At 36.2% G+C, this 144,179-nt stretch overlaps 7 protein-coding genes across 11 annotated transcripts; 2 read left to right on the plus strand and 5 right to left on the minus strand.

Annotated features, from left to right (window-relative positions):
• Positions 1–1,410: 1,410 nt before the first annotated feature.
• On the minus strand, positions 1,411–10,910 carry LOC149937442 (uncharacterized). The gene is made up of 4 exons (XM_090154054.1): positions 10,880–10,910; positions 8,420–9,851; positions 7,611–7,671; positions 1,411–1,963 (listed from the first exon to the last, which is right to left on the minus strand). Exons 2-4 carry the CDS (start codon positions 9,842–9,844, stop codon positions 1,668–1,670), a joined length of 1,782 nt encoding a protein of 593 aa, XP_090010180.1. The 5' UTR covers positions 9,845–9,851; positions 10,880–10,910; the 3' UTR covers positions 1,411–1,667.
• A 1,141-nt stretch (positions 10,911–12,051) lies between these two features.
• LOC149937443 (uncharacterized) lies at positions 12,052–45,447 on the plus strand. 2 transcript variants are annotated; one of them, XM_090154524.1, is made up of 10 exons: positions 12,052–12,777; positions 17,928–18,100; positions 18,705–18,788; positions 18,859–19,057; positions 20,755–20,954; positions 25,330–25,509; positions 30,136–30,494; positions 33,699–39,771; positions 43,126–43,254; positions 45,015–45,447. In XM_090154524.1, the coding sequence occupies exons 1-10, from the start codon at positions 12,501–12,503 to the stop codon at positions 45,123–45,125; spliced, it is 7,785 nt and encodes a 2,594-aa protein (XP_090010650.1). In that variant the 5' UTR covers positions 12,052–12,500; the 3' UTR covers positions 45,126–45,447. The 2 variants fall into 2 exon arrangements, with proteins under 2 accessions (XP_090010650.1, XP_090010649.1); XM_090154523.1 differs by having other exon boundaries at positions 12,053–12,777; positions 17,925–18,100.
• Positions 45,448–55,214: 9,767 nt separating this feature from the next.
• LOC149937444 (uncharacterized) lies at positions 55,215–57,926 on the minus strand. 2 transcript variants are annotated; one of them, XM_090153104.1, is made up of 3 exons: positions 57,873–57,926; positions 57,234–57,785; positions 55,215–57,161 (listed from the first exon to the last, which is right to left on the minus strand). In XM_090153104.1, the coding sequence occupies exons 2-3, from the start codon at positions 57,504–57,506 to the stop codon at positions 57,060–57,062; spliced, it is 375 nt and encodes a 124-aa protein (XP_090009230.1). In that variant the 5' UTR covers positions 57,507–57,785; positions 57,873–57,926; the 3' UTR covers positions 55,215–57,059. The 2 variants fall into 2 exon arrangements, with proteins under 2 accessions (XP_090009230.1, XP_090009232.1); XM_090153106.1 differs by having other exon boundaries at positions 57,234–57,778; positions 57,873–57,895.
• A 590-nt stretch (positions 57,927–58,516) lies between these two features.
• Positions 58,517–67,502, plus strand: LOC149937445 (uncharacterized). The gene is made up of 3 exons (XM_090181252.1): positions 58,517–58,687; positions 59,063–59,259; positions 65,432–67,502. The coding sequence occupies exons 1-3, from the start codon at positions 58,615–58,617 to the stop codon at positions 67,436–67,438; spliced, it is 2,277 nt and encodes a 758-aa protein (XP_090037378.1). The 5' UTR covers positions 58,517–58,614; the 3' UTR covers positions 67,439–67,502.
• A 15,503-nt stretch (positions 67,503–83,005) lies between these two features.
• On the minus strand, positions 83,006–108,137 carry LOC149937446 (uncharacterized). Its single transcript, XM_090153061.1, has 7 exons — positions 108,106–108,137; positions 104,568–104,602; positions 86,410–86,525; positions 85,499–85,600; positions 83,689–83,784; positions 83,159–83,266; positions 83,006–83,099 (listed from the first exon to the last, which is right to left on the minus strand). Exons 3-7 carry the CDS (start codon positions 86,485–86,487, stop codon positions 83,061–83,063), a joined length of 423 nt encoding a protein of 140 aa, XP_090009187.1. The 5' UTR covers positions 86,488–86,525; positions 104,568–104,602; positions 108,106–108,137; the 3' UTR covers positions 83,006–83,060.
• LOC149937447 (uncharacterized) lies at positions 100,221–102,730 on the minus strand. Of its 3 annotated transcripts, none has more exons than XM_090153058.1 (2): positions 102,455–102,730; positions 100,221–101,675 (listed from the first exon to the last, which is right to left on the minus strand). In XM_090153058.1, the coding sequence occupies exon 2, from the start codon at positions 101,360–101,362 to the stop codon at positions 100,382–100,384; it is 981 nt and encodes a 326-aa protein (XP_090009184.1). In that variant the 5' UTR covers positions 101,363–101,675; positions 102,455–102,730; the 3' UTR covers positions 100,221–100,381. The 3 variants fall into 3 exon arrangements, with proteins under 3 accessions (XP_090009184.1, XP_090009183.1, XP_090009186.1); XM_090153057.1 differs by having other exon boundaries at positions 102,440–102,730; XM_090153060.1 differs by having other exon boundaries at positions 102,693–102,723.
• LOC149937448 (uncharacterized) lies at positions 104,671–107,999 on the minus strand. The gene is made up of 2 exons (XM_090153056.1): positions 107,862–107,999; positions 104,671–106,233 (listed from the first exon to the last, which is right to left on the minus strand). Exons 1-2 carry the CDS (start codon positions 107,863–107,865, stop codon positions 105,155–105,157), a joined length of 1,083 nt encoding a protein of 360 aa, XP_090009182.1. The 5' UTR covers positions 107,866–107,999; the 3' UTR covers positions 104,671–105,154.
• Positions 108,138–144,179: the final 36,042 nt, after the last annotated feature.

The raw sequence follows: 144,179 nt of genomic DNA on the forward strand, positions 1-144,179 counted from the left end.
CGATCATTGTGAATTCAAAAAAGCGCGAGTCAGTGCCGTAGAACCAATATTTAAAAAGTTGTAAAAAATGAGTTTAGACGTTTTCCACCAAACTATTAATTTTTGGTGGACGAAACCGATAAATAACTAAAGATATTGGAAAATAAATAATAGTTGCAATTGGTTTTATCAATCTATCTATTATAGTTTTCTAGCAGAATTAAAAAAGGCAAAAATTTCACCTGACAAAGACAATTATATAAAAATAAATGGAGCTTGATTTTAGGTAAGTAATCAAGGCTATGTAAATTAAGATCTTAATTGTCAGGGTTTTTGGAGGTTAGGAGTTGAAACAGGAAATTACTCGGTTGACAATAGTGTGGTTTAAGGGGTTTTTCCCTGAGTTCTTCGGTTTCCCCTTCCATAAAAACTTGTCGAGGTTAACGGTAATAGTTAGTGTAGGGAGCTGTTGGCTCGATTTCGTGGCATGCAGGGCTTGCCACCACCCTCCTACGCATTGTAACCCGGCCACCTGAATTAATGGCTTCAAAAGTCGCTTGATGACTTAGGCCTAAGGTGGTGCCTTGGGTATTAGCCAGGCTGATTATTATTACTATTATTATTCTGGCCTGGACAAAATTGAATTAAGTGGTCAATAAATATTTTTACAAAGAAATATCAGATTTGGGATATTTAATGCCAGTATATTTACAAAGGAATGGTCATATTCTGATTAACATTGGAATAGTCTTAATTTTTTGGAATAATTAATTGTAACGTAAGTTCAGCGTAAACTAAGTAATTTTTTCATTAACTTCTTAAAAATTTAATTTTGACTACTTTTTTAAGCTTTGAAATGCAATTTTTCTTTAATAGTCACTATTTGCCTCTGGCCTAGACTTTGCTCCAAAAAGGTGGATTATTAAGAACACAGGTTTTCCCGTTCCAGATTATTCTTTAAATTTTGGCATATAAATGATAGCCCCACTGAAACACTCGCAACTGCTTGTCTGCATAGGTTGGTTTTAAATAAATGCTAAATATATATATATATATATACATATATATATATATATATATATATAGGAGAGAGTTGCTCTTTGTTGGTACAGAAGATTCACTAGTAAAAATGTTTTTCTTTGAAGTAAAACAAATTATTTATCTTGTAATTAACCATTATTAAGCAAAATTAATATAACCGTAGTGTCAGCAGTAGCCCTGTTTGATGTTGTAGTAGAAGTCTGGAAGAAGTTTAAAGGTTTTCAAACAGCTGTGAAAAAATACGATGAAAAGAAGTTGGTAGCCCATTTGAACCATTCCAAAAAGTTTTTTTTTCTGACTTGAAAACAAATCTTTGACAATAAATTTACAAAATAATTAAAATTTTAATGAAAAATATAGCAATGGTACTGAGAGTCAAGTTCTATTGAATGAAAGATGTGAAGTACAGAAAGTTATGGTCATTAAAAATTAAATTTTAACTGAAAATACTATTTGAAATGACCGTTATTTAAACACTTAACTTTAGGAAAATGATGTCTTACATTTTTTCATGAAAAAGGTTTAGTGAACAAAATAAGCTGAACAATCAAAGATGATGTATAGAAATTTATGGGCAGTTAAATTTTATTTTAACAAAAGCTGCCTTAAACAAAACAAGTAACTTATGGATTTTGCTAGAAAACAAGTTATTTTTCTTGGCTCATGGTTGGAGTGTGCACATAGTGACGATTTATCAAGATATTGGCAACATCGGCTTCATTTGAACTCTCATCATGTTTCTGATAGGCGTATACAATCTCATTGCCCATCAGTCTGACTCTGTACACTGTCGATGGCCCATTCAGGTTGTACACTGCTTTTGTAGCATTTTCCATTTCCTCCATGAGCATGTCATCAAAAACTGGTTCTTCTTTAGTGTTTACAATGAATTGTTTGATATCAGTCAATTTTTCTACTTCAATCAATTTTATAAGTTTTTTACCTGTAAGAGATTTTGAAGCATTACATAATTGTTAAAAGAAAGTTGTGGACATGAGCCAACATATTTCCACAGCTTTGTTGAAGGGCAACGTAAGTCGTGATGCAGGGGGGATGAATGTATTACATCTTATAGATAAAAACAGCATATGTGCCTGTGTTTGGGGGGAGGGACTGATGGAGAAGGCCTGGATTTGAGGTAGATGGGGAGTGAAAAGGGGGGGTTTGCTCATGCCCAGATAGATATTATCTATAAGATACAATTCCCACCTGCATCATGTCTTTAAGTGAAAACAATTTCAACTCTAGTTACCCTTACCAAAAAATAAGTGGTCTAAGAACTATTTAAGTTGGTTTTAAGTTGGTATTTGAGACAAATACCAACTAAAAACCTACTTAAAAACAACTTAAAACCAACTAAAAACTTACTTAAAATGTTACTTAATAAAGACCACTTAAAACCAACTTAAAACTTACTTAAAATGTTACTTAATAAAGACCACTTTAAAAATAATATATAATTTTCTGACCACTAAATACCAACTTAAAGAAAAAGGCATTTTCCCACCAACTTAAAACCCACTTATTACCAACTTAACTAGTTTACTGAAATATGCTGACCACTTAAAACCAACTTAATATCAACTTAAATGTAAATACCAACTAAAAACCAACTTATTTTTTGGTGAGGGTAACAAAACAATTTTTATTCCCAAATACCAATAAAAGTTTCAAGGACACTTACTTATAATTCTTTAAAAAAATACCCATACTACTACATTGGAGGTGTGCAATTACCATTTTTTGGGGATCGAATCGAATATAAAATATTTTTTTTCAGGGCCCATAGAATATTTATAACGTCAAATAATTTGGTCGAATATTTTTAGAGCAAAATTTTAAGCCAGTTAACTGATGTAATACAAAATAGTATTTCGAATACCAAATAATTCAACGTATTTGGTTTTGAATTAACCAAATAGTTTGCATATTTGTCAAAAAAATAAAGTAATTGGAATCATTGTTCATTTTACTTGCAATAGTAAAATACTAAACCAAATGTATAATTTATATTTTATTTTATTAAATAAATTTAAACTATAAAACTAAACTTTTTCAAAGAATACTTTGACAAACAAAATCTAAAATACACATTTTTCAAGTTTTAACTACCCCAGGTCCCAAGTCAGCTAGCGACTTTTATTCTTTAGTAACTACTAACTACAATTAAAATCAAAGGATCTGCTATATTTTCATGCTTTGCAAACACTTCATCAAAATATCGAGTTATTAAATATGTAAAACTTATTATTATGGAAAATAATAATAATAATAATCAGCCTAATACCCAAAACACCACCACCTTAGGCCCAAGTCATCTAGCGACTTATAATACCTTTAAACAGGTGGCCGGGTTACATTGCGTAGGAGGGTGGTAGCAAGCTCTTCGTGCCACGTGAGCCAACAGCTCCCTACACTAACTATTATCATTAACCTTGACATGTTTTTATGGGAATTATCAGAGTTTTTTTTAAATAATTTTTCAGAGGTATGTGCAACTGGAAAGAAGGAGAAGGTCAAGAAAAGTACTCGACAGTATCGTAAAGTCAATACTGTTGGTAGGTGATAACAGCTTTGGCATATGTAACCAATAGTTAACATAGTTGTCACTGGGTGGTGTAATAGTACTAAACCTGTTAGTATAGCCTGTAAGGTAGTTTTTGCTGTCAGGGTTAGTTCACCCCTATTATGTATTCAATTACCGTACAGGGGTATATAAATAAAGATAACAAATGTCAGGGTTATTTTTTGCTTCTCAGCTCAATCAGATGGCTAGTCTTTGTAAATAGTTGATACCTTTTCTATAATAAACCTAATTTAATAGGACATGGTTTATTTGATTACATCCACATAACAAATACCATAGAGCAAGAAGAGGATGAACGTGTTTACCTGGGAGCTCTAACTGTAAAGCCAAAACTATACGGGGTGTCTTACATGAGGCGTAAAAACATTTGAGTAGTACCAACTTGTTATTTTTCATGACCTATTATTTCAGTGACAAAATGTACGATTTTGACCATACCAACTCCATTAAAGGTTTTCGAGTATGATCTACAACTTACTCATTGAAACTTTTCGTCTACCACCTAGCATTCAAAAACTAGGTATAGTGTTTGAGAAAATGCCTGGGCCGATCAAATGAAAACACCCTGTATACTATCAATACTTAAGATAGTGAAGATAAAGATGGGTTTGAAACCATCAAGATTAATAATGTTAAATTGAACATGGGAGCACAGGTCAGTTTACTACCAACGATAATTGTAAAATCCTGGAAATTCCAACCTATAATCCCTACACCTTGTAACGCACAAAATTTGTGTAGGCTAAAGAAATAAGCCGAATAAATCGAAATACTAATTTAATTCTCACCAACTCTTACCCTGTTCGACTCTCTCCTCTCTCTTTTATCCGTTTTACTCTAACTTGAGGGCGCCCCCTGTTGGGCCTTATAACCTTAAGTCAAAGTGTTTAATTATAATGACCAAGAAGTACCAATAGTAGGAGTATGCACATTGACATCACAAGAGAAAGAAATTCTATATAACCTCACTGAAGTCTAGCCCAATTCTAAGTCTACAATCATGCGAAGCCCTGAAACTAGTAGAGAGACAGTACCGAGTGCAAAATTTTAACGTAGCACATCCACGAAGCAAAAATAACCATATAATCCACAACCCTTAAGACGTTTTAAACACGCTAGTGTACAAATAATAATAATAATAAGCTAGGCTAATACCCAAGACACCACCTTAGGCCTAAGTCAGGTGGCCGGGTTACAAAGCATAGGAGGGTGGTGGCTAGCCCTGCAAGCCTCGCGAGCCAACAGCTCCCTACACTACAATTTGATATTAGCTCAGAAATTTATATACCGGTGCTCCAGGCGAATCAAAAAGCCTACTACACTGGTAGTCTCATCATAATGCCCTACGCTAACATCAACAAGCCCAGACAGGTCAGCACAATAATGTTAAAGCTGAACGTTGAAGAATGGAAGAATTGGGTCAGCAAAATGGCCATTAAAGAAACTGCAATGAAAATTAGGATCTGCCTCGATCCAAGACCATTGAATGAAGCTATAATTCGATCTTGCTATCAAATAGCAAAAGTGGAAAAACTATTTTTAAGTCTACAATCATCATCATTTTCACAGTCCTAGATGCTAAGGATGGGTTTTGGCAACTGAAATTAGATGATGAATCCCCTCTACTAACTACCTTCACAACACCTTGGGGAAGGTTCAGGTATCTAAGTTTACCGGTTGGACTCATTAATGCCCCTGAGGAATTTCAAAGAGCAATTGACTAAATCTACAAAAATGAGCCAGGAATGAACCCATACTTTGATGACACAAACCTAGGGTTGAAAAATGTTATGGAACAACTACCAAATGTAACATTGGCAAAAGTAAACTACAGCAACCTCATCTTGTTTTATAATTATTTTCGGCGGATACGATAGAGTTTGTCACATAGATAGCGTGGGTATTTTTATTTTGGCCGCAAATGATTATTTAATTTTTTAAATTAATTATATTTTAAATTTTTTTTGTGGTTATTATTTTCGTCGTGTGTTCGCCGACACCACGTGTTTTTCAGCCCTTGGTATTCCGGTAGTTTATATATATATAAATGACAAAGAACTTCACGCAGTAATGAAATATGTAAAAAATGGTTGGCCAGAAAGTAAATCAGAAACTTGGCCATTGTCAAGGTCATATTGGCACTACTGAAATGAACTTCATATGTCAGTTGAAGGAATTCTGTGTGGAGGACAAATACTGGTTGTACCTAAAAATTCATGACAAGACGTGATAGAGAAACTTCAACTTGCGCACAGAGCAGTAATAGCCACTAAAGCTAAAGCAACTGAATATTTCTATTGGCCACAGATGAATAGCCAAATTGAAGAATTTATCAGCAAATGTCAGATTTGTCAAGCACATCAAAAGGGAAATCCGCACGAACTGTTGCTGGACAGAAAATTACCCACACGACCTTGGGAAAATTAGCTTTGAATTCTTAGAGGTTAAAGAGAAGACTTACCTTCTCTATACGTTGAAGTTTGAATGATGCATGGTATGACGGCTCTATCACAGCAATTAAAGCCAACTACGCGAGACACGGTATTCCGGAATCTACACCAGAAACCATTTCCATCCACATCCAGATAATACAGCACCATCAGAACAACCATTATCCGAAAACCGAAACAGAACTGGCGAAGATTTATATGCGGGGGACTTTGAGCCTCAACAACCCCTTCCGAACGACATTTCCATGATTCAATCTCAAACCAATTCATATTCTGACGACGAGTCATCAACAAACCGAAACATCGTCGAACAATTCTCAATATCAAAGCATGTCAGATTCTGTAGACCTTAAAACTGATCAATCATCGTCGTCCGAAAATGACATTAATACAGACTAGTCAATTGTGCCCGATGATGGATAAAGAACAACTGGTAAACTAATAAAGAAGCCGAAACACCTAAAAGATTGTGTAATTAGTACATTTTCCTTTATAAAAAAGGCTTGTTATGTATTTAAAGCATTAGTTAAATTGAATATATATAGATGGCGAAAGTGTTCCGTTAGCAATTTGTATTAGGTAGTATTACCAGCTTGAGTGAAAATAAAAATCAAATCAAGAGTGGCTTCTCTATATTATTATACGCCTAAAGGCCTTTTCACACGAGCCAACTTTTTGATCCAACTAGATGAGTCAACTAGTTGGCTCGTGTGAATAAAAGTTCGATGAGTTGATCCACCAAAAATGTGCGCGAGAAAAAAATGGATCACTGATCCATTTTTGCTGACTCAGCATTTTGATTTAAAAAGTTGGCTCGTGTGAAAAGGTCTTTAGTTACCTAATATTAACAAGTTAATGATATATAATAGGTGTTTCAAAAACCTAAGGAATTGGAGAAATAGTTTAGGGGCATTCTGGCGGAGATATGGTTACTGCTTCCTCCACAGTAATGGTTCTGGTTTCTATTATATCTAGATCGATTGAGTTTGTTCTGATTTAGGTGCCTATTATAGCTTTAGGTTCCAGGGTTATACACTTTTTTTACAAAAAAAATTATCCCTTTATTTTTTTGACCTTTGTACAATCTCTTTTAACGGGGAGTAGGGTGGCTAAATTAGATATTAACTACGAAAATTGTAAAAATTGTTGATTTTTGCTCTGTTCTTGCTGAGCTCCACTACGGAGTCGCTCTGTTCCAAAAGAGTGTATTTTCATAAGGCAATAAATAACCTATAACCTATAACTTCATGATTGCAAATTGTCATATTTTGTAGTAGAAGAGGTATTTATTTAAGAATTAGGGGTAAATAAAATTACCAGTAAGGGAACAAAATCTCTAACTTATTTGCAGAACATTGTCTGTATTCCACAAGTTGAAGAAATAATTCAAATTTCAACATACACCACAGCAAATATAAAGGGGAGAAAACTTAACATATGAGGGGAATTTGCTTTAAAGAGTGTATGTTATATTTTTGAGGGGGCACTGCCCTTTGCTCTTCTCTGTGGCTACGGGCTGCATTAACCAATACATCAAATTATATTTCAATTACTTGTCTTTGTAATCTTGACCAAAATGAATGGCTTTACATCATTATCCTCAGTTTCTGAATTCTAAAAAAAAAATTATAACCGAATGTAATAACCAGCATACCATTATTATTATTATTATTATTATTATGCACTATTAGTTATTATAATCTCAATTCCACATATGCAATATTGCTGGTGCTTGGCTGAGATTACTTAAATTGAATTCTTCTATACCAATATCAATTAACCCTTAAATAATTTTAAATTTAAAGTGGGGCACATATTTTTATATTATTATCTAATTTATTAAATAATTTTGGACCCAAGTATATGGCTAGTCTTTGCCCAACTTATTTATTAACCCTATCACCAACTACATTTCCTGTCCCAACAATACGAGTATTATACGAATTTTTGAATAAAATAAAATTTTAAATTTTGTGTATAAATATAAGAATATTCTTGGCGTATAATTGGCTTGAGAGTTAAAAATTTAAATTAATTGCATAATGCCGAACAACTTTCATAACAATTGCCAGTTCGGTAAATACGCATTTTTTCTCTCTGCATAATTTCGAGAGGCTCTATAATTGAATTGTATGTGCCTGCCCATTCCAATTAGAGATATTTAAATGATACTCTGCCCCTTTAAAGGAGTAGTAAAATAAGTAAGGACTAAAACCAATTAGGGAAGAGTAAAAGGTCTTGAGAAAGAACTAACTTGCTTTTGGAATTAAGTTAAATATTTAAAATTAAAATCCAGTTCATGCAATGGGTTAGGTTTTTCTCCAGGCCAAAACTATACCTTAAGTTTGGAAAATACACTTACAGTTTTAGAAAATGATTGTGTAGAAGAACAGGATGGCTCCGTAGGCAATGTGGATGAGGGAAGCGCTGAAGGAGATGTATTACCCATATGGCTTGATGATGCATCCAAAGATGAGGAACCATTTAATGGCAGATAGTCTGTGTATGTTGAAGTTACATTCTTGGAATCGGTTGTGCTAGTGACAGTTGGCGTTTTTTGTTGCTTTAAGTAGAATTCAGACACTCCTTTCTTCATTCCACTGCATTTGGGCTTATTTTCCATTCTAGCTTTCTTGAATGATTGCCTATTGACATCTGGGCCTTCATCTGAATCTGGCAATTTCAACATTTCATGACCCAATTTATCATAGGATATTATATTGGAACTTTCTCCTGATAAATCCACTGTGTCATCAGAACCAGAGCTAGATACTGAAATACTCTTGTTAACTTTTCTTTGAATAACTTTACCATCTCTAGCCTCTTTATTGTAAATGGACAGAAGTTTGAGGTATTTTTCTGATGATGTAGAAATAACTGGATATAATAGCAAGCGAGTGCTTTCCTTATTATCATTAATCAAAGCTGTACCATTCAAAGGTATTTCAATCAACTTCATAGATACATTTTTTTTGATGACAGTATTGGCAATTTTTGCAACCACGGGATCAACAAAAAAATCAGGTAAGACGTTGTGTTTCTCATTATAAATGCTTTTTTTTATAATATCAATATACACAGGATCATTTAAGTCACCGTAAATTAGCAACATATCTTTGATGATTGGATTATAAGACTTTCCAACAGCGCACAATTCAAATGCAGTATTCTCCTTTTCATTTGTTAAAGTTGAAAAACTGGCATCAGAGACCACATATGATGTCATAACCACATTAGCAGAAGATATAAATTTAAATGATTTTATCATCAGTGTAGACTGCAAATTACGATTATACTGATTTCGCTTCACGGGCAGTTTTATGGGAGGAATACGGTTATTTGGCTTTGTTTCCTTACCAGCACTTGGAACTTCAATGATATCATGATCGACAACAGTTGATGAATCACAATTTTGATTTAACTGCACAATACCAGTTTCTTTATTTGTGCTATTAGTAACCACTTCCACATTACCTACTGGAACATCAATTTCATCCTCCAAATTTCCTACTGGATCATCAATTTCATCTTCAAAACTCAAATTTATGGCATCATTTGACTTAGGTTCGTTGGGGGCATAATCAGGATCATCTGGATCATCATCAAAACCATCAGAAAAGTCCTCCGACTCATCTGTTTCTTTGTAAGAGTTCTTTTTATTTTGTACTCTACTGCTTCTTTTGACACATTTCTGATTTTCTTCTGAATCGCTACAGGATTCCTCTTCCTCAGAAAGGTTTGGTTTTACTGATTTCAAGACATCATCAAGCTTCTTCGCCCAAGACATTATTATTCTAAATAAAAAAAAATCTAACATAATACAAATGAGAAGATGAAAGAAGTTAAAGATTTCTTTCAATGCCACCAGATAGCATATAACAATGCCATTCCCTTCCCCTCCTATAACCTCCAACCCATTTAAATTTAGCCACACAACGTTCCTAAATGGTATTTAACAATAATAAATAAAGTTATTACATAAAATACAAAAGTTGGTAGGTATTAATAAATTAATTACAATATCAGTGACTCACTGTGACATACAAGTTTTTAAATGTAAATATGTTTAAAAACTTTTAAATTACCAGATTTCAGGTATTTTTCCACTGGTTCTGAGCAATTATTTTGATTTAACAAAATATTAATTGCCATGAACCCATAAATGATATAGAACCTGTTATTTGGAGAACGAAGTTCCATGGAGCAGTAATTAATCTGTCAAATTTCAACTACTGCTTGCCCCAAATGATTCTATCCTGGAAATTATCAAGGTCTAGTTTAAAAACCTAACAGGAATAAGTGGAAAATAAATGAAGTTTTCACCAAAATGAACTAACTAATAACTTAAAAAAGATGTATTATATGTAGAAACAAACTAGGATAAAATTAAGTTAATACGAAACACCTACGGACATAAATTTATGTTGGGCGATTTCATGCCTAAGGGGAGGGGGTGTAAAAAGTAGCATGGTAAAATTTTGTATTAGGTATGGATGGTGTGCAAAAAAGGTGACTCCCAAAGCCACGCTGCTCCACTTAGCCTCAAGTAGAGCTAGAGAAGAAGGTGGAAAACAAGATAACATAAATGGGGATTTCCATAGTCTGTAGATTGGTTTACATAATCTATGTACAATAATGGTTTCTGGCAATTTACCAATATATAGTATTTATTAACCAGTGGTATACACAATATTACAAAAATGTTGTATTTTTGGAACACTGTTGATGGGTTCAACCGTGAGCACTTATCGCTGGTATATAATTTAATATGTAGAAAAATTTACCTCCACCGCATGAAAAACTAAAACGGTTACCTTCTTACCTACTGAAGCAGACGTTAGATTTTTTTGAGAGCAAACTTAGTGTTGACCAAAGCAGACGACAGATCAGCCGATATCTTTGTGCAGCGTTGCCAGATTGCGAAATCAATTTATCATCCAAAACGGGGTTGGACATAAGGGGTACGTTCAGTAACAGTCAACGGAAAAAAACCCGATTGATTTGATATTTTCCACCGATGAGCTTTTTCGTCATAATGACGTCGTAAGTTGCTGAACGCTTTTATTCAGTCATCGGTGTTATTTTAAAATGGCGTAGCTTTTATAGTCAGTAATGACTTCAGTCATCGGAAAAACCGACTCTTCCAGCCGATGACTTCGGTGAGTAACCGATGACCATCATGACGTCAAAACCGGAAAAAGCGTACTGTAACAGTAGGAAACCGATGTCAGCGATTAGTAATCGGTGAGTCCGATGAGCGCTGCTGAACGTACCAAGGATATATTTTTTAGTAGTCAACCTGACTAGTGAGCCTCCTATCTTAATTTATTTCAGTAGTCTCTGACTAGTGGGAATAAAAACGGGAAAATATGTAAACTTTGATGTTGGGAATATATAATGAAATAATGCTGTAGTTCGATTACTGACTGTCTCTTTTATAATAACCATAAAATTTTTTTATAGGATGTGCCTGGTTAGGTGCCATTTATTTTCGAATATAATATAAAGGAATAAAGAGAGATTAAAGAACATATAAATTTAAACGAGGGGGGGGCGAAGAAAGAGGGAAGAGTACGGGACTCGTCAAAAAAATAGATCGGTGGATTGGTCCGGGTCCAGTGGACTCTCTTAAAAATATACACTATTTACTATCTGGTCTAGCGACGAACTTGAGACCGCCATTTTGGAAATTTGGTAGTCTTAGAGATAGTTTTAGTTAGACGCGTTGGAGATGGCGTTACAGTCGTACGGCAGCCAACGAAAAGCACAAGCTAAAGATACGTTTCTAATCGGCGCGCACCGAAACAATATAAAAATCGTTCTAGTTATTTCTCCGATTTCTATGGAAGTAACTTAAGGCTGATTACAATAAATTTTTTTTTTTGTTTCATGTAGAAGAACACCAGATCTAACGGCACCATTTTGTAAACATTGCCAAAAAACCTCCAATAATATCCTTTTCTTTTAAATCATTGCCATTCCTTGGGCTTAGTTGTTTGTGCGTGTCTGAAAAATGTTCGTGTTGCAGAAAGTGACACAGACCGACATATAAAAATAAAACTATTTTTGTAGCATCATATTATTATTAATTATAAATTACATTTTGGTTTTAGTAGATAAATATCGTAATTCCAAAGTACTTTGTTCTCTACGATTTAACAGTGCTGCGCAAAAGTGAACTGGACGATTTTTCTTGGGCCTTGGCTTCTTTGTGGATTCAACTTAATATAGAAATTGTTTTTGTAATTTTTGAAATGTAATTTCACCTATAGAAGGTTTATGTATCCTTATACACACGGATGGAATTTGTTTACCCACAATGAAGAATTTAGTATTAAAAGTCTACTCCTTTAGATATGTTCTTCAGTTTGATTGAAGTTGAGCTCTGTTGAAAGTATGTTTATTACAAGTAATTCATTGCTTGGATAGCAAAATTTTTTACAATGAGTTCTGAAGATGAAGCTCTCAGGAAAATGGAACGAAAGAAAAGAGGGCATAAACTTTCAAGTGATAATGACTCTATTAGTGGTGAAGCATGTTCCAACAGCAGGGTTGGGGATAGTGATGAAGAGATTACTCAAAGTTTTAAAAGAAAAAGAATGCATAGAGCAGGAGTAATTAAAAGTGACGATGATAAGAGTGATGGTGCAGCATCATCTGAATCTAGTGCAGAAAGTGAAGATAGTTGCTTAAGCGAAAGTGATGGATCCGAAAATTCAGGTATTTATGTTCTATCCAGATTGTGCTGCAAATAATCTTATTCCTAAAAAACATAACTGCTATGATTTTGTACAAAAATATTGTAACTTATTGACAAGGAGTGTAAAAAAAGTAAATTGGTAGCATAGCTAATGTGTTATATCACATATATTTAAATTGTTATATAATTATTTGAAATAATGTTGCTGAATTTAGTGCAGAAATAATAATGAATTGCAGGCTTAGGCAATGCAGATAAATTACACTATTCAGTATTGAAGTTGAAAGTGTCCTTTTGCATTAGGTTATGTTAATTTGGTCCCAACTGTCACACCCCTTAATACCATGAAATTATAATTTTTAATTTGTGGGGTTGGGATATTATCTTACAACTAATACCATTTTGCATTTGGAGATCTAAAAGTTCAATTCCATCACTAAATGAGCTATCCCGAATGTATTATTTAGGAAGGTCATAAACTAGTATGATAATGGTATTTGGAAATTGTGTAAATTACTGAATAAGAAAAACGTTTTTTATGAGAGCGGGGGCACAATGTTGTTAAATAGGTTGCGTCTGAAAAAATTCTGAGAGATAAAAAACCAAACATAATGGTGTTGCATGTTTATTATTATCATTATTAATGAGAGGGGAGAAGGGCCACAATATGCCCATTCACCCACTTTGACCAATGGCCCATTATGCAACCCCAAACCTTATAAAAGTCCAATATCTGACAAAAACAGAGAATCCTTTTGGCCGGGATGTTATGGAAATCGGAGGTTTCCAACTGATGCAAACCAAGATGCTCGAACCTTTGGGCAACATTGTAATCGCACCTACAAAGTACATGAGAGGAACTTTCCTCCTTGACCTGACTTGCCGTACAGATTGGATCATCACTGACTCCAATCAAGTGAAGATGTTTGTTTAATAGGCCAACAACCAACCTCATATTAGATTTGGAGAGCGAGACCAATCATTGCTCTTTGCCTAGAGAGGCCCCGAGATAAACTCTTTAGCCTGCCTTTGGCCATCCATCTCAAGCCAAACCTTGAGTTGACGGTCAATCATAGAATTAGAGATAAGGCCACGCATTATGCCAGAGGGGATAGGAATGGCAAGTTCAGGACCAAAGAACCCAGCCTCTGCCCCCCTCTTGGCCAGGACATAAGCCTTCTCATTACCATAGAACCCCCGATGACCAGGAACCCAATAGAGTTGAACTTAATTGTTGGAGCCTAGCTTCAAAAGGAGATTCAAACAGCTATAAACCAGTTTAGAAGAAATCTGTACCTGGTTGAGAGCCTTAAGGGCCGCTTGACTATCCGAATAAATTTGGATTACCTTGCCATGAAGCTTCTTTTTAAGACAAAAGTCAACGCAGAAGCAGATAGCGGCGATTTCCGCCTGAAAAACACTAGCATACACACCAAGGCTTTCGAAGAGGCAGAGATAGCTAGTAAGACAATACATTCGCGAACCTGAACCAGAGTGAGTCTTAGACCCATCGGTAAACCAGACTATTTATCCTCTGGCTCCGAAGGTTTTGTGATTAGACCACTCCGTGTAGTTGGAAAAATAAGTATTGAAAGGCTTACTAAAATGTAAGTTAGTGGCCCTAATAACAGAACCCATTAAGAAAACAGGTAACTGATTGGTAATTTCCTGGTAAATCTTGGTGTGGCTGTTATCCCAAGTATTAGCCTTCCACCAAACATTCTGGTTGAGTCTATAGGCTCCCATAGCAGCAGCTTCCTCTATGAAAAGATAAAGGGGAAGATTGTTCGGGAGAATTTCTAGAGAAGCACTGGGAGCGGTTCTCATAGCTCCTTTAATGCTGACACAAGCCAGCGTTTGGATCACAGGGTTGGAAAAAACCCGGCAAAATTGAATTTTTTCCGGGACACGTGGCAAAAATGGAAAAAATATTTTAAAGGGAAATTAATAATTGATATATGACTTAAAATTACTAAATTGTTACTGAAGTATTTACGTTTAAGTATAGGCTTAGGTATCTATTTAAAGTTTTAAACAACTATAATATTCCATATACTTAAATTCTTATCTATAGAAATAAGGTCCCCATTTTTTTTAATTTTGCCATTGAAAGTGGAAAAAACCGCGGAAAAATTTAGATTTTTCCACCCACTTTTTATCGGCAAAACTAAGTGAAAAAAACCGCGGCAAAAATTATTTTTGCCACCCGGTTTTTTCCAGGCAAAAACCGCGGTTTTCCCACCCCTGGATAAAATGTGCCAACCCTGTTGGATCACTCTGCACAGTCTTAATTCGGACTCTAGGCCACAGCAGCATAAGAGAGCAATGGTCTGATGATCATGGTGAACAGCCAGTAAGCCACTTTAGGGCTAAGCCCCCATGACCTGCTAACTGCACTTCTGGTTACCCAAAGTAACATCTTAGCCTTCTTAACTATAGAGTCAAGATGAGGCTTTCACATTAGTTTGCTGTCAAAAATAACACCAAGGTACTTTACCTCGGTGCTTTCGCTCAAGATAATCCCAAATAAAGAGATATCATTAAATGAATTTTGCATCCTTTTACGAGTAAAAGGAACAAGTACCATCTTATTAGGGTTAACCATAAAATCGACTTCCCTGTACCAGCATTCCACTGATGCAAGAGCCCTTCTTATTAAATCATTGGAGAAATTTCCCGTGAAGATGATGGCAATATCGTCGGCATAGCCGAAGCAGCGGCACCCATCTCTGTTTAGTTTCACCAATAGTTCATCCACAACCAGGCACCACAGCAGTCGTGAAAGACACCGCCTTGCGGGCAGCCACGGCTAGTAGCGACCATAAGCGATTCACCAAGCAGGGACGAAACCATCACACGATTTGTCAGCATAGCTTTGATCCACAGACACAGTGTCATTAATGCCAAAGCGCTTTGCAGCTTTCATTATGACTGCACTGGACACTTTATCAAGAGCACCCTCAATATCAAGGAAAACCGCTAAAGCTATTTCCTTAAAGTTAATAGCCTTCTTATGCCATGTAGGGCAGTCTCAGTAGATTTGCCTTTTTCTTAGGCATACTGGGCCGACGAGAGCAACATTTGAGAGATAACCTCGCCCCCCCCCCTAATATAATTGTCCAGCAGTTTTTTCAAATTCTGTCAGGTTGACTAAAATTTCAACACCGTCAGTACCAAATATGTATACTGAGTGAAATACATCTCTGCGGAAAGTCTGCCCTAAGAAAAAGTAGCGGAGGCAGCGCCCCCGCTGTGAAATAGAAGAGCAGGCAAGTGTCCCTAGCGGCGCCCGCAGTTGGCACCCCTGAAGAAAAATTACTGAAACTCATTTTACCCAATCTATTAAAAGCCAAATCTGTGTCTTTTTTTATTATATTATTTCAAACTCTGTTGGATTATGGTATTTTCAAATGGTTGTACGGGGATAAAATAAAGTAGTTGATGGAGACGTGCTTTCCCCGAAAAAAGAAAGTCTGGGACAGGGAACATTACATTTTGTACCAACTGCTGCATCTTGGTCTTTGGCTTGCACATATTCTTTAACAACTTTTTTCCCGAAAGCTTAGGCATTTTTATATAATTATAAGAATTTACCTTAGAAAATTTAAATTAACTTGGAAAAACATGTCACTCAAAACTAAAATAGGTACATACTCCTAAACCGATACTCAGATAGACTACCCTTACCAAAAAATAAGTTGATTTTTAGTTGGTATTCACATTTAAGTTCTTAGACCACTTATTTTTTGGTAAGGGTAGAGTGACGAGTCACCGACTCACTACAAGCATGATGCAACAACCACTGTAAACCACGTGAGAGATATATAATAATCGGCCGCATTTTGGCGCGCGGATGCGTTCAAGACAACTCTTATTCTCTTAGGGGCATTCTATTTCTAAGAGAGGAGGGAGGGAATCTATAATTATTTTTGTGAGTAAATATTTTTTCAGTACTACGTTAGGTCGTTAGCCATAACAAACCAAGTAATCCCCTCCAAAGTCCAAAAATGTATCCACAAACAGTAACTGTCCCTGACTTTACTATGATCGACTGGGACAAATATCAATGATTTTCAGGAAAAGTTTCGGAGACCCTGTCCCCGTACGAACACTAATTTTCAAACAATTATTCAGACTAATGTGATGCTTTCTGTAGCATTTTTATTTGTTTTACTGAATGTAACACACTAATCACATTTTTAGTCACATTAAGTCAGTCTGGTGCCTTTTTCACAAATTTTAAGCTTTAAGCTCTTACATAACTGATTTTATAGGGCTTGACACCTCCTTCGTTGAATTTCAGCTTTTCTTACTCCTGTTTCAAAAGACTGAAAAACGATGAGGACAACTTTTTCCGCTATAACGGAATGCCCCTACCTGGAAATACTTAAAGTGGTCTCAGATTTGCCAACATATAAATTTTGTTATAATATAATTTTTAAAACACCAATAGGGACACTAATGTTAATGAGATTGTTATGGCACAAACTTAAAAAATAATATGGTGTGCAAACATTTTGGGCTATTTATCTATTGAGGAAAAGTTGTTTGCCAGGTGACATTGTCTCAAAAAGTTATGATAGGTTGTATAATATTGCATTCCAAGAAGGTATAAGTATCAAATATAATAAAAAAACATGTATATAACATTAAATTAAAAATCTAATAAATCAATTAATTGACCCCAATTAAAAGTGGGATGATCAAAGTACTTTTTTAGCATTAAAGAAATATGTAGCCAATAATTTTTGTAGAGGAAACAAATCATTTCAGCTAGTCTGCAGTGCAATTCTACTATAATGATAGCTATTGATATAAAAATCTGGCCATGTTTACTAACTGAACTTGGCTGGTGGAACCCTTTAAGTTGTGGTTCACTTCTGACTTTGTACTCAACTTCATAAATAACAGGGGCGTGCTAATGTTTTTACAAGAGGGGGGAAAAACCCATATTATAAGCACATACCTTGTTAAATAGGCTGCGTCCGAAAAAATATTGATATATAGAAACCAAACAATTTTCTGTGACACTAGCACATATTCTTCATTTTTAATTATCTCAAATATGTTTTTACTCAAAAAATATAGGGCAAATAAACTTGTTGGCCTTGAAAATTCAGCATTTTTTAAATAATTTTTCTGTTTTCTGTGTATATTTACTTTATAGAAGAATCGGAAGCGGAAGATGGGATGGAAGAAGACAAAGTTGTTGAGAGTGATGAAAGTGATGGCCAGTCTGAGAAATGTCCAATATGTCTTAACAAGTTCACAGGTCAAGAGACTGGAACACCTGAATGCTGTGATCATATATTTTGCCTTGACTGTATTCAAGAATGGGCCAGAGTAAGTGCATTGCATATTCTATCATGGTTAAATGTATATAAATAACACATAAGATATTCCAATTTGAGTTCATTCACTTTTCTTCTTCTTCCTCACTTACTACTTGATTTTGCTCAAAATTAATGAATAATAAGCCCACCAAGTTGTGATAACATTATGTACACTCGGTGTTGGGCCAATAAGTTTGGCCCGTGTAAATGTGTTTATTTAAAAAAATATTAAAAATACAGGATTTTTCCCAACATGAATAATTGATTTCTCAAATTTGCAATGGCTATTGCTATAAACATTTTGATATAGTATTTTGATCTCGTGTTGTAAATTTATGTGATCTGAAGACAGTATAGATTCATAAAAAGATTGGTGAGAATAGAAGGTAGTCATGTGGGAAAAGTGTAGTGTTATCGTAGACTGGTAAATTTTTTGTGATAAAAAAGTTTTGGTTTTTTAAAAAAGTCTAAAAAACTGTAATATCTGATTTAAACAATTAAAAGAACCGTTTTAAATCATAATCTATGTGAAATGGTCTGTTGTCTTAGCTATATTTTATTTTTAATGAATGTTATCATACCTATCAAACTAATTTTTATTGGTTTTATTGTAGAATATGAATACCTGCCCGGTGGATCGCCAAGAATTTAATATAATCCTAGTTAAAGAGCTTCTAAGTGATACATTCATAAGAAGGGTATGCTATGCTTTTTCAATAGTTCATTTGCATGATTTTTCAATGTGTAATTCATTTTTTCATAATTTAGATACCAGTTGTTAATCGAACTGATGAAGCTGATGAGTTTATTGTTAATGATACTACGTTTTGTGAAATCTGTGGGAGAGGAGATCGAGAAGACAGATTACTACTCTGTGATGCTTGTGATTTGGGCTACCATTGCGAATGCCTTGATCCCCCTATACACAATATACCAGTTGATGAATGGTTTTGTCCCAACTGTACTGGTATGTACAAGTACATTTTGGCAGTTGTGTTAATCGTATTGGCAGCTAGTAGTGGTTTTTTACATTATATGAAGGAACAGTGCTGAGGTCGAATTGTTTTGCATTGTGGTGCTTTTTTGATGTTGAATAAATAAATTATAAAAAAGAGTGACAGTTTTAGTACTACTGTACCAAGGACCAGAAGAAAATAGGGGGAAGTACGCTTCTAGTCAGCTTTGGAAAGGCGTCACTTTTCAAGAATTTTCGCGCCAAAACGGTTTGGCGGGAAATCGCGGATGAATACATCGTTTAAAAAGTCATTTTTCTTAAATTGAACAATTGTAACATATTGCCCTTCTCATTCTCTGCTATTTGAGCTAAGGCGTATTTGCTTTCGTCGATTATAGCCGTGTTGAATCAAAACAAAAGTAGGACTACTTTTTCAGTTTGGTTTATTATGCGTAAAAAGGCGTTTTCGTGGGTCACACGACGACTTCTACGGCTCAAAGCTACAGATACGTACTTCCCCTATTTTCTTCTGCAAGGACCTAATATTTAGACATGGTTGAAGCACACACCAGTATCTCTTTTCATTCCCACTCTTATGCTGAAAAAATAATACCTGTATATAATCTCAACCTGGTAGGGCTGTGTTGAGTATTTTTTTTCTACCCTCGTTGCTTCAAAGTTCAAAGGGGGGTTTTTACAACTTTTTGGGGAGCAATAAACGGTACCTACAAAGTTGTGGAAACTGTTCATTTAAATAAAACTTTGAATATTTTTCAGCATTGAAAGCTACTTTATACTCCTTTTAAATTTAATTTCATAATTACTTGAATAAAACCAGCTCCTAATCAAGTACTCGATAACCTGACTTGTTAAAAATTATACTAAAGTTTTTTTTTAGTTACTCGACTCGACTAAGAGAATCCATTCTTGTCACCATGTATTAGTCTACTTTTTACTATGAAAAGTTATTGTAACTCGTAACAAATTGCCTCCCAGATTTATTTCAATTGTATTCTTATTGTTAGTATTTAAGTTACTTAACAAAGCCTAAACTACTTTAGTGAAGTAATTATCATCTAAGCACCTTAGGCCCAAGTCATCTAGTGACTTTTAATGCCATTAATTCAGGTGGCTGGGTTACAATGCCAATTCAAGTAAAATTGACTAAGTACTTAAATTAAATTACCGATTAGGTAAGTTAAGTATGTAATTTAACTTTAAATGATATTGTTAATGTTGTGTTTAAGCAGACACTGTCAGCAGGCGTAACAAGCTTTTCTCTGCTTTGGCTACAATCCGTTTTGACACAGAAATTGTATTAACGTGTCTTTTATTTCAACTTATATTCTGCCCTTTTAGAGAAATTTTAACCCTTTATTATCTTATATAACCAAATTTTGTGTTCAATATAACCTTATAATTAAAAAAATCCTATTGGAATTGAGATTTTTGAAAAAGGGTAGTTTGATCTAATGATTGAATGATAAACTAATCAGATCAGAGTAAATGCTTTAACTCTCCTAAATAATGGAGTACGAGAAATTACTTAATCAAAAAGGTAGAATAGAGGTTGTATGTGCTCCAAAGCATAAACTTGTTTTAGAACTTACTTAAAACAGTTATCTGATTTCTTGCGTTTTACCTAACAATTTATACAATAAATATTATAATATATATAATTATAGTGTTGCTTATTGAATTTTTTTCAGATAATGCTGAAGTTGTGGATGAAGTCAGAGATCTTGTACATAATGGATTTCGTCCAATGCCTTTTGGTGCTCCTAGGAGAGCTATTGCTAGAACTAGAGCTAGTGAAAATGTGCGTACTCGTATAGAGCAACGTAGAATGACACAAGGAATCATGGCACTTGACAATTTGACTAATGATGAAGCTGTAGTAAGACCTGCAGTAAGTTAATATTGTAAAAAAAATATGTACTGGTAGTGGTTTTGATATTAAACTATTTCATTGTCTATTAGTCAGTGTTAGCCACTTGTAATATTGTCAATTTCAATTAATTTAAATATTAATAAATAGCTTTTATTTACGGATATTGCTTTCAGTGTTTTTAACCTGATTTATATAGGAGTCCAATTTAACTTACATAAAATTTAATTTAATACATCATGTCATTTTCCCCTTCTTTTGTAGGTCATTTTTAAGTATATTAAGAGAAATTTTGTAACATAATGATAAATACCCTGGCCATGTAAGTTATATAAACTAGGTAGTTATATCATAATTTTTTTTAAGTGAAAATCTCTAAATAAGAATGGTGGCTCAAGCTTATAGCTTATTTTATAAAACAACCGTCCCAAGTATAAAAAAGTGTTGTCCTTAATTTCAAATCAATTTTGTCCCCCCAAGATTCCTGAAGAATACTGAACATTTTCTGTGTCAAAATTATTTTGCAGAAATGAAAACACGCAGAGATATTTAATTTTTAAAATTAACGTTTTCTAACCCCATCTTCCGTTTGGGGTATAGGGTCATTCCAGGACAGATTTTCCCACTTGTTCACCCGACCATCGCCAAATTTCGTGAAAACTTGTATTTAGGGTTATTTAGGCCGTAGAAGTCGATTCTGAAATTTTCAGGAAGATTGATTGAGCGGTTGCTGAGATATAGTGTAGTCACATTTTTGAAAATGACATTGAACCATACCATTAACCATTTTTTATCTCAGCTTCTACTTAACCCAAATATTCGAAAGAGGGCTCATTTTAAAGGAATTGAAGAGTGTAATTAAGCACTTAGGTTCATGCTATATATAAGATTAAATACAATAAATCAAGTTTTAAATAGTTGACCTTTGACCCTGAAAATAGCTCATTTTTAATTTTCAAAATTTAATTTTTTCCGCATTCCCTATACGCGCTTTAGTTGCAGTAAAGAAACTGCGAGGGTAATATTTTTTGTTTTCGAGAAAAAAAATTATTTTGTTTACCCCTCCTTAAAAAAATATATAGAATTTAAAAAAATATATACAGGGTGTTAACTAAAAAACGATACAGAGCCAATTACTCAACATGTGTTTTAAGTAAGAATTTTAAATTTGCAGGTTACATAGAGGGTGCAGAGGGACAAATGTCTTCAAGGTCATGCAAATTTTATCTCGAGAACCATTAGGATTAGAAAAATGGTTCCAATTAGAAATGTGTTCTACGTTTAATTTTAAGTCTAATCAACTTTGACCCGATCTAATTTGACCAACGGGAAGCCGAGAAATGTTAGACCAAAAACCATAAGGTCGTGTGTGGTATTCTAATCTTAAATTTCTATATATTTTTTAAGGAGGGGTATACAAAATAATTTTTTTTCGCGAAAACAAAAAATATTACCCTAGCAGTTTTTTGACTGCAACTAAAGCGCGTAAAGGGAATGCGGAAAAAAATTAAATTTTGAAAATTAATAATGAGCTATTTTCAGGGTCAAAGGTCAACTATTTAAAACTACGATTTATTGTATTTTATCTTATGTATAGCATGAACCTAAGTTTTATTTACATTGCACTCTTCAATTCCTTTAAAATTAGCCCTCTCAAATTTTTGGGTCAAGTAGAAGTTGAGATAAAAAATGGTTAATGGTAGGGTTCAATGTCATTTTCAAAAATGTGACTACACTGTATCTCAGCAACCGCTCAATCAATCTTCCCGAAAATTTCAGAATCGCCTTCTACGGCCTAAATAACTCTAAATACAAGTATTTACGAAATTTGTTGATGGTCGGGTGAACAAGTGGGAAAATTTGTCCTGGAATGACCCCATAGTAGGATACACGAAATATAGCGATTTTTTTTTTTATTGGGTGGGGACAAAATATATTCTTTTTTTTTCTTGGTAACATGTCCTCTAGGTCGCAATGCTAGACAGTCCATCGTGATTAGCGAGAATGGGGCTGGGATGGTGCTGTGCCCCTGCAGCAAGAGAGTGTAGCGACTTTGCGGTGCCATTAGGTGCCAACACTTAGCTTATGAAGTATTCGTCCACGAAACATTTTTACACTTGTGTGTTCACCCTTACCAAAAAATAAGTTGGTATTTAGTTGGTTTTCACATTTAAGTTGGTTTTAAGTTGGTTTTTAGTTGGTATTTAGTAGGTTTTCACATTTAAGTTGGTTTTAAGTAGGTTCAAGTTGCCAGCATATTTTAATAAACTATTTAAAGAGGTAATAAGTTGTTTTTAAGTTGTTTTTAAGTTGGTTTTTAGTGGTCAGATAATTACTTATAATTTTTAAGTAGGTTATAAGTTGGCTTTAAGTGGTCTTTATTAAGAGGTCTTTTTAAGTAAGTTTTAAGTTGGTTTTAAGTGGTCTTTATTAAGAAAGCTTTTAGTTGGTGTAAAGTGGTTTTTAAGTAGGTTTTTAGTTGGCATTTGTTCCAAATACCAACTTAAAACCAACTTAAAAAGTTACAAGACCACTTATTTTTTGGTAAGGGCAGAGATAGGTGCTTTACCAAAATTGCTAAGGGGCATGTGGGCAGAGTATCCTGAAACTGGGGTCCACACGAATCGTATAGAAGGACCTAAGTGTATTTTTCTGGATGGACCTTGCTTTGGGCTCACGCTAAAAAGGGCCCTTCCTCCTTCCGGTCGAAGGAAACGTTTTATCCTTGGATATTTGGTTGCAGCCATTTTCCGCAGCCGCGCTAAATGTCGAGGGGAAAATCAGTTTTTGGCGTTTTTGAAGGCAGTAGCTTCCGTGCACTCCCCTGCTCCTTGACCATGTAAAAAGTTTTTGTAACATTTAACTTACGCAAGTTTAACCATTTCTGGCAATTAAAATTGGGAATTGCTTTACTTTTATTGCATATTTCTTTCATGCCAATCACGTATCCTACGACAATTAAGCAGGCCAAATTTTGGCGAAAAACAATCATTTCCGCTAAATAATTTTGACACAGCAACGTTCAGTATTGTCTAATGTGTCAAAAAAAAATAATAATTAAAAATTGGATGTGTGTTGGTATTTTGCCAAATTGTTGGAGGGCTTTTAGCCTAATACCTTTGCCACCAACCTTAATGATTATTTTTCCTTTTTTTTTTTGGTATTAATCATTAATATGACTAAAATCTCCCAGCTTGAATCTTGGCCACCATTGCAGTTGACTTTTTTTCGCTTCTTCATGGGGTTTTCGGTTTGAAAATTGAGGTACCAAAGGAGGCATAGAATATCTGTAGACAGTGTGGCCAGTAATGTAAAAATTATCATTCATACTAATTTTTTAGCCATATGATATTTTAAACTCTATTTTTTATAGTTTGGCCTGTACAATAATTTTAAATTTTAGCAGAAAACTGTTTAATCAGTAACTTAATATAAATTTTTTGTTTTAGTCTGGATTTTTTTAATAAGCACAAATAGGTTGATAGTAAGGAAATTATTAGTATTTTAAGCTTGATTTGACAGTGACGTTTTATTGCCTTAGTTTTATTCTTCTAACATCTATATTTTCACAACTTTTCAATCCGTTTTTAAAAATCTTTTTGTACTTTGGAAAGTATCATTGTAACATGCAGCTATTTTTTACAAGGTAGCACTTTGCCAATCCCAATTTTAAATTGTTTATTTTAATGTTTAGGCAATTTATATACTTAACACACCCTACCAAATCACATACCAATTTCATTATCGAAAATAAAGGACATCAAACATAGCATTATGTAAAGGAAAAACAGGCGTGGCAGCTGGGATCGTAGAATGGGGGGGGGGACAGGGGTACATAGTACTTCACTCCACCGAAGGTAGGGGGTGTAAAGTATGTATACCAAGATGTTATATATATATATTTATTTATTTATATTTATGTAAATGTTCATATTTTTGTGCATTTTGGTAAAAGGATTAAGCTGCCAGATGTTGTAAAATTTAATTGGATTATTACCCATAACTCAAACAGCGATTCTCTCAATAACCAGATGAACATGTTGTAGAGGATAATCCATTCATTAGCTCAACACTAAGATTAGTGTTGGTTAATTCTAGGGCAGACTGGCCTACCTTGTCTTCCTAACCCCCACTCAGTTTGATCATGAAAATGTGGTTTTATATCATTAATATTACTAGGTATTGTTACTTTAAAATAAATGGTTAATATAAATTTATTATATTTTAAAAGCTAGTTACTAAAATATAAGACTTATGACTAGTTTTTAGACTGTTAACTGGCTGGTAAAAGATTGTATTTGATTTTTGTGGTGGCTCTTTTTCTGGTTCATTATTTCATTATTAGAATAATATTAAACATATCTAAAACCCTACTCATGAATCTTGTATTTTTTAGCTTCCAGTTGTCAGACGTAAAATAACAAGAAGAAGATACAGGAGAACGAAACGAAGGAAAACCACTAGAAAAAAATCGTCCAGTACGATTTCCAAATCAAAATCCCCAGGGAGTAGTAAAACAAAAGTAAGGCGGAGGAGGAAAACCAAGAGGTCCAGGAAAGGGAAAAGAACCTTTAGAGTAAGTTTACTTTTGTTTATGAACATTGTATTGGTAGCATTTAATTACTAGTTCTGTTATATACATAATACTATGAAAGCTGTGGAGAAATGGACATTATATGGTTTTGAGTATCTCGCCAACTGGTGTCTTTTTAAGCCCAGTGGAAAATATAGTGGACCTTTTCTGTGACAAATGTCGTTTGAAGTTGACCCTTAAAAGACAATGTTTATAGAATCAATGGTTAGACAAGATCAAGCTTAAAATGTTAAGCCAATTTATTTATAAGGGCGTTATATTTCATTTTGAGTTGTTTAATTGTTTAAAATTAAGCAGAAATAATTATTAGAATAACGTGGTTTTTGGTTATAATCGTACTCTAAATTTAAACTTGGAGTATTTAATTGTTCAGGAATTAATTTATTTTTCAGACTAGAATAGTGGCAATGATGATGTTCTGTATTTCTGCATCGCCTAAAATAATTTAAGACATAGTATAGTTTTACCATTTTATTTCATGTAATAGCAGAAAATATAACGTATTTATCTTTAACAATGCTACCGTGCTGGTGGCAGGCTGCTGTGATGACGTGGCTTCTCTTAAACTCATATAATTTAATTTTTATTTATTTAAAATTGGTTATTATTAAGTATGATAAATAACTATTAAGAAGTTATTATTATTGGGTGCATTTAGACTTTAATGATCTGTTGTAATTTGACTGCAATAGTCTAATAATCCCATGGTTTTTCACTCAATTATATAATAATAATAATAAAATAAGCTTTTATTGGATAAATCCTACTAAAGACCTTTTCACACGAGCCAACTTTTCAAATCAAAATGCTGAGTCAGCAAAAATGGATCAGTGATCCATTTTTTTCTCGCGTACTTTTTTGGTGGATCAACTCATCGAACTTTTATTCACACGAACCAACTAGTTAACTCAACTCAAAGTTGACTCATCTAGTTGGATCAAAAAGTTGGCTCGTGTGAATAGACCTTAAGTTGAAAAAACTTTTTTACAGAGGGATCCATTACATTAAAATTAAATTAAATCTTAAGAGGTATACCAAAAATGATAAAATTGTCCAATTACGTAGTCTTTAGCATTCTGACGAAAACTCCCTAATGATTGACTATTTTTTAAATCTCTGGGCAGTTCATTCCAATATTTTACCCCAGAGACATTCAGATTTTGCTTACTGAATTTATTGACCTTAGGGACCAGAGAGAAGTTAATCAGTTTCTCACGAGTACTGTACATTTTTTTCAAATAAGTCCAGAATATATTCTGGTACTTTTGATATATTCACCCTGAACATGAAAATTAGAAGCATCCTAATGTATCTCTGTTCCAGTGTCATCCAGTCCAGTTCCGCACGCATTTCTGTTGCAGATGATCTTCTATTTTTATGCAACATAAATTTACCACATTTATTGTGGATTACTTGAAGTTTCCTGATGTATAATTTAGGTCCGTTCGTGTATAGAAGGTCGTCGTAATCAATTATTGGCATTATTAATAAGTCATGCAATAACTTGATATTATATATATCCAAGATCTTGAAGAATCGATTTAACAACCATAGTCGCTTATTGACTTTTGAAATAACATAGTCTATATGTGGTTTCCACGATAGGTCCTCATCAAATATCAACCCTAAATATTTAAATGTTTTCACTCTTTTCAGACCAGTATTTCCGAGGGATTCGATTAAGTTAGTGCTAGATTTAAAGCGCTGAGGGGAGAAAATCATAAAAACAGTTTTCGCTAGATTGACCTGCATATTTTTAGCCTCTAAAACGTTTTTAAGGGAGTTAAAGTCACTCTCCAGATTATTTGTTAAAATATTAATATTAGTAACATGGTCAGAATTCAAAATGGAATTGTCATTAGCCTATTCAAAGGATTTTGAGGTTGATAAGGATTTGTAGTTATTATTGATATATATGTTAAACATTAACGGGCCTAGGATGCTTCCTTGTGGAACACCAGACACTATCTGAGCAACACTCGATTCCTTGCCATTAATAAAGACACTTTGATATCTCTCCGTTAGATAAGATTCAAAACAATCAGTTGTATTGTTGTCAGCACCGATATTTTTAAGAGTTTTAATTAACAAGCTATGATTAATTCTATCAAAGGCTTTTGATAAGTCCACGAAAATGACTCCAACAATTTTGTTTTCCTCCAGTTCTTTTATTATTGTTTGGTGGAGATTTATGGCGCATGTTGTGGTGGAGTAACCTGGTCTAAAGCCCGATTGATTTGGTGATAACAAATTGTGTAGAAGGACATAAGTTAATAGCTGGTCATAAACACACCTCTCCAGTGTTTTTGATAGAATTTGAAGAATTGATATTCCACGGTAATTTTCCAGGTCCGTTAGATCAGTGGTTCCCAAAAGGTGTTCCGCGAAACCCTGGGGTTCCGTGGAAGGGTCACAGGGGTTCCGAGAATTTGCAGCGCAGTCATCTTTGGTCGTGGCAACAGTCTTCTAAGATATGTAAAAAAAATGAGTTGGGGTTCCGCCAGTATTAGCTGCATAATTTAGGGTTCATAGCAAAAAGAAATTGGGAACCGCTGCGTTAGATCACCTGCTTTGAGAATGGGAATGTCTTTTGCCCTTTTCCAGGCTGACGGGAAAGTGTTTGTCTTAATAGACATATTAATGAGTTTTTTTAACGTTGGGACCAAGATAATTGCTAGGCCTTTAATTAAAGAACAAGAGAGGCCATCTGTGCCCATAGCTTTGGCTGTTTGTAAGTTTTTCAATTGAAGTGAAGTAACTGAAGATCAAGTATTCAGTTACTTAAGTAACTGAATACTTGATCTTCAGTTACTTCAAGTAATGAGAAAATTTCATCCGTCATGGGCGAGTCACCTTGAACTATATCTGTGGCGTTCTGTGTGGAAGCTTGATTTTTAATAAATTTTTTATTAAATAATTCCGCGATTTCCACCGGATTACTGGTCAGTTTGTCATTAGAGTCTCTAATAGAATTGATTTTATGGGTGGCATTCTTTAAGTAAGGTTTCAAGGTCTTCCAGACAGCACCCGGGTCCTTGGACAAAGTTATCTATTTTGCAAAGAAGTTTCGTTTTTCACGCTGTAGGTTATACGTTACTAAGTTCTGTAGACGTTTGTATTTATCGGCAAGGATTGGGTTCCTATAAGACCTTTTCTTCAGGATGTTCCTGCTGTGTATTAGATGTTTAATTTCATTTGTGAGCCATGGAGGGGTTATTACTGATTTGTGTTTAGACTTCATAGGTATATGGTAGTCCATTGCCTCCCAAATTGAGGCTTGCATTTTTGTGACACCTTCATCTACATTCTTGAAATCCAACCCATTTCTGTAATTCCTAACTTTTGTAATTTTCTTGTCAATTTTTGGGCAACTATTTTTACGGATGCATAGTAGAAGATCATGGTCTGAGATGCCAGTTGGTATAACAGCTTGATACGAAATACGATTTTGATGAGTACATTGTGAAATATAAACAAATCAGTCTTATGAAATAACAGGATTTTTTTAAATATGCCCATTTTATTATTGTGCTATATAGCTTAATACAGTTGTTAATAAACCCTTTTTTTTCATTTCCTTTAATTGACCTTGCCTTTGTCATGGTAACCAGGGTTGGAAAATAAACCAAATTAACCTTTTTACTAGGGTGCAGTAACGAAATATCTGAATAATTATATTTGTTGAGACAGTTGCTAAACGTGACATAGGATCTTGTTGAACGCTTTTTATGCTTGTTGTAAATTTAGTAAAATGGCATCTGCAGTTAGCCTTCCTTCATGCTGTGACATCACGTGACCGTTGAGCAACAAAAAACCTGCTCTTACAGCCGATGACTTAATGGATGGGCAACGTGTCGTCAAAACTGGAAACGCAGTCTAGGTTTTTTTGGTTTAAACCTGGTTTATTTAAAAAACTGGTTTATATTACTCTTAAACAATTTTTTTCGCTTGTGTAAATTCTTTTTAACTGTACATACTGTTCTTTATTTACAAAAATTTTATTTGAGTTTAAAAAATTAAAGTACCAAAATTATATGCCAAGATTAAGAAATTAACTTTTTATATTTGTGACTACACTTAAAGGTGTTACACGTCTGTCACTCTCATTAAAATATTTGTTAAATACTTAAAACAAAAACAATTTTAGGTGTTTTCTCTGTCTAGTCGATTATTATTAGCCAATAAACAACTTCAGAACAGTAGTATTGTTTTAAAATGTATAATTGTAACAACTTGTAGATTACGTTTAGGTTTGGAATATTACAAAAGTCTCGCCAGAAACGATGTTTTAGTTTTGATTACGTACAAATATTTTGGCCAAGGAGTTTTAGTTGTGATTATGTACAAATATTTTTGGTGAGAAAATGTGCAAATAATTGGAAATAATTTAGAGTAAATCGTGGCAAAGTTAAAAAAAAACTTGTTTTAAACCATAGTTAATTGTACTTCTTTGAATGTATAACCTACATATTGTAAGATCGTCACTTGCCAATGTTTCTATTGGTATTAGTAATGCCTGAAAAATTTAAAACAATTAAGTGTAATATTTTTCTTGTAATAATTGTAACTATAAATCATTTATGCTTACTATTGGTTTTTAAATTTCAGTCCCGAAGAGCAGCTAGACCATTGCTTACCATGGATTCAGTTAAGAAAAGAATTGCAGATAAACTAGGGTTAAGAAGACCACCTCCTGGACGTACAATACCTTTGGTGCAATCGAAGCAATCAAGAGAAAGGACATTTTTGGGGTCTAGATATGACTCAGGGTCAACGTTTTCTATATTTGGTGACCGTGAAGAGTTAATTGAATTTGAAGAATCAATTTTATCTAATGACTATGAAACAGAATATGTCAGCGGAGGTCATGAGGTTCTTGCTACCAGAAGAATAGCTGCGCCACACCGTAGTGCCCTCCACTTGAAAAAAGCTGTGCAAGTTCTTAACCAATCAAAGAGTAGCAAAAGGTAAATTATTTTTCACTATTTTCAGTTAGTCCAGGCTTATACCACAGCCGTATCTTCTAAGGCTTAGCAATTACTTCATTCTAAATGATAGATTAAATCGAAATTATTCTTAGTCTCCAAATTTTTTTAATTAATAATTAAGATATTTGTCCATGTTCAATTTCAGGTAAGTGCGGATTTAATATACATTGGGTTAAATTGCTTATATTTTTAACCCAATAGTTCAGCTCAGCCTTAGAATTTTACTAGGCTTTTTTCTTTTTCTTTATTATTATTGTATTGTACAGAAATCTATACCTGTAACTTGGAATGCTTATCAAGGATTTTTTACCTGTTGAACCCAGGGACAGCTATAGTGGTCATATGACATCAAATCTTACTTGCGTATTATTCCAAAACTTTTCTACCAAAAATCCTAAAACCGGGATGAGAGCATGATTCACCACTGAAATAAATGGACTACTAACAGCTTGAGCAGTTATAGCCATCTTACTTAAAATAATGGAAATAACAAATTTACGTTATCAAAGATTGAACCTATAATTTTTATACAACGATATCGTTGTATAAAAATATTGATCAAATATTTGATTCACAGTAATCACATAACCAGTAAATTAAGCCTAGGTACAGTTAGACCTGATTCAACATCGTGCATTAAGAGACGCTAAGGCATATATAGCACTAGGCACGTGAGCTGCTTTATAGTCTTAGTAAGCATCATGAAATTTGATTTGCATCATATGTATTATAATTTTCAATAAGTCAAACCAACAGGGCTCGCGCCGGAAATCTTGTCAAAAGTACATTTGTTAAAAATAGGAGGTCTTCTTGGTTTGAAAAACACAGAACTTTATTTTAAGGAATATTTTCCTTATTAGCTGCTCCCTGATTTCTTACCATAAGGGATATAGCAAGAAAAGCATTCCAAATTAAGAGGTATGGATTCCTGATCATACCTATTTCTAGTTTCATTTTTGTTACTTTGTTCTTGTGCTGTAATTGATGTCACATACAGTTTTAGAAATTAAATTGTCACTGTATGAAATATGAAAGACTGAGCGAACGCAACTCTATTTTCCATAAGCACCTTGAAAATAGTTCATATTAATATTATTTCAAAATCTCAGCCTTATTTTTTCTTCTAAAACATGCTAGTGACATCAGACCTTTTTTTTAGTTGTATATGATTGTAATGTCAGTCTGTTTTTCAAATTGTTTTCATCTTTTATTTTTAGTGCTGTTTTATGCTATATATACTCTAATTGTTCTAATACCAGTATCATTTAATATCGTAAATTTTTGGGGAAAAATTTAATAGCTCATACAAATTAGTAATACATTTAAATGTATTTAGTTAACATTAACATGAATATAAGGTTTTAATAGAGATATATATACATATAAAAAGTAGCCCCTCTGTACACACAGTTTAGGTCCAACACATATCTAGCATTACCTCCGTTATATATTGTCATATAGTTAATAATTATATTTCATAACCTACTTGCTACACAACAGTGGCACTATTTATAGCCTTATAGGGATTTTGGATCACATGTAAGGGCTGTTATGTAATTAAAGTCCATGAAATCTCTTGTAATCATTATCGAAGCTAAAACACGTGGATACTTACTAATTTTTCTAAATAGGAAAGTCTTATTTATAGTTTATTGACAAAAGCCACATTGACACTCTACCTACCTTTTACTTAAAGCATTTTTTTTTTAATTTTTGAAAAAGACAATTCTTGTTAGGGCTACTAGAACCAAAATAGTGGTAACAAATAATTTGATACAATAAAATTTGAGGTATAAAAAGTACGTAGATTTTATTGCTCAGAAAATTAAAATGTCATGAAAGTACTCAGTTCAATTGAATGCTATTATTAATAATTAGAATAACTTGAATTTTATTACAAAACCCTTCTAATCTCCATCATTAATCTTCACATTCAAAATTTCTCAAAATAAAGCAAATCACTAGCCAATGTCAGATATTAAGTTACAAATACGGAGTTGCAATAGTTGGTTTTAGATTATTCTATCCATTTTTTTGCTGCCTTTAAAAATCATGATCTCTTTTGACATGTTCAAACTTGAAGTAAATTTAATTCCTTTAGAAATTGATTACTGTAATTTAGAGTAAATTGTGGCAATGTAGTATAACCCACAAACCCTAAAGTGTAAAAAATAGACACAAATAAAACTCATCTAAGGATAAGCCCCAACCAATGGTATCCAAAAAATCTGCCATATCATTTTAGTACTTTTCCCATCTATGGCATGGGGAAAATAAGATAATCTAATACCGGATTGCGTAAATACGTCTCCACTTTGCCAAAAAGTGGAATAGCAAGGACTTCATTGCTAGGTCACCTAAGTACTTTTTCCCATCAACATCACTCTGTAAGGCAGCTGGGCCCTAATTGCTAAATCGCGTAAATAAATTGTTCCATAGGCAACAAGCAGAGATCTCAGTGATGAATATTAAAATGGGATTATGATTAACTAAGTACATTTTCCACTAACAGCCCATGCAAAATCACTGTAGTTACCATAAATGCTAGTCATTCTAATTTTTAAAAAATAAAGAATAAAAACTTTTGCATTAATTAAACAATAGTTGACAGTATAACTTCAAGTAATAAAATTTAAAAAAAATTAAGGTAACATGGTTCCTAATGGAGAAAGGAAAAACCAAAACCAATTATTTCAACCTATTCCTCCTAAAATAGCATAAGAATTAATTAGGAGAAAATATCTTTTACTCATGTCTCAAATTCTGAAATATTTCATACTTTAAGACATGTTGAAATTTAATACCCAAGTTTAGAGGCGTTGTCATGGAACGAAAGTGGGTTCATATTGTGACTACCTATGGTTCAAAATGTATTGAAACCGAAATCTCAGACAGATTGAGAGCATTTATCTATGGATGTTAGATGTAGAGTTAGCAACCTTTAGAAATAAGAAGTTAAAGCAGTATGAAATATTATTTCAACCATTTTATCAAATATGACAACCAAATCTAATTTCATGAATTTTTAAAACAGATTCTAATTTAGCTTTATTTCATAAACATTTCGGTAAACATAATGAATTACTGCAAGAGCAACAATTGTACGAAATAGCGACAAGATTACATTTACAAAAACCTGGTGTGCCACTCTGACAGTAGGCCATATTTTTTCTATCATTTCAGAGTGCCTTTGGCTATACCTACACCTTCAACTAGTTCTACATCATTTGACATACTTGGAAGTATATTGCAGAATCAATCACTCTTGCATTCAAGTTCTGAAAACCTAGTGGTTAATAGAGACGGATCTCTCGAACCTTCTGGAAATTCATGGCGTTCTGTACCATCAAGCAAAAATTTGCCCATTAAGAAACAACCATTAAATCCAGCAACACCATCTAGTTCTAGTTCCATGAATCAAACTCCTCAAAGTTCCCATCAGTCTTCACATTCCTCATCAAATGCTGCAATATCGAGGTCGAATAACAACCAAAGAAGTTCAATTAGTGAAGATAATAGAGGTGGTTGGGGTAGTGGTAATAATGATAATGATGTTAATAGTGGAGGTGATTCGCCTTGCTCATTTGATCAACCTCGTCGTCCAACTAAAAATAGAGAAAACAAGCCAAGCCAAAGTGACGATGACATTGACATATATAGCGATATTGAAACCATGAGTAATGAAGAAAACGAAATCTTTCCTCAAGCGTCAATAGATGAAAGTGTAAAGTGTAACAGTACTAGTAGTGTACAAAGTGAAATTGCTACTTCTACCCCAGGGAATGTAAATGTGACTGATTCTAGCGATGATGAACTTGTAATTGATGAAGCTGCGCAAGATCAAGATCCTCCGCCAAATAATACTACACTTGATTTAGAAAGCATTTCTGGTCCAGAATCACCTGACAGAGAATGTGAAGTGTATTCTTCCAGAAGTAAAATGGAAAGTATCGATTCCCTTAACAGCTCCCAAGATTATGCTGGAAGTATTGATGTAGAAAGTTTAGACGCTGAAAATGATGAGGCTGATGGAAAAGTAACTGAAGCTTATAATCCAGAAAGCCCTACTAATGATGACACGCCTAAATGTGATTCGCAAAATGAGGAATATGATCCAGAGTTAAGCATTGTAGACTCTGTCAGTGAGTGTGAAGAAAATGTATCTAAAGACATAGAATCTGACTGTAATAAAGTTCCAGCTACACCTCCTTACGATCCTGATGTTAGTATGGTAGGCGATGAACTGAATAAAAACTATTCAAGAGACCCTCAGTCAACAGATGATCTAGATGTTTCCCACAATGATGATGATGTTATTAGTGCAAAAGTTGGTTCTCCAATTTCAGAAAGTGATGAGGCAAATTGTGCTTCTTTGATAAAATTAAACATAAACAAAGATAGTAATGCTAAAAATATCGGTCGTAATAAAGAACATTACAGTGATCTTTCAAATGATAGCCCATTGAAATATCGGAAGAATTATAGCTATAATGATGGGGAAAGCTCTCAGTTTGAAAATAAATGCTCCACTCAAAGAGATTGTCTAGCCGAACAAGAGGATGAAGGGCTGGCCGAACAAGAGGATGAAGGGCTGGCCGAACAAGAGGATGAAGGGCTGGCCGAACAAGAGGATGAAGGGCTGGCCGAACAAGAGGATGAAGGGCTGGCCGATCAAGAGGATGAAGGGCTGGCCGATCAAGAGGATGAAGGGCTGGCCGAACAAGAGGATGAAGGGCTGGCCGAACAAGAGGATGAAGGGCTGGCCGAACAAGAGGATGAAGGGCTGGCCGAACAAGAGGATGAAGGGCTGGCCGAACAAGAGGATGAAGGGCTGGCCGAACAAGAGGATGAAGGGCTGGCCGAACAAGAGGATGAAGGGCTGGCCGAACAAGAGGATGAAGGGCTGGCCGAACAAGAGGATGAAGGGCTGGCCGAACAAGAGGATGAAGGGCTGGCCGAACAAGAGGATGAAGGGCTGGCCGAACAAGAGGATGAAGGGCTGGCCGAACAAGAGGATGAAGGGCTGGCCGAACAAGATGATGGTTTAGTTGAGCAAGAGGATGAAGGGCTAGCTGACCAGGACGATGAAGGGCTAGCTGACCAGGACGATGAAGGGCTAGCTGACCAGGATGATGAAGGGCTAGCTGACCAGGATGATGAAGGGCTAGCTGACCAGGATGATGAAGGGCTAGCTGACCAAGAAGACGAAGGGGTAGCTGAGCAGGATGATGAAGCCTGTGCCGAACTTGAAGATGAAGGATGTGTTGAACAAGATGAAGGCTGCGCTGATCAGGAAGATGAGGGTTGTATTGATCAAGAGGATGAAGGATGTGCTGAACAGGAGGATGAAGGCTGCGTTGAGCAAGAAGAACAAAGGTTCAGGGAGCAAGATAATGACGGCTGCATTAATCAAGAAGATGTGGGATGTATTGATCAGGAAGACCAAAGATGTGTTGATCAGGAGCAGCAAGATTCTGAACAGATGGACTGCACTGAAGATGATGTGGCAGAACATGGAGAGTGTAAAGGTTCATCAAAATTAGAACAAACAAATGATAGAGATAGTACGAAATTCCTAAATTCGTCAGTTCAAAATGAATCTAATCTTAAGGAAGTTGCTAGAATTGAAAGCGAAAATCTTCAAAAACTAAGTGGTAAATCTAATCATGAAGCAGTTGAACTGCAATCTAATAATCTTTCCAAATTAATGACTGATGGTGTCGAAGATATATCGGATGTAGGTAGTGATGATAATCAACTTGATTATGGTGATGATGAAAACAGTAATAATGAAAATGGAACCAAAATTAAGAGTCTTGATATTTCCATGGAAAATGACGATGAAGATGATGAAATTTTAGATAAACAAGTTGATGATGACGATGATGATGCTCTACCAGCAGAAATTGAGGAAATTGCTGATGATATTAAGTTGGAAAAAAGTGATATGGAAGATTTTGAAGATGATAAGCCCACAGAGAATAACACATTCATCGAGAAATTAGATAAAAATTCTGACGAACAACCTTTTATTCCAGTTGTTGTGCAGAAACACTCCCATAAAGATTCTTGTTCAAAGTCCAGATCAGCAAGGAGTAGCTCAAAGCCAAAAAACAGCTCTAAATCAAGTAATATTAAAGGCAGTAATGATGATTCTGCTGAGATCAACTGGAAAAAGCCTTCTAAAAGTACTAAAGAAAGAAGTTATAGAGATGGTAAACTCAGGGATGAGAAGCTGATATATGGTGAAAGAGAACTTAAAGACAAAGATGATGACAAGAAAAGAGATGCAAAAAACCGAAGAGGTAGCGAAAGGAAAAACGAAAAACACGATGATTTTGAAAAGAGAAGAGATGAACATGATCGTAGAGGAAAAGACGATTATGAAAGGCGAAAAGATTCACATTATGAAAGAAAGAAAGATGATAGGCGCACTGGTAGTAGATCAGAAAAGCATAGAAGTTCTGATAGAAGAGACCATTCAAAAGAGAGAAAACCAGACAAGGATTCTAGTGTCCACCATTCTGATAAAGATTATGACAAAGATTACTCTGAGAGGCGACATAAGGATAAGAGTAAATCGAAGGATCACTATGAAAAGTCGAGAAGTAGACATGATAAAGATAAGAATCAGAGTTCAGGAGGAAAATCTAGGAGTGACAAAGATAAAAGTAGAGAAAATAGCTCTAAACATGCCTGTAAACTTAAAAGGAAAGATACTTCTGACCACTATTACAAATATAATGATCCTAACACTCCTGAAAAATATTTTGCTTATGAAGATGAGTATGGATATATGTATGACTCCCATATGGATCAGCCTTATGAAAAAAGAAAAGAGAGGGATGTTCGTAAAGTTGATGATAAAATAATAGTAGAGAAGCATGAAAAACTAGTTAAGAAGGATAAAACAGAGCGCAAACTAAGGGAACAAATATACAACTCATTACCAGTTGGTGAATCAAAAACAAAAACTGCATCGTCAACGTCATCTTCAGATATATCTGATGTTGAATCAAAGGAAATTTTCTCAAAAGATGGAAGCATAATAATTAATGTTAATTATAATCGCAACAGGGAAGCTCCTGTTAAGGAAAAACCAGCACAATTGGTTGCTATGACAGAACCTGAAGTACCAACAAAGGAAAGTCTGGCTTCTGAAAAGTCAAAAAATATTAACAGAAATGAACTAGATCCTAATAAGAATAGAACTATGGTTCATATGTCATGGAATCACAGTGATGATGAGCAAGACAAAAATTGGTCTGATAGAGGAAATCGTTCTGGTCAGAAGCCACATTCTCCACTATCCACCCCCCCTGATGATAGAAACGATGAAGCACCAAAAATTATTGTTGAAGAAAAAATTTCTGAAAAGGCCACCCAGAAGAGATCTTCTAGAAAAAGATCTAGTCCTCATAGAACTAGAACCAAAGACCCTTCAAAGTCCAAACAAAAAGGAAGACATCCAGAAGTAATAACTATATCTGAAAGTGAGGAAGAGATGGCGCCAAATAGGAGAGAGCCGTCTAGTCCGTTAAATGACCAGTCAAATGGCAGCCATTCTCAAAGTCAAGATAGTCACACTGATCGAAAAGGATTTAGATGTACAAAAACTGTTCATCCTGAAGGATCTAGCCAGGATCAAGATGAAAGAAACAAAGAATCCTTAAACTTTTCAGGAATGTTCAAAAGACAGCCCAGATCTCCTTCACCTCCTTCACCAGTTGATAATGATAGCTATGATCCATGCGAACCAACTAGAAGTCCAAGTTTTAAGGGATCAGATGGAAACAATAGCTCTAACCATTCTGAAAGTAGGTCGAGAGATCCAAAACCACCACCGGAACCTGAATTGCCGCCTTTGCCGCCTGAACCAGAACCACAAATTTCTGATCAACCTCCTCCTGTCTCATCTTCTATAATGCATCAGCCAATGATTTCAAGCCCTGCAATGATTGTGCCGCAATCAGTAGCTCTTCAAACAATGATTTCTCCTCCCATAAGTTTTGCAGTGTCCCAGCAATCCCAATTCCAATCTGTGCAATCTGTTACATCCATTGCTAATATTCACGTTCCACCACCTAACTTTATGACTCAAACATTACCAAGGAACTTGGGTGGTGGTCATGTTCCCCTAGTAACTGCTGGCATTCAAGGCCTTCAGGGTCTAAGATGGTCAATTGGAGGTGCCCCACCAACTATGCTTTTCCCAACTGGTACAAGCCAACTTAATCAAATGCAACACGTAATGCATGGCAACTTTATAAGTCATCAAATGCCCCATCAGCGCCTTCCTCACCCGGGTGCTCAAATTAGTGGAATAATGGCTCCTCCAAATGGAAATGCATTGGCAGCCGCTATGCTTCATCCTATTAGACATCAAATGACAGGACCACCCTTATTACCAACCCCCAATATCGGTCCCCATGGAAACTCCAGCTCAATCAATGCTTTACCTCTATCGCATCGTCAAATGAATATGCCTGATATCACTCAACCTCCCCCTAATATGTTACAAGCGCATCAGCAATCAATTAGAATGGGTCATGATCCCACTGGAAATAGAATGCATAACTCCCTACAAGCTGGTGGAAGATCATCACCACTAATTAAAACATATACATCGCTACCGATGGTTGTTAGCTCTTTGCCATTAGTTACTGTTCCTGTAACGGTAATATCTCAAACTTCAGCCACACCCACCACAATGGAGGGCTGTAACTTAGCTCAAGGACCAGGAGGGAAAGGCTTAGAGGCTATGGATGTAGTTGACATGGAGGTTGATTCTCCATACTCTCCACCAGACTCTCCTGGATTTGATCAGATGGATGAAAATGTCTCTCCTGATAATTATAAAAACGGGTCAAATAAAACTACTAGTAAAGTTTTTCAATCTGGTCCTCCAAAAGATGCCTTTGATGCTCTACTAGCTGCTGTACCAAAATTACTCGAAGATAAAGCAACAAGAGATCTTCTTGTTGCGGGGGCTGCTAAAGTATCAAAACTTTCAGCTGCTAATGCATCTAAAAATAAAAACAGTTCGGAAAAGGGTAGCAAATCCCAGAGAAAGCAACCTAGTGGACAGTCAAATGCTAATAGCATGAAACAGAAAGGTGATGCTGGTGATAGAACTAATAAGCACAAGAAAAAGCATCATAGCAAAAAAGGTGTGGCTGTCAAAAGAAATGAAACACAATTGAAAATAATTGATGACCTACCAAGCTCAGCCGTTGAAATGCAAGTAAAAGAAAAAGTAAGAATCCAATTAAGGTGCCCAGCTAATTAATTGATTATGATGTATAAAGTTCATAATACCAGTTCTGCATTTATATAAACCTGTATTAATAATGTATATATTTGTCTCGTAAGGTTATAAATTAACATTAATAGCCAATTTTTGTTTGTATTGCCAACTTTTGTGTATCCTTACCAAATACAACCTGAAATAGTCCTGGTCGCCAAAAAACTATATAATATCACTTTCCTCAGGTGTTGGTGGTTGTTAGCTGTATCACTTTTGATGAGCACAGTATGGTTCATCTTTCTTTCTACCTATTAAGAGCTAAACAATTTCACCCATTAGTTGTTCTTACCAAACAGTTTGAGTTACTAATTATCCCTGAATAAATTTTCAATCCAGCAAGGTTTTCTGCCAACCACCTTTGGATTTTTGGAGATGAGTGATGTATGAAATTGCAAAATAGAGTGAAATCAAGTGTAAATTTCACTTGATATCACCTGAATTTATTCTCAGTGTAACAGTTTAATGACCTAAAATTCTTGGTAGTAACTCAGTGTTTCTTTCATGGTATGAGGCATTATCTGCTAAAACTGCCAGGCTATGTAGGTTTCCAAATTTCTTCGTGTCTTATTTTCTAGAGGAATAACCTTTAAGATAATTTCATTATTAATGTGTTAAGTTCTAGTATACATCACTAAGAGTATGCTGAACAAGCTTATACCTTTAAGTGTAGGTTTAGTAGAAAGTCTGTAAAAGTACCCCTAAAAAATATTTTATGGAAATAATGTAGTCTACATGAAAAAAAATTCATAGCTCCACTACTACTTTTAAGACTTTATAAGATATTTTGGTAGATAATTAGTCAATCACACTTTGTCACGGAGGGTAGCGCATGACAGTCACAAACGTGGTTCCATGCCAAGATCTATTTCTCATCTATTAATTAAGAATGCTCGCAGGGTTCTACATACTATCATCTGCTAAATTGTGGTTTAACTACGAATCTAGGTATGGCGGTAGTATTAATACAAAAGTGGGTCTCCTATGACAAGAATTTAAAGTAGGTTGGATGTCTGATAAATTTTTATCAACCTAGGGTGGGATTGAACCAAGCAGAACCATTATTTTAGAGTGTTAAAGGCATAGAGTGATGGCAGTTAAAACGATTTAATAAAACGATTTAACAGCGCAAAAAATACGTTTTTATTCTGATAATTTTTGGTTATAGATAGAAAACAAGTGAAAGGGAAATTTCTTATCCATACCCCGAGCTCTAGTTTCAATTCATTTTCATTGTTTCTAGTTCCATTCAAAAGTTTTTGGTACAAATGACTACTGGTATGTTGTAACTAAACTATGCTCAATTGGGCACAACTTCATAGATTGCAAAATATTCTTTGAGTAATTACAAAAAGGAAATTCTGATATCTATGTACTGTCAATATAGGAAAATTAGCATGCACATTTCCGTGCTCTACTTCACTGTAGTTAAAGGGCAATGCAAGTGGTCATTAAAATAATGGGAAATATTGTTTGGAGCTGCGGAAATTAGAAATTAAGAAAAGGTTGTAATTAATGCGGTAAAAATGTTTGGTTTTCTAAAATGCATAAAAATTGAGATTTTATAAACCATAGTACAATATATAATCAACAAAAGTTTGATACGAGTTAAGCTTTGCTAGTCTAACCGATGAAACAAGTACCAAAATTATATTGTGGTAGAATTTGCAAGGCTATACGGAAAATGACTAACATACTCGGAGGAGACTTCTTTATCTAGTAGATAAAGTAAAAATAAATGACCCAAACCTCGCTCAGCTTAAATTTAACGTTTTCCAGTTATAGGAATAATAAACTTCATGTTGTCTAGTATGGGTGATGCTGTTATCAATAATGACAGTTGGTTTGAAAAAAAGTATCTTCTAAAAGTTTTTCAGCCAGGCAAAAATTTTAATTTCCTAAAACTGAATACCTTAATTTAATATACCATAAATAATAATAAATAGCTTAAGGAGTACAGAATTTAAATAAACAATTTTTAAATGTATCTAATGTGTAATGAGTTATGGTTTTTCACTGTAAAAATTATCGAATTATACCCATTATTCTTACACACAATTTTTACCAACATTTAGAGTTGAGCGAGTGTTTGAAAATTGCCACTCAAACTTGCAACTGTTATTTCTAAGGCTCAAATGAGTTTCAAAAAGATTTTAACAATGAAACCAATCTGTCATACTTCAAGGAATTTGTATTGTATGCTCTTAAATAATGATTCCCCTCATAAGCAGAGATACTCCAAAGCAATGGGAACAATTTTTCTGGTTCTCATTCTGTAACCCTACTAAAACGGGAAATATAGAAATCAGCTGAATTGCTCCCATGTGAATCAGACCTTACTTATCACAGACATATCTATTTGAAGTAACATTAAGCATTTAGATGAGCCACACACAAGTAGCTTCATGAAATCAATTTTGTTTATTTTCGTTGTTTGATGTTTTAGTTTGAAATTATTTGCTTATTTTAGCTTTTAAAATAACTCACACAGTGTAAATTTAATGTCAGAGACAATTTAAGTACAATTCAGGCCTATCAAACTCTTTTCTTAGCTATTTACCTGAAATGGTGATACTTTTGATAAGGGGCAAAGAATTTTCAGCAAACAACTCAAATATACATATTTTTACCAATAGTTAATGATAGGTGAAAACTATTCACCTGCGCAAATCTATTTGGACCTACACCAACCGCTAGTGCTTATATTCAGTCCAAGCGAAAGTGTAACTTTAAATTAAGAGCTTTTTATTTCCTGTTCAAACGTACTAGCCTAATTAGAGTAAAACAGCAAGAAAGTGAATAATTTGAAAAACAGTAAAATCATTAGTTGTAATCTTGTAGTAATAATACTTATTTAATCCTATGAGTATATATTTGGATTACATTTTTTAAATTACTTTTGAGTTATACCTATAATATAGGTCTAAAATTACAATTGAAGCCTCTGAAGTTTTAAAATATTTTACTTAAAACAAACAAATCCCCTTGCATGATAAAATATGAAGGAACCTTGCTGTTTTGAAACGAAAATAAAGTTACTGATCATTTTTAACAATTAAAAGTTAGTTACTAAATTACTTAAGTATAATTATTTATTTACAAGTTAGGGTTATTTCGAATAATCTATTTCTTAGTGATACTGGTATATGAACAAGGCGTAAAAATATATGCAAGTGTATGAACCAGGTGTAAAAATGTATGCAAGTGTATGAACCAGGTGTAAAAATATATGCAAGTGTATGAACCAGGAGTAAAAATATAGGCAAGTGTAAATTCAGTAGCTATAATGATATTTATTTATTTTAGTATATGAAAAAATTAAACCGTCAAGAGCGTGTGGTTGAGGAAGTGAAACTTTCTCTGAAGCCATTTTACAACAAAAAAGACATAAGTAAAGAGGACTATAAGGCTATTCTTAGGAAATGTGTTCCGAAGGTATGTTAATTTTAATTTTACTTTGAAAAATTTGGGCCAAATAATATATTGCATGTCACATAGTTTGATTTATTTGATTTTAAAATTTTTGATTAATTTCTTATACTGTATGTTACAGATATTGTAATACGATACTATCTCCATGTTATTATTGAAAATACAATCTATATTGTGACCTGAGTCATTACTGATTCAACCCAAATGGTTGTGAAGAATATTCATATTGATTAGTGAAGGAATAATGCAGGAAACCCTACATTAGACTTAGAGATACCTCAAACTAGCTTTATTTCTTAAAGATTTCCAATACAAAGACTGGGCCCTTATTTATGTCTACTTATATGTTGACATAAAACATAAAACATTTGTAGATGTGGCTCTACTAACACCTAGTAGTGTTTTTAAGTATAATCTATCGCATATGTTACTTACAAATTATAATAATCATGTTATAACAGCCGGTATCTCCCTATTAACTCTTAATTAATGAAACTCTAGTCCTAAACCAAGGGCAAACACTGCTGTTACTCCTTTTATATCAGAAATAACACTTTTATTTTTTCTTAATTTCATTATTTTTAGTTAAAATATTTGTCTATCTTACCAGGAACTCCATTATAATAATAACTTAACTGTTCAGATACTTCTCTGAACTACTACTAACTTGTCTCTCTCGATCAGAGTGAAGAGACTGGAATTTTTTTATGCAAAAATAAAAACTATACTTTGACCCCACGTGGTCTTTCACGTTTCAAACACAACTTGTGACGTTAGTAATACAATGGTGGCGGGAAAATTTTAGATTTTCTATCCGTTGTAATGTTAAATTAGAAAAAACATTTATTTATTTATATACACTATTAATATAGAACTTACTGTTTTGCCTTACTATGGTGTGGCTATCGTAGCGGAAGATCGAGCAAGCTAATAGATTTTTATGACTCTTTAAACGCCGCTCTCTAAGAGTAGCCAATGATAACTCTGTTTAACTGCGACTTTATTGGGGCTTTCTTCAAGAGAGAAGGACAGCAACAGCTAAACAAAAAAAGTGCCCTTGCCATTTGAGAGTGTAAAGTCTTGCCACTGCGACAGGCTGATGTCATGAAGGGTATAGCCAGATGTATATTCATTGGTGTATAAGAATTAATTCATAGTAAAAATCAAATGGGGGCCTGTATAAAAAAATATTGAAACTATTTGAAGGGAAATTACCTTTTTTGCCATTAGAATATTAGATTTTCTATCAGGAAAAATATATTGTTTCATCAAATATTTTGGATCCTTAACCAATTATGGACATTTTATCAAAAGTAATTTTGTTTAGATAACTGTAACCACTCATCTCTTCTCAAGTTCAATTTTATAAAGAAATGAATACTTTCTAATTCACTCAACTTCTAAGGTTTTAGCCTAGCTGATTATTACAGTGAAAGCTTTCTTTCACTCAGCTCAATTAAAAATGTGATTTTAGTTTAGTGTAATAATCTTAATAGTTGATTTTATAAAATAAAAAGTGGTCTGGCCCAACTTTTTAAAATATTGCTCTTACATCACAAGACCCAGCTTTATTAGTATATTCTTCGCACGAGTGCGCTGGAAAACGCTATATTCTTCGCGACTGTAGCGTGTTCGTAGACTTGTAAAAGTAAGATTGTGATGTAAGACCAACATTTAAACAAGACCACGTTACTTTATATAAAGAACTTGAAAATATAATTAAAATCAGTTTTAAAGATCTAATCCGAAATTACATTTTATAGGTTTGCCACAATAAAAGCGGAGAAATAAATCCTGTAAAGATCAAAGCTATGGTGGACACGTACGTTAAAAAATATCGTCACATGAGAAAGAAAAATGCGAAAGAACTTTAACATTAAATTTTATACACCAGAATGCTAATACTGTCATTGTCTTACAAATTACCATTGGAAAAGTGCTAGCAATCAAATATCCCATCTCGTAGGCCCATGAGCTGTTTAATTTTATTCCCTTTATAAAACTTTATTTATGTGTGTTTAGGTGCATGACTAATAAATTTCATGTACTCGATTCAGGTCTATTTGTATATATCCAGTGAGCTCTATTTACATGCAGTTATGATTGTTGGCTTTACAAAAAAATGGCAAAAACATTGTGTGCCATTTATTGAAATTTTTTGTAAAATGTATGACTTAAAAAAATTAAAGTTCAAAAATTCGGTACTATGTTGTACTTTTTCTGTTGACGGGTGATGGATAAAGGGGCAGGTTCCAGTGGTCCAAGGGTCCAGGGCCGTGTTTAGAGGTTTCGCGGCCCCGGGCAAAATGCATGGGCGAAACTGACGAGGAGACGACCCGAGGTGGTTCTCACCGATTTTGTTCAAAGTTGGGGGATTGTTAGACCTAGATGTAACATAAAACCCGTTAAAGGGAAAAGTTACGCTGGGCTTCCGTTTTGCCGTGGCAACCAAAAATGTTTTTGACAACATAAAATGAGAAAAAGATATAAATATAACTTATGATGCGATAACTGCCGAAATTATTTGTCGATTTACGTGAAATTTTCTACATTACATTATCTGACCGAATAAATAAGCCCCTTTACACTGTGATAGAAATCTGGCGCCATTTTACAAAATGGCTTCGGAATTATTTCAAATTAGAAAGGACTTATTTATTCGATCATTTAATGAAACAGAAAAATTCACATTTATCGTCAAATAATTACGGAACTTATATAACCGTGAGACATTTTGACATCCACCATTTTACAAAATGGCCTCGAATTTTAATAAAATTAATAGGATTAATTATCTTTAATAGGTAATGTAAATAATAATAAAAGGCTTTATTCGGAACATCTTTTAAGAATGATCTTATTTACAAAAGAGTCCATTTGTTTAAAATTGTACAAAGCAAAAATAAAATAAAGTTATTTAAATTAAATTAAGGTCCGAATTATTAAGTTAAGTTAATATGAGCTTAGGTTCATATTTTAACAGTCACGTCGTTTTCTTTTAATAATAAAGAAAAGTAGAAAATTTCAAGTAATTGGACAAATAATTTCGACAGTTATCGCATTATGATATCTGCCATTTTGTAAAATGGCGCCAGATTTCTATCACAGTGTAAAGGGGCTTATTTATTCGGTCAGATAATGTAATGTAGAAAATTTCACGTAAATCGACAAATAATTTCGGCAGTTATCGCATCATAAGTTATATTTATATCCACCATATTTCAAAATGGCGTCGGATTATTATTGGAAAACCCATAGGTCTAATTAACTCGGGCAGATAATGAAACGTAGAAAATTTCTGATTAATCGATGAATATTTACGGAACTTATCGCACGATGAGTATTATTGATATCCGCCATTTTCCAAAATGGTGTCGGATTTCTATAAAAAACTATAGTACGAATTCATTCGGGCAGATAATGTAACGTAGAAAATCTCCGGTTAATCGGATACAAATTACCTAACTTATTGCACCATGATTTATATTTGTATCCGCCATTTTATAAAATGGCGTCGTTTTTCTTTCGAAATCTAAAAATCTGTTTACATCATTCAGATAATGTAATGTAGAAATTTTAAGATTTATCGGCAAAAATATATGGCAGTTATCACGGCATAAGTTTTACAAATAATTGGTATTATACCTAAAATTTCGACCTTTTTATTCAAATTAGCTCGAGTTCACCCAAAATGGTTTTTATTCCCCCCTATTTGTCCAAAGTAATCCAAAAATTTAAAATTTACAATTTTTTTAAAAATATTTTTTTTTTTTAATTATTGGAGAATTTGTAATTTTCGCATGTTATTTTACATAGACTTTTTCTCATTTTATGTTGGCAAAAACACGGAAGCCCAGCGTAACTTTTCCCTTTAACGGGTTTCATGTTATATCTAGGTCTAAAAACAATCCCTAAACTTTGAACAAAATCGGTGAGAACCACCTTGGGTCGTCTCCTCGTGAGTGTAGCGGCCCTCCGGTATATACATCCCTATGGTAAAATTTTAGCGGCCCTGGGCGACTGCCCGAATCGCCCCCCCCCCCCCCCTAAGCACGGCCCTGCTAGGGTCTAAAATACATTTAAAAAATAAATATTTACAGTATCAAGAAATGAATTTATTTAGGGAGAAAGATAATATTAAGAGGATCCACGTGTATCATAGTCAAGTTTCCCCCTGGGGAAGGTCACCAGCATTCTTGACAGTATAAAGCAAGAAAATTTTGTATTTCCTAAAGATAGATTTATTGATGATTCATTGTCTGGTAGATTATATATCTTGAAATCAGCATATAAAACAGAAATCATAATGCAAATCATACTATGAAATTCCAAAATCACCTTGATATCCAAAATTTGAAATGTTTGTCACTTGCATAGAAAGTGATAGTTTCCTTAGTTTTAATTTAAAAAAAATATTTGTTAATATGCCTACTGTTGAATTGGTTAACGATGGAGATTGATTTAAGTTAGAACTTTATTTAGCATGACTGGTCGTCTCTCTCAGTTTGCAAGAAGTCCTGAGCTCTAGCCAGTCATTTCCCTGGCTTGCCCAGGGTGACCAGACTTCCTATATTTGCCTATATTGTAATGCCTTCCTATAAATTCCTTATTTTCACCTATTTTCCAGTCTTTTGAAAATGAAAAAACTTTGGCAAAAGTAGGGTACAGCAACCTCATCTTGTTTTTTAATTATTTTAGGCGGATACGATAGAGTTTAATTGTCACGTAGATAGCGTGGGTATTTTTTATATTGGCCGCAAATGATTATTTAATTTTTTGGGTATTTTCAGGTGTTTTATCTGGTTTTTTAATTATTTTAGGCGGATACGATAGAGTTTTTTTTTGGCCGCAAATGATTATTTAATTTTTTAATTTAATTTCCAAAATTGAACCTCTTTGGGTATTTTACAGTTTTTTGGTGGTTATTATTTTCGTCTTGTGTTCGACGACACCCTGTGTTTTTCAGTCCTTGGTATTCCAGTAGTTTGTTAAAACAAATTATTTCCAAGTGGTATGCCGGTAGTTTGAAGAAAAAAAATTCCATGTGGTATTCCGGTTGTTTCTTCAATAAATTACAAGTTTTCTTAATTTTGGGAATTTTGGTCTATTTCTAGCTGTGCTTCCTTTTTATGGCCGCAACCCCACTTTGCCCTTGGTCTTGCGACATACGATCCAATTTTTTTCACGCTCGACAATACTTGGTAGGGTATGTGAAAAGATGAGGTAAAATTAAATATTAGCTTTGTCATAAAGTCGTTTAATGACGTTCACGGTCTATTTAAATTGGCCGCCATCCAAATTGATGACGTCATATTTGGCGCGGTTTTTGTTATCGCGTAGCATGCGTAGTTGACCCCAGTTTTAGACTAGCTTACGTTTGATGCAGTTGGGTCATTGCACTCCCTCTCCCTCGAGTATGGTTGTAATTAGTTAATACTTAATATTTATTAATTTATTCGTTATGTTAAATTATAGTTTTAAAAAAACACATTATGTTTTATCCTCCGTATTTATTAAACCCTACTTCAGTATGCCTAGGTACTGTCCTCTAGGTTCCGTTATAGAAGGCCCATCTTTTTTTTAGTATGGGGCTGGGGTGGCGCCGCGCGCCCCCAGCACGAGAGGCGCCACCCCAGCCCCAGAGCGTAGCGAACGTGCGGCGCCAATACTTATACGAACACGAAAAACTTTTCTTTACCCATTTTTTAAAACAGTCTGGTGTCGGCAAACACACGACAAAAAGAATTTCAACCCGAAATCATGCGAATCAACAACGCAAAGAACAACAAGAAAGTAACACAATATCACGTGGCAATTATTCTGAGTGAACAACACGTGGTGTAGGCTACGGAAACTGCAAGTGTCGGAGAAAAAAAAAACGACGAAAATAATAACAAAAATTGTGAAAAGGCCCAAGAGGTTCAATTTTTAAATTAAATTAAAAAATTAAATAATCATTTGCGGCCAAAATAAAAAATATCCACGCTATCTACGTGACCAAATTTATCGTATCCGCCTAAAATAAATAAAAAACAAGATTAAAAAACGTTAAAATACCCAAAAATTTAAAATTTTTAAATTAAATTAAAAAATTAAATAATCATTTGCGGCCAAAATAAAAAATACCCACGCTATCTACGTGACAAACTCTATCGTATCCGCCTAAAATAATTAAAAAACAAGATGAGGTTGCTGTACGCCTCTTCACCCAAAACGTTTATATGTGTCATACACGCCACTTTCGCACAAAATATTGAAATGTACAGGCTTTTTAAATCTGCTAAGTGATCCAATAATGCAAGAAAGCAGTGTACAAAAAATTATCAATATTCTAGGTGATTCGAGTCAAAGTATACAGATATGCAATAATACGCCTTTTATAAAGTAACAATGGCCTTCTAGTTTTTATGTTACGGCTGTGTCATGGGTGACGTATCAATGACGTTTTACTACCAAAAGCCCTGGACTTAAGAGTAAATTTGATGAGGTTTTTAAGTATAAACTGAACTGAGCTTCTACATATTCCGTGATGAATGAGCTACATAAAAACAAGTTCAACAAGCATAGTTTATTTTATAGAAAGACCTATTACCATGAATATATCTAGCTATGAATATACAATAGCAATAGCCTCTCTAACCTCCCGCTAAAATTTGGGTTGGGCTTATCTAGTCACGTGATCAATCACATCTGCTCCGACCGAGTGAGGAGCATGCCGTCATTTTCTTCAGTCTCCTGATTGGCTGAAAACGCTTCACTGGTCTCGAAAGTTGCCACCCAAATCAAATCGACATGATAGAAGGGCTATATTGTAGGGTTGGATATTCATAGCTAGATATATTCATGCTATTACTATATGTAACATAATTACTCATAAGTATATGCTACTGGCTCTTATTTCTTCACTAACGGTTTGTTTCACAGTTATTGCTTCATCCGTACCATACGTAATATTTGATGTAATAATAACAACAAAAAAAGCTTTATTAAAGGATATTCTCGATCAGTCATAATGACTGTTTTACATGAGAGTCCGTTTAAATTAAAATAAAATTACAGATGTAAATGTACTTTAAATAAAATAATTTATGAAGTTAAAATATATTTTTTTAGGTCAGCTTTAAATATATTAAATGACTTCTGGGTTTTTAATCTAATGTCCATAGCATTCCATAAGTTGGTACCGACATTTTTTATGCTTTTATAGCTCAGAGAGGTAGTCCTTTTCAGACTGTTGAAGTTTGTTTCACTTCCTCTGGTTCCATAAGAATGTTTTGGATTTATTAATGGTTCAAATAGTTCCCAGATATATTTCGGGCATTATTATTATATATTACATTCAATAACATTATGTATTATATTACATTATTCAATAATATTATATATTATATTACATAATTCAATATTATATATTATATTATTCAATAATATTATATTACATTATTCAATAACATATATTATATTACATTATTCAATAACATTATATTATATTACATTAATCAATAATATTATATATTATCTTACATTAATCAATAATATTATATATTATCTTACATTAATCAATAATATTATATATTATATTACATTATTCAATAATATTATTCAACATAATAAAGTAGTTGTACTCCGTAGCTTTTGCCATGGCCGCCATTTTGATAGCAAATGTTTTATATATAGTAAAGAGTATGGGTGACTTACTAGGACGTCACAGTGCTATTACTTTATATTACATATTATATTACTTAATTAAATTGATAAAAACTGCCAAAAAAATCTAGGCCCATCTGTCAATTTGTGATTTTCATAGAAAAGGTGACGTAACCTACAAAAATTTAAAGTGGGTGCCATTGCTTCGTTTAGTCGTCGTATCGGTTCTGCTGTATTGAAAACCAGCCTTTTACCTTTTCAGTTGAAATAAAATGTTACAATACTTTGAGTTAATTGTCAACGAGGTGTAAAAAAAACTCTAAGGGGAGGTGCAAAACTGGCCCCAATATCATACGGCGCCCAGGGTTTTCAAGTGATATAAACGCGCCCCTGCTTGTAACCATGAATGTTTCATCACGGCAATGTCCGTGGTTTCATGTTGTAACGTATAGAGTAATGGCAGTGCTACGTCACACGACGTCACCCATGCTTTTTCCTATTCATAAAAATTTCATGTCCACAATGGCGGCCATGGCCAAAGCCACAGAGTGCTACTATTCTATTGTATAAGAAATTTGATCCCATCTTGAAAAATCGCGCTTCGACGGTTTCTGTAGCGCCCAAATAACAGTATGTAGCTAATATTTTCAGAGTTAATTCTGGTAGAAATTGGGTAAACGCTATTCTCGTTCGATAATTATCACTGTGCCCTCTTTTGGTTGTTGTTGGAAACTAGATTGATAGCTAATAATAATAATAATAATAATAAAAGCATCTTTATTGAGGATATCAACATTAGCTACAAGCTAGTTTACATATTGGTCCTCGAGTTAAATTAAAAAAGAACAAATAATAAATAAATAAATGACTAAAAATAAAAATAATAAAAACTTCAAAAGACTTCTAATGTTTTCAGATAATTTGTACAATTTCTTTTAAAAAGTTTGAAATTTTTTGTTGGTAAATTTTTTAGGTCGGCCGGAAGGGCGTTCCATCCCTTACCAAAAAATAAGTTGGTTTTCAGTTGGTATTCACATTTAAGTTGGTTTTAAGTGGTCAGCATATTTCAGTAAACTAGTTAAGTTGGGAATAAGTTGGTTTTAAGTTGGTGGGAAAATGCCTTTTTCTTTAAGTTGGTGTTAAGTTGTTTTTAAGTAGGTTTTTAGTTGGTATTTGTCTCAAATACAAACTTTAAACCAACTTAAATAGTTCTTAGACCACTTATTTTTTGGTAAGGGATAAGATTGAGCCACAGTAAACAATGCTATTTTTGCTATTTTTCGAGGTTTGACTTTGAATAAAGATATTTCTTTCCGAGCTTCTAGTATTATGTGAATGAATAGTGTTTAATTTCTTAAATATGTCCTTAATATAAGAGGGATGTATTCCATGGTATGATTTAAACATAAAAGAAGCCATGTTAATTTTTCTTCTAGTTTCAAGCAAAGTCAGCGAAAGTGTGGTATGGACATATTTAGTCGAGGTTCTTCTCTTTACTCCCAAAATTAATTTCCCCATCATATTTTGAAGCACTTGTAGTCGAGCTAAACTTTCTTGAGATGAGGTATCGTATAGGATATCGCCATAATCAAATACAGGGAGCATTAGCAGACGCAATAGGCGCTTAAATAAAACATCTGATTATAAAGTTGAATCGTTATAACAAGGTTCCATGATAAAGTTAATTTATTTTTATATTATGAATATTTACTAATAAGTTAATAGAAAAAAATAACACAATCTTTATATGTACAACAGAGGTCAAGAGAGGAGCGTGTGTCCATTGATAACAGAGGTTTTTTTCTTTTATTTTCATGAGAATAGATTCTAGTTCAAACCAGCCCTTACCAAATAATAAGTTGGTTTTTAGTTGGTATTCACATTTAAGTTGATATTAAGTTGGTATTTAGTTGGTATTCACATATAAGTTGATATTAAGTTGGTTTTAAGTGGTCAGCATATTTCAGTAAACTAGTTAAGTTGGGAATAAGTTGGTTTTAAGTTGGTGGGAAAATGCCTTTTTCTTTAAGTTGGTATTAAGTTGGTTTTTAGTGGTCAGAAAATTACATATTATTTTTTAAATTGGCTTTAAGTGGTCTTTTTTAAGTAACATTTTAAGTAAGTTTTAAGTTGGCTTTAAGTGGTCTTTATTAAGTAACATTTTAAGTAAGTTTTTAGTTGGTGTTAAGTTGTTTTTAAGTAGGTTTTTAGTTGGTATTTGTCTCAAATACAAACTTAAAACCAACTTAAATAGTTCTTAGACCACTTATTTTTTGGTAAGGGATATCTAATTATAAACAATTGTTTCTATCAACATCTTCAAGGAAATCACCAAGAAGTAATATATACGAGAGCCAGGACTTGCAAGTTACTGTTTATATAGAGTTGGTTGAAATAATGGAAACTTTACAACTGTAAACAGAACGTCGTGTTATTGCTAATTTAAGCTTGGAGGAGAGAAGTATTCTGGAGTGGAAAAGTCGAGCGCCACCTACGGCTTTGTAAAATTCCCATCATGCACTTTTTGGTCATCAAGCCAGAATGATGGCAGATAAAGCTGACGTCCGACCAAAAACCGGAGTAGTCTGGGTAATTCTAACAGCAATAGGCGGGAAAGGACATTCTTATTACCGCTATGGGATTTTCCACTCAAGAATACTTCCCTCCTCCAAGATTTAAAAGATGTTTTATTGAAGCGTCTATTAGCTTTTGGCAACCAGTAGCATAAGGACTTAGGCGTATTGGAGGGTTACGATGGATGAAATAGAAGCTTTTATTTAATTTTAAACTGTTTTGTGTTTTCTTCATGTCAACACAGAGCAGTCCCAGAGTTTGCTGCCCTCACAATATACACCCGATTTCAGTCACTATCTCCTCTACCTATTTCCAGGGTTAGCTAATATGAAAACTTACCCCCTAAATGAGTGCCGCCACCCTAGCTACGCCTATGATATAGAACAATTATGACACCCCAATTAAGAAATTTTTCTCTAATCATATACGCTAACTAGACTCGTTTCCGTCACAAATTGACTAAGTGGAAGGCTGTGATTTTGAAAGGCTTGACCCTAGGCAGTATATATCCTATTTGCATAAGTAACATACGAGGGTAAGTATTACAATTATCAAAACTTTTAACCAAACTAATTTTCAGCGTAATTTTTATTTCAGCACAAATCCTCCTAGTGTCTAAATATGCCCAAGGCGAAATATACTACACTATACCATTAATGTATTAATTTCAACCATGAATATCGAACTATATCAGTACCCTTTCTACCATCTGTGGCTAAGATGGGCGTTGCTTTTTCTGCGTTTTACGTAATAACTTAAGCCATTCAGGAGACAGGCGTTATGTTGACTCGATCCACAAAACGTTTCCGGGATTACGCAATTTAAACGGTGAAGAAAATGACTCGTGACATTAGAAAAATTCCTGTACTCTAAACCAATTACTTGATAATCAGAAATAAAGTAATTTATTATTAATATTCTTACCTATTTTCGTTCAATCAAAAAGATGTGTATTAAAATTTTAGAAACCTAATTTTGCGCTAAGCCTTGGCACTAAAAGCTACTTAAGTTTCAAAACGTTGCCCTTCAATACAATTTTTGAGCTGTGGCGCGTGACTGACGTCATATAATAACTGTTAGATTGTAAGTATAACAATAACAACATAATCATTAATATAATTGGTACATGTAACATGGATATATAAGTGTAATATACTAACGCCCTCTATTGAGTGGAAGTGGAAATGTTTAAGAGAATGATGGAGATGTTTTGACACTTCACTTTAAATCACTAGTAGAACAAGATGAGTAAATTAATAATGTACAAACTATAACTAGATGCAGTATTAACTTTTAATGATTAATAAATAACTTAATTGTATTTTACAATCATGCTTTAACTATCTTAAATCAAACAATAACTAAGCTCCTGCCATCCTAGCGACAGAGCCCTTACCAAAAAATAAGTTGGATTTCAGTTTGTATTTAGTTTGTATACACATTATTAGTTGATATTAAGTTGGTATTAAGTAGGCTGAAGTTGTCAGCATATTTCAAGTTACTATTAAAGGGGTAATAAGTTGTTATTCAGTTGGTAGGAAAATACTGCTTTTGCTAAGTTTATAATTAGTTGGTTTTTAGTAGTCAGGAAATTACATAATATTTTTCAGTTGGTTTTTAGATGTTTCCCTAGTAGGATTTAAGTTGCTTTTAAGTAGTTAAATGTAAATGTTGATTCTGGTTTAGTTGGAAATAAGTTGATTAATAAAGAGGATTTAAGTTATTTTAAAGTAGGCATTTGTCTCAAATACAAACTGAAAACCAAGTTGAAATACAAGTTGTCCTAAGTGGTTTTTAGCCAACTTATTTTTTGGTAAGGGAGGCCAGAGTACCTAATTAATGCAGTTCGATATTCATGCTTGAAATGAATACATTCACGATTATACTACTTCAGTTGCCAGTCCAAGTCGGAAATGGGTGAGAATGTCACTGTCACCCAGATTTTTATTAAGACAATTATCATTGAAACAAGTGCAAGTGGTTATTACCCTTACCAAAAATTAAGTGGTCTAGGAACTTGGTTTTAAGTTTGTATTGGGGACAAATACCAACTAAAACCATACATAAAAACAACTTATTCCCAACTAAAACCATACTGACAACTTAATATCCACTTATTACCCCTTTAACTAGTTTATTGAAAAATGCTGACAACTTAAAACCAACTTAATACCAACTAAAATGTGTATACCAACTAAATACAAACTAAAAGCCAACTTATTTTTTGGTATGGGTATGGTGCTTATGTTATTAGGAAATACATACTGTCTAATAATAGTATCTAAAGTTTGACTTGGGATTTTCGAGTGCGAACTCGCTAGGCGAAACCTTTTCATTGAGCCCAATAGCGGCCAATCTGAGAAGTTCAACTGCCAGATTTTGGCCTGCAAAGCACTTGAAAGCAGACGATTTTCTATTATAACACGTAAAGCGTTTGCTTAGTAGACTAAATGTCAGTCGTTTATGAGAGTTGACTGCTTCGTGTTCTATGTTAACTGAAATGGCCGTCTTATTAGAGGTTAGTTAAGTCTTGGATTATTTAAACGCAAGGATTATTCCACAACCACAGAAGAACAAATGCATAATCGATGGTCCTTATCCCCTCTAACAAACTGTTATTTTAGTCGGGTATGCACAGAAAATGATAAAATTATTGAATTTTGGTCAGTGTGAAGGCATTCTGCTCGTTCAAAATTATCTCAGTACAGTGTCAGCTCAGAAACATTTAAATCCAAATGATATCTGCTATTCTTCACACGTTTTGTTGATGGATAATAAGGCAGATGGCGCTATATTTCCTAAGTTAGAGCCTAGGATCGTTGCCTACATTAATAATAATAATAATAATAATAATAAAAGCTTTCATCAAGGCCCATGCACGCTCATTGGGAAGGGGGACACTTTAGAGAAACGCAGCGTCTTGTTTTTCACTACTCTGCCGTAAGATGGCTCTCTTCCTTGGCCCAATTTGAATTAGGTAAAGCGGGAAAAGGTGTAAGCTTAAATACTTGTATAAATTATTGTATTGACTATTGAGCGATTGGAGCCCTGTTCTTATTTAAATAACATATTATTACGAGAAAACTTAACACCACATAATAAAAATCATTTTAAAGGGAATATAACCTCTGGTATTTCTGTCACCCTCCGAGGGTTCCAATATTGTCCGCTGCCTCCCATGGATTTACACACCTGCGGCGCTGATAATCGCTGATTGTGAAGGGAATAAAGGAAATTGATGGGGTCTTCCATAAAGAATGCGTTGGAGGTTCTATTCCCTTTAAGCAATTTAAAAGAATGTCATTTTAATCTTTAATTGTTGACATCTCACATGTTCTTTTAAAACCTTTCTGGATAAAGGTTTATAGTTTAATTTTTTTTAATTTCGTAGACATCCGAAGTATATAATAAGTAGGAACATTTTCTTCGGTTTGTACCCAATTGTCAGCTTTAGGAACTTTTTCTTCAGTCTTCCAGTCTATACATAGTAACATTTTCTTTGGTTGGTTCCAGATCTTTAATTGTGGCAACAAAATCTTCTTCATTTCCAAAAAGGCGTGTTTTAGTTAACTTTTTCAAATGCACAGTTAGATCTTTTGGTTTGTATCTGACTTCTTTAGTTGAGTACTCATGGTTACTTTTTTCGTTGAGAGCGAAAAGTCTTTTACTGGGATATGTTGGGCTGATTTCTAATGTTAATGGTGTTTCATGACGTTTAAGAGCTCTATTAAATGTATTTCTTAACTGCTCTAGCCTCTTACCATCATCATTGTTCTTGGCAATGCCTCCAAATCTTCATTTTCCTTATATTTCTTATAAGGACTACTGTCCAAGATTTGGAGTTCTTTTTCTCCAATGATACGAATACCTTTAGATTGGTTATAGGTGAGAGAGTGATTCCATGTGTTGAATGGACTTATTGATTGATTGCAATTCTGGGAAGATATCTGATCACAGTTTTTTGGGTTTACATCACACAAACTTGAAATATCACAGTTGGTATTGCATGGGGTAGTAGACGTTTTTTTGAGCATGATATACTAAAATATTTCTTTGTAAAATGCAGGCAACACACCTTAGATTTTCTGTTGGCAGCAAATTCTTTTACTCATTGATATCATCACAGTCTTTTTTATTAAAAATACTGCAAATCCATTTTCTTTGCAACGCTTTTTCTTTAGGTACAATGTGAAAACTAATAGGGTTTTCATTATTTTCCTCCTATTTCTTCTATTTCTCTTCTTTTCACTTTCATTGCAACCAGGTACTATGCATACCACCATCGTCAAGCTTGCAATTGCACTATCTTTTCACTCATAAAAGAAAATACATTTATATTTTTTGGCGTTACAGTAGATCAATTAAAAATTAAACCAAGAAATATTACCTTACCTACTTACCTAATTAATACCGTATGTCTGGGCATCAAAATAGCGATAAAACGCTAATTTACGTATAAAACGCTAGCAGACGACGCAACCTAACTTTCTGCAGCAAACGGCGGGAAAACTAGGAATTCAAATATGTGTGATGTCAACCAGGTCCAAGAAACAGCGCTCGCGGTGAGAGAATACGGCGACTTAAATTGCCAAAAACAAATTGGAAATGGGAGTCGCGCACGTAGGCAGGACTAGGATCCTTTCCTTGAACTGTTTTATGTAATGTAACTTAATTTAACTAACTGGACCCGGACTCTTTCGTAAAAAAGTTAAACTTAAAAGGTGTTTCCAATAAAAAGCATTTCATTATTATTATTATTGCGCATGCGTGTTTATCCAAAGAATATTATGCCCCAGGAATGGAAGGATTGATATTATTGGCCGAGCTAGAAACTTCCGGCAAAGCAAATCAGAGTAACCGGAAACGGTTAGTTCAATCCGGTCTCTCTTTAAAAACGAGAGGCGCAAAAGTTCCACTAGACGGAGCTACACCTTCCATTCCTGGGGCTTTATATTCTTTGATTTATCCATTTCTGTTTACCGATTTTCACCGACAGAGGGATTAAAAAGCAAACGTTCATGCAAAAATGAGATTTTAGACTCCATCCCTGTGTTTAATTAATCCAAACTTCATTATTTTTCAGCGAAATTAATTTTATTTAAATAGGCGAAAAGTTTAAAATATTTTCATAGTTTAGGCAGAATGAGTAATTCGAGTCATAGCAGTGATTATGAAGATCATTCTGGTGATAATGTTGATTTTGGGGCTGTTGGAGGTATAAAACATTTATGATGTGCTTTCATTTCATAAGAGTTAAGAATTGGCCTAGCAAATTATTTCATTAAACATAATTATCTTAAAACTTAAGTTAAAATTATTGCATCAATCTGTATGTAAATTTGCGTGGAACCATGTCATATATCAGTTAATTTCAACAGATTGCTCAATTTAATGGCTTGGTCTTTATAAATTTTGATATGTTGAGATATTTGGTAGCCAAATTCTTCCTTGTCAAGTGTAAGAAGACAGCTAATTAATACACTATTAAATAATTGTTATTACTGGTGATTCACATGGACTGTGTTTCTGGCAGATAAATAGATCCCTGAATTCATACCCCAAATTCGTCCAAATAACTCTATTTTAATAGTTTCAGATTATAAAAATTTGGATTCATGGCTATTTGGAAAGTCAAAGAAAAATACCAATCGTTTTGTTAGTGTTAAACCATATGATGATTGCGAGGACTGGGAATGCAACATTGATGATTATGATATTTATAATCATTATTTCGATGACTTGGAGCCTGATGCTTTTGAAAATATAGAGGAGTTCGTTCACATGAGGGTGGGTTATGGTTTTTTATTTAAAACTAAAGGAATGTAAGTAAGGTTGCACTCACAAAGTTATCTAATTCTGATTTGTACCAAATCTAAACTAAACTGATTACCTGGCATGCCATTGGGGTAACACTAGCCTGTTCACATATAATTATATAGACTTAAGTAACCTAGATTACTGACAAATAATGATATAGCACATTGCTTTGGTAACATACTTTTTTTATATAGAGTTGTTAATTTTCCGAATATTTGTCCAGAAAATGCCGCGAAATTTAAATAAGCGAACAATGTTACGGAAGAAAGACCTCAGTAATTTGCCGGGAAATTTACCGACTTACAGATCTACTTTTTTTATTTTAAAACCATGGGTGTTTCTATAAAACACGGGAGGTCACGTGTAAATGTTTTTTCTAGCTGTAGTTATTGAAGATAGACAGCGCGCACTTGAGTCGATAAAAATTATAGAATTTGACGTCCACCACCCTCCTACGCATTGTAACCCGGCCACCTGAATTAAAGGCTTCAAAAGTCGCTTGATGACTTAGGCCCATAGAAATCTCCAGACGCCAGTTCGCCTTGAACCTTCAGCCAATGAGAGGCCGTAGAGTGGTTCCGCCAAGGAGGATAATAATCCTCCTTGGATCCGCTACTATAGCGGGAGATAGGTGACGTCATTCTCTCTGGTGACATTAAATTCTTGGCAGAACCACTCTTTGAGCTCTGATTGGCTGAGATCTGGCTATCGTCTGCCACGGCATTTGGCCCATTTGCCAGTTACACGGCAGCATTCTAGTTACCTATGAGATTTCTATGCTTAGGCCTAAGGTGGTGCCTTGGGTATTAGCCCAGCTGATTATTATTATTATTATAAACGCGCGCGCAAATAAAGTACTAAAAATATCGTGACGTAGAGAAAAACATTTTATACTTCAATTTTATTATTATTTTATTTTATTTTATGGAAACACCTATTATGGCAGAAATTAATAAGTTCATTATCTTCTGATGATCTTATAAGTTTTACTAGAAAGGTGTAATTTACCAAGTATAGTTTATTTCATCACACGTCGTCTGACATGCTAACGATTTAAAACGATAAAAATGCACCTATTGGAAATGAGTCCAAGGGTAGATATTTTAACCTTTCTTTTAAAGGACAACAAAAGTGGCGTGGGGAAAACGAAGTGGCCGAATCGGTAGATTGGAACAATATCCCCGCCACTCCCTTTGTTCCCCTCATAGAAATCTCATAGCAAAAGTGACATAAGACCCAAAAGTGTGTCAACTCTACCTTTGCGCCCGTTAAATTATTTACTGAGAGCTAGTCTCACAATAGACTACATAACCTACTAGTTATATATTTATATGGTCTGGCGCGATTTTCTCTCTTCGATTAACACACCCGTAGACATACGTTCTAAAACGCCTCACTCGGCGGCGCTGGTGTGGAGAAAATTTCCAATTTTGATGACGTATTTTCAACCCCCTCTCCCACTCCCTCTTTTTACTTTGAGACAAGCTCCCATTAAACATTTTACCGTACTGGCACACTTTTGGGTCTTATGTCGCTTTTGCTCATAGGTAACTAGAATGCTACCGTGTAACTGGCAAATGGACCAAACGCCGTGGCAGACGATAGCCAGATCTCAGCCAATCAGAGCTCAAAGAGTGGTTCTGCCAAGAATTTAATGTCACCATAAAGAATTATAGTAGCGGAACCAAGGATGATTATTATCCTCCTTGGCGGAACCACTCTACGGCCTCTCATTGGCTGAAGGTTCAAAACGAACTGGCGACAAGCTCGGCCGTAGGCGGCAGCATTCTAGTTACCTAGGAGATTTCTATGGTTCCCCTTTGCCGACCCCGGAATTACACTCTGATAAAGATATATATTTCGTTTTAGTTGATTAACTTCCAGGACTTTTTGTTTCATCGATCTTTGTTTTAATCTTCTATCTAGCAGTGGCGTAGCCAGAAATTCGTCAAGGGTGGTTGAAGTATGTGAATGTTAAGAAAGGGGGTGTAAAATTAGTACTGTCAAAGGTAGGCCCAAGGGAGGGGGTCTGGACCCGGAACCCCCCCCCCCTTGTCTACGCCACTGCTATCTAGTGTTGCTGGAGGTTAAAATTAAGGAATGGACGAGGGGCTGCTCTCTCTCCCTAGATTTGTACACCTGATTTCAGATTCGTGAATTCCTCTTTTTTTTAACCTGATGAATTCCTGTATTTCGACTTAATACTGAATGTTTGTGAGAATTCAAAGAATCAAAATGAATTCACAAAATAAATGGGAATTCAGCTGAAAACCGTAAAATTTGAAGTGAATGCTGAATTCGGTAATTTTTGAAGTGAACACACGGAATTCGTCAGTCCCATGCAAGTGAATACACGGAATTCATCTTTTTGAATAACTTCTAAAGGGCATATACTGACGTTGTTAACCCTACAGCACACAGTAAATTTTAAATAGAGTTTATTTTTAGCTGAATTGTAGAAAATCCTTCATTTGTTTAGTATATTTAAAAATTATATACCTACGCCTATTATGAAATAATAATAATCATTTAGTTACGTCTACAGGCATACTTTTGTTTAGTCAGATATCCCACAATTCCAAAATAAATTCAATTCTAAACGAAACGCAGTTTTGGATTTAGTGACTAACTTAAAGGATTTAGTGTATAAGATTCAAAAATTACAAGGCAAAACCCAAGCACTCTTTGTAAGCAATAACACCATGAATCTATTCATGATAACACCTATCGGGCTACAGTATTTGGAAAAATATAATTTAATAAAAATTATCCTTTTAAAAAGTGTATTACTAACAAGGAGACATCTTAAAGTGTAACCCACCGATTTTGTTCAAACTCGGGGGATTTGTAGACCTTCGTGTATCATGGAAAATCCTCAAGGGAATTTATTCAATGGGCAACCGTTTTGCCATGGCAACGAAAAATGTTTTTGAAAACAAAAAAATTGAAATTTTCCCATTGAAAATAACATGGGATTTTGACCGATTCAAAATATGAACTAATTTCAAAATTTTGAAAATGCCAAAAATAGAAAAAATAGATTGAAATTGACGAAAAAACAATTAACTTTTGATCAATTTGAACAAAATGGGTGAAAATAAACCAAAGTGACTCAAATTGGAAAAATTTGGGAGCAAATTTAAAATCATACAAACATTGAAAAAATATTTCGAAATAGTTTGAAATAAATTATTTTTTCAAAATTAAAAAAAATTAAAATTTTTTATCAAAAACTGTAAATTTTATGAAAAACGATTATTATTGATAGGAATTGATATAAATAGATTATTTGTGAAATATCCGAATAATATATAGATAAAGTAGTGTATTTGAAAAAAACCTATTTGGTCAACAATGATCAAAATTCGAATTAATTGATCACAATGGGCAAAATTTTAATTAAAAAATTAATAAATTTTACTAAATTAGTTTAAAATAAAATATTTTTTCAAAATTTTAAAATTTAGCTAAATTTGATTTATTTTTAACAATTTTGGTTAAGTTTGACCAAATAGACCAAAATAAATTTCTTTATTAATCCAATTTTACAGAACTAATAAATTTCAATTAATTCCTTTAAATTTTGATCAAAACTTCTGCTTTTGATCAAATTGCTACGCATTTCTTCAATTTCATCAATTTTGAAAAAAGATATTTTATTTCAAACTTTTGAAATTTTTTGTAAAATTAGTCTTTTTAAAATTTAAAATTTAGCATTTGATCATTGTTGACCTAATAAACCAATTTATCTATGTATCATACCGATATTTCACAAATAATCTATTTCAATCTATTCCTATAAACTATAATCGTTTTTAAAAAAATAATTTATTTCAAATAATTTCGAAATACTTTTTCAATGTTTGTACTTTTTTAAAATTGATCTCACATTTTCCCGATTTTAGCCATTTTGGTTCATTTTCACCTATTTTGCTCAACAAGTAAAAAAAAACTGTAGACTACCCTGGCCCCTTTCGAAGCTTGAGTGTACTAATGAAAGGTGTAAAACGGGGTTTTTATGAAACAAGACGTACGACGGTCGGAATACACACAATCCTTCTAATGTGTTAAGTTTGTTTGAGCTATTCACAGCAACCTACAACGCCGGTATCGCAACCAAAATATATCCATGGTCACACATATAAACATATTTACACTTATTTGTTACTTCTAGTCATACTTTGAAAGCATCGAAAATTTCTTCGATCAGTGTCACTTTAATTTTTTACTTCTGATCACACTTATTTGTTACTACTAGTCAGCCGTTGAGTGTCACACTTATTTCTTCTAGTAACTTATTAGTTACTTCTGATCACACTTATTTTTTCTAGTAACTTATTAGTTACTTCTGATCACATTCATTAGTTACTTTTGATCACACTTATTTGTTACTTCTGGTCATACGCCGAAGACTAGGCCGATCAGTGTCATACTTAATTGTTACTTCTGCCCATACGTTGAAATCGCGGCCCACTCTGAACGGCCTTGAAAAACGGGCGCGTAGACCTCTATAAACACGCGGATTTACAATGTTGGAAATTGCGGGGGTCCGTATACGCTGCCCAAAAAACCTTACTTAGAATTAAATTTAAGAAACGTATTTGCAATTCTAGGTTAAGTGTAAACCACAGCTATTCAAAAATATAACTCTCATGAAAATTGGACTTAAATATGTAGGCGAAAATATTAAACCACCAAAATTGGGGTCCCGTAAATTACCCTGAAAACTATACTTAAATTTAATATTTACTGATATAACCGAAGTTGTAGGTCCGCTGAATCCTAACCTATCCAATAATATTTTTTTTAACGTTATCGGACTTAATTTTAAAGAAAATATCTACCACATAAAGGAAATCACCGAAAATAGTAAATTGGGCAAATGCCCAACTTCTTGGGCTCCGATTTGAAAACTTTATGAAAGGCTATCAATGGTAATGTCTGCACATCCGAACGAGATATCATTGACACGCCTAGCCCTAACCGTTGAAGAGGTATGCGTGACACGGCGGCATCGGCGGCAACGGCTACACTGTACGTGAGACTAATACACACAAATCCTTAGGATTGTGTGTAAAAAACGGGCTATGCATAGTTTCAACACGTGATCCATTCGCTCTCTCTCTCTCTCTCACTCTCTCTCTCTCTCTCTCTTCAGTCAGGTGCCTGGTAAACATGACAGCACGGACTTTGCTATCTAGGGGACGGTTTTAGCCAAGGTTCTTAAAAAATGCTTCTCGCATTAATAGGAAAAATATAACACAATTTCCAAGAATTCAACGCAGAATTCAGTGAATTCGCGGGAGTTTTCAATGAAATGAAATAAAATTTTTGAAGTCACGTGAAATTACAATCGTTTTTTCGAATTCATTGGGATTTCACAATTTTTATTGAATTCCACTAGGATTTGAAGGAATTCATTTATATTTCTACGGAATTCATACAATGCTTCAGGAAATACCGAGGGGAATTCTTGTATATTTTAAAGAATTCGCGTAATTTGTATGGAATTCATGTGAATTATAAGAAATTTAAAAAACTTTAAGATTTCACTTGAATTCCTGGAATGCATGAATTAATTTACAGAATTCAAGTATTATCTGTAGGGAATTCTCATTGAATTAATCTAGAGATGTACACCAGATTCGCGAGTTAGCAGCCCCTCGGAAATGGATTATAATTACGAAATAAAAATAAATTATAGTTACGAAATAAAAATAAATTATAGTTACGAAATAAAAATAAATTATAGTTACGAAATAAAAATAAATTATAGTTACGAAATAAAAATAAATTATAATTATGAATAAAAAAATTACAATTATGAATTTAAAAAATTTATAATTATGAATTAAAAAATTTTAATTATGAATTAAAAAAATTATAATAATGAATTAAAAAATTGTAATTATGAAAAAATTATAATTATGAGTTAAAAAAAATTATACTTATGAATTAAAAAATTATAATTATGAATTAAAAAAATTTAATTATTAATTAAAAAATAAATTATAATTGTGAATTAAAAAATAAAATAATTGCTTTGTGTTAAATTCCTTAATTCCGGAGCAAATTTTGCCTTTTGGCGTTTTGCAATACTTATCTTTCGGCTTAATTTACAATTTCTATATTTTTCGCACAGGGTGAAGATATAGAATACCCCAGAAAGATCTTCGGAGGTTTCCCATTCGACAGCGACGAGCTTGCCTCCATCTCGGGGGGATCGTCTGCCGAATCCGCGCTGGACCCCAGCCTGCGTCGCAAATGGCGGCGCAGTGACCGCGTGTTGACTGGTCTCTCCGAAGATCAAAAGACGGGGCTGTTTTGCGACGTCGTCTTGCAGATCGACGGCGAAGAGTTTCCGGCGCACAAAGGCGTCCTCAAGGCCTGCAGCGCCTACTTCGAAACCATGTTTACTGGCAAATTCGACGAGAGATCTCGAGAAAAGATTCGCATCTCGGACGTGTCCAAAGAGGCCTTCCGGGTCATTTTGGACTTCATCTACGGCCGCCCCGCCGATCTCAATTTGGAGAACATCTACCGGGTTTTCATGGCGGCCGAAATGCTGTGCGTGGACGAACTGACCCGAGAGTGCCGCCTCAAAATCAAAGAGATTTTCATGACATTCGAAGCGGGTTTTCCCGAAGAGAATGTTGAAAGGTACATCGAACACTGCGTCAATGTGACCTTCATCGCTGAAAATATGGCCATGACCGACTTCTGCTCCGCGGTTCTCAAACACGTTGTCGCCCGAGTTGAGGGCGCCACCAACAGGAGCCGACTCTTGCTGACCATGAGCCCTACTTTGATATTACCCATGTTGCGACTCTCGAGCAAATGGGATTCCGTCAAAGAAGGCGAGAAAGTGAATTTCTCGCGTCGTTGGATCGAATTTGATCCCGAAGATCGCCTTCCCCATTGGAAGCAGATTTTGGATTCGCTCAATTTTGAACTGTTGCCTCATGAACTGACCAAGTCCTTTGGACGTTACCTAGATTGGTTGTTGAAGAAACGCTTTGGTTCTGAAGTGCGGGAGGAGTTTAAAGTTCAATTTCGGAAAGTTCTTCGACAGCAAACGCCCAAATCTAGACAAAACAGTGTGGAAGTGGCCCTGTTCAGCCAAGACCCAGAAACCAAACTGGGAGACTTTAGAATTTTCAAAGAAACCGAAGACTCGGATGGTGAATGGGTCTACAAATCTCTGGATCTGCAATGCGAAATTGTGCAGAGCGTCAAAGTGAACAACCAGTTAGTTCTGTTCGGTCGGGACTCTTACTACTACATCCCGCTGGAGCGTGTGGACGAACCCCTCGAAAGAAGAAAAGCGCACGTCTTGAAGCAATACTCCCATTTCGTGGCTTGCGCCCACAAGACCCAAATAATAGTCGCCGGTATGTCGGGCCCCGAGGACGACAAGGAAGAAAACCCACGCACTATCACCATGTTGGCCATTCATTACTGGAAACCGAAACCGGAAGTGGTCAAGTTGTTCTACTTTCGCTGCGACGGCCATTCGTGCACTCGTCCGATGGTCGTCTCCTGCACTGACAAGATGTTTTGCGTTTTCGCGAGCGTCCCCGACCGGGCCGATTTGTCATCGGGCGTCCTCCTTGTCAACGCGAACCGCCAGAACGTCACCATTCCCGTCAGCGGTCTGGCGGTGACGAAATTGCGCAAAGGCAAGTATACTCCCAACAGGTTGTTTTTGCACATCTCTGAAAGGAAGGTTTACTTGATCGATCAACAGGATAACCTGTTTTCCGGTGTCAGTGTTTCGCTGCCGGAGGTTCAGGAAGAATTACATTCCAAGAAGATTACTAGCGTCAAATGGCCAGAATGCGGACAAAGAATAAACGAGGACCTGCCGGACGTGGTTGACGAATGTAGCTACGTAGAAGAAAAGAAAAACGAAGACGCGGACCGGGAGTGGATCGGTGCCGTCCGAGGCACTCTTCTGGCAAACTACAAGATGGCGGAGAAGCACGTTCTTCTGGTGGCTCAAGACCAGAATTTCGCCCTGTTTGCCATGGAGAGTCTCCAGAAATTCCAGTTTCTGAAGCTGTTGCCCAAGTTTGACGATCATACGCCCTACTTGAATTTGCTCAACACCAATTTCTTTTTAAGAATTTTTCCAAATAAATCCCATTGAAAGATCTATTACTAAAATTTGTATTTTTTGTCAATTCTCATTTCATAATAAACTGATAAAACGTTTTCCAGGTTTCATAAAAAGTTAATAAAGTAGTTTTTCTTTCAATTTAACCGTAACTGGTTAAGACCTTATAATTATTTAAATTGGGAAAGAACAAAACACAAAATAGTTCTTGCACCGAAAGGGCTAATTATTTTGATTTTCCAGATCAGTAGAGATAATTCAAAATTGCTATTTTGTGGAGAAGACTATATTTTAAAGTATCAGTTTTTTATTTCGGTTGGTTTCTATCGAAAATAATCAATGAAGACGATGTATGGAGAGAGCTACAATTTTGGAGGATTTTAAATAAATGTTTCCACCGTTTTTTCCAACGCATTTCAAACTTCTTTCAAATACTTTCGGGATCGGGGGAAAATTTGGGGCTTTGTGTGAGGACTATATATACATACAGGGTGTTTTTATTGCTCGAAAAAGTCATTTTTTTCAAAAACTATGTTGTCTAGAAAGTTGAAGTTTGTACTGTACATTTACGTGCCGGGAGACACCTTCTACCAAAATTGCATCTAAATCGAAAAATATTTTCACGTTTTTTGAAAATTTAAATTTTAACCGCTAGGTGCTATAAGAAAATTGTCAATGGGAAAATTGTAGAGCGTCACCGAAAACGTACAAATAGCGTTGGCGACAAAAAAAAATAGACGTCTTTTTCACTGAAAAAATAAGTCTTGAAAAAGTGACAAGTTGGGCAAGCTAAAATAACTTTTTTGAATTCCATTGGGAGAGTAGTGTAACTTTATGAAAGTCAGAAATTTGTTAATCGCCGGTGTGCCCTATAATGTCCGCCTGGACCTCTTAAACTTCTAAATACAATTCAAAGAGTCAAAAACTTCGTACGTGAGTTTTTGTGAGAAGTCATACTGACGGTTGTTTTCGTTTAATGCAATGCCAGTACAAGTCTACGTACAGCTCGCTCGTTGTACTTTGCACTGCATATACGAAATGTATGTAATCACTTTTTCTAAAACCCTTCACAAGAAACTTGCGATTTGCATAGCGTATCGTAGGTAAAGGCAAAATAAAGCACTCAAACGTTTGCCAGTTTTCCGTATGCGTTTTCGAATTTCCGAAATTTGTGTTTTTTAAAGGATTAACCGCTGGATTTTTTTTATTTTTACTATTTACGCTCGAGCAGTAGGTGATGTATATACACGTCCATCAGGGCCGCGGCGCGAGCGGGCCAACGTAGAATAAGGGGCCCCAAAAGTATTTAAAGAAATGTCCTCATGATAAGAATGTATCACACAGTATTTCAAACTCAAAGAGCCCATTAAATAATGACAATATTTAAATTTACTAATTTAGCTCAAGGAAAGGGCGAAGATAATCAAGCTGCGTCCCCTAGCGGCGAAGTTAGCCAGCCTTTAGCAATTTCTACAAGTATGGCGAAGCGAAAGCTAAAACGCTTATGAAATGGATTTACTGGAATGTTTTCTAGTAAGCGTTCGAAATATTCTGGATATTTGTTTTAGGACTAATCGCGTGTCAGTAAAGTAATTTTATGCTGGCATGCGCATATTGTACATCGTGGATAAAATAGCAGACGTCGTGATTGCCTTATTGGAAAAATGTCTGGAGTTAATGACCGTCATTCTTATTTGGATAATTTTTATAAGAAATTTAAGATTATCGAACTGAAAGAATTGTGCAAAAAAAAAGGGAATAGCATTTAAAAGCAAATTTAGGAAGCAACAATATGTAGATGCACTAAAAAATCACGAAATTTAAAATGTTCCAATTGATAACCAAGATTTAGAACCAGCCTTGTTTGCGGTGAGTGTTGCGGATGAATCGTCCAAGTTGATGTGCATCAGCAACATCGAAAAGCAACAAATACCTATCGGTAAAACACCTAAAAAGGTTGTTAGAAAGCTGACATTTGAGGCAAAATCATCTCTTCATGGCGATTTGTTAAAAGCTAATGTCCAAAAAACTTACTTAAAAAACCACATAAACACCGCATAAGTTTTCATTCCTGTGTAAAATCGGGTTACGTTGTCATCATCCTGAATTTTTTTATTGACCATGTTTTTCTCAATTTGACGTTTTAGTTTAAAAGTTTCTTCCAAAATTGGATCAATTGATGTTTGAGTTCCTACGCCTTAAAAAGTTTAACTTATACATCTTATGTCTATTCAAACAAGTGTACCAAACTCTTGTGCAAAGGTTTACTTTGAAATGTTTTTTCATCTTTTTTTTTTGATGATCTATCGCTATTACCCAGATAATCATGAAAAGTAACGGAACGTTCAAGTGAAAAAGACATCCAGTTTTTTTCACGAAAAACTTCTTCGGATTTTACCTTAATACATTTGTTTAAGTTAATATTTTAACTAATTAACAATATTACTTTCTTTTTATTTCGTTCCTGATAACGCTCTTCACGAGATAAATCACATTCATTTAGTGGAAAATCTTCTTCAAAAAATGTATTTGATGATCTTGAAGCCTTTGCACTATACATATACTTAGAAGTATCCAAACCCCTGAACGCTGCAAATGATTCCTCCTAGAAACAGTTTACATCACTAATTCCAGAATCATTAGAAATGTTCGTAGAATGAATAGGGTGGGTACCCAATCTACATCCAATTTGCTTGCTGCATATTCGGTCTCCTTCTTTCACTTTCCAATACTTTCGATTTATGATTCTTTCCTATAATTTTCTTCTTTTCATAGGAATTCGATGGAACTTTACAGTTTCACCATCTCTCTTCACTTTGTAAGACTGACTATTCCATCCCACAACACAGCATCCCGGCATAATTCAAAGGCTTAACAGTCAATATCAAACTATTAGGTTTTGTTACAAAATACTGGTCTATAAATGAAAACACTCACTTCAATTGATGTAACAGTTGCCTTTTTCAAAATTTAGAGAAAATAATGCCCAAATATGGATAAAGTTACAGTTGTTACTGATAAAATACTTAGCCAACAAATAAACCCCATTAAATTCCATAGGCTACAGCCATCATCTGCTAATTTATTCACGTCATTACTACGGCGCATGCCCAACACATTTACTCCTTGTGATACCCCCCGCATGAGAAAAGAGCTATTGGGAATTTTTTCTAAGTAATAACGTTACTAAGGGCTATCGGATTCATTTTCAATCTAACCATTATTTAATTTTTGGCCTCACACTGCGGGCTCCAAAACGAGTTTCGTGGGCGGGACCCAGAAAGGTGATCAAAGTATAAAAGAGTGTACTATTAAAAACGAGAAAAACAAATATTAAATTGCTAGCGTTCCTTAAATAATTGCGATTTCTTTCTTATTAAATTAAACGGCCATATTACCATTGTTTTACTATATTAATAATTCTATGACCGTTGGTGGCTTCTCGTTAATATTAGAACTTAAGAAAATAACTGGATTGTGCTAAAATTATACCCGTTGAACACCAAATCCGGCTATGAAATATCCCAGATTGGCTGGGTTGTAACTGAATTTGTTTATTATTCGCGATTGTGACGTGTGGAACAGTTCAGTCCTCTCGTCCATCTGATTAATCACGGGAGAGATATGCGTTGCGGCCACGCCGACGAGGTGATACCAAAGATAATTTAAACTCGTACCCTAGATTCGAAAGCACTCTCTAGCGCGTTTCCGATAGCGTTTACCCACTTCCCTCTGAAACTCAGAAAAAAATCGATCCATGGTTTGCGCCTTACCGCAACCGATGGAGCCCGATTTTTCTGCGGTCACGTGCCGGAAAAGGGTAAACGCTTCGTAACAAAACCGTCAATGGGAAAGCTCTCAGTATTCGAATCTAGGGTACGAGTTTAAATGATCTTTGGTGATACTTTGGGATAGGTATGGGACACCGGTGGCGGAAGTATTACAAGCACCCGTTTGTGGTTGTAATTGAATTTCTTTTTTTTTATCGGAAAAATGAGGCCAATGGAAATTCTTCGAAAAAAAACCAAATGTTTGTGAAATCTATAGGAAAACCTTTGAGAGTTAATGTAAATTGTTTAAAGTTTGTCAAGGGATCAATTCAATTCAATTATTTTATTTATATTTTTAGGTTTTCTTGACAAGTTTTTTTCGGGCTAAGTCACTATTGACTTGTAAGCCCGCTTTGTTTGTTACAGTATATTAAAGGACACAATTTGAAATACATAATACATTTAACAAAAAAAAATTAGAAATAACAATATTAAAATTAGATAAACAAAGTAAAGTTTTTTATCATTTTAAAACATTTAAAAGGGATAGAAGAAAAAAAAAATTTACCAATATTTAAAAAGTTGTAAAAAATTAGTTTTGACGGTAGCTGCCAAAACTATTAATTTTTGGTGGACGAAACCGATAAATAACGAAAGATATTGGAAAATAAATAATAGTTGCAATTGGTTTCATCGATCTATCTATTATAGTTTTCTAGCAGAATTAAAAAGAAGGCAAAAATTTCACCTGTCGAAGACTTTTTAAACAGAGTGTACATGTCTTAGGCACACAGCCTTCTTTGCGTGCTTTTTTTACCATAACATGTAGAGGTATTTTCACGGGCAAAATGAATTTTAAAAGCCGTCAATTTCGCGCGAAACAACGTCGCCTGAAAGTAAAATCCACGTAACTAAATACACAGATAAGAATGATATACGTGGATTTTGCTTTCAGGCTTCAATGATTCCCACCTCTAGAGATAGATGGCAACGATTCAGATTTGAAGCAAAATTTTTGTCCCGCAACTACCAGATTTCAATAGGCGATATAATAAAGTAACGTGGCCTTCTTGTTTTGATGGGAAAGGCCACCTTCCACTATGCAACCATTAGCTTTCCCACCGAAGAGCCTATGAATTCATCCGTTGGATTTAACTGTACTATTTCGTTATCCCATTTTAACAAGTTGAGCAAGCATATCAGACTTTATAATATCGCCTATTGTACCTCTATTTATTTCCAACTCAATGGTCGCTGCCTCGCTAGTCTCTCCTCGTCGTCTGCAAAAGTTGAAGGAGGGTCTCCCGGTTGCACTCAGCAAAGATAATATAACTACGTACCCTAGATTCGAAATCACGGGCTTCTCGATAGCGCGTTTTCTCGTGAGGCTTTTACCAAAGATAATTTAAACTCGTACCCTAGATTCGAATACTGAGAGCTTTCCCATTGACGGTTTTGTTACGAAGCGTTTACCCTTTTCCGGCACGTGACCTCAGAAAAATCGGGCTCCCTCGGTTGCGGTAAGGCGCAAACCATGGAGCGAATTTTTTCTGAGTTCCAGCGGGAAGTGGGTAAACGCTATCGGCAACGCGCGAGAGAGTGATTTCGAATCTAGGGTAAGAGTTTAAATTATCTTTGCTTTTACTGAGTTCGCGTCGGAAGTCGGAAAAATCGGGCTCCATAGCAGGGTGAGAAATATGGAATTTCAATAGATAACCCAAGATTATATTACTCACCTTTAGTTTTCTTTCGTTTAGAAACATTTTTAGAGCTACAGGCATGATCCATTATTGTTTTAAAACTATATAATGCAAAAATATCTGGTATCTTGAAAACCGCAAGTCAAAAACCACGACGCAATTTTCACTAAAACTTTAAGTTTTAACTAGATGTCGGTAGCCCTGCCAGCTCCATGGAGGCAGTTTTTTCCGACTTCCGCCGGGAACTCAGTAAGAGCCTGCGTTACGTGCAAGGAGCTTGATTTCGAATCTAGGGTACGTAGTTATATTATCTTTGCACTCAGCGATTCGTCATATGTTAGGGTCAAGGCTTCTCTTAGTGTCTATTATTTTATTACACGTTGTATTTTTTAACTTTATTAAACGAGTAATGAGTAATAAAGTTAGAGATGATGATTTGGAGCGTGGGAAGTTTAAAGTTAATTTGCATAAAAAAGTTCTGCAATTGCCTTACTCTCCCAGGTGTTAAAGGCAGATGAGCACATTGGAGCATCCGATATCACAGCTCATCTAAACAGGCACGATCAAATTCGTCCGTACCAACACGGTTTCCGGTCCGGTTTCAGCACAGAAATCCAGCTGCTGTGCTGCGTTGAGGACTGGACATCTGGGCTTGAGAGAGCAGGGGTGGTTGATATCGTTTTCCTGGACTTCCGAAACGCCTTCGACTCAGTTCCCCACGAACTCCTCAAAACTAAACTCCACTCTTGTGATATTCTAGATCTATATTCATAAAATAAACTATAATCGAATATTTAAATTTTACCGCCACTATAGTCTATCTGATACAGGCCCGCCATCTATCGATAAGAAACGAGATAACGGGGTTATGTAAGGTAGCGCGGGAGAACAGCGAGCGATGTTAATGTAGCTCTTGTAAATAAATGTTTCTTTTACGTTAAGAGTTATATTGAATCAACCTACAGACCTATAAATACCACATTTGGCGACGGGGCTGCTTCTGACCTGTCGTGGGAATCATCATCACCAGTAAATTGTGCACACCGCACAAATATCCCTCTGTCTGTTACCAAGGCTTAGGAAACTCCAGCCATTCTACCTTTTGAGCTTCAAACGGACGCCGCTAATCTAAATGCTGCCTGGAAGAAATGGACAACCCGATTTGACAACTATCTCCTGGCTTCAGGTATTCGAGATGATTCTCGACAAAAAGCTCTTTTATTGCATTGTGTAGGAGATTCTATCCAGGACATTTTTTATGCGTTGCCTGGAAATGACACCGCGAATAATTATGATGCAGCCAAAGCGTTACTAACCAACCACTTTGCACCGAAGCAGAATATCGACTTAGAAGTATTCAAATTCAGAGAGGCTCGACAGAGAGACGATGAATCTGTCGACGAATATCATGTTCGCTTGCGATCACTGGCCAGTTTCTGCGCTTTCACCGATTTGGATACAGAATTGAAACGCCATATTGTTCAGACCTGTAAATCTAAAAAACTTCGACGTTTTGCTTTTGAAAATACTGGTCTAGATCTAAATCAACTACTTGACAAAGGGCATTTGATGGAGATGTCCGAGTCGCAAGCTGTCACCATCGAAAAAACCAGTAACAATACAACTTCAAATCAGGCTGTTACCCATTTTGTACGCCATCAACCAAATCAAGCCAACCAGTCAGGCAAACCGCCCTCAAATCAGTCTCGTCCCATCACAAACACCAATACCAAATTCTTGCAAGGCACTTCCTGTGGCCTATGCGGAGGACAATACCCTCACACTAAATATCCGTGCCCAGCAAAGGGGAAAACTTGTCAGAACTGCGGAAAATTAGGTCATTTTCGCAGAGTTTGCCGTTCACCGGCAACACCTCAAACCTTTAAGCGTAGCCAGTCCATGGCGAAAAATAATAAACCGTCGACTAATCGCAAACAACAACTAAAAGTTAACGCACTGGCAGCCACCGATACCATAGATGATGGAAACGAAGATTCCGAGTTTCTGTTTTCGCTGTTTCATCACACTGATCAAGACTCCTTACCATTACTTGATGTCACAGTAGGAGATAATACACTAACTCTCCTCATGGATACAGGTGCCAGTGTAAACCTCCTGAATAAGCGAACGTACCAATCACTCGATAATCCAACCGATCTCAGTCCATCTTCACTGAAGATATACCCATATGGCTCTACAAACCCGATTAAACTACTTGGACAATTTGGGGCGACCATCAAAACCAACAAACATCGATCGTTTGGACTTTTCTATGTCACAAATGAAGAAGGTTCAGCATCACCATCAATACTCGGATATCCAAGCTTACGTGACTTGCACCTTATCACCTCGCCAGATCGGTTCAAACATACCGTCAATGTCGTCGTGTCACAGGACATCGCTGCAAAATATCCAAACCTATTTAGAGGTATAGGACAGGTTAAAAATGTCAAGATCACACTTGCTATCGACAAATCTGTAGCCCCGGTAGCGCAACCACATAGAAGGATACCCTTTCATCTAAGAGAAGCGCTCAATGAGGAATTAGATCAATTATTTAAAAATGAAATTATTGAACCGGTTACTGGACAAAGTTCATGGGTGTCACCTGTTGTACTGGTTGTTAAAGGTACCCCTAACCCATCTTCACCAACCTCTCAAGGTCAAATTGCCAATCCCGAAGATATCCAAAAATCAGACACCAAAAAGAAACTTCGTCTATGTGTCGATATGCGCCTTGCCAATACCGCCATCATCCGTATTCGTCACGTCATGCCGACGATCGAGGACGTCATACAGAAATTAAACGGAGCCACGGTGTTTAAGAAAATAGACCTTAACCAAGGCTATCATCAATTGTTACTCGATGACTCGTCACGCGCAATCACCACCTTCAGTACTCATCGAGGACTATACCGTTATAAGCGTTTAAGTTTCGGAATCAGTTCGGCAGCCGAGATCTTTCATCACGCGATATACTGTATCATACAGGATATTGATGGATCACTAAATATATCGGATGATATATTGGTTTATGGCAAGGATTTTGAGGAACACGACCGCATCCTCGATCACCTGTTACGTCGGCTTAACGATAACACGATCACGCTTAATTTGAACAAATGTGACTTCCGCAAAACCGAGCTGGTATTTTATGGACATATTTTTGGATCAGCTGGTGTATCTGTACATCCATCGAAAATCAAGTCGTTGCAACACCTTGAACAACCCTCAACACCAGATGAGGTGCGTAGCCTCTTGGGTTTAGCGACGTATTGTTCTCGCTTTGTTCCCAATTTCTCTGACGTTACTCTTCCATTACGAGTATTGACGAAAAAAGATACACCTTGGACGTGGACCGCGGCTCATGACACATCTTTGCAAAAGCTACGACAGCACCTAGCAAATGCTACAATCTTATCTTATTTTGATCAGTCCCTCCCAACGACCGTTTATGTGGATGCCAGTCCAACCGGACTCGGGGCTATCCTTACTCAAACCGACCACAATTCCAAGTTATCGATTATCAGCTTTGCTAGTAAGGCACTCACAGACGTGGAGACTCGCTATTCGCAAACCGCGAGAGGGAGGCATTGGCCGTGGTCTGGAGCTGTGAGCATTTTCACTTGTACATATATGGATCTCTATTCACAGTAGTCACAGATCATCTGCCTCTTCTTACCTTGTTGGGAAATCCAAAGGCGAAAACGTCAGCGAGGATTGAAAGATGGAATCTTCGGCTCGCACCTTATGATTTACATCTAGTATACAAACCTGGGAAGTTCAACCCGGCAGATTACCTCTCCCGCAACCCGGTGAGATTGCTGGACTCAACACGCTGTCTCTCTACAGCAACCGAACAACATATCAATCTCCTCGTCCATCACGCCATACCAAAGGCCGTTACTTACGACGAAATCAAACAGGCATCAGATGCTGATACATTCGTTCAAGACATTATTCGACGTTTACAGACCAACAACTGGAAGGCACCTCCTTCCGACCCTAATCTAGACGCGATCAAGAGATTCGAGAACATCAGAGCAGAACTGACCGTTGCGAATGGAATATTATTAAAACAACACCGGATATCTATTCCTGAAACTCTTCAACAACAAGTCATTGCCATTGCTCATGAAGGGCATCTTGGTTTGGAAAAAACGAAACGACTAATGCGAACCAAAGTATGGTTCCCGAAAATGGACCTACTCGTTGAAAACGCTGTAAGAGCATGTGTGCCATGTCTTGCAGCAACTCCTTCATTCGTGAAAGAACCTCTCAGAATGACCACGATACCTAATCAACCCTGGTCACACATCGCGATTGATCATCTTGGGCCGTTCAAACAGGGCAAGTACCTATTAGTCCTTATGGATGAACGTATTCGTTTTCCTCTCGCCGAAATCGTTTCATCTACATCATTGGAGTCCAATGCCAAAATATTGGGTCGAATCTTCTCCATCTTCGGCGTGCCCGATGTCGTAAAGACGGACAACGGTCCACCATTTAATTCGTCTCAGTTTACCGATTATATAACAACCCAAGGAGCTCATCACCGCAAAATAACACCTTATTGGCCACAAGCTAACGGCTGCGCAGAAAGGTTCATGGCTTCTCTTAATAAAACCATCCGCGCCGCTGAAGTTGCAGGAACGGACTGGAAAGACGAACTTCAAAGTTTCCTGTCCAGTTATAGAAATACACCTCACAGCACGACCGGCGTACCACCATCTACGCTAATGTTTTCCAGAGCCCTGAAAACCAAATTACCATCTATACCAGTAACCTTGGACACTACCAACACCAAAGTAGAGCAGACGGACCATGCGTCAAAAATGAAGATGAAAACGTTCCACGACCTCAAGAAAAACGCACAAACCAATCACTTCGCTAAAGGCGATCCGGTCCACAGTTACTCAGAACATCTCAGACTCCAAGATCTCAACCTTCAACGTCTCAGACTCCAAGATCTCAACCTTCAACGTCTCAGACTCCAAGATCTCAACCTTCAACGCTCAGACTCCAAGATCTCAACCTTCAACGTTTCAGACTCCAAGATCTCAACCTTCAACGTCTCAGACTCCAAGATCTCAAACTTCAACACCTCCGAATCCAACATCTCAGACTTCAAGATCTCATTCATTTCCTCAACCATATAATCAACCTCCAGAATCACCCCAGCCTCAAAGGCGTTATGCTTTACGATCTAACATAATAGTTCCTAAAAGACTCATTACTGAAATGTGATTTAATTAATGTGTTATCATAAGCAGTACACTTTTCTCTAAAGAGAAGGGAGATGTGATATTCTAGATCTATATTCATAAAATAAACTATAGTCGAATATTTAAATTTTACCGCCACTATAGTCTATCTGATACAGGCCCGCCATCTATCGATAAGAAACGAGATAACGGGGTTATGTAAGGTAGCGCGGGAGAACAGCGAGCGATGTTAATGTAGCTCTTGTAAATAAATGTTTCTTTTACGTTAAGAGTTATATTGAATCAACCTACAGACCTATAAATACCACAACTCTTACTTTATCAAAGGGAGTGGTATCCTGCGTCGTCGGGTGTTCCTCAGGGTCTGTCCTTGGACCCTTGTTGTTCATCATCTACATCAATTATCTTGGCGACAACGTCGTCTCAACCCTCTACGTCTTTGCGGATCAGGGTTGGCATAGAACCAGCCATACCGGTTATAGCCACCTGGTTAAATCCGGCTATAGCCACTTGAAAAAATCCAGATTTTTTTGGCTTTTCTTAAGAAAAAATTACAATATGAATATTTTTGTAAATTAATAGTTTTTATTAAGAAATTTAGTTTATTTTTGTTTCATATTTAGAAACCGGTTTACTTTTACCAGTTTTTCGGTAGGTTTAACGTTCCAAAGTTCGCTGCCTCGCTTCTGTCGGTGCGTCATAGACAAAAACTAGGGGGAATTTCCCGAGGAAATCAAAATAATTCAGTTATTTTATATAGTTATTTCGCTTTATTTGTTTAGTTTCTTATTTACGACAATAACTGCAGACAATTTCTACTTACATAAGTAAAACGTACTGTTTATATTTTAGCCGCTATAACCGAAAAAAAACCGGTTATAGCCAATTTTCTTAAGTTGAGGATTAGAGCGCGACTTGGATGCTACCGCTTAACTCCAAGAAGTGCACCGTCCTATCGCCCCACAACCACGGCTGCCCCTCCCACGCCGCAGTTTACTTCCTGGGCGGTGAGCCCCTCAAGCAGGTCACGCCCCACAAATATCTAGGAGTGACCTTAACACCCAGTGGCGTAAGTAGCGCCCCGGCAGACCCCGCGGCGTGGGGGGGGGGGGGCGAGAACTAGGGGGCTCACCAACGTTTCTGATTAAAATCGGTGCTATTTAAAAGGGCTCAGAGTCGTTTTTCGAGGGGGGGGGCGGAGTTCCTAGTTACGCCATTGTTAACGCTTACCCTCGAGTGGAACACTCACATTTGCCACATAACGTATCGGGCTGCGCGTTCCTTAGGATTTGTAAGGCGCCATTTGACGCAGTGCTCATTCGCCAAGAAAACCTTAACGTGATGCGTCTATGACCCTTTGTTAAGCAAATAGTGAACTAAAGAATTAAAGAAGTAGAACTAACAATTTAGTTTTCGAGAGACCTAATTCCATTACATACGGTTTCCTCAGATGCCATGGAAGATTTCTTTAGGAACTATGGTATACTCAATGAAGAAGAATAAGTTGGCAAGCTTGCCAAAATATACCTCTCCTCGGAAGAATTTGCCCTAGGGTGTATTAACTACTGAACACGGTACTGAATGATTTTCCGCCATCAAAAGCGGCCCCCAAAAAATTATTCCGATGCTATCCCAGCCAGCAGATTATTTTTATTTTTATTATTTATATTACTAATGTTATTGTATTAAACAAATTTCCAATATCAATAGAACAATAAACCAACTTTAGACCCAAATCGTTATTAAATTAGCAAAGCAACAAAATGAGATATAGAAAATACAAATTTAAAATTATTAGAACGCTCACCAAAGGTAAAATATACGTGCAAGAAACTATTTCATAGAGAAAAACCAACCCATGGTATTATAGGTCTTAAACAATCAAATTTATATGGAAAACCAAAACTATAAGTGAAAGCACTAATAAAAACTGCGTCGGCTCATGACGACAACCCAACGAAGCCGATAAAAATCAATGCATATAAAAAATCGTAGACATAAATTATCCCCCCCATTATCAAGGTAAAACTAAACCTCTAGACTAGTTTAAACTGATTAACAATGTAACACAATTAATGTTTTGTAGTATTTTTACTGATATTAGACATTTTATATCGATAAAAAGTTAAAAATATTAAAAACCCTTAAAAAGTAATTTATGTTTCCATTTTTTTTATATTTCCGATTTGCGGAAAATTTTCTGGAAATTTTTCTGCATTTTATTAACAACACTATCAAATTGTTTTATGAATTATTTTAATTTTTTCCGTTGCGTTTTTCATTTATGGGATAACCAATGTTTTAAGTTTTTACCCCTCCGGGAAGACAAAGTCCCTTTTTGTCCCCTAGGAGGGGTTTTACAATCACCGTGTCTGTCTGTCTGTGTGTGTGCTTCGAACGCGTTACCGGGGCAAAGTCGAAAAACCGTGTTTGCAGTTTAAAGGGTGGCAAAACCACCGAGTGACGGTGAGCGTTAACGGATGAATTTGTGTAATATGGGAATATTTAGTTTGTGTTATGGCGGTTGTGGGTGATGAGTTTGTTTGTATGTATGGGTGTTTCCTATTCAACTTATTCCTATTGACTTTTGGGACGGACCGAGTGCTGAGGGTTACGGTAAACGTCTCAACGTCCAATTTGCAGGGTTTCCATCAATTGTACACGGTATTCGTCTTATTATCAAATTGCGATTGCATCGAGCGGGATTCGAACCCGAATCCTCCTGTATGACGGGCAGACGTTCTACCACAGAACCACCAATACACGTTGCGCTCCATTGAAAATTATAAACTCAGCTTAGTGGAAGAGTATATTAATACTTTTTAAAGTCTAAATTTTTTACGTATGAAATTTTAAATGTCAAATATTGTTTTAGCGCACTCAGCAGAGATAAGATGGTTAAAAGGTAGAACCCGTGGGTGGTCGACTTAGTTAGTTTTATGTAATTTATTTACGGGTTTTCTTATCTTATGTGGTGGCGTTGGTTTAACGTTTATTGATATACGAGCAGTCGTTTAGTCAAGTGGCTTTCTGTGCTTTGTTAATGGTAAGGTTTTTGCTTCTGGTTTTGTTTTGCTTACTTAACTCGTAACTTCGTAATTTATTTTACGTGTTTTCTTATCGGCTTTAAATGTGTGATACATTTTCATTAATGTGGTTACGTTGGTTTTATTTATTTTGAGGCAAATTCTTCCGAGGAGAGGTATATTTTGGCAAGCTTGCCAACTTGTTAATTATCAGTTGGTTTGATATTTGCAACGGTATTTTGGCCAAGAATAGAAGTGACCAAAATTTTAGGGTCACCTGAGTTTTGTAATTCTTTGTTTGTCTGATATTTTTTACAACTCTATTTACCAATTTCTATAGTTTTTGTCTATTTCAGGGTTAAAGTCTTTAATTTATCCTCTGAAGTAACTAATTGCGGTCTATTTAATTAATAAGTTTAATATTTATCATGTGGAATCTCGTACATACAAAGCTCACTAGCCAGGTTCACACTTACCCCTAAAATCGCTTCGTTTTAGATAACTAGTTTTCAAAACCAGCGTGAGAAATCGCTTCGTGTTGGTTCGGGCACGGCCAACTTTGATCTTTCGCGCATCTCTCGCGCTACAGCGGCCATCTCATTCGTTGACGTTTCTGTGTTAACCTATGAGCAAAAGATGTGTATGACGTGAGCGCCCCTAGCGTATTATTATTTTTAGAATAGCTTTAATATAAAAACCGATCGTGGCGCTGAACTCCTACACTTTATAGTACAGTTTATAGGGGGAAAATCCTTGCTCGCGGAATTTCGACGAATGTGTTGGCCGCTGTAGCGTGAACATGGCGCACTGGGAGATGTTAGCACTGATCAAATGGTCCTATCTCCACCTCCGACTTCGGTCAGGTAGGGGCTGGATACTATTCTTCGGCTCAGGCTAACGGAGAGGGTCCAGGCAACCTGGCCGCCTCGGCGGATTGGGTAGCCTGCTGTGGGGCGGCGGGCCTCCGTATGAGGGCACGGCGGTCATGTTTCCCGGCCTTTTGGAGTCCCACCGGGATTTCCGGTGCCAGCTGTGCCGGGTTACTTGGACTGCTGTGTGCCCGTCGTTCCCCTTTAGGAGCTCTCTCCAAAGGGCTTGGCTCTCTACCTCTGTAGGTGGGGTGCCGGCTGGAGTTGCTATAGAATCCGCTCTCTATCCCACAACTGTGCGCGAAGTGGGAGCTGGTCGTCCCAGTGCTGCGCCTTTTGTCGGGATGAGTGGCTTGCGTCGAGGGTGCGACCATCAGTAGTGGGGTGCTACTACCCATGCTGGCTTTGTCACCTGTCCGGGCTTGTGGACGCTAGCGTAGGGCATTCTGAATTTCTGATGAGACCACCGGTGTAGTAGGCTTTTTGATTCGCTTGGAGCACCGGTATATAAATTTCTGACCCCATGTAGTGCGAACAGCGCGTGATCAAAGTTGGCCGTGGTTCGGGAAGCAACTCGTCCAAGTCCTTTCGCTCGGAATCGCTTTCAAAACGACAAGGCGGGGAAATAAAATTGCTCGTATTTTCAAAAACAATGGGAATTAAAATTTTAAATAACGTCAAATATTATTACTGTATGTAAAGTAAACATTATTAACTAATTGTTTTGGCATAAATTTTATTATTTTCAAAATTCTGGTCATAATTTCAAATGACGTTAAGCCTTGGCTATAAGCGAGCCGGGGTGAAGCGATTTCGCACGTGTGAACCACGAATTATCGTCGGTGGTCTAAACTGGCTTTCAAACCGACATAAACTGGGTTTTAAGCTCTAGTGTGACCCTGGCTTTAGAGCGGTGTACGTACAAAGACGTTGTAAAGTGAAGTTCATAAACAACATACAAATACTATGTAGAATACGTTACATATAAGGGTTTGACTACATCATAAATCTATCACTCTTAAAAATATCATTTATTTGAAAATTAAACACGTTTTACATATTCGTTTACAAGACACATTTTCCACTTCTGCAAGTTCCAACGCTCTATTAAGAATACGTGTCATAATTGAATGCACTTCGGATAAATGTTCAATAATACCTACCGAGTAGTACGGACATGACAGGCCCTCTCTCATATTTATTAGCATGTATGATTGATAGTAACTCCAATAATCATCGAATTTTCTGCACATGGCTTGGCAAGAATAATACTGGAAGCAGTTGGTAATTGGGTAAAGCAATTTCTACGCGGGCCAGCGTCTAGTGCTACACTTCGACTAACGATACACGAAAACAAGCGTGGCATCGCCAGTGTTTCAAGTTTAGTGACTATGACTATTATTTATAATTTGAAAAACTGAGAAAGCAAGAAAAATTCATAGCACCATCTCGTTATCTCGCGGATGGAATAATTTGAGCAGTGCTACCAGCCAATTTTCAAAAAAAAGGACAGAGTTGTCTGTCGTTATCTTTTCTCCCCGGTGTAACACTAGATACTAACCTGCCCCCCCTACATCCCTATTGACGCGTTTTTTCAACGCAAAAAAAGCTTAAAAAATCTGTTTTCATTTTTATAATTTTAAAAATTAAACTATTGAACTATTTCTGGATTTTCAAATCTGAAAGTACTGACCTTTTTACCGTAATTGAAATCTGTATCCTGATCTTCATTACAAGCGTCCAGTGCGTCCTGATCGTTCGCCAGACATAAGTATCCAAAACACACGTCCTACGACAAATGTAACATATAATTCCCCATATCAGTTCATCGACATTTTGACTATAAGTTAAGTCGAAAATGAATGTATTCAGAAAGTATCGAGTTATTTCAACTATCATAAACCCAAAATTTAACCATGGTTAATTTAAACTAGTAAATAGTTAGTAATATACTATAGAGACAGATACTTCATGGTTTAAAATAAACTTTATTAGAAGATAATATTGGGGAAGCTTTTCGAGCTCACTCGCTTCTTTTCAACCCTTAGTTGAAAAGGAGTATATTACTTACTATTTACTATTTCAACTATATTATTCAAGTTAGAAACGAGCGTTTTCAAAATTATGAGATATAATAAAGCCTGAAGGATTTCCATTTTTTTCACTGTTTGGTCTTAAAGGTCTTTGTAACACCAATTCTGACTGGCAACGCTACCCCAAGTCCACAGCATCTCCCATCTCCATAGACTTACTCGTGAGTAAGAGGAGCCGGGTTCGATTACAGCTTGTGGCACTGGTAAAAACTCGGAACTAGTGGCGTAGCGAGGATATTTGGCGCCCAGGGCAAAACTCCCAAATTTGCGCCCCCCCCCCCCCGGCTACCCATTATATACCTATTATCAGGCTTACCCCCCCTTCGCCCGGTCAGACTTAAATTACGAAGTATGACAAACAGATAATTGTTATTACATTTAACAAAATAAAATCAATTTTAACCTACTATATTATAGCATTCTCTCACAAAACTGTCCGTAAAATTGACAAATATCGCTAATTTAAGCCTTTAGTCATGTTCGAGAACTTTTAAAAATAACTAAATGGTTAATCAAAAATAAGCTTCCTCGAAAACCCGGAACAATTATTGTAGTTTAATATCTAAAAAAAACGATATTTTTTATCTTTCTTCAAACGCCCGTAAAACTAACTACCGAATGGCAGAAAATGCCACATTCACAATTCAACTTTTTAATTTTCAACAATAATGAGTGTAATATCTAATACAATATCCGTTTTAATACTTTGGGTGCCTCTTTGGCACCCCTCTGACCGTCGGCGCCCGGGGCGGATTCCCCGCCTGCCCTCCCCTCGGAACAACTCCTTCTGCGTTGAGTTTGCAAGTTCTCTTCCCACTGGTTTAAGGGGTTTTCCTCCGAGCTATTCGGTTTCCCTTTCCATAAAAACTTATTGAGGTTAAAGGTAATAGTTAGTGTAGGGAGCTGTTGGCTCGCTTGGCTTGAACGGCTAGCCACCACCCTCCTACGTATTGTAACCTGGCCACCTGTTGAAAGGCATTAAAAGGCACTCGATGACTTGGGCCTAAGGTGGTGCCTTAAGTATAACAGATTTTTGTTATTCCTGGTAGATAATCACCGCCTATACTGTGAGCAAGAGCCTGAAATAGAACCGGAATGCCGAAAGATAACACGAGGGAAATCGAAGGGGCGTGTTTTTTCTTCTCAAGTATTAACTTAAAAGGGTAATGGATCATTTGAATTTTGACGGGGAGGCTACAGAATCACGTGTTTTTGGGAATCGAGAAATTATATTAGTCACTTGACGAAAGGGGTGGTACTACCTCAAATTCACTCAAAATTTTCCTAACGATAATGTGGACCTTCAAAAAATACTTGGTTATGTATGGTTACAGTGTGCCTGCTCGGAACCGCTTCCAAGAACGGTCCGGAAATCCGGAGATGGAGGTTAAATGTCATATTTAATCTTACCTTTGAATCAGCCCCGCATTTAGATCCGTATGGGCGGATGTATTTGTACGATCGTGTAGGTTTTGAGGTCAGGCATCTAATGTAACAAGTCGGTGGATTTTCCTAGAGATCGATTCCCATTTAAAGGGAAACGCAAGTCGTGATGAAGGGGGGTTAAATGTATCATATCTTGTAGATAAAAACAGCATCTGCGCATGCGCCAATGGTGGGGGAACGGAAAGGTTGGGGGTGGGGGGGGGGCTGAGAGCAAGAGAACGCCTGGATTTGAGGTAGGGGGGGAGTGAAAGGGGGATTGGCTCATGCACAGATACAGTTTTATCTACAAGTTACGATTCCCACCTGCTTCATGACTTGCGTGGCCCTTTAAACAGGTATAAAATCCAATTAATTAATTACTTTTTTATTTATTTAATAGTATTTTATTCAATTAATAATTATTTTCTACCCGCCGTTTAAATTTATGCTATCTACTGTAAACAAAACCATTAAAATTGAACCTCTAAAGGCTTCGCTCTAAATGTTTGTTTCTCAGTACGCATTAGGCGCTTAAATAAAACATCTTCAAGAAAATCGCCAAGTAATATATCCAAGAACCGGAATCTGCAAGCTGAAATTATGTAAAATTTTCACCTATAAACAGAACGTCGTGTTTTTGTTAAGCCTTAATATGCCAAAAAAAGCTACCTAGTTAAAAGGAAACAGTCTTGTTGCATACCCTGCAGGTTAAAAGTTTCAATTATTTCCACAAGCACTATATAAACAGTAACTTTCAGGTCCTGGTTCTCGGAAATATACTTCTTGGCGATTTCCTGGAAGAGGTTTTATTGAAGCGTCTATTTGTGAGCATATTTTGTTATTAATTAAATTAATTAAAATTATTTTCTGAAAACGTATACTACAGCATGACCTACCTTTATCGCTTTGGCGTTGTCTCCCAAAAGCTCTGTGCAAATTGTGTCGTCGTCTTTGTCATTGGCTTGACCGAGCATAGCCTTGGTTAGCTGCTGTACTGCCAGCGTTGAACAACCTTGAAATTCAATATACTTTGAGAGAAGCGCTCGTTTATATACCAATCATAAAACGTTAATAATATAATTGTTAATAATAAATTGCATTGGGCCCGGTCATTAAACTTCACCTGTTGGATACTCAGAACAAAAAATTTATCTCGGCTTCACTTGAATTATAATCATCAGCTAGGCTAATACCCAAGGCACCACCTTAGGCCTAAGTCATCAAGCGACTTTTAAAGCCATTAATTCAGGTGGCCGGGTTACACTGCCTAGGAGGGTGGTGGCAAGCCCTTCATGCCACGCGAGCCAACAGCTCCCTACACTAACTATTACCGTTAACCTCAACAAGTTTTATGGAAGGGGAAACCGAAGATCTCGGAGGAAAACCCCTTAAACCAGTGGGGAGAGAACTTGCAAACTCAACGCAGTAGGGGTTGTTCCGAGTTTTCACCCAGTGCCACAAGCTGGGATCGAACCTAGCTCCTCTTGCTGCGAGGTGAAAGTGCTAACCACTCCGACACCCCACTCTGGACGGTTCATACCTTTCCACCAAAAAATAAAAGCGCTTAAATTCCATTTTGTTGGGTCGTAATAGTACAAGTGCCACAATTGTTGTTGGTTTTTTTTTATAATTTTCATCTGCTTTTCTCTGGGCTATATTAACCTGTATGAAATTTAGAATTGAGTTTTAGTCTGCCAAAATTAGATAAAAACAATAGGTGTTATTTGCTATTTCAATAATAGCAATTTAGCCATATTAAATACTAAGGATAAAACGTGTCAAAGGCTTCAAAGTTCGCGGGTCATGTGACGTCATGTATTAACTAAATTTCATGAGTTGATTTTCATCAAGTTGGATATCACGAGAAAATTGTGCCGGCAAAAATTGGTCTCCTAATTTTTAAGAACTACGTCTGGTAGGGAAACGATTTACTCAATCGTTTCAATTTAGCAAATCAAATAAATCAAATATACCCGACCATAATCTGAAACGCCACGCCTTGGATATTTTTAAACGACTTCAATTAAAATAAATGTTTAACAAATAATGAAGTACGTACGTGTAAGAAACCAGGGAGCAGGGAGCAAGGGAGCTGCCCCCAACAACTTAGCCCAGGGTTGACAAACTTACATTATTGATTGGTGAAATTAAAATTTCGACGAATTTGATGAAGCTTCGCCATTACTCCCCCCCCCCCCCCCTCACTTAAGCCTCGTCTATTATGGGTCTATTTTAGAAGATTCCACGACGGCCCTATAGTCACCATGATATCCTTAAGCTTATGGTGGACCAACAGTTACGAATGTGTAGCGCGTGTGGTATAGTGACGTAGAACGTATTGGTTGCAATTACATTACATACGTCTTACCCTCGCTACAGTAACAATTATCTCTGGGTTTCGCCAAGCTTTCACTATTGAGTCCCGCGATTATAAACATTCTTAAATTAAATTAAAAAGGTGTTTAGGGCTCCTTTTCTACTCCGCGTATCTTTGTTCTTTTATAATTTGCCAAGTAATGAACCCTTATTTTACTGTAACTTAACCCCCCACCCTTGATCTCAGCAATGCTGAGGCCGTTAACTAAATATCATAATTGAGATACCGTAATAAAAAGAAGGTACCTACCAATTCCCATTAGGTATATGCCAACCAGGAGAATTTTCGAAATGGTTTTCATTTCAGCGGCTAGCTATTAAGCTTAACTTATGTATGATACAAGAATACGCGAACAGCAGTTAAATAATGATTTAAAACGATTACGAAAACTACCTTCATGAAAAAAATTATCAAGTGTCACTTTGCCATCTCTACAGCTGTTGTTGACAGTATGTTAAATTGTCTATTGAACAGTCATGTCAATTTCGCATACCCTTCAAGGTTCCGTAACTTTCGGAAATATTAAAATCCTTTCTTGTCGCAGTGTCCAACACAATGCTCTTCAGTGAAAGTTTCACGAAGAGCACCGCCAGCAGCTAACAAAGAATTGGAATATTTCATTTGAAACAAAGTAGGACTCGGTACGAGCCTAATATTTTGGAACTAAACTAACCTTTATGAAAATACGAAGCTCCATCGCGTTATAACAAAGAATTCTCTTACAATGGACATTCAAACTATCAAACCCAAATTGTTCTAATAGGTAATATAACCTCCCAAGATATTTGAGGAAAATTATTTTCTCTTCCGAGCCTGGCTGTAATGGTACCACCATTAATATTTAAATAATTTCCATAAGTGTGTCGGTAATTTATAATTATTGATAGCTATGTGAAGTGACGTAGTAGCAGTAAGACAACGAATGTGTTAATGCACGACGGAGCACCCCTTCATTTTGGCTTTAAAAGTCGCTGGATGACTTAGGCCTATGGTGGTGCCTTGGTTATCATTAGCCTAGCTGATTATTGTTCTATAATGTCCCCTCGGTCACGGACAGTGAACTAATGCTGTTGAAAATTAAGTTAATACCCCCTTTTTGTATATAAATGCTAATTATCATTATGTAATTAATTATGTTTAAATTAGGTTTATTTCGGGCTTATACTAATATTTTAGCTGACAAAGATATTATTAGAGTTTCATCAATCCCTGAAATCTTACAAACTCCATTTTTTTATATTTCTAGATGCATAGTTCTAAATTAATATGATATTTCGAAATTGTAATGTGTCAAGGCTACACTTTGGACTTCCCGCCGCCGGGAACTCAAAAATTTTAAGTTTGCTTAAAATCTGCAGAAAATGCGGTTCATGAATCGTAGTTTCGCGCCAAAATTTCGCCCCAGCCCCCAAAATGGCCGTAAAAGATACGAAACTGTTTTGAAAGAACAAGTAAAATTTCTAAAAGAAATTCTAAAAATTTTATTTAATGGAACTTTTAGAATTTATTTTTAAAGTCGAATTGTCGAAGCCTACGTTTTAGGGAACCAATTAGATAGCGGGTCGATTTCATTTGCTTTAAATGGGAGGAGAATACAGGCAGACAGTGAGGTTTATTGGAAGAAGCGCAAAAATAGTCGCAATATATTCATTCTCAACAAGTATCGAATACGTTCTGGGATTAACTGAAGATAATATTTGAAATATAAGATAATAAATAAGAATGTTCCCGCTCTTCGAAATGTAAATCGGTTCATTTTTTATTATCACGGCCGAGTTTGATTCAAATTGGACATGCAAATTATTTTTTCTTCTATTCGCGACCGAAACGAGTCTAGGTGGCGTAACGGCGCTAGTTTCTCAGAAGCAGCGAACTAATGGGGGCGTAGCGATATTTTTGGGTCGCGAATTGTGAACCTTCAAATCGCCTTGCTTAAGAAGTGATTCCTTTTTAATCCAGAACGGACTGTAGCTGCAACTTGAATCGGTTGATTTCATTCAGTTGGGCTCGGATTTCCGTAATATGTTAAAAATGCGGATTATGTCCGATTTCGTAGCAACCATTTCGACATTTGGTTCGCTTGTGTACCTAGAAATCTGATCAGCGAAACTTTTTGGGAGAGCAGGATGCCTTTTTTACGCGCTTCTAAACTATCTTTCCGATTGCTGGCGTAATCACACTGATCCCAGACGTATGACTTGTCACTGGAATGGGTTTGAGGTGACGGGTCAACTGGTGTCGATCCTTAAAGCGGGAATTGCCAGTGGCGCAGGCGAAATGTCGCTCAGCCGAATGTATTTTTTTACGAGAAGTCAAATGACGTTTTTGCCTAAGTGCTGTCACATTGAGGATATTTGAAACGCTTTGGGGAAAGTGCATCTGCCGACCGTGGCTCTTCAAATTGGACTTAGTATGGAAGCCGCCGCCGCATTTCGGACAATGAAACGGTTTCCAATCTAAGTGAAGCGCTTGGTGTTCTTTCAAGTGTTCCTTCCTTTTGAAGGCACTTTTACATTGTCGGCATTTGAAAGGTGTCTCATCCGAGTGAACTTCCTCCTGTCGTCTTAAATCTGAGAGATCGTTGGAAGCGAACTAGCACTTGGGACACTTATGTCTGTTGTCTTTCAGTGACACGTGCACTTCCTTTTCTCCATAAATTGCTCATTTAATTTATCAGAGGAGTAATTGCATTCGTTACATTGGAACCGTTTAATGTCCTCCGATTTACTTTGCAGGACGGGATCATCCCAATCGTCAACTGCCTTCTGGAAAGTGTGAACAGTGAGGGTCACTATTCACAGAATTTATATTCTATTGTTTTAATACGTAAATATAATATAATTTAAGTTGCGTAATTTCTCGCTTTTGGGTACTAAGTCAATTCTACGTCTCACCAGTTATTGAATTTTTTTATAAAAATGATAGAAGAGGTTAACGGTAATAGTTAGTGTAGGGAGCTGTTGGCTCGATCACGTGGCATGTAGGGCTTGCCACCACCCTCCTACGCAGTGTAACCCGGCCACCTGAATTAAAAGGCTTCAAAAGTCGCTTGATGACTTAGGCCTAGTTTGGTGCCTTGGGTATTAGCTTAGCTGATTAGCCTAGCTGACTTAATAGGCGCTTAAATTGAGCCGTTTCAACTATTTGCCTAGAAGTAATAATTCAGAGAGCCAGTACGTTCTTGTAAATGAGTTATATTTTAAAGCGTGCTCACTTACAAGGAGACATCCCGAAGTGTAACCCACCGATTTTGTTCAAACTCGGGGGATTGGTAGACGTTCATGTATGATGAAAAATCCTAAAGGGAATTTATTCAATGGGCAACCGTTTTGCCATGGCAACGAAAAATGTTTTTGACAATACAAAATATAAAATTTTCCCATTGAAAATAACATGGGATTTTGAACTCAAATTGATCAACAGTTGATCAATTTTGATGTTTTTATTGTCAATTTTTATTTATTTTTTCTTTTATTGGCATTTTCGAAATTTTGAAATTTGTTAAAATTTTTCACAAGGGGGGGGCCTAGGAATCGGTCAGAATCCCATGTTATTTTCAATGGGAAAATTTCCATTTGTTGTTGTCAAAAACATTTTTCGTTGCCATGGCAAAACGGTTGACCATTGAATAAATTCCCTTTAGGATTTTTCATGATACATGAAGGTCTACCAATCCCCCGAGTTTGAACAAAATCGGTGGGTTACACTTCGGGATGTCTCCTTGTTAGTATTTCAATATGAAAGAGCTCGTTCAATTTCGCAACCGCCTCTTAAAAATGAGCGAGCGCTATCAACGTACAAATACAACTAACAAGAACATGTGACTATTTTATTCTGTTACTCGCGCATGCGCGTATAGGAGGAAAGAAAATGAGAGCGGCATTTATTGAAGCGCCTATACCGGTATAAAAGTTCCGCAGGAACGTACTGAGCTTTCCAACCCGAAGGTCTTCGTCAGAGTAAACAAATCTCCAAGGATATTTTTAAAAGTTTTAACATTTACAACAGTTCTAAAATTCCATACTGTCTCGAGGAAAAAAATATGTTCTCCTTGGGTTATATTTCTTCTATGATATCTTTAAAAGATTTGTTAGAACCGTTATTTTAAAGTCTACCTGCATTGTCTCCTATTTTCTCGGTGCATCTCCTTATAGCACCTTCTATAGAAATTAATTCCGTTTTTAAAAGTGCGCCTGACTTAATTTATAGCATCACTGAGGTCACAGATGCTAGATAATTTGGCTCGAATGTAAATAAGATTTAATTCGTGTCGCTAATGTACTCATTTAGGCTACAGCCGCGCCAACCGTAAAATAATTATTCCCTGGTAGAAATGTTTCTTTCATAGAGATGAGGTAAAGATAGTTTCATCCACTGGTATTTAAAACCATGATACGGTAATCAGAGCCCTCTATTTCTTAATGTTTAGTGTGTTTACATCGTACAACGCGACATAACTTGTTCTGGAAATTTGGCTTTTTAATTTCTAGGGTGTAGCCAAACGTTGCCATACGTAATCATGATCTTGGCAATTTGGCGGTTTGAGTAAAATATATTTTGTTTGGCTTCTTCTACGTCATACATTCAAGATTTCGTGTCTCCGGGTCAATTGAAAGCGGAAGTTTGTCTGCTAAAATTCACATTTTCTATTTCTTTATGAAATTTTGAGTGTTTACAAACATACGTAATCTAATACAATATTAGATTTTAATTTTTGAGTTCGGGTAGACTTTAAATATTTAAAAACACATTATATGGAATTAACGGCTAGGTACAGGTACTTTCATAAAGTTTAGTTTACTCAAACATTTTATTACGCTCGTACCGAGTCCCACTTTATTTTGAAATTCGAATGAAATACCGCGGAATAAAGCCCTGGTGGAGGCTGATGTGGATCATCGAAAATAACTCATAAATACGGACAGAAACTCATGAAATTGTTGATTAAATTACATGCATTAAGTTTTAGTAGTAAATAAACATGGAAACAGAAATAAATGAACGTTAATAAACTGAGGAAAACCACAATTACGGCGCAAAACGTTTGTAGAACTACCCGTAACATATGTGCCGCTTGTAAGAACCTTGCCGTCAATCTACTTCCAAAATTTCAATTATTAACAAGAGAATATTTTTCGGGAAAGTAGGACAATCGACAATACAAAATTCGCGTTTGGAGTAAACTAAGCGACACAACATTTGCAAATAAATATATTTCGCTAGAGTTGTCAAAAAGCCGAATGTATACACTATATACATTAGTGAGACTACAAGGCACTTCGCCGATAGGTTTAGAGGGAGTTTCAAAGACATCAGAAAGACTCCAGCTAAGAACTATTCACCACATCAATGATTTCGTCATACGCGTCATGAAAACAACTAATTCTTCAATTTTATCTAATGAAGCAAAGTCGTCAAAAAATATGAAAGGCTTAGTATTTCAGTGAAGAGGTAAAATAGACAAACAACGTTTGGGGAAACCAAAATATATTTATTTAAGGGGCACGTATTGGTTTAATTTCATTCATATATATATATATATATATATAAGGATATTATTAGAAATAAATAACAAGGCCAAAGGTTGGGTACCATAAAATAATTTTATTGTTCCCGGTCTGAAATTGACTAAGCACAAAAAACCCAGTCTGTTGTCTTTCAGTGACACGTGCACTTCCTTTTCTCCATAAATTGCTCATTTAATTTATCAGAGGAGTAATTGCATTCGTTACATTGGAACCGTTTAATGTCCTCCGATTTACTTTGCAGGACGGGATCATCCCAATCGTCAACTGCCTTCTGGAAAGTGTGAACAGTGAGGGTCACTATTCACAGAATTTATATTCTATTGTTTTAATACGTAAATATAATATAATTTAAGTTGCGTAATTTCTCGCTTTTGGGTACTAAGTCAATTCTACGTCTCACCAGTTATTGAATTTTTTTATAAAAATGATAGAAGAGGTTAACGGTAATAGTTAGTGTAGGGAGCTGTTGGCTCGATCACGTGGCATGTAGGGCTTGCCACCACCCTCCTACGCAGTGTAACCCGGCCACCTGAATTAAAAGGCTTCAAAAGTCGCTTGATGACTTAGGCCTAGTTTGGTGCCTTGGGTATTAGCTTAGCTGATTAGCCTAGCTGACTTAATAGGCGCTTAAATTGAGCCGTTTCAACTATTTGCCTAGAAGTAATAATTCAGAGAGCCAGTACGTTCTTGTAAATGAGTTATATTTTAAAGCGTGCTCACTTACAAGGAGACATCCCGAAGTGTAACCCACCGATTTTGTTCAAACTCGGGGGATTGGTAGACGTTCATGTATGATGAAAAATCCTAAAGGGAATTTATTCAATGGGCAACCGTTTTGCCATGGCAACGAAAAATGTTTTTGACAATACAAAATATAAAATTTTCCCATTGAAAATAACATGGGATTTTGAACTCAAATTGATCAACAGTTGATCAATTTTGATGTTTTTATTGTCAATTTTTATTTATTTTTTCTTTTATTGGCATTTTCGAAATTTTGAAATTTGTTAAAATTTTTCACAAGGGGGGGGCCTAGGAATCGGTCAGAATCCCATGTTATTTTCAATGGGAAAATTTCCATTTGTTGTTGTCAAAAACATTTTTCGTTGCCATGGCAAAACGGTTGACCATTGAATAAATTCCCTTTAGGATTTTTCATGATACATGAAGGTCTACCAATCCCCCGAGTTTGAACAAAATCGGTGGGTTACACTTCGGGATGTCTCCTTGTTAGTATTTCAATATGAAAGAGCTCGTTCAATTTCGCAACCGCCTCTTAAAAATGAGCGAGCGCTATCAACGTACAAATACAACTAACAAGAACATGTGACTATTTTATTCTGTTACTCGCGCATGCGCGTATAGGAGGAAAGAAAATGAGAGCGGCATTTATTGAAGCGCCTATACCGGTATAAAAGTTCCGCAGGAACGTACTGAGCTTTCCAACCCGAAGGTCTTCGTCAGAGTAAACAAATCTCCAAGGATATTTTTAAAAGTTTTAACATTTACAACAGTTCTAAAATTCCATACTGTCTCGAGGAAAAAAATATGTTCTCCTTGGGTTATATTTCTTCTATGATATCTTTAAAAGATTTGTTAGAACCGTTATTTTAAAGTCTACCTGCATTGTCTCCTATTTTCTCGGTGCATCTCCTTATAGCACCTTCTATAGAAATTAATTCCGTTTTTAAAAGTGCGCCTGACTTAATTTATAGCATCACTGAGGTCACAGATGCTAGATAATTTGGCTCGAATGTAAATAAGATTTAATTCGTGTCGCTAATGTACTCATTTAGGCTACAGCCGCGCCAACCGTAAAATAATTATTCCCTGGTAGAAATGTTTCTTTCATAGAGATGAGGTAAAGATAGTTTCATCCACTGGTATTTAAAACCATGATACGGTAATCAGAGCCCTCTATTTCTTAATGTTTAGTGTGTTTACATCGTACAACGCGACATAACTTGTTCTGGAAATTTGGCTTTTTAATTTCTAGGGTGTAGCCAAACGTTGCCATACGTAATCATGATCTTGGCAATTTGGCGGTTTGAGTAAAATATATTTTGTTTGGCTTCTTCTACGTCATACATTCAAGATTTCGTGTCTCCGGGTCAATTGAAAGCGGAAGTTTGTCTGCTAAAATTCACATTTTCTATTTCTTTATGAAATTTTGAGTGTTTACAAACATACGTAATCTAATACAATATTAGATTTTAATTTTTGAGTTCGGGTAGACTTTAAATATTTAAAAACACATTATATGGAATTAACGGCTAGGTACAGGTACTTTCATAAAGTTTAGTTTACTCAAACATTTTATTACGCTCGTACCGAGTCCCACTTTATTTTGAAATTCGAATGAAATACCGCGGAATAAAGCCCTGGTGGAGGCTGATGTGGATCATCGAAAATAACTCATAAATACGGACAGAAACTCATGAAATTGTTGATTAAATTACATGCATTAAGTTTTAGTAGTAAATAAACATGGAAACAGAAATAAATGAACGTTAATAAACTGAGGAAAACCACAATTACGGCGCAAAACGTTTGTAGAACTACCCGTAACATATGTGCCGCTTGTAAGAACCTTGCCGTCAATCTACTTCCAAAATTTCAATTATTAACAAGAGAATATTTTTCGGGAAAGTAGGACAATCGACAATACAAAATTCGCGTTTGGAGTAAACTAAGCGACACAACATTTGCAAATAAATATATTTCGCTAGAGTTGTCAAAAAGCCGAATGTATACACTATATACATTAGTGAGACTACAAGGCACTTCGCCGATAGGTTTAGAGGGAGTTTCAAAGACATCAGAAAGACTCCAGCTAAGAACTATCCACCACATCAATGATTTCGTCATACGCGTCATGAAAACAACTAATTCTTCAATTTTATCTAATGAAGCAAAGTCGTCAAAAAATATGAAAGGCTTAGTATTTCAGTGAAGAGGTAAAATAGACAAACAACGTTTGGGGAAACCAAAATATATTTATTTAAGGGGCACGTATTGGTTTAATTTCATTCATATATATATATATATATATATAAGGATATTATTAGAAATAAATAACAAGGCCAAAGGTTGGGTACCATAAAATAATTTTATTGTTCCCGGTCTGAAATTGACTAAGCACAAAAAACCCAGTGCGTGCGCTGACCTGTCCGTAAAAAGATTCTGGTATTATCAGAAATACATGAACCAAAATTATCAGCGAGCGCTTTTTCTTTGGGAGCATTTTGCCATAGAGACCGAGGAGGGTTAAAACTGAAGCATTTACAAATTTCGGCCCGCCCGCGAATCCGCGAGAGAGGAAAATAAAAACCCGAGGTATCACGGGTAGATTCGTTTGCCATCTAGTGAGGGACAAAGCGATATCTTAATAACCAAAATCGCGTGAAACGCCGTCTGCAAACTGAGGCTTACCATACCTTGGCTTGGAGGAGAGACCATACCATACCAAAGAAATGGACGTTGCTGGCTGATTGTAGCACCATCGTGATTCTAGCTTATGTTGTAAATAATTAGATAGCACTGAGTGGCCACTGTGCTTTTGTTCCAAGGTTTAACAGGTATTGACAATATTGTCAATTCCTTTGGCTTTTCTTGTGTTTTTACAGAGATTTTAACTAACTTACATCCAGGGCCGTAACCAGGGGGGGGGTGCCACACGGGCCGTGCCCTACCTGGAATTTGAAGTGCCCTACCTAGAATTTTGAGATGAAATTGAAATCTGAGGAAAGTGCCCTACCCAGATATTTTGGAGATCATTAAAGTTTTTCAGTTGTACGCATTTTTCTTTTTCTTTTTTTCTTTTATTTATTATTATAATTATTAATATAAACAAATAAAATTATATAAAAAAATATAAACTAAAATTTTCCATAGTCTATATATCTCTCTTCGTCATTACACCTGATATACAAAGATATTTCTATCGTGTGAGTTAAACGGTGTGTACCTACCCCACTCGAAAAGTTAATATTATGAACTTGCAGTAAATCTAATACAAACGGGGCGCCCGTCACTCGTTACAGGCATAGCTGCACACTAAGACTTGGTCTCGCGCTCAGTGTCACCAAACGTTTTGTTTGGCCTTAGTCTCGTCTCGGTCTCATAAGAATTTCCCCAAAAACACGAGAGCTCGTCTCGGGCTCATAAGTTTGTTTTCCGAAATACGAGAGCTCGTCTCGGGCCCATAGATATTTACCTAACTACAAGAGCTCGTCTTGGGCTCATAGTTTTTTTCCTAACTACGAGAACTCGTCTCGGACTCATAGTTTTTTTTCCCTAACTACGAGAGCTCGTCTCGGGATCATAGTTTTTTCTTAACTACGAGAGCTCGTCTCGAACTCATGAATTTTTTTAAACACGAGAGCTCGTCTCGGTTTCATATTATTTTCTCCCAAACACAAGAGCTCGTCTCGAACTCATTCCTCTCCATAAACATTAGTGCTTTGTATCGGGCTCATACTTATTTCTGTTACTAACAAGGGCTCGTATCAGTCAAGTTAATAAGAATTTGCATAACTCGCGGTTCTCATTCCAGTCTCTTAATATCTCTTTTAATTCTTATGATTTATTTATCAATATGAAAAATAGGAAGTCAAACGAAACCACCGGGCGACCAGGCTTGGTACTCTCTTCACTACAACAATCTTCGAAAATACCAGAAGGTATACTACTTTGGACCAATCAGAAAACGACTGGGCTAAGTCACGTTATCCGAAATAGCCAATAGGCGCTTAAATAAATCATCCTCCTAGGAAATCGCCAAGAAGATATATTTCCGAGAGCCAGGACCCGCAAGGTTTTTGTTTATATAGTGCTTCTGGAAATAATGGAAAGTTTTCACCTGTAAACAGAACGTCGTGTTTTTGCCAAGCCTTATTAAGTCGAAAAAGCTAACGGGTTAAAATATAACGCCATGGGGAACGCTTGTGGCTTGTAAAGGTAAAAAGTGTCAATTTTTTTTAACAAGCACTATATAAACAGTGACTTGCAGGTCCTGGCTCTCAGAAATATTCCGAAATATTCCTTCTAGGTGATTTCCCGGGAGGATGATTTATTGAAGCGTCTTTTACGTAAACTCCGAATTAACCCTGTAGGCCAGAGCTCTCTTCACACGGCCAACTGTGCTCACGCGCTGTTCGAGCTTTAGCTATAAAATGTCACGCCAAACTATAGCGCAAACAGCACGTAATCAAAGTTGGTCGTATCGGAGAGAACAAAAGTGGTACGGTTACGGCACGTGTTGCTATGCGCCGCAGCACTCCCTAGTGGCCAAGGGAAACATAATCGTGGAAAAACGGCCACATAAGCGTCTCTTAAAAATTAGAAGGTCTCATATCGGGCTCGTTACAAAAATATGGTATCAGTTGGACTTTATAATATTACTCTGCTCAGGCTCACAGCAATTTACTATATTTGAATGGTCTCATCTCGAGATCACAAAAATACGCTATATTAAAATGGTCTCATCTCGGTCTCACATTAAATGAACAAAACGTTTTGGTCTCTTCTCGGGCTCGAATCATTTTCTTAATAAAGCTTGGGCTCAGTCTCAAATCGAGCTCGGGCTCTTAGTGTGAGACGAGCCCGTTCAGCTTTGGTTACAGTCTCTGATTGACTGCCCATCGCACATTGGATGACAGTTAAAACATTATAATTTTCATCAATAGGCCTTTCCATCAATTTTTTCTACGTGCTTTCATTGTTTTTTCTACGTCACCCACCACCAATTTCGCTCAAACTAAACAAAAAGTTGGCTGTACTTTTTGCATTTTCCGGTAAAAATTTCCCGAAACATTTTACGCGGAGCTCGGGTTAGGCTTAGTGACTTCGGAATTCAAACTGATTTTAATTTATTTTTGATACTAATTGAATGAATTATTATTGCAATACTTATATCAACTCTGTGAAAGTATTGTTAATGTATTTATTAGCTAATATTTTATGATAAACAACAATTAATCTTAACCCGATACACTACTGTGGCTGTCAATGAAATGTTAAGCCTTAGTTCACAAGACTATAAACATAATTGTTAAACATCATCGAAACCATGTAAAATTTTTCGTTATTTTAAATATTTAAATCCCCTCCTATTATGACTAGTGAAGTAAACGAAATATTTTATACTTTAAACATTTGATATAACAAATTTATTAAAATTACTGGGATTAATTTTAATCCGCCCTGTTTTGTAAATACTTACACTCGGCAGCAGACGACATACCGAGCTCAAGAATCGAGCGAGGGTAAAAACAAGGAGTAATATATATAACGTTGATCTAAAATATCCTTGCAAAAACAGTTTTCCTTCCCCGTAACGAACATTAGGAAAGGTCTATTTAAAAATATACATTGCGGAGCGCCTCGCTCGCTCATACTACGCCACTGAAAACAGTGCCCTACTAGTGCCCTACTCAAATTTTAAGGCTGGTTACGGCGCTGCTTACATCCCACCCATTTATGTTTTAGTTTAGGCTTGTTCATTAGAAACATATTACATGGTGACTATTTAATTAAAAAAATTCGACTTATGTAAAATTGGTGTGTTTGCGACACTTACTGTAAAAAATACTTTGCGAAGTAAATTTCTTAGTCTGTGTTTATTAAAATTTTACCACTAGAAACGCCAGGCGGCGTACTCCAAAGCTCTTCGAGACTTGGAGGGCGGAATGAAATTCCGTTAAGGGGGATTACCAAAACTCGTCTTTTTAAGGGGGGGGGGGAAATGAATCCAACGTTACTGAGATAGGTCGCTGATAATTTCGGTTCATGTATATCTGGTATTATATTGGAAAAATAAAACCGCAATGTAACGACTGTAGTAATACTCCTGATTGTGTTTATTTATTTTTACACATAGAAACGTTTAGTGTCATAATGTCGCTATCGACTTGCTAACACTACTGACATCGCCTGAGCATTAAATATAAGTCCTAACCTTGCCTAAGAATGTTCAATAATTTGACTGATTGCTTCATTTTTAATGATGACGGCGTCGTATTCCGTCTTAACCACATTGTGATTACCAACATCCAACTCGTTATGTTTAAGAACAAATTCCTGTTTAATCAAGAAAGGACTGTAGTCACAACTGGGTTCTGTTGGGGAGATGGGATTTCTGTTATCAAATTCTATCAATGGTGTTATAAATTCCGAGTTTGGGCCATTTCCGTCACCAGAATTCATATTTTTTGGATGAATCATTTCGACATTTGGGACGCGTGTGTACCAAGAAATCTGATCGTCAGTCAGTCTTCGAACTCTTACTGAAACATCCGGAAGTTGGTGAATGGTTGGATCGTAAGTTGCTTGTAGAGATATATCACGAGCCGAATGCCTCCTTTTATGGGCGTATAATTTCCTTTTCCGTTTAGTAGAGTAATTACATTGGTCGCACACGTATGTAGCGTCACTCGAATGGCTCTGAAGGTGAAGGCTCAATTCGTCCCGATCTGTAAAGCCCAAATTACAAGAGCAGACGAAAGGTCGCGAGACCCGAAGCGTTCGTTGATAACGCGGATTCAAATGTTGTATTCGTTGAGGCCAAATCAAATCATACTTTTGCCTAAATGCAGAGTCATATTGCGGGAGTTTAACCGAATCCTCGGGGAAGTGCACTCGCTTGTGTTTATTCAAATTAGATTTCGAGTGAAAGCCACGGCCACAATGCGCGCATTGAAACTGCTTCAGTTCACCGTGCAGCCGCTGGTGATCTCTCAAATGACACTGTCTTTTGAAGGCGCTGTTACATCGGGCGCATTTAAAAGGCCTGTCCTCCGAATGAGTGATTTCGTGTCGTTTAAAATTCGACAGTTTGTTGGTGGCGTACTTACACATCGAACATTTGTGACGTTTGTCCGTCACCAATCTGACTAAATTATCTTCAGTGTGAAAACGTTCGTGATTTTTCAAACGTTTTTTCATTTTGAAAACGCCGTTACAGTGACCGAATATCGTGTGAGTCGCTTCGTGTCGTTTTAAATCTGAGAGTTGCTGGGATACGTACTTACACTTTGAACATTCGTGTCATTTCTCACTGAACGACAAGTGTACTTTCTCGTGCCTTGTTAAATTGCTTTTTTTATCACTCGCGTAACGGCAATTCTTACAAGTGAATCGTTTCTTCGGACTAACTTCGTTTCGGTGAGAGCTGGGCAGCGCCGGTTCCTCGACAGCCAGGTCCCCTTCCGCGTTCTTCAAAGTCGCGTCAGACATAGTCGACGTCCACAATATATTCCTAAAATTATATCAGATAATCATTGCGTCACCTGCAAAACCTTTGGGATAGCCGGAACCACTACACCATTCATACCACGAAAATTCGTTTTTCGTACTTATCTCCAATTGGTCGATTCCAAAATTCAGTGGGTTAAAATTATTTTTCCCTTTTGAAAATGAGTCTTCACCAGATAGTGGGAAAGGAATTTTCACTCACCGACTTTCGTATCGATTTATTTTGAAGATCACCATTTTCAAGGTCGAGATGGCCCTTATAGTGGTAGCTATTTTTTACTATAAGATGTTAGAATATTAATGAGCCCTGAATTTTTCCGTTCTCGAAATCACTGTAACTTGTACTATGAAAATGGCGCCCTTTATAGTTGCTGGGACCAAGGCACGCGCCTTGTGCGCCTAGCCATAAAATCACCTCTGCATTAGCTTTTACATTAAAGGGAATATATATCCAACAGAATACCACGATAATTTTAGGGATTATCGCCACTACAAACCACTAAGCAGCGCCGAAAATGTCAAAGCCACTTAATATACATGAATTTATTTTACTTTAGGAGAATGACTATGTAGGGACGATGAAATTACCCCGGGCACGAGTAGGGGGAGGAAAAACGTCACACGCGTGTACTAAAACAGCGTGGCTTTAGTCTCAGGTAACATTGATTTCGAGTTTATATTTAAAGTAGTAACCTTTTAAAAAGGGGTAGCCCAAGATAATTATATTTTAAAAATAAATTTAACTTTTTAATGAAGTAGATACATTACCCTAAAAGAGCATACCCAAAAACATTAATTTAATCCAAAAGGCGTTTTTCCGTCGTGAGCTTTGCTTAACTAACAAAGCGCCAAAGGCACTGAAAGTCGAGTTAGACTAGTGGTCACTAGTCAAGGTTTATGGAGATTTATGGTCACTTGTCTGCGGCACGGCTCACGTAACGTAGCGTGAGGGAAATTGCATAATATGCGAAAGTGATAAAAGGCTTAGAGGAAGTTATTGATAAATGTTGATAAAAATTACCAAGCTCGTAAATTAATTGACCAGCATTAAGTTTACGAATTACATAAACGTGTCAATATAAATAACTTAACGCAAACAATAAGAAATAAGCGGGTAGGTAAACGAATATTAGCCGCGGCTAACTTCATGTCAAACCATAGTACTCTTAAATTTCAAAATTTCGGCAAATTGATAGTTTACTGCTAAGTAGAACACGCGACTAGACCAATTGGTATTTTGGTCGAAACTAAAAGACACGGAATTATAAATTATCGTTAGAGGTTATCATAAACTGAAAAAAAAGTGTGGAATACTTTACCTATGAAATAAAAGCGAGAAACACGAATTAAATAGTTAATCTCGGTACCTCTACGGCTTAGCCGGAAAATCCAGCATTCCACTCAACATAGACCAAATTGATACAAGATGTATCTCAACGGCTTCTGGGAGAAAAACCCAAAAAATGTGGTTCGACAGTTAAGAACGTAGTAGAAATTTCCAATTTTTCATGACGACTCGACGAGGGAAAATAGTCGTAAAAATGACCGCCGTAAATAATGCGCCATGAAAGAATGCAACATAGCGTAACTGAGGATAATATAGAACTCCGTACCCTAGATTCCAATTCTGAGAGCTTTCTGATTGCCATGTGATCTCCAAAAAATTGGCTTCAATCGGTCGATGTAAGTGCGAACAGCGTGCCATCAAAGTTGGCCGCGGTATTATTTACTCGCTACCGAAACGAGTCTAGGTGGCGCCATGCTCTTCCGAAGTTTCGATGCCTAACGTGGTGCCTAGCTGATTATTATTATTATTATGATGATGATCTGGCGTCTACTATTATTAAATGTGAAAAAAGGCCTAAATCTGGCTAAAACGAGCATTTTGTCAAGCTTTTATTTCTGAAATATAACGTAAAGTGTACATAGATGGCACCACGTGCTGCAACAGGGATGGTGATTTAGGTCTACCACAGATATTTATTTATCGGCGACGGTCAAAAAAGGTCTCTGCGCATGCTCAAATATCAACCAATCTGGTGTAGGAATGTATGTAAAAATGGACTATAGACCTACCCAAATGTTTTATAATAAAACCTTTGGCACCAAAGATTTTCCCAAGAACAAGTGACAGGCACCAAAACATTGTCTTTAGTCCGTCCTGTGGAAACCTATACACTCTTTTTAGAAACGTTTACTGGGCGCCGCCATTATCGTACAGACAACCCTCTACCGCAGAAATTTCATCCCCCAAAAACCGTTTTTTTTCATCACCCTCCCTGTAGACTGTAATGTAATAGCGGTCGATTGGACGTTAGATTTCTACTGGAATTTGCCATAGGCGCGACAATAAATTTATTTTCGCCTCCCTTTAATAGGTGTTTTTACAAAAGATCGGTGGTCACGTGTTTTCAGTAAGTTTGCGTCACTACGGTCAAAATGAAATCTCGAAGTTGGCCGATAATTTAGTGTCGTCCGCTATTTAAGACAAGGCTTACCTGTCGTTTAGTTTAACAGTAAAGTGAAAGTTCTAACTGCTATAGACGATTATTTATTTTTGCTGAGTATTTCTCTTTCAAGGTTAGTAACTAAAAAATAACTAAAACCAGACTACCTTATAATATACATAACTCATAAAACGATATTTTTAATACAACCCTAGCCTTTATTTATCTATTTGTAACGCTGTTAATATTTAAAACTAAAATTGTCTATACGCGGGCCTTAGTATCAGCAGCCGGATCTTAGCAGACGATGCCTTGCTCAAACATACTGAATTCCCATGAGCCTCTATAGCGAAAATCTTTTGTAGAACCACCTATTGAACTAGCTTTGTTACTGGATATGAGCATGAAGTTGAAATACAACTATAACTTTGAATATGTTGTGTACTCACGTTTAAAAATGGAATAAACAATGTGTACATAGTATCTAGAATAAATTCAACATTTTAATACCACATTTACAATAAAATAATGTAAGCTTTAAACAAAGTAAGGACATTTAAATAAATTAAAATTAGAACACGAAACGTACTGAAAAGTACGAATTTGTTTTAGGAAGTCAAATTAGTAGAATTGCAGAATGTTTAGTAAATCACTTTTCCATTTAAATTGTAGAACTAGCAGTAGAATAGGGACTTCCAAGTAAACCGGAGGGAACAAATCTCCCAAATTAATTCTCCGAAAGACGAAAAATGTTAATTGGTTACACATAAACTATTGCCGGGTTTTTATCTGGGTTCGATAAAAGTGAAAAGTTAGGATAAAACTGAAACCACTATCTCGATCGGTGGAGCCTTTTCTACGAAATTACCAAAATATAACGAATACACAGTTTCTTTGGGTTTATTTGTTATAAAAAGTGTTTCTTTAGTTTTTTTTTTAATATCTACGTCTATCTTCTACGTTTTATTAAGTAGTTCATTGGTTCACCTTGATTGAATAGTTCAAAGATTAAATAGTTAATGAGTTTATATTTTATTCAGTAGTCCAAAGGTTCGTGTTTGATTAAGTAGTCCAAAGGCTCAGCTTTGATTAAGTGGTCCAAGAGTTCATCTTTGATAGATAATGCGGTATCCTCGTGGCTAAGTTCTTCTTCTGACAATTCCCTTTTGAGAACGTGTAGGGCTATTGATGCGTCGATATTTTCTTCTTGACTATCGTGTTCAGCGGAACACTCACCGGAATGCTTACTCTCGTGTTTTTTTAAATCAAACTTCCTTGAACTCGCGTAGGAGCATTGAGCACATTTGTACGGTCTCTCACCGGAATGCGTACTCTCGTGCTCTTTCAAAGCATTCTTCCACGAACTGGCGTATGCGCATTGAGCACATTTGTACGGTTTCTCGCCGGAATGCGTACTTTCGTGTATTTTCAAGTCTCGCTTCCTTGAACTGGAATATGTGCATTGTCTACACTTGTACGGTCTTTCACCGGAATGCGTACTTACGTGTTCTTTCAAAGCATTCTTCCATGAGCTGGCGAATGTACATTGATCACATTTATACGGTCTCTCACCGGAATGCGTACTCACGTGTTCTATCAAATGCATCTTCCTTGAACTGGAATATGTGCATTGATCACATTTGTACGGTCCCTCACCGGAATGTGTAGTCTCGTGTCTTTTTAAATCAAACTTCCTTGAACTGGCGAATGTACATTGACCACATTTGTACGGTTTTCCACCAACATGCGTACTCTCGTGTTCTTTCAAAACATCCTTCCTTGAACTGGTATATGCGCATTTACCACATTTGTACGGTCTCTCTGTGGAATGCGTGGTCTCGTGTTTTTTCAAATCAAACTTCCTTGAACATGTGTATGTACATTGATCACATTTGAACGGTCTTTCACCGGAATGAGTAACCTCGTGTTTTTTCAAAGATTTCTTCCACGATGTGGCGAATGTACATTGATCACATTTGAACGGTCGCTCATCAGAATGCGTACTAACGTGTTCTATTAAAAGAATTGTGTTTGAACTGGCAAATGTGCATTGAGCACATTTGTATGGTCTCCCACCGGACTGCATATTCGCGTGTTCTATTATTCCGTGACGCGCTAAAAACAAATGTATTTTGTTGTAATTAGAAAAAGCGTGTAGCCGTGTCTTCAGTTAGAATTTCCCATTTTCGCTGTGAAGCTTCAGTTCTACCATACTTTTCTTCTGAATACTCTTTCCATTTATTATCTGGTGATGTTGATTTTGACCAACTGAGCGCGTTTCGAAAAAAATAAATTTCAAGGACTTTAATGGCGTTAAACGTTTTCAGTTGAAATGAATAGTAATTTTTTTTGAAAAGTTGTTCATTTAAATATTATTATTACTTTTGAGCAAAGCTATTCGTCGCAAATTACTTTTTAGTATTTACCAAATTCTAATTTTGTTAGAAGTCACCGCTAAAATACCCAGAATTTAGTGGTGCTGCGAAAAAGATGAGCAAATATATCAAAAAGGTAATAGAGTATAACAGAAATAGCTTCTAGGTGAAATCGAGTGAGAAAGAACCAAGTTATTCATGGTTCTGCTGATTAACGTGATGCTAACACACTTGTTCCAATCATAAAATTGTAGTTTTTGACTGGCTCTACCTTGATTGATTTTTGGAAATATGACGATACCGTAATCAGATGGATAAAAAGTTTAATATTTGTGTGCAATTGCAGTACATTTCAAATATAGTTTTTCTCAAAAACGTTTTCGGTTGCCGGCGTATAAACGAAAGCCCATTGTAACTTTTCACTTTGGAAATTTCCAAGTAACATGATGGTCTATTTAAGCCTCGGCTGTGAACAAAGGCGATAAACATCTCGGGTACCCGACTTGTTAGTACTTTACCATAGTCTCTATTTCAGCGTTGATACAATATTTTCAGATACAAATCCCCTAACCCTTTTAATTTCATATTTCACTTTTATCAGAAGTTAACTAATTTAATTCAACTTATATTTTAGTTCTTTTCAGGTTATGTTTTAACTAATAACTTTATTGAAACGTTGGAATTACAACACACAATTATCAGAGAACTATAGTAAAATTACTTTCATAAAAGTTTGAAGATAAATTAAACTCCCCGACTTTTTAAAAATTCTTAAAATTCATTTACGTTTAACAAATTATTAAAATTTCCTAACGTTTCACAATTTTTTTTAATTCCTTGGCTTTTCCCTGACGTTTCACAATTTTTTTGAAATTCCCTGACGTTTCACAATTGTTTTAAATTCCCTGGCCTTACCTGACGTTTAACAAATTATTAAAATTCCCTGGCCTTTCACTTAAAATTTCCCAAAGTTTAACATTTTTTTAAAATTCCCTGGCCTTTTACAAATTTTTAAAATTCCCTGATATGTCAGGCCAATTTTTCATATTTCCTGACATGCGGAAATTCTGTATTTCAGTAACCTCTACCGGTATTATATATCGCTTGATGGCCGGGCTTCAAGAGGGCGGAGCGCCATGGACTGGTTGTATGGGGTGAGGAACCCATCAATTAAAACAATATATTCAATATAAACTACAGTTTTGGTTATATTATACAAAACATTTTGTCTTCACGTATTCTACTGTACTAGAAACGTTAGAAATATACGAAAAACTGCGATACAACTTTGTGGATTGTTACCCATCAAGATCATCATACACTCGTCTAAAATAATTGAAGTAAAAATTAGTATTCGTTTCCATTTACACATTTCGAACCATTAAAGTCCTTGAATCGTAAATATTAAAGTCATAATAATTGTAGGGCATATTCTTGAAAATGGATGAAAATATTTAACAAAGAGTACCCAAGTTTATTGAAATAATAATTACATTTGAAATAGTAATTTTGTTAAAAGCTGCGCTTTAATTTCTTCTAAACTATTTAAGCAATGAAATTGGTCTTTAAAGTAATTAAAATATTAAGAACAGATCTATAATTAATAGCTTACCCTATATCGTGATAACCGTCGAATAAAGCAGACAAACTTCTTGAAGATAAGTAACGAGGCTGCCAAACAATAATTTCCAAAACTGTAGAGATAGAAATAAGCAAATATATCTTGATTTAAAAATGACTTAACCATAGATATAAGAAATGTATATAAAGGTCTAGATAAATTTCGGGGCGTCTAAGCCTAACATAATATACGGAATTATACCGAGGAAGGCACGTGACCAAGAGCGCGAGCTCTCTTAGCATTTTAGTACTAAGTGCTTGACCTTTCCGCAGGCCGTAGTCTTTAGACACCATCTGTTGGTGACTTTTAGTATAATTTTTAAGCAGGAGACGATGGCTCTCGCGACGATAGCACGAGCTTTCTTACCGATAGATAGCGTCTTATAAGGATAGCCTGCAGAAATTACGCGTTTCTGCTAGCTGTCACCTCCGTATTCACTCCCTTTGAAATATTTTATCTAGACCTTTATATACGTTTAATATATCTATGGACTTAACGTAATATGGTCGTCGACTTACGCTTGAGTGAAAATTACAAATTGTTCTATAATAATTATTTTTCCTCCGAAATTTCAGTTAAAATCTATGGAAACCTTTTTTTGTTGTGATAACCTATGCAATTTTTACATTTTTTATTATAAGTGTATTTTCAGCTGAATGGCTTTAGGCCTTGGCTTGTCAAAAACCGGAAGCCAAAAGAAACAAATTAAACCAATTGTAGTGTTAGCGCTACGAAAGAGGCTTGGAGCAATAAAGCCTGTTGAAGTACCGAACGGGTGCGGAGCTCAGTTTCGTTTGTGGACACTGTAACGAAAAATATGAGCCCCTTTGAACCCCTTTAAGAATTGGTGTTTATTAGCTTTTGGTGGCATTGATGCTGGGAATTCCTATTTTCTTCCGGGTGTGCGCGCTGATCACGTAGACCTGGAGGAAATGAGGGTATTCCCGGAATCAACGTCAATTGCGCGTCCCGCGAGGACCCCCTGGCCAGCAGACTTGTAAATAGTGTATATTTTTAAGAGAGTCCACTGGACCCGGACCCTTCCGCCGATCTATTTTTTCGACGAGTCCAGGACTCTTCCCCCTTTCTTCGTCCCCCCTCGTTTAAATTTATATGTTCTTTAATCTCTATTTATTCCTCCATATTATATTCGAAAATAAATGGCACCTAACCATGCAAATCCTATAAAATTTTTATTGTAATTATAAAAGAGACAGTCAAAGTTTACATATTTTCATATATAATCGTGATCGGGTAAATTAAAATGCTCGTAAATATTATAACAATTAATTTAACCATTTAAGTCTTCATTCCAAACCCATAGAGCATAAATTTTTGTTTTCTACCTTTATTCATTTTAATAAAGCAAAATTTTGATCTTCAATGGCACTGTTACAATTACTGTGCCTAATGGAATACAGAGCAAGACTATTAATTATGGACTAATAATTTCCATACTTCGTTAATCTTAGACTAACGAAGTGTGGAAATTATTCCCCACACCTCTTTAAGTTAAAAGAGGTTTTTCCCTGGTAGGCCCAAGTTTTCCAAATTTTTCATTGGTCATTGTAAATTTCTATAGGCCTCACAGATAAGTAGATAGTTAGTTCCATGGGGGAGCTCTAGCTCCGTTGGGAGTCCGACTAATATTCGGGGAGCTGAAATAGTGGCGGTCAGTATACACTATACAGAGGCCTCAAAGAGAAAAATAATTCAACTTCTTATTTAATTCTTGAAATTTTCCCTCTTTTTACACAGCTAACGATATAATTTGAGGGAGTCCCGTGGACTCTTTACCCCCTTCTAAAGACATTTTTTTAGGAGTCCCGTGATTTTTTTCAGGGGTTTTTGACGCGTGGACTGCCGCTATTTACAAGTCTGCTGGCCAGAGTCTTTCCCTCGAGTTTCGCTTTTAGGGAATTATCGCTTCTCTTTTCGGGGTTTAGTGGGTTATTCCTTCCAATAACCTTGGAAATATCTTACAATATCCGCCCCCCCCCCCCTTAAACCAAAAATGAGGGTTGCCAAACCTTTTGTGTATCAATGTTTTATTTTTAAAATATATATCCTGTGTGTGAACCGTGCGCGAATATTGTGTTGCGAAAACGTATGGTGGTGGGATTTTCCTCGGAAAAATCCCAATGACAAAGCTGGACGCTAGAAAAAAAGAAAGGTAGAGCGAGAAGACTTGAACACTCAGCTACGAGCAAGTGTGAAGCGTGAATGGTCATAGCTTCCCTAGTGACTCTAAAAAAAATGAACGCGACACACTGCCTGATACCCAGGGTCGTGAAAATCTAGTCCGAATTATAATGTTTTAACTTTAAAAATCGGAGATGGTGCTAATTCAGTGCCCTATCGGAAATCTTCGGGTTCCGATAACTCTCTTCAGGACGCCATGGTCGTCGCCATCAGATAGGAGCCTAGGACTCGTACTCTCGAAGAATGGATCGCCATCGCTTCAGCGCTTCGCTTGAATAACATATAAGTATCAAAAACAATTACTTAAACTTTCTAACGGAACCACGTGAGCCGTTATTTTGTACTCCACCGTACGTGGACATATGGAATTCTTGTAAAGCGTGATTATCTCTCCTTTAACGCGGGCTTTGACCTCCTAATAATTCTAGTGTGGTCAAAATTAATTTCCCCCTTTCGGGAAAAATGTTAAATTTGGAATTACTTAATTTCCTTAATTAATGTTATTTTTAAGATGTCAGTTTTGGTTTCATTTTGTTTCATTAAATGTTGAAATTATTTTGGCAACCCTCTAACCTCTGGTTTTTCTTATCATTTTTAATCCGTTAATTCAAATTCCCCTAGACAACGTTTTCCTTTAATTTTAATACCGCTAACCCCGAAAGTTAAGCGAGCAAGCCCGGAACCATTATGTTCAATGTGGAGTTTCTTCTGCCTGCCCCCCTTTAAATTAGGCCAACATGTTCAGCGGTTGGCCTACCACCAGGGTATTTGTGCTCCACTAAGTTAATTTAAAGGGGGACAGGCAGAAAAAAACCTAGGCCTTTAAGATATGCGAATAAGCTTATTGAGCCTAACGTGCTCTCTTTTACGTACCCGTCCTATTGGGCCTAATGCCCAGCTTTTACGAACCGAATAGGCTTATCCGTGATGTTAAAGAATTATTATAAATTCCTCTACATTTTTGGGGGTTTCGTCCGGGATTTAGGTAGTATGTTAGTATGATTTATATTTTATGTTTATTGCCATTTTATTGAAACTCTCAGTTAAACACCTGGGTACCCTTTCAACCTTTTTCAACTTTTGTTGTTTAGCTTGTTGGTAAGCTTATATTTAGTTTTGTGGGTATATATTTCTATTTTTGGGTTCCCCCAGGTCGATTTTCTTGTTATCAATATTTGGCGTAACATTTAATTAATTTATCGGTGACTCTGCACATCTTATTAATTCGGATCAATAGTTTACCCGAAACCCTACATTTTCCCATTTTAAAAAATTATATAATTTTTTTTTATGAGTATACAGCTTATCAGAATAAAGCTAGGGAGGAACGTCTAGCGACACGTAACTTAAATCGGTCTATTCCCGTTTTACCCGTGACAAAGGCAACTTCTAAAGTTCCTCACACGCGTAAAACAATCCCCTCCTCTCGAGCTTCCCTTGGCGCTAAAATGAATTCTAACGACCTTGGCGGCCAACCTAATCTTATTCTGCCCCTCTCCGGAGCGCCGGGCCCGAGTGGTCCAGTTACCCTCCCGGTAACCTCCGCCGTGCTACCGCTCCCTGTTAACCCGTCTTTACTAAGTAGCGCTGCCGTTACACCCGCAATGAGCGTCCCGTCGACCACTACCCTTTTCACCCCTATTTTACCGGGGTTTTCGTCCCAAAGCCAGGGCCAGGGCGCGTTTACGCCTTCTCCCGCGGCTAATGTTTCAGTTCCTTCGGATGTCTTAACGGCTAGTTTAACCCAACTTAATCAACTGGCAGCGCAGACTTATCTATTACAGATTGCCCTTAACCAACAACAGGTTCAGTTAAATAACCAAACGCAAGTTCAGCAAAATTCAGCGCCCGTCCCAATCCCTAGTAGCTCAGCGCAGGGCCCAGTAAATAATTCCGTTCAGTTACAAAATAATCAGCCGCAGGCCCCTCTACCCACCTCAATAGTTAGTCAGGGTCCACGTCAAGCCCAATATCAAGCGCCGCAATATTCAGGCCAACAATTAGTAATACCCAATCAAATTAACGCCCAGCTGCCGGTACCTTTTGTTCAAAATAGCGCGCCGATGCCATTGCAACCCTACATGCCGTCACTTTCGGCTCCCCAAACATTTTCGAATAGTAGTCCAAGCGCGAGTGTAGTCTACTCTGCACAGAATTCAAACCCCATTAGTAGCGTTATTTCTACCCCGCAGTATGGGTCCCAAGCTAGTTCTGCCCCGGCGTACGTAGCCCCCGCTCCAGCGCCGTTTCTCTACTCAAACCCGCTGCCTACTCCAACGTATACGGGTAACCCAAAGGACCCCGGTCCTAAAGAATTTTTGCGCAGGGCTAAGCAGATGCAATTAACGGTTAATCTTAGCGATTCCCAATTCCTGCAACAATGGGTGCCCACCTTACTTAATGGGACGGCTCTAGATTGGTATGAGGAAAATAAACCCTTCTATTCGTGGGATAGTTTCGAAATAGCTATTAAAACGCGTTTTGAACGCAAGGATAATGACGAGAATATTAAGGACAAAATTAGCGAGAATGTTCAGCGTTCCCAAGAGTCCGTTTATGAGTATTCGGAACGATTACAAAAACTATTTGGTCAAATGAATAATCCCCTTACTGAACGTGAAAAGATTCGCGCGGTACATCGCAATTTACGCGACGAAATTAAGATTTTTCTAGTTAATCGGGAGCATGATACATTGCGAAATTTGTTAAACCACGCGGCCGGGGTAGAGCGCATTGCGAATAAACAGCGCCGAGATAAAGAGGATAGCGGCTCCCAAAATAATAAAAGTCGCAATAACAACAATGGCGCCTCTAGAAGTAACTTCCCAGACAGAAATCGGTCAGCCCAGCCTGGCGGATTTAGTTCAGGGAATAACGTAGGTGCGCGTACCTCTAACCAAAACAATAACGGTCCTTCTGACAGCGCGAGGTGAGGAAACTTTACCCCTGTATGCCATCATTGTCACCATATACGGCCAGAATGCCCTAACCGTGATAAAATATTCCCCCCTCCGGGAAACGGGAGGACGGGCGGTGCCATACTGTTCCGCCCGTGTCGCGAGCTTAGATACCACGCGCCTTAAGAGTGCGGAATTGAAAAACCAGGGAACCCCACTAATCTTAGCGAAGGTCAGGATTTCATTAACATCTTTTTTAGGTAGAATTCCGTGCTTGGCACTCGTTGACCCCGGTTCAACTCATACAGTAATTCACAGTAGTTTATAACCCCTTATTGAAATCAACGGCTATACCACCGATGATTGTACTCTGGCTCTTCGTTAGCCAGATGGTACCCTCTTAGCTACTGAAAGCGCGGTCACCATTCCCTTCTGTTTACCCCGTAAACAAATTAATTTTAACGCGGTTTTTCTGCCCGATATTTCGTATTCTTGTATTTTAGGAAAAGACATTCTAAGTCAGGCGGGAATGGTGATTGATTATAGTTTAGGTAGCTTTAGTTGGAAGGGTGCGCCACAACATCATGGGTTCATGAACTTTAATCCAGGCCCCATGAATAGCATATTTAGTTTAGCGGGCGTTAATAGATGAGGAAGGTATTTTCGAGGCACTGAAAGCTGCCCCAATTAATGTTGAGCAAAGGGAGGTTCTAGAGTCCTTAGTGACCCGATATAAATCAATATTTACTACCGTCCGGGTCGTACGACCCGCGTCGAACATTATCTAGATGTGACAACTGACCGCCCCATCTCTTGCGCCCCTTATAGGTTCTCCCCCCCTAAAAGAGAGATTCTAGACGGAATTTTGGACGAAATGTTAAGTCAGGACGTCATTGAACCATACTGGTAGGGAAGAAGGATGGAACATCGCGATTATGCATTGATTATCGTAAGTTGAATGCTGTAACGCGCCGAGATGTTTACCCCTTCCCCCGCATAGACGACATCCTGGAGTCGTTACATAAACCAAAATTCATCACCACCCTCGATATGCGGAGTGGCTATTGGCTCATTGAATGTTTTTCTCGTCAAATCGCGGATTTCGACACCGCAACAAAGCTGAAAATTGGTCGTATATTTTACTGCATAGATCGATGTACAGAAAACTTGTATTGTAGTGCGAAATGTTTAGAGGTATTCGATGACTAGTAATTGTTTTCATTTTCACGAAATCGGAATTTTTCGGGGGCTATGAGAAAGTGAGAGTAGAAGTGGATTTCCTACGACTAATTTGTTTTATAAATGACCTCATATTTTAGTGAAATATAGGCGGATTTTAGACATACGAAGTTAATTCTAACCTTTTAGAGTCTGCTCTTTTACTTTTTCATTAAAACATTGTCTGCAATATACCGGTGACCAATAATTTGTTTTTCAAAAGCAAGAAAAAGTATCAATTTTCGTGAAAATTTAAAACGATTACTAGGGTGGAAGCTGATAATTCGGGACACTGGCAATTCGGAACAAAAATGAATATAAATTTTCATCAATTAATGGAAGTAGAAAAACCGCTATGCTGACCAGTAATTCGGGGCGCCCTCAATCACCGTGGCCTTTTGGTTGATGAATACTTAAAATGCTATATCACAGAAAAATTATTACAATTTGAAAATTGGTTCCAATGAACAAAACCAGGGCCGTGAAGAGGTTTACTGGGGCCCACGGCGGTGTGTCAGAATTTATAGCCCGGTGTACCTAGTTACACCACTGGAGGTCTATCATAATAGAGCCCTACGCCAGCGTCTTCCTAACCCGGACAGGTGACAAATCCAGCATGGGTAGCAGAACCCTACTACTGATGGTCACACCTTTGACGCAAGCCACTCAACCCAGCAGAAGGTGCAGCAATGGCGGGCCCCTTGATATGCATCCACTCCGAGCTCTGATTATTTCCGTAGAAATCTGATTTGCACCCCCCCCCTCGAGCCTTGAATTTTATCCGCAGGTCTCTGATTTCCATCCCCCCTTTTGAGGGTTTTCAGTGGGCTTCTACGCCTGCGGGCCCCCTTTCAGTCCTTCGTGGGCCTTTTTTCGCCAGGCCCTGGGGGTTTTTCACCACCTGCCCCCCTCTGCACGGCCCTGAACATAGCTGGCCAAGATGATCGAAAATGGCCAGTTTGGGTAGGGAGTTGTCAAAATGCTCAAAAATGATCAGTTTAGGGTAGGAGTGGTCAAAATGTTCAAAAATGGTCAGTTTGGGGTAAGGGTAGTCAAGATGGTCCGAAATGGTCACTTTGGTTTGGGAGTAGTCAAGATGGTCAGTTTGGGGTAAGTGTGGTCAAGATGGTCCAAAATAATGTATTTGAATTGGGAGTGGTCAAAATGATCAAAAATGATCAGTTTGGGATAGGAGTGGTCAGGATGGTCCAAAATGATTATTTTTGACCATCCTGACCACTCCTATCCCAAACTGATAATTTTTGATCATTTTGACCACTCCCAACCCAAAATGACCGTTTTTGACCATCTTGACCACTACCATCATACAATGACAATTTTTGACTATATTGACCCTTTCCAACCCAAATGGAACATTTCCTACCATCTAGCCCACTCCCAACTCAAACGGACCATTTTGGAAATCTTGACCACTCCCAACGCAAAATTTCCATTTTTTACCATCTTGACCACTCTCAACCCAAACTGACCATTTATGACCATCTTGACCACTACCAGTGTGTCAGAATGTTGATAACAGAAAGAAATAATAATATTTTAATTCAGGATAAAAAAAAAGCTGTACATTTATTGGGCCCTGATACGCGATACAAAAGATACTATAACGCTCGAAACAAAAGAAACTACTTACATTAATATTATTTGATACAATGAAAGTGCCCGAAAAACGAAAATAAAAAAAACAGAATTTCACAAAATAAGATACATATGAAGCGACAGTAATAAAATTAAAAAAAGGCTAATAGTAAGTAATGCTGAAATGAACAACCAGTCAGCCCCAGTTTTCATATGTATCTAATCGACAAATGCCGATGCGGAGGATTTGGTCTTTACGGCAGCCGGGAGATCATTCCAAAATTTAACACTTCAAAGTTTTAAGTAGATTGTGCAATTTTATCAGTTCTTATGAATAACTAAAAAATTATAATAATTCCGAAATAATATGGCCTGCGTTATGGCTAATTATTTTACGGAACCAAGAAATTGTTGGACGTGGAACTGTCTCAGGCTTAAACATTGAATCTCTCGTCACAAAATGTTTTAAATGATATCTGGCTAAAACATGTTTTACTATAAAACGCATATTTTTCCGATTATTTCCAACAAACATTTTTTAAAGCGTTGCTACATATATCTAGCAGGGGTGCTCAAACTGGCGATCTCAAAGATCACCATTTTGAAGGATGAGATCGCCATATTTTTGACAAGAAAATAAAAACTAAATATTAACAAACTTTTGATTTTTTTCTCGAAATCACCATTTGCCAAAGATCGCTAGTTTTAGCACCCCTCTATCTAATTTGAAAACTATGGTCAATTGAGAGCTTCTCGCGTTGCTTGGCTTTTCGGAATCACGTGATTATTAATTTTTTAAACACTTGAATTCGAAAAGAGTAAAAGTGTTGACCTTGGCTATTTCCACTCTTTTTCCGCGAGCTCACTTGTAGCGTGACAAAAAAGAATATCCCCCCGAGTGGAGCTGCTCTCTAAAAAGGTGAAAACATGACTCCTCCGAGTGGAGAAAAAGTTGGCAGCTCTTCTGTCCATGTCTTAATGTATGAGCTAGAAGAAACCAAACCAAATAATTTGTTTCCAAACAGAGAATTTGGTTAGGTCATGATTAAGTATGGCAACGCTTAGCTACACCATAGAAATTCAAAAGTCAAATTTGTACGATTAAAAACCTAATAAACATTAAAAAAAGAGGGTTTAATTAGTAATTACCGTATCATGCTTTGAAATACGAGAGCAAGAAACTATCTTTACCCCATCTATGGTATACTGTATGAATCAAACGTTTCGTTTAGTGAATTATGATTTAGCATCTTTTACGTCAGTCATGCTATAAATTAAGTCATGCAGAGTGCAGACTATCAAAAATGGAAATTAGTTATTATCAAAGGTGCTATAAAAATATGCATCGATAAAAGAACTTATCAGAATACATTTTTGGAGGGGGCAAATTTCCTTCCTCTCCATGGAAATTTTTTGAAAGGGGAAATGCCGTATATCCTTTCGGTTTTATATTGGAGTGAGCACGCAAATGACTAAACATAAAACAATTTTATTCAAATGACAATACATTTCGGAGAGTCAGTGGCTTAATGGCAGATCTTTGGCCCCCCACTGGCATGTCGGTAAGGGCCCCTAGTAATCGTTAGATTTTGAAAAAAATTCACAAATAATCCCCTTCCGCCGTTAATTGAATTGAAAAGGGGCCTAAACTTCAAGGGCTCCCCGCTGTCGCGAGGTCTGCGGGTCTTTACTTATGACACAGTACTGGTTCATCACTGAACCTTGTGCCCTTCTGACTACACTACTGTTATAACACACGGTGGACTTGTCAAAGTTCTTTCTTATGTATGTATCTATATATTTTCTAAGTATTAGTGATATTTTTGGCAGTACTACGTTATTGAACTGTGAAGATCTTCAATCGACAAACGTCAAAGTGTAGTCAGAAGAAATTCAAACGAAAGTTGACTAGAAAACTGTTCAATTAATAATTTCATTTTATCAACTCCTTAACTTTAAAAAATAAGAATAATATTGAAAGAAATAAAATAAAAATTTATTATCAATATCAACCTTCAATCGTTTGTCGCCCGAGCAACCTTTAATCTAGTCAATAATATATTGATTTTTAGTTTGTGCCCGTCAGTTGATAATTTTTTTAATCAAACAATCAAAATATTCCTTCTAGTGAAGAAACGCTCATTTGAAAATCCGTCGGAAAACTTCAAACGAAGGCAATTTTACTCTGAAGAACCATAAAATCACCATCAGCTGCACCTGAAGTTTTAGCAGTACATTATTATCTCTAATCATGCAATGAGATTTTCGTATAGGGAATTTTTCAGAAGTTTTGCTTTTGGCGTTTGGACCACCCTGGGCTTGGAAGGATGAAGCATGGCTTTAATTATTTTCTGCTTTCGAATATTTATTTTCCCCCTTGGACCAGCGCATAACACGCGGGTTTATTGTAAGTTTAATAATAAGCTAGGCAAGACTAATACCTACGGCACCACCCTAGGCCCAAGTCATCTAGCGACTTTTAATGCTAAACTTTTTAGAAATCAACCACTTTTACACAGTATAAACACATTTATTAAAAACGCTACGCGGGCCGGGTTACAATGCGTAGGAGGGTGGTGGCAAGCGCTTTATACCACGCGAGTCAACAGCTCCCTACACTAACTATTACCATTAACCTCTAAAAAATTTCGGAGAACGCAGTATTTCTGTAAGACCAAGAGAGGATATTAGGCATTAGCTCTGTGTACACGTTCCGCTGGCTCAATTACGACCTTCAACGCGCAAGTTTGTGATGGGAAGCACGGGCGGCTCAGAGGGGCAATGCAGCACCTTGTATATGAAGTTGAATTATTTTTTTAATATAAGTTCGTACAAAAGGTTTCGTAGTTTAGCTGATTTTCATTTCAAACCATCTCAATTCTTGTCATGGATGCAAGTAAGGAATTAACTTAGATACAGGTAATTGGAATGTTAATCATAATGCAATATATTTGCACTCTTGACGAGGGATTTGTTGAATGATATGCAATTTGCCTTTCAGAACCTCAGTATTTTTTCTTGACGGATAATCCGGGCTATTTCTTGACGGATAATCCGGTCTATTTCTTGACGGATGATCCGGGATATTTCTTTACTGATAACCCGGGCTATTTCGTGACGGATAATCCGGGCTAATTGACAAATAATCCGTTCTATTTTTTGTGTGCCCGAAGAATAAATGGAAGTGCTGTTGATTCTCTCTTCAGTCAATTTATATTTATTATTTGACTTTTTGTGTAAACTAGTAAAGGTTCACAGAATCGTGGGCGTTTATACACTTTAGTTTAACAGTCACGGATAAATCAAGCAATACCTCCGGTCATTTGAAACTGTTGGCGCGAGTGCTGTCCAGATTTATTATTTGATCTACGTTTAAAGAAACGCGATCAATCAAGCAGCGAAAACGAAGCAATAAATACGCTTTTAACAAAGTTTTCGTTTTGGCTCTTGAAAAATTCGCTCGCATTTCTCTACGATTTCAATTTGAACTATTCACAATCTATAAATAGTTTAAAAAAATGCAACGATATTTCAAGTGCACAATTTTTTTTATTTTGCAAACATATTTAAAAAGGCCGACTAGTTTTGGAAGCGGTGCCGGCTTTTACGAGTAAACAATCTCGGTCATATGTCTATCAGCAAGAGTCCACTACATGTGTAATTATCAGTAACGTCAGAAATAAATAATATTACGTACAAAAAGTATGGGACTGCGACTCTGAAGGTGACATCAGACATGATATCTACCAAGTGATATAATTTCACGCGCTACCTCCAATAATTTTTAGCGTAAGCAAATATCAAGTAAAATTCCAAAACCTAATCACAGGCTAATAATGTACCTTAATATATCACGACGCCCTGAAATATAGTTCTGTTGTTGAGGTTGGTTTGTGAGACGGAATCTCAATAAAAACTTTGAAACACCATAAAATTAAGACCGAATACTCATAAGCACGCGAAGCCTCGAGTATGTCACGCCGATTAGAATTTTAATGAATTAGAAAATTAAAAAATTATGAAATTACTTATTGGTGTAAATTTAGTAAGTTTTTTATTAAGTAATCCATTAAAATTGAATAAATTAGAAATTTAGAATTTTATTTCAAATAAGGAAATAATTATTTTACCATTTTAATTTTTAATACAATTTGAAAGTTACCCATTTACTGCAATAGGTTTTTAATAATTTCCTACAATTAGAAAGTTATCAAATTAGTTTGCAATTATTTTATAACTTTCTAATTATTAGTAAAATAGTAAATTATATTAAAATTATTTATTAAGTAATTTACTAATTTCCTATAATTAAAGTTTTAGTAGTTTACTTAAATTATAAAGTTACTAATGTACTCCAATAAGTAATTCTGTGAATTTATATTATTGGTGATTTCCTATTTAAAAAAACTAAAATTTTGTAAAGTGAAAAATTAGTAATTTAATAAGTGAGTAATTTTGTAATTTCCATAATTTTCAAAATTAGCAATTAAGTAATTTTCGATTATTGTTTAGTTATTTTAAAAAATTTAACTTAATATTTTTAAATTTTGAATCTGGTAACTAGCAAATAGAATTTTAAAATATTAAAAAAATTGATTTGCGAACCTTATAAAAAATAATAAATTAATAATGAAATTAATTACTTATTTGAATTATATGCATAATATTAATGTGTTTAGTAAATTATTAATTTTCTTAAAAAGATAGTAATTATTTTCTTATAAAAGCTAGTAAGTAATTTCCAATAAAAGCTGGTAAGTAATTTCCTATAAAAGCTAGTAAGTAATTTCCTATAAAAGCTAGTAAGTAATTTCGTATAAAAGCTAGTAAGTAATTTCTTATATATAAAAGCTAGTAAATAATTTCCTATAAAAGCTAGTAAGTAATTTTCTATAAAAGCTATTAAGTAATTTCTTATAAAATTATTAATTTTACAATTAGTAAATTAGGAATTTCCTTAATAGTAATTTTAAATTTTATTTAAAAAATTAATTAAATTCCATTGATAATCGAGAATGCACTTCAATGAAAATCTTTTGAATGATCCCAGAAATATAGTATTTTATTATAAAACTCAACAACAGGGCCTCTCATTTTTATCTCGTCATATTCACCTAAGGCTTCACAAACCTTTGAGGCGCCACTGGTAGAGGTTAAGCCCTGGTTATAAAACCATCGATTAATAGTAAATAATTCATAAGTTATTAAATTTGAATTTTAAGTAAAATTACTTTAAATTCGTAATAAAAGTGCAAATTAAAATAACTATTAATTTAGTATACCACTTATTTAAAGGTTAGCTTTATTAAATTTAAATCAGTATTTTCAAATACCCACGGTGGGGTACAGCTTTAGAAAATTGTAATATAGATAAGGTCAAATACTTTAAATCTGAGGCTACTAAATCGTGACAGTTAAAACGGTCAATTCTCTTTCGTGGCGTGGGTTAACGATTTAATTGATTCGGCGTTCAATCGGTATTAGTTCCCTCAATCTAACTATACCAGTGCCGAACCATTGTTGTTGATCAAAGGGCTTTTTTCGCCCCTGAGTTAAAATTTTAGGCAAAAGTCCCCTCGAAACAGTTAATTTATTTGTCAGTGACCACTGAGGCGACAAATATCAACGATACGTCCATGAATGGGATATGTAAAACTCTCTCAGGCACGATCCCCGTTTGGTCCCCCTTTACGTCACATTCGGCAGTTTCCGCCCTCATTCTGCGTTACGTCATTATAGTACGGTCTCTAAACATTTGATTATTATAACATATTTGCTCACCTGATTTTGCTTCGTTTTATTTACACAAAAGGAATGAGATCTAATAATAATAATAATAATAATCAGCTAGGAACGTCCCTTGTTAGGAAAATTAATTGTTAGGAACGTCCCTTTTCAAGAACGTCTCTAGTTAGTATATTTTTTTGAAAGGATAATCATTTGTAAGGATAATCATTTGTAAGGATAATCATTTGTAAGGATACTCATTTGTAAGGATAATCATTTGTAAGGATAATCATTTGTAAGTATAATCATTTGTAAGTATAATCATTTGTAAGAATAATCATTTGTAAGGATAATCATTTGTAAGGATCGTCACTTTTAAGGATAATCATTTGTAAAGATCGTCACTTGTAAGGATAGTCATTTGTAAGGATCGTCACTTGTAAGGATAATCATTTGTAAGGATCGTCACTTGTAAGGATAATCATTTGTAAGGATAATCATTTGTAAGTATAATCATTTGTAAGGATAATCATTTGTTAGGATAACCATTTGTAAGGATAATAATTTGTAAGGATAATCATTTGTAAGGATAATCATTTGCAAGGATAATAATTTGTAAGGATAATCATTTGTAAGTATAATCATTTGTAAGAATAATCATTTGTAAGGATCGTCACTTGTAAGGATAATCATTTGTAAGGATCGTCACTTGTAAGGATAATCATTTGTAAGGATAATCATTTGTAAGGATAATCATTTGTAAGGATAATCATTTGTAAGGATAATAATTTGTAAGGATAATCATTTGTAAGGATAATCATTTGTAAGGATAATCATTTATAAGGATAATAATTTGTAAGTATAATCATTTGTAAGAATAATCATTTGTAAGGATAATCATTTGTAAAGATCGTCACTTGTAAGGATCATCATTTGTAAGGATCGTCACTTGTAAGGATAATCATTTGTAAGGATCGTCACTTGTAAGGATAATCATTTGGAAGGATAATCATTTGTAAGTATAATCATTTGTAAGAATAATCATTTGTAAGGATAATCATTTGAAAGGATCGTCACTTGTAAGGATAATCATTTGTAAGGATCGTCACTTGTAAGGATCGTCACTTGTAGGGATAATCATTTGTAAGTATAATCATTTGTAAGGATAATCATTTGTAAGGATCGTCACTTGTAAGGATAATCATTTGTAAGGATAATCATTTGTAAAGATAATCATTGGTACGTATAATCATTTGTAAGGATAATTATTTGTAAGGATAACCATTTGTAAGGATAATCATTTGTAAGGATAATCATTTGTAAGGATAATCATTTGTAAGGATCGTCACTTGCAAGGATAATCATTTGTAAGGATAATCATTTGAAAGGATCGTCACTTGTAAGGATAATCATTTGTAAGGATCGTCACTTGTAAGGATAATCATTTGTAAGGATCGTCACTTGTAAGGATAATCATTTGTAAGGATCGTCACTTGTAAGGATAATCATTTGTAAGGATCGTCACTTGTAAGGATAATCATTTGTAAGGATAATCATTTGTAAGGATCGTCACTTGTAAGGATCGTCACTTGTAAGGATCGTCACTTGAAAGGATCGTCACTTGAAAGGATCGTCACTTGAAAGGATCGTCACTTGAAAGGATCGTCACTTGAAAGTATCATCACTTGAAAGGATGGTCACTTGAAAGGATCGTCACTTGTAAGGATAATCATTTGTAAGGATCGTCACTTGATAGGATCGTCACTTGTAAGGATAATCATTTGTAAGGATCGTCAATTAAAAGGATCGTCACTTGTAAGGATCGTCACTTGAAAGGATCGTCACTTGAAAGGATCGTCACTTGAAAGGATCGTCACTTGTAAGGATCGTCACTTGTAAGGATAATCATTTGTAAGGATCGTCACTTGTAAGGATAATCATTTGTAAGGATCGTCACTTGTAAGGATAATCATTTGTAAGGATCGTCACTTGTAAGGATAATCATTTGTAAGGATCGTCACTTGTAAGGATAATCATTTGTAAGGATCGTCACTTGTAAGGATAATCATTTGTAAGGATAATCATTTGTAAGGATCGTCACTTGTAAGGATCGTCACTTGTAAGGATCGTCACTTGAAAGGATCGGCACTTGAAAGGATCGTCACTTGAAAGGATCGTCACTTGAAAGGATCGTCACTTGAAAGTATCATCACTTGAAAGGATGGTCACTTGAAAGGATCGTCACTTGTAAGGATAATCATTTGTAAGGATCGTCACTTGTAAGGATCGTCACTTGTAAGGATCGTCACTTGAAAGGATCGTCACTTGAAAGGATCGTCACTTGAAAGGATCGTCACTTGAAAGGATCGTCACTTGTAAGGATCGTCACTTGTAAGGATAATCATTTGTAAGGATCGTCACTTGTAAGGATAATCATTTGTAAGGATCGTCGTTTGTAAGGATAATCATTTGTAAGGATCGTCACTTGTAAGGATAATCATTTGTAAGGATCGTCACTTGTAAGGATAATCATTTGTAAGGATAATCATTTGTAAGTATAATCATTTGTAAGGATAATCATTTGTAAGAATAATCATTTGTAAGGATCGTCACTTGTAAGAATAATCATTTGTAAGGATAATCATTTGAAAGGATCGTCACTTGTAAGGATAATCATTTGAAAGGATCGTCACTTGTAAGGATAATCATTTGTAAGGATCACCACTTGTAAGGATCGTCACTTGAAAGGATCGTCACTTGAAAGGATCGTCACTTGAAAGGATCGTCAATTGAAAGGATCGTCACTTGTAAGGATAATCATTTGTAAGGATCGTCACTTGAAAGGATCGTCACTTGAAAGGATCGTCACTTGAAAGGATCGTCACTTGAAAGGATCGTCACTTGTGAGGATCGTCACTTGAAAGGATCGTCACTTGAAAGGATCGTCAATTGAAAGGATCGTCACTTGTAAGGATAATCATTTGTAAGGATCGTCACTTGAAAGGATCGTCACTTGTAAGGATAATCATTTGTAAGGATCGTCACTTGTAAGGATAATCATTTGTAAGGATCGTCACTTGTAAGGATAATCATTTGTAAGGATCGTCACTTGTAAGGATAATCATTTGTAAGGATCGTCACTTGTAAGGATAATCATTTGTAAAGATCGTCACTTGTAAGGATAGTCATTTGTAAGGATCGTCACTTGTAAGGATAATCATTTGTAAGGATCGTCACTTGTAAGGATAATCATTTGTAAGGATAATCATTTGTAAGTATAATCATTTGTAAGGATAATCATTTGTTAGGATAACCATTTGTAAGGATAATAATTTGTAAGGATAATCATTTGTAAGGATAATCATTTGCAAGGATAATAATTTGTAAGGATAATCATTTGTAAGTATAATCATTTGTAAGAATAATCATTTGTAAGGATCGTCACTTGTAAGGATAATCATTTGTAAGGATCGTCACTTGTAAGGATAATCATTTGTAAGGATAATCATTTGTAAGGATAATCATTTGTAAGGATAATCATTTGTAAGGATAATAATTTGTAAGGATAATCATTTGTAAGGATAATCATTTGTAAGGATAATCATTTATAAGGATAATAATTTGTAAGTATAATCATTTGTAAGAATAATCATTTGTAAGGATAATCATTTGTAAAGATCGTCACTTGTAAGGATCATCATTTGTAAGGATCGTCACTTGTAAGGATAATCATTTGTAAGGATCGTCACTTGTAAGGATAATCATTTGGAAGGATAATCATTTGTAAGTATAATCATTTGTAAGAATAATCATTTGTAAGGATAATCATTTGAAAGGATCGTCACTTGTAAGGATAATCATTTGTAAGGATCGTCACTTGTAAGGATCGTCACTTGTAGGGATAATCATTTGTAAGTATAATCATTTGTAAGGATAATCATTTGTAAGGATCGTCACTTGTAAGGATAATCATTTGTAAGGATAATCATTTGTAAAGATAATCATTGGTACGTATAATCATTTGTAAGGATAATTATTTGTAAGGATAACCATTTGTAAGGATAATCATTTGTAAGGATAATCATTTGTAAGGATAATCATTTGTAAGGATCGTCACTTGCAAGGATAATCATTTGTAAGGATAATCATTTGAAAGGATCGTCACTTGTAAGGATAATCATTTGTAAGGATCGTCACTTGTAAGGATAATCATTTGTAAGGATCGTCACTTGTAAGGATAATCATTTGTAAGGATCGTCACTTGTAAGGATAATCATTTGTAAGGATCGTCACTTGTAAGGATAATCATTTGTAAGGATAATCATTTGTAAGGATCGTCACTTGTAAGGATCGTCACTTGTAAGGATCGTCACTTGAAAGGATCGTCACTTGAAAGGATCGTCACTTGAAAGGATCGTCACTTGAAAGGATCGTCACTTGAAAGTATCATCACTTGAAAGGATGGTCACTTGAAAGGATCGTCACTTGTAAGGATAATCATTTGTAAGGATCGTCACTTGATAGGATCGTCACTTGTAAGGATAATCATTTGTAAGGATCGTCAATTAAAAGGATCGTCACTTGTAAGGATCGTCACTTGAAAGGATCGTCACTTGAAAGGATCGTCACTTGAAAGGATCGTCACTTGTAAGGATCGTCACTTGTAAGGATAATCATTTGTAAGGATCGTCACTTGTAAGGATAATCATTTGTAAGGATCGTCACTTGTAAGGATAATCATTTGTAAGGATCGTCACTTGTAAGGATAATCATTTGTAAGGATCGTCACTTGTAAGGATAATCATTTGTAAGGATCGTCACTTGTAAGGATAATCATTTGTAAGGATAATCATTTGTAAGGATCGTCACTTGTAAGGATCGTCACTTGTAAGGATCGTCACTTGAAAGGATCGGCACTTGAAAGGATCGTCACTTGAAAGGATCGTCACTTGAAAGGATCGTCACTTGAAAGTATCATCACTTGAAAGGATGGTCACTTGAAAGGATCGTCACTTGTAAGGATAATCATTTGTAAGGATCGTCACTTGTAAGGATCGTCACTTGTAAGGATCGTCACTTGAAAGGATCGTCACTTGAAAGGATCGTCACTTGAAAGGATCGTCACTTGAAAGGATCGTCACTTGTAAGGATCGTCACTTGTAAGGATAATCATTTGTAAGGATCGTCACTTGTAAGGATAATCATTTGTAAGGATCGTCGTTTGTAAGGATAATCATTTGTAAGGATCGTCACTTGTAAGGATAATCATTTGTAAGGATCGTCACTTGTAAGGATAATCATTTGTAAGGATAATCATTTGTAAGTATAATCATTTGTAAGGATAATCATTTGTAAGAATAATCATTTGTAAGGATCGTCACTTGTAAGAATAATCATTTGTAAGGATAATCATTTGAAAGGATCGTCACTTGTAAGGATAATCATTTGAAAGGATCGTCACTTGTAAGGATAATCATTTGTAAGGATCACCACTTGTAAGGATCGTCACTTGAAAGGATCGTCACTTGAAAGGATCGTCACTTGAAAGGATCGTCAATTGAAAGGATCGTCACTTGTAAGGATAATCATTTGTAAGGATCGTCACTTGAAAGGATCGTCACTTGAAAGGATCGTCACTTGAAAGGATCGTCACTTGAAAGGATCGTCACTTGTGAGGATCGTCACTTGAAAGGATCGTCACTTGAAAGGATCGTCAATTGAAAGGATCGTCACTTGTAAGGATAATCATTTGTAAGGATCGTCACTTGAAAGGATCGTCACTTGTAAGGATAATCATTTGTAAGGATCGTCACTTGTAAGGATAATCATTTGTAAGGATCGTCACTTGTAAGGATAATCATTTGTAAGGATCGTCACTTGTAAGGATAATCATTTGTAAGGATCGTCACTTGTAAGAATAATCATTTGTAAGGATAATCATTTGAAAGGATCGTCACTTGTAAGGATAATCATTTGAAAGGATCGTCACTTGTAAGGATAATCATTTGTAAGGATCACCACTTGTAAGGATCGTCACTTGAAAGGATCGTCACTTGAAAGGATCGTCACTTGTGAGGATCGTCACTTGAAAGGATCGTCAATTGAAAGGATCGTCACTTGTAAGGATAATCATTTGTAAGGATCGTCACTTGAAAGGATCGTCACTTGAAAGGATCGTCACTTGAAAGGATCGTCACTTGTGAGGATCGTCACTTGAAAGGATCGTCACTTGAAAGGATCGTCAATTGAAAGGATCGTCACTTGTAAGGATAATCATTTGTAAGGATCGTCACTTGAAAGGATCGTCACTTGTAAGGATAATCATTTGTAAGGATCGTCACTTGAAAGGATCGTCACTTGTAAGGATAATCATTTGTAAGGATCGTCACTTGTAAGGATAATCATTTGTAAGGATCGTCACTTGTAAGGATAATCATTTGTAAGGATCGTCACTTGTAAGGATAATCATTTGTAAGGATCGTCACTTGTAAGAATAATCATTTGTAAGGATAATCATTTGAAAGGATCGTCACTTGTAAGGATAATCATTTGAAAGGATCGTCACTTGTAAGGATAATCATTTGTAAGGATCACCACTTGTAAGGATCGTCACTTGAAAGGATCGTCACTTGAAAGGATCGTCACTTGTGAGGATCGTCACTTGAAAGGATCGTCAATTGAAAGGATCGTCACTTGTAAGGATAATCATTTGTAAGGATCGTCACTTGAAAGGATCGTCACTTGAAAGGATCGTCACTTGAAAGGATCGTCACTTGTGAGGATCGTCACTTGAAAGGATCGTCACTTGAAAGGATCGTCAATTGAAAGGATCGTCACTTGTAAGGATAATCATTTGTAAGGATCGTCACTTGAAAGGATCGTCACTTGTAAGGATAATCATTTGTAAGGATCGTCACTTGAAAGGATCGTCACTTGTAAGGATAATCATTTGTAAGGATCACCACTTGTAAGGATCGTCACTTGAAAGGATCGTCACTTGAAAGGATCGTCACTTGAAAGGATCGTCACTTGTGAGGATCGTCACTTGAAAGGATCGTCACTTGAAAGGATCGTCAATTGAAAGGATCGTCACTTGTAAGGATAATCATTTGTAAGGATCGTCACTTGAAAGGATCGTCACTTGTAAGGATAATCATTTGTAAGGATCGTCACTTGAAAGGATCGTCCCTCGAAAGGACGAAATGGTCCTATTAGTATACCCCAAGTACTAGTATTATCGAATAAAATTTTTCGCCAATTAAAACCAGCACCCCCAGATCTCTTATAAACCGCAGACCCTCTCTAGTTAAACTTTATAGAAAATAAAACAAAGGAAATAGTGAAAATAATGACTCGGTTCAATTTGATAAGTTGACTCAAAGTAATAGTTCTGCTGGAAATAAGAGATCTGCTCAAAATAACAAAATTAACAATGCCAAAGATGAATATTACGATTTCAGTCATCATGAAGAGGGAGGTTTAGAATATTTAGCAGGGTGGGTTGCAAAAAAATTCATAAGTAAATACCCAAATTTAAAATTAAAAAGTAATAAATCTAGATTAGAGCACAATTACGCTGTTCCGTCCTGGGTAGCTCAGTTATCTTACGCTTTTATTGTTGTGTCGTCTTGTGAATTTGTTTCGGATATAAAGCAATATGAGGTTATATTTCTAAAGCATCACTATACCAATGATTTAAGACCAAGCTTATCAAATGAATTTGGCATAGTGAGAAACATCTCAGAAAAAATAAGTGAAATATTTCCAATATATCCTAAACCTGTAACAAATACATTTGTAAAAATGCGAATATTCATAAGAATGAGATTTTTACATCAGTTTAATTTGAAGTCTGACCAAAAAAGAACAGCAAAGAAAACCAAAATGTTTGTGACTTTAAATGTTCTTACCCTAGTTATTCATTTTACCAAAAATACATTTTTCAATGTTCAATTTTATCTAATGTACCAGATTTTAAAATGAAATTTTATTCCCAGTGTTTACTTTTGAAGTTTTCAATGTTAAATATTATCTAACAGGGTTGCCACAAAATTTTCAGATTCAAATTCCCTGACTATTCCCTGTTTTCCCTGACCATTTTAAGAGATTTTCCCTGACTTATTAAGGGCAAAATTTTTCTTTTATATTTTACTTTTATCAGAAGTTAATAAATTTGGATGGACTTATATTTCAGTAAAAAGGTTATTGCAATGTTGAAAAAAATAGCCAAACATTCAAGGAAATAAATGATAATCGTGTAATTTGTCATACATCTAGAGATTTAAATTACCTTCAAAAAGTGCCCAGATTAAATTAAATTCCCTGACTTTTCCCTGAATCTTTACAAATTCTTAAAATTCCCTGACATTTCCCTGACTTTTTAGGCCCATTTTTAATTTCCCTGACTTTTCCCTGATCTCCCTGTTTTCCCTGACGTGTGGCAACCCTGTCTAAAGTACCTGATTTTAAATTAAAATGAAATTTTATTCCCAGTGTTTACTTTTCAATTTTTCTTTTACAAACGAACATTCATAAGTTTTATCTTTGAATTTAAAAAGCAATAGTATCGGGTGGGAAAGTGGGATTCGCGCCCCTATTATTAAAAAAACCTCAACACAATGACGTCACACGGCCTTCGTAATATTTTCCGCAAATCAAAAGGCGATCGAGACCTCGTTGGGTTGAGCCGGCGCCAAAAAAAGTCAGTTGGTAGAAATTTGGTTTAATATACAATTAAATCTTATAGGAACGAAACAGCTGACAGAGAAAATAAACCACTTTTTACATTTTTATTTTTAAGCGCTTTAAAAATCAAAATCTACACAATACGTTTATATTATTTATAAAATTTGGTTTAAAATAAAAATTAAGCTATGAACCACTGCGATGTCGACTTCGGATTCGATACCGGCCAGTCGTTCTCCACATCTTACAACTATTTCTCCACTCATCAATGCGAATGGAACTGCATTGGCTACATCATCGTCGTCACTTCTATCCAAGACAAACTGTGGTTCTTTCGCGATATTTCGAGGTTCGAGTGTCCTACTTTAGGAATATAAAAATAGCAATAGTTAATACTATACATTATACCTGATTAACATAAGAATAGGTATGACACTTCCTATATTGCTTTAATGCTAATCTTCCAACCGAACCTTTTTTCGACACTGATACTGCGATTTGGACTCGTAACTTGGTGATTACTTTTTGTTATTGTTAAGAATTTAAGCCTAATATCAAAGAGCACGTCCTGGAGTCGCGAGGGGGTTTGGTTTTGTTTTGAAGTCGGCGTGCGAATCACGCGTGCCAAAAATGTATACTTGGGCGCCTAGCGCCTAATATTCCGCGTTTCTATCGGAAACCAGATATTTCGGCTCAGGTGGAAGTTTCGTATATTTTCTAAATTATTTATCTCGCTTTTCTTTCTCTACTTGGGTTTAATTAATCTAAGCCTAATTAACCACTGGATTTGCAGCTCGCTCCGCTCAAGACGTTTTCGGTTTTTGCGACGACCTAGTATTATTGACCTACTAATATTGGTCGGAATTAAAAATATTAACAATATCTACTAAAAGTATTTGTTATACACTACTTAAAATATTCGTTACAACTTTTAACTAGGCGCTTCCACGAGGGGCTCGGTCCACAAAATATTTCGCTGATGAAGTCGGCAACCTTTTCGCTTTTAGAGACTTTCAAAGGAGTTGTATTTCTCTTTCCGCTTTCTGAAATGTATTAGCGTTGTCCCAGTAAATTATTTGAGTAACTGTGCCTAGCAACAAATCTTCGCAATGCTAATAAGAAACTCTCGGCAGATAGATCTGATAGTTTTTCAATGTGAACCGCTTTGACTACAGCACGTGTGAAGAGCGATATGTATGACATTTTGGTTCCAGGGTTTCCTTCATCCTTAATAAACACAGGTCCATGCGTGTAGTAGAGAAAGGCTGACTCTTGATTTCTCGATCTCTTGGAGGTCGTGCAGTCTCCTCTTGATCGTTTGCATACCAAACAGTCTTTGATGATTTGTTTCACTTTTCGTCTACATTTTAAAATCAAATATTGATCCTGTAAGCTTGTTAGCGTTGTACAAAAACCGGTTTGCGAAATTCGTTCATTTTCTTGGTTGACGAGTAAATCGTTAAAGCGATGATTCTCAGGATGTTTCTGAGCTTCGAAAATTCGGACATCCGCAATCTATCTCCAACTCTTAAGATTTCGTCTCCACCGATAAAAGGTTTATACTTGGTAATTTAGTATTTTTCATAAAGTGATCTTCCATTTTTTATAGCTATTTCATTTCGGAATTAAATTATGCCTGCTGGACCTCACGAACCTATACTTTTAGCGTTTCTAAGTTGTTCAGTAGTTAATGAGTTCCCTTCTCTATCTCACTCCTTCTACGTTGAGTTTGCAAGTTCTCTCCCCACTGGTTAAAGGGGATTTCCCTCGAGTTCTTCGGTTTCCCCTTCCCATAAAAACTTGTTGATGTTAACGGTAATAGAAAGTGTAGTTAGCTGTTGACTCGCGTGGTATAAAGGGCTTTCCACCACCCTCTTACCCGGCCACCTGTTTAAAGGCATTAAAAGTCGCTCGATGACTTGGGCCTAAGGTGGTGTTTTGGGTATTAGCCAAGCTGATTCTTTATGTTTTAGGATGGCGCTCCAGCGGTAAGGAAATAGAAAACTATTTTGGTGTATGCGCGAAAAACAGGGCACACATAGAATATTTCTGTGCCCCGTTCGAGCTGGCATTTTCTCACCGTTAGAGTGCCATCAGCAAACGTTTTTCCCCAGTGCGTCAATTAATCATGCTGGAGCCCTGAGCCGAAAACATGTTCAATCGACCTAGGCACCATCTTTACGCGGTTATATATTGCCTTAGTTGTGTTGTAGAGGAATTTATAATAATTCTTTAACATCACGGATAAGCCTATTCGGTTCCTAAAAGCTGGGCATTAGGCCCAATAGGACGGGTACGTAAAAGAGAGCACGTTAGGCTCAATAAGCTTATTCGCATATCTTAAAGGCCTAGGTTTTTTTCTGCCTGTCCCCCTTTAAATTAACTTAGTGGAGCACAAATACCCTGGTGGTAGGCCAACCGCTGAATATGTTGGCCTAATTTAAAGGGGGACAGGCAGAAGAAAACCTAGGCCTTTAAACTCCACATTGAACATAATGGTTCCGGGCTTGCTCGCTTAACTTTCGGGGTTAGCGGTATTAAAATTAAAGGAAAACGTTGTCTAGGGGAATTTGAATTAACGGATTAAAAATGATAAGAAAAACCAGAGGTTAGAGGGTTGCCAAAATAATTTCAACATTTAATGAAACAAAATGAAACCAAAACTGACATCTTAAAAAAAAATTAATTAAGGAAATTAAGTAATTCCAAATTTAACATTTTTCCCGAAAGGGGAAAATTAATTTTGACCACACTAGAATTATTAGGAGGTCAAAGCCCGCGTTAAAGGAGAGATAATCACGCTTTACAAGCATTCCATATGTCCACGTACGGTGGAGTACAAAATAACGGCTCACGTGGTTCCGTTAGAAAGTTTAAGTAATTGTTTTTGATACTTATATGTTATTCAAGCGAAGCGCTGAAGCGATGGCGATCCATTCTTCGAGAGTACGAGTACTAGGCTCCTATCTGATGGCGACGACCATGGCGTCCTGAAGAGAGTTATCGGAACCCGAAGATTTCCGATAGGGCACTGAATTAGCACCATCTCCGATTAGCACAATCTCCGATTTTTAAAGTTAAAACATTATAACTCGGACTAGATTTTCACGACCCTGGGTATCAGGCAGTGTGTCGCGTTCTTTTTTTAGAGTCACTAGGGAATCTATGACCATTCGCGCTTCACCCTTGCTCGTTCAAGTCTTCTCGCTCTATCTTTCTTTTTTTCTAGCGTCCAGCTTTGTCATTGGGATTTTTCCGAGGAAAATCCTTCCACCATACGTTTTCGCAACACAATAGAGCGCCAGCTTTATCGAAATCGAACTGAAGTTTTCTTCTGTATTTTCCAGATTACGTGCCTTCCAAACTCCACTTCTAGCGAGTCAGCTGTAATAAACTCTCTACTACTTAATCGAGTTTTATCAGGTCTCTCGTCTCCTTCTGTATCGTCGGATGCTCCCAATAATCGAACTCGGCGTGTAACGAGAGAAATCGTCTACGTAGAGCCAGTGTTAACGCCAGTACAGCGTCATCAAAATATCCTAAAAAACGAGCTTCGCGTCTCAGCCACACCAGGATCAACTAACCAGCCATCAACGTCGAGTGAATTGTGCACGAAACTTCGCCTCTCGAAATACATTATCTCTGTTTGGGCATCTCTCCAAGCCTTCGGCTACATAAAGAAGCGTCGCATCGTCGCCCAGTTAGAGCGCCAGCTTTATCGAAATCGAACTGAAGTTTTCTTCTGTATTTTCCAGGTAAATTGTTGTTTATTTACCCTTTTGTATTGATGTCGCTGGTGCTCTCAGAATTTTGAACTTTACGAACCTTATGATCCTACCTTAGAAAAACTAGTATTATACTCCTACTTAAATATGACCTCGGACACAAATACTGCTTTAATCCTCGAAGAAATTAAAACTCTTCGTAAAGATAACAAAGCTGAATTTGATAAAATCAACGCCTCTAATAAAGTGTTCTCTACGAAACTTGATAAAATCGTTAAAAAAATTAACGAACACGAAGAACGTATCACTACAGTCGAGGACAAAATTGATAAGTTTGAAAACCTTAATAGAAGCTTTGAGGCCTTTTCGGAGGCAACGAATGAAAAATTCACTGAAAAAGATAAAGAAATTGACGTCCTCAAAAATCACATAGACTTATTAGAAATTGTGAAAAGAAAATCTAATATAACAATCACTGGTATACCTGAAAAAGCTGTTGAAAATAAATTAAACCTAGCTAGTGAAGTTCAAAATATTATACAAGAGATTCTAGGTATCGATATTAGGTTAGGCCCACATCAGGTCTTCAGACGTGGGGAGAAAGACGCATAATTGTAAAACTCAACGACCCAAATAAGAAAACTGACATTTTGCAACACGCGTATAAGCTTAAGGGGTCAAATATATTTATCACCCACGACTATACCACTAGTCAAGAATTTATAAGATACCAATTAAGACAATTTATCAAACAAAAGGGCGGTAAATTCAATACGCAATTTACTATACTTAAGGACGGCATAACTTACTTTTTCGACCGCAACCAGAACTGTGTAGTCCCTAAAAACAAATAATCATCGTATTTTTTTTTCTGTTATATTAGTTTCTTTATAATTTAAATATACCACTCATCTCTACCATGAAATTATTGTATTCAAATATTAGTAGCGCCCACGCCAACTTAGATAAATTAGTTGTTAACTTTTATTCACAAAATATCGCCATATTCGCCATAAATGAAACTTGGTTCGTTCATGATTACCACCACCATGTTCCGAACTATATTTTCTCAGGGTCCGGCGCTAGGCGGGGAGGCGGAGTCGGCTTTTATATAAAAAATTACTTGTCATTTAATGTTAGAACTGAACTCTGCCTTTTCGATCCCGACATTGAAAGTCACTGCGTTTCTATAGAACCGTCAAACGATATCTTTCTGGTTGTATACAGACCACATTCTGCTAATTTCCAAAAATTCCTTAGTAAATGCGAATTCCTAGTTAGTAATTTAGGAAATGACAATGTAAAGGAAATTATTACAGGGGACTTCAATTATGATTTTAACCATGACACTATATACTCACTATCTATTATAAATAATTTTGAAAGTTACGGTCTTACTAGAAATGTATTCGTCCAAACAAGGCCCGCATCTGGCAAATGCATAGACAATATATTTTCTAATGTAACAGCAATCACAACCGTCTTCGCCGAACTTTTAGTATCGGATCACACGCCTATTCTATTCACTTATGATTCTACGGAAACTCAGACCCCTATAATAATGACTAAAGATCTTTCTCATAATCGTATCGTAGAATTTTCTAATATCCTCTCTAAAATTAATTGGGATAATCTTTACACTTTGAAAAACGTTGATGAAGCCTATAATTATTTTAGCGATACCCTACAACAGGCTTACAGCAAAAGTTTTCCCCTTAAAAAAATCAAACTATCGGCCGAATCTTGGATCTCTGGGGACATCTTAGCAATCATAAAACAAAAACGTAAAGCGGACAAACGTTTTAAGCGCCATCCCTTAGCGAATAACCGATCGGGAAATATAGCTCTACGGAACCTGGCTAATAATATAATAAGAAATGCCAGAGCAAACTATATTCGAAACAAACTAGAATCAGCTAAATCGCTCAAAGAGAAATGGCGTGTGATCAATACGGTGTTAGGTAAACAAAAATCATCGAAGCCAATTCCGAATATACTAAGCCCTAACGACCTAAATATACATTTTACCTCAATAGTAAAGAAAACAAATCTTGGCGATAGTCCAATTACCATACAAAAGAATCCAGAAACGTGTGCCCTTTTCTTAACTAATGAGAAGGAAGTTGCAGAAATAATTAGTTCGATACCCCAAAACAGCGCTCCGGGACTTGATGGGTTCCATCCTAAACCTATGAAGTATATCAGTCCTCTTATTCTCGCCCCCTTGGTTTTCCTTATAAATCTTTCGTTCACTATGGGTATCTACCCCGAGAGGCTAAAGAATACGGTTATAACCCCGATCTTCAAAAAGGGTGACGCAAAGTCGGCAAATAATTACCGCCCTATATCTGTGTTGTCTTTTTTTTCCAAAGTGCTGGACAAATGCTACCTAGTAAGATTAAACGCTTTCTGTGAGAAGCACAAACTGCTCTCCGAACACCAGTTTGGCTTCAGGGCCGGGCTTAACACCGAAACAACAATAGCCAGAGTGTACAAATTAATTTTGAATTCAATCGATTCCTCTAAGTACTGTCTGGGCGTGTTTTTAGATTTGGAGAAAGCTTTTGACAGTGTTCCCCACGACAGACTGATTCGTAAACTTGAATGTCTGGGTATAAGGGGCGTGGCTCTAAAATGGGTTAAAAGTTATCTAAACCAGAGATGGTGTGTTACGAAAGTCAGAAATGTATTATCTGACCCACAGCAAATTAACATCGGTGTGCCCCAGGGATCGGTGCTTTCCCCCCTAATGTTCAACCTGTACATAAATGACCTCGTATCCTCATTACCCTTCGGGTATATGACCTTATACGCCGACGATGCTCTACTGCTTTTAGAGGGCTTCAAGTTGGACTCTTTGATTAGGGCTGGTAACGAAATTTTATTATGCATAAACTCATGGCTTGAATATAATGGATTAAAATTAAATCGAAGCAAAACTCAGTATATTGTTTTTTCTAGTGTCGGCAAAGTAATTCCAGAAAATTTGTGCAATTTAAAAATATTAAGCGATGTTATTACACGAGTATATAGTTTAGGAGTATGGCTAGATAACAATCTCAATTGGAATGATCAAGTAAAACACGTCTGCAAAAACTAGCCAGTGCCTCCTATTTAATTTATTAACACAAACTTATATTCCCAAGATCAGTACTATTCCAAATATATTTTAGTTTCTTTTACTCACATGTTAATTATGCAATAGTAGCCTGGGGTAATACATCCAAAAATAACTTAAATCAACTTCTAATATTACAAAAACGGGCGTTACGCAACATTTATAAAGTCGGTTGGCTACACCCCACAAAGAACTGTTTGATAAAAGTAAATTGCTAAACATAATCCCAATTTATCATAGTGCTTGTTTAATTTTTATATTTAAAAACCTCAAGGACAGTACTGTTAATCTATTTAAGTTAAATAATGGTAATACCATCACAAGAGCTTTATACTATTTAGAACTTCCCCGCTGTTATACAGAAAAAAAATCTTGTCGGTATTTTATTCTGGTGTAAAACTTTTTAATAAGCTGTATACAAAGATAAAAGATATTACATCGGTTGCTCTGTTAAAAAAGTTAGTAAAACAGCATATCTTGGATAGCTCTATTGTATAAATGTATTATGTATATTTTTTTTATTTCTTTAATTAACTTAGTAATTCTTAATTGATTTGCAAATTAACTTTCTCACACTTAATCTTTTTGTGTCAGAGTCCGTTAATTTTTCTTTTTTTTTCTCTTTTATACAAAAAAAGGAACTCTTTTTACAAGTCCCTTTTTATTTTTTATTTTTATTTTGTCTGTTTTTTACAATTTAAAGAAGGTTGGTATCTTAAATTAAAAGGGCTATAAGTCGCTCATTGACTTGGCCCTTGAATACCTTATATATAAAAAATATATCAGATTGTCAATAAAAAACTTGAACTTGAATATTCGCGCACGGTTCACACACAGGATATATATTTTAAAAATAAAACATTGATACACAAAAGGGAATACCCTCATTTCCTCCAGGTCTACGCGACCAGCGCGCACACCCGGAAGAAAATACTCCTTTTTGGCCAGATAATGGGGCGGAAAAGGGGAAGGGACGTGAGCATGCGCCAAACACATTCTTGTTTCTTTTAGACGCCATATTTGAAATCGCGCCAGCTATTTTGTATAGGAACAATTCAGGGGTAACTTCGAAACACAAATTATTAAATGAAATATGGTTTGGTGCAGCATCTTTCGTTGTAAAAGTATTTATGGAGCTCAAGGAATTATATTTAATCGCTTTCCAAAGAAGATAACTCGCCTTTGGGCAAGAATAAAACACGGAAAAAATTGGAGCCCAGCGCCGATTTTGCGGGTTTGTAGCAGACATATTCGGAGCCTAAGGAATAAGGATACTGACTGGATTCCAACGCTAAATTTACCATCTAGTATTATAATACTCCAATCAAAACGTGGATTAGTGGGGACAAAGGCAGCTAGATAAGAATAAATATGAAATTGGTTAGTTACGATATATTAAATGAAATTGGTTCCTAAACTTAAGCCATTTTAGTAACTTAAATTTCTAGAGATTATTCGATTATGCCTTCTTTCTAGGAAGAGAATAAAGTTTTTATGAATGAATTGGTTCACCAGCAAAGACTTTCACTACATTTTCATAATAATTACATGTAACTTGTAGAGATATAACCATAGAAGATAATATGGAAAACTATTCTAAAGAAGTTGAAAACTCGTTCCACCGTTCACAACCACAAGATAGTATTAAAAAGAGGAAACAAAGATTTGAGGAGTAGAAAAAATAAGAGGCATGAAATGACAAAGTTTTATTATTATTTTAAAAAAGGAAGCTTTTTATTGTGGATTAATTTATCGCTGTCATGATGAGACTGAAAGTCCAATTCGAGTCTTAAATTTATTCCGAGTCTACAATTTGCAGTTGAGCCCAATCAGAATCATTCCAAAAATTAAATCATGTTTAAAATTAGTACCAATGTAATTAAACATTTTTAAATATTACGAAGTAATTAACTAATTTTCTTCAAAAATGTTTTTTAAATTTCTAGATTTGTTGGTTTCTAACTTACAACAGGAGCTGTTTTATATTCACCAACAATATACCATAGAAAAATAGAATATATTTTACATTTCCATTTCACAAAATCAATGTTAGAAATCTCACAATTCTAATCCGAGTCAAATATTAATGTATAAAAAAAACTAAAGGAGCTTAGAAAGGAACTTTGTTTTAGTTAGCTGTATAATTTTATAACATTGAAATTATTTTTAAATTTCCTATAAAAATAAAATACAGTAGTTTAGAATTTTCAATCTCTTAAAACTTAAATCCTTAGTAATCCTAATGAAGTGGTTTGAGTAAACCATATCAGTTAATTTTCCACTCTGGTGTACCTTTCCATGTAAAAGAGTAGCGCACCTACATGACTCTGATGTTATAATATACAAAAAATATATAAACCATTAGAAAATTTTTAGAACTTGCTAATAAGTTACAGAAAATATAAGAACACAATTATACCCAATAACCAAATCGCAAGCCCCACCACAAATAGTTCTATGAAAATTGTCAAGTCCGAGGCGTACCAGCCCGGGTTCAGGGGTACATTTGGAACCGTGCGCCAAAAGCACTCCTATCTTTAAAATATCAAAGCTATTTATAATTTGTTTTGTCTAGAACCGGGTACCATTTACCCACAGTACGCCTCTAGGTCAAGCACCATAACCACAAGGTAACTGACGGATCTCCTAGATGGGTAACATCTTGATTTGATGTAAAGAAACTGCCCATAAATTTATTTATTTAGAATGAAAAATTAGTCACAAATTAAAGCAGGAATAAATTAATCGATATCACTATCAACTCACCACACTCGATTCTAACCCACCGATAATATCGTTCGCTTCAAGATGGGCCACTGCTTTTTCAAACCCTTTGAAATGTTTATTGCTGTTGTTGTCAATGATCGATTTTTCATATAATTGTAAATTTCAACAGATGTAATTTGTAGTAGAGTTGAAGGAAGGGTAGCAAAATTTCAGGCTTGTTCTTTTTGGATTCCTTAGATATTGTAGTTGGAGCTTTTCTTTTACTAGAGCATTCCTCCAATAACCATTGCACATATCAAATTCTTAAAAAAATTGTAGAACTTCCTCAAATTTTAACAAAATAGTTAAATGTGCTTTCCAACTTCTGTAGAAATAGAAAGCCGAACAACATCCACGTTTTCGTCAAGGCCTAGATTTTCATCATGATCTAAGTCCGGCAAAAAATACCTGTTACCACTTACATATAATATTGTCTCGTTTTCGCTCTTTTTTCTTTAATTCAGTATTATAATAACTTTTTTTCATTTAAATTTAATTCCTAAACTTGTGTATAATACTTTCAACGTTTTATTATAAGTTTCACTAAACATTCGTTATCCATAGTTAACATACGGAGAAAATGGTGGACAACTATATTAGAGAGGAGGTTCTTTGCAACTCTCCTCTGTTGGCTGCGCAGCATGCCTACCAGAAGGGCAGGTCTACTGAGACCGCCCTGCATGGAATCAGCAGCTGCCTGGAAAAAGCAATTGAGCACAAGGAAATTGCGTTAGCAGTTTTTCTTGATATTGAGGGAGCCTTTGATAAGGTCTCCAGCGCAGTTATACTTAAGGCTGCGAAAAGGTTTGGTATCAATGACACATTGTGCCTTTGGATCAAATCTATGTTAACTGACCGGAAAGTTACATCCTCCTTGCTGGGTGACTCAGGGCCGTAACCAGGGGGGGGGGGCGGTCGGGCCGTGCCTACCCTGGACCGTATGGTTATATGTACAATTTTTTTTTATTTGTTTCCATTGCGTGCCCACCCTGAAATCAAATCCTGGTTACGGTGCTGGGGTGACTCCCTTATGGTCTCCACCAGTCGTGGTTGCCCACAGGGGGGCGTTCTTTCTCCCCTTCTGTGGTGCCTGGTGGTGGATGAACTCGTTCGGAGGTTGAACAGGGGAGGATGCCGCTGTTTCGGTTACGCCGATGATATTGCTATCATCATTACTGGGAAATTCCCGGTAACAGTGAAGGACGTAATGAGGAGGGCCCTAGCATCAGTTGAGAGCTGGTGCAGGGAGGTCAACCTCATGGTTAATCCTAGTAAAACTGTCTTGGTTCCTTTTACTCGTAGAAGGATAAAAGGCATGTTTGGGGGTATTTCCTTATTTGGAAAGGACCTAGTGGAGAGCACCGAGGTGAAGTACCTCAGGGTCATCCTGGATAGCAAACTAACATGGAAACCACACCTTGACTACATAGTCAAGAGGGGCAAAATGTTATTTTGGAGGACTAGAAGTGCAGTTAGCCAGACCTGGGGCTTAAGCCCCAGGGCTGTGTACTGGCTGTACACCATGATCATCAGACCTTTCCTGTCTTATGCAGCTGTGGTCTGGTGGCCAAGGGTTACTGTAAGGACTGTGCAGTTTGATCTGCGCACTCTGCAAAGGCTGGCTTGTGTCGGCATTACAATAGCCATGAGAACAGCCCCAAGCGCTTCTCTGGAAATACTACTGAATATCCTTCCTCTCCACCTTTTTATTGAGGAAGCTGCCCTTTTAGGTGCCTATAGGCTTAACCAAAATGGCTGGTGGAAGGCTAATAATTGGGAGCATAGCCACATCAAGCTCTTCCGAGATATTTCCAATCAGATGCCGATTTTAACAATGGGTTCTGATCTGATGGTTACTAAACTCCACTTTAGTAAACCTTTTGAGGTCAACTTCCCTAGCCGTGCGGAGTGGAGTCACTTGACCCTCGGTACCAGAGGAGAGATCGTCTAGTTCAATGATGGGTCTAAGACCCACTATGGCACTGGTGCGGGGTGCCTTACTAATAATTTTGGCTTTTATGAAAGCCTAGGGATACACACTAGTGTATTCCAGGTAAAATTTTTTGCCATTTGCTCCTGTGTTGCTTACTGTTTACATCAGGGGTATCATGGGAAGGTTATCCAGATTTATTCAGATAGCCAGGCTGCTCTTAGAGCTCTCAGCCAGTATAGTATTCTTTCTAAACTGGTTTTTAGCTGCTTAGATTTCCTCTGCACCCTTGGGTTGCACAATAAAGTTTAACTTTGTTGGGTACCTGGGCATAAGGGGCATCTTGAGAACGAAAGGGCCGACGCCTTGGCCAAGGAGGGTGCGAGGGCTGGGTTCATTGGACCAGAACCTGCTCTCCCCATCTCTCGGGGACTTCTGCGCGGCTTGATCTCCAAGTTTATGTCAGATCGTCAACTCAGACAATGGTCTGAGATTGAGGGTCAAAGGCAGGCCAAAGAGTTTACTCTTGGCCCTTCTAGGGAGAGAGCCAGAGAATTACTCTCGCTCTCTAGGGCTAGTATTAGGATTGTTATTGGCCTACTTACAGGCCACTGCCATCTGAACAGACATTGAACTCTCATTGGGGTCAGTGATGACCCAATTTGCAGAGCTTGTCTAGCTGAGGAGGAAACTGCCTCACATGTACTCTGTAGCTGCGATTACTATGCAGCCCAGAGGTTTGAGCATTTGGGTATGCATCGGTTGGAGACGTATGACGTCTCTAATATCACGGCCGGGCAGATTTTAAGCTTTATGTCGGCGATAGGACTTATTTAAGTCACCCAGTTTGGGGATGCACAATGGACCTCAGGTCGAAGTGTTTGGCTTGCCACCCCCACTCAATAATAATAACATACGGAGAGATATGGCGTCGTCTGCTTCTAAGAAACATTGGACCGTAAGCGCATGCGCGAAATAAAAAGCAAAAAGGTGTATAGGAATTCCCAGCATCAATGCCACCAAGAGCTAATAAACACCAATTCTTAAAGGGGTTCAAAGGGGCTCATATTTTTCGGTACAATCCTCCCCTACCTTAAGTCGGACGTCCTCGTAAGACACTTCAATAACTGAACTACTTTCAAGATACTATTTACAGGGACAAATTAAACAATCAGCTGAAATATATACAATGCGCAAATAGAAAAGGGGAAACAAATGTGAGGGGTATATTGAAACTCCCAAAAAAACTAGGTACCATAATCAGCTAAATAATAAGGCCTATAAGAATCAGTGTGGACATAGTCCAAAATTTAAAATGACGACATAAGTCCCGGGGTGTAATTTAGAAAACACTTAAAATAAGCTAAACGCTTAAACTATAATCCCACAAAACTAGATTTGGGCCCTTCCAGTCTTTGGGTCGCGAGGTCGCAATGCTCGACAACCAAAATTTTGATTTCGGATTTAGCTATCATCATCCAATACATCAGTCAACGGTTGACCCGCACCCTGATCTAAGTCAGAATCGCTCAATAAATTAGCTGAGCGTTCTATGAATGGTTTCAGCTGCCGGACATTATAAGTACCAGGCAGAACCTTATTTTTCATCGTTTCTAACTCATAGGTCCACTTCGAAAGCTTTCGAGCTATTCTGAATGGACCGTCGTATTCCTCCGCCAGTTTGGCTGCAAAATTATCAGCCGCACTGGAAAGGTGATGAGCCTTTTTGGCGACTAGGTCGCCTTCCTGCAACTCGAACTATCTATGGCGCTTATCATAATGGGTCTTCTGAACGACCTGGGCTTGCTTTATATTTGCGCGAGCTTTCACCAAGGTTTCAATTACCTTTGGGAGTACCCTTAACCCATGCGTCTTCTCCACATCATTGTCGCCTCCTTCGTTGAGGATGACCACAAAGAATGGGATAGCGCACTTCAACAGTACGCGATGGGTTTAAAGGGGCTCCAAAGTTCGGTGGCAAAAAAAAAGAAAATTGAGCATGCTTTTCTTTCCCCCCAAACCCCTCACTCGGCCTTGGCAGAGGCGGGCAGAGTCAACCGTAAATTTCGCTATTTACTGACTTTACGCACATTTTGCCACCGAAATTTGGAGCCCCTTTAAACCCATCGCGTACTGTTGAAGTGCGCTATCCCATTCTTTGTGGTCATCCTCAACGAAGGAGGCGATCATGGTACCAATCG

The sequence above is a fragment of the Leiobunum rupestre genome, chromosome 7 (genome assembly GCF_980474605.1).
Source record: "Leiobunum rupestre chromosome 7, qqLeiRupe1.1.hap1, whole genome shotgun sequence".
Taxonomy (NCBI): Eukaryota; Metazoa; Arthropoda; class Arachnida; order Opiliones; family Sclerosomatidae; genus Leiobunum; species Leiobunum rupestre.

Excerpts from the sequence above, each read along its gene's own strand:
- LOC149937442 (XM_090154054.1), bottom strand. The coding sequence starts at position 9,844 with ATGTCTTGGGCGAAGAAGCTTGATGATGTCTTGAAATCAGTAAAACCA. Across the intron at positions 7,672-8,419 it reads CACAATCATTTTCTAAAACT|AATTCAGAAACTGAGGATAA; the intron begins GTAAGTGTATTT and ends TTTTTTTTTTAG. Across the intron at positions 1,964-7,610 it reads GGTCAAGATTACAAAGACAA|GTAAAAAACTTATAAAATTG; the intron begins GTAATTGAAATA and ends AATCTCTTACAG.
- LOC149937444 (XM_090153104.1), bottom strand. The coding sequence starts at position 57,506 with ATGCTCAAAAAAACGTCTACTACCCCATGCAATACCAACTGTGATATT. Across the intron at positions 57,162-57,233 it reads TGCCAAGAACAATGATGATG|AAATCAGCCCAACATATCCC; the intron begins GTAAGAGGCTAG and ends CATTAACATTAG.
- LOC149937445 (XM_090181252.1), top strand. The coding sequence starts at position 58,615 with ATGAGTAATTCGAGTCATAGCAGTGATTATGAAGATCATTCTGGTGAT. Across the intron at positions 58,688-59,062 it reads TGATTTTGGGGCTGTTGGAG|TTTCAGATTATAAAAATTTG; the intron begins GTATAAAACATT and ends CTATTTTAATAG. Across the intron at positions 59,260-65,431 it reads AGGAGTTCGTTCACATGAGG|GGTGAAGATATAGAATACCC; the intron begins GTGGGTTATGGT and ends TTTTTCGCACAG.
- LOC149937446 (XM_090153061.1), bottom strand. The coding sequence starts at position 86,487 with ATGCTCGGTCAAGCCAATGACAAAGACGACGACACAATTTGCACAGAG. Across the intron at positions 83,785-85,498 it reads AATGCGGGGCTGATTCAAAG|GACGTGTGTTTTGGATACTT; the intron begins GTAAGATTAAAT and ends CATTTGTCGTAG. Across the intron at positions 83,267-83,688 it reads ATTTCAATTACGGTAAAAAG|TATTATTCTTGCCAAGCCAT; the intron begins GTCAGTACTTTC and ends AACTGCTTCCAG.
- LOC149937447 (XM_090153058.1), bottom strand. The coding sequence starts at position 101,362 with ATGAAAAAACGTTTGAAAAATCACGAACGTTTTCACACTGAAGATAAT.
- LOC149937443 (XM_090154523.1), top strand. The coding sequence starts at position 12,501 with ATGAGTTCTGAAGATGAAGCTCTCAGGAAAATGGAACGAAAGAAAAGA. Across the intron at positions 12,778-17,924 it reads TGATGGATCCGAAAATTCAG|AAGAATCGGAAGCGGAAGAT; the intron begins GTATTTATGTTC and ends TTTACTTTATAG. Across the intron at positions 19,058-20,754 it reads GTTTTGTCCCAACTGTACTG|ATAATGCTGAAGTTGTGGAT; the intron begins GTATGTACAAGT and ends AATTTTTTTCAG.